The sequence below is a fragment of the Siniperca chuatsi genome, linkage group LG6 (genome assembly GCF_020085105.1).
Source record: "Siniperca chuatsi isolate FFG_IHB_CAS linkage group LG6, ASM2008510v1, whole genome shotgun sequence".
In the NCBI taxonomy this organism is placed as follows: domain Eukaryota; kingdom Metazoa; phylum Chordata; class Actinopteri; order Centrarchiformes; family Sinipercidae; genus Siniperca; species Siniperca chuatsi.
Window position 1 is genome coordinate 21,386,296 of NC_058047.1, and position 115,706 is coordinate 21,502,001.

At 41.5% G+C, this 115,706-nt stretch overlaps 6 protein-coding genes and 2 long non-coding RNA genes across 25 annotated transcripts; 4 read left to right on the plus strand and 4 right to left on the minus strand.

The window, feature by feature from the left end:
• Window positions 1-7,240: 7,240 nt before the first annotated feature.
• LOC122877774 lies at window positions 7,241-50,942 on the minus strand. 3 transcript variants are annotated; one of them, XR_006378328.1, is made up of 4 exons: window positions 50,793-50,942; window positions 34,314-34,489; window positions 20,239-21,813; window positions 7,241-7,888 (listed from the first exon to the last, which is right to left on the minus strand). It is a non-coding gene; the product is annotated as an uncharacterized LOC122877774 (long non-coding RNA). The 3 variants fall into 3 exon arrangements; XR_006378327.1 differs by lacking the exon at window positions 50,793-50,942 and adding an exon at window positions 45,019-46,653 and having other exon boundaries at window positions 20,239-21,808; XR_006378326.1 differs by lacking the exon at window positions 50,793-50,942 and adding an exon at window positions 45,019-46,653.
• Window positions 50,943-55,819: 4,877 nt separating this feature from the next.
• On the plus strand, window positions 55,820-63,071 carry tmem161a (transmembrane protein 161A). Its single transcript, XM_044198876.1, has 11 exons — window positions 55,820-55,976; window positions 56,542-56,645; window positions 56,735-56,818; window positions 57,078-57,169; window positions 57,396-57,552; window positions 57,875-58,090; window positions 58,250-58,393; window positions 58,499-58,612; window positions 58,767-58,941; window positions 59,097-59,193; window positions 59,884-63,071. The coding sequence occupies exons 1-11, from the start codon at window positions 55,974-55,976 to the stop codon at window positions 60,186-60,188; spliced, it is 1,491 nt and encodes a 496-aa protein (XP_044054811.1). The 5' UTR covers window positions 55,820-55,973; the 3' UTR covers window positions 60,189-63,071.
• Window positions 63,072-64,506: 1,435 nt separating this feature from the next.
• mef2b (myocyte enhancer factor 2b) lies at window positions 64,507-77,331 on the minus strand. Of its 3 annotated transcripts, none has more exons than XM_044198879.1 (9): window positions 77,175-77,331; window positions 72,702-72,782; window positions 71,154-71,357; window positions 70,804-70,932; window positions 70,406-70,595; window positions 68,942-69,090; window positions 68,652-68,766; window positions 67,915-68,026; window positions 64,507-67,070 (listed from the first exon to the last, which is right to left on the minus strand). In XM_044198879.1, exons 2-9 carry the CDS (start codon window positions 72,753-72,755, stop codon window positions 66,758-66,760), a joined length of 1,266 nt encoding a protein of 421 aa, XP_044054814.1. In that variant the 5' UTR covers window positions 72,756-72,782; window positions 77,175-77,331; the 3' UTR covers window positions 64,507-66,757. The 3 variants fall into 3 exon arrangements, with proteins under 3 accessions (XP_044054814.1, XP_044054812.1, XP_044054813.1); XM_044198877.1 differs by having other exon boundaries at window positions 77,118-77,331; XM_044198878.1 differs by having other exon boundaries at window positions 77,014-77,331.
• A 3,162-nt stretch (window positions 77,332-80,493) lies between these two features.
• Window positions 80,494-85,613, plus strand: tmem221 (transmembrane protein 221). Its single transcript, XM_044198880.1, has 3 exons — window positions 80,494-81,949; window positions 83,486-83,571; window positions 84,509-85,613. Exons 1-3 carry the CDS (start codon window positions 81,471-81,473, stop codon window positions 85,048-85,050), a joined length of 1,107 nt encoding a protein of 368 aa, XP_044054815.1. The 5' UTR covers window positions 80,494-81,470; the 3' UTR covers window positions 85,051-85,613.
• Window positions 83,379-88,128, minus strand: borcs8 (BLOC-1 related complex subunit 8). 2 transcript variants are annotated; one of them, XM_044198896.1, is made up of 6 exons: window positions 87,987-88,128; window positions 87,665-87,777; window positions 86,817-86,881; window positions 86,619-86,726; window positions 85,725-85,819; window positions 83,379-84,193 (listed from the first exon to the last, which is right to left on the minus strand). In XM_044198896.1, the coding sequence occupies exons 1-5, from the start codon at window positions 88,021-88,023 to the stop codon at window positions 85,747-85,749; spliced, it is 396 nt and encodes a 131-aa protein (XP_044054831.1). In that variant the 5' UTR covers window positions 88,024-88,128; the 3' UTR covers window positions 83,379-84,193; window positions 85,725-85,746. The 2 variants fall into 2 exon arrangements, with proteins under 2 accessions (XP_044054831.1, XP_044054832.1); XM_044198897.1 differs by lacking the exon at window positions 85,725-85,819.
• Window positions 87,777-90,367, plus strand: rfxank (regulatory factor X-associated ankyrin-containing protein). 12 transcript variants are annotated; one of them, XM_044198881.1, is made up of 10 exons: window positions 87,777-87,934; window positions 88,356-88,403; window positions 88,482-88,609; window positions 88,706-88,906; window positions 89,028-89,093; window positions 89,211-89,311; window positions 89,405-89,530; window positions 89,654-89,720; window positions 89,814-89,894; window positions 90,002-90,367. In XM_044198881.1, the coding sequence occupies exons 2-10, from the start codon at window positions 88,399-88,401 to the stop codon at window positions 90,127-90,129; spliced, it is 903 nt and encodes a 300-aa protein (XP_044054816.1). In that variant the 5' UTR covers window positions 87,777-87,934; window positions 88,356-88,398; the 3' UTR covers window positions 90,130-90,367. The 12 variants fall into 12 exon arrangements, with proteins under 12 accessions (XP_044054816.1, XP_044054819.1, XP_044054818.1 ...); XM_044198884.1 differs by having other exon boundaries at window positions 88,505-88,609; XM_044198883.1 differs by lacking the exon at window positions 88,356-88,403 and having other exon boundaries at window positions 88,505-88,609.
• On the minus strand, window positions 90,343-92,565 carry LOC122877395 (nuclear receptor 2C2-associated protein). The gene is made up of 5 exons (XM_044198894.1): window positions 92,417-92,565; window positions 92,138-92,228; window positions 91,503-91,608; window positions 91,275-91,342; window positions 90,343-90,821 (listed from the first exon to the last, which is right to left on the minus strand). Exons 1-5 carry the CDS (start codon window positions 92,452-92,454, stop codon window positions 90,699-90,701), a joined length of 426 nt encoding a protein of 141 aa, XP_044054829.1. The 5' UTR covers window positions 92,455-92,565; the 3' UTR covers window positions 90,343-90,698.
• Window positions 92,513-105,930, plus strand: LOC122877397. Of its 2 annotated transcripts, XR_006378241.1 has the most exons (4): window positions 92,513-92,612; window positions 92,718-92,846; window positions 97,739-97,815; window positions 103,503-105,930. It is a non-coding gene; the product is annotated as an uncharacterized LOC122877397 (long non-coding RNA). The 2 variants fall into 2 exon arrangements; XR_006378240.1 differs by lacking the exon at window positions 92,718-92,846 and having other exon boundaries at window positions 92,543-92,612.
• Window positions 105,931-115,706: the final 9,776 nt, after the last annotated feature.

The following is a 115,706-nucleotide window of genomic DNA, read 5'->3' on the forward strand; positions in this document are numbered from 1 at the left end:
GCCCTCCTTCCATCTGTCCTCCATCTCCACCACCACCCTCCATCCCTCCATCTCTCATCCTTTCCTGCCTACATGACCTTGACTGTGAATTATGGGATATCCTGCCACCCCACAGTGTGCAGCCACCCAGCCTGGTATTGCAACAATCGAAACAATACCACTGGGTGGATAACATGGTCGGAGGGTGGGTGCCTGAGAGAAGCAGGAGGAGGAGGGGGTGGGGGGGGGGGGTGGAGAGATGCTTCTTTAAGGCGCCGTTGCCATAGGTAACCATGGATCTGTGCCAGGAGAGGGGAGTGAACCATTTGCATGTATTCAAATCTCGCATGAATAATTCACTTTGAAGCCCCTGTTGGAGCACTGGCAGACAATAGCTGTTCACACAAACACAAATGCACAGTATATGGGCGAAAATGCACACAAATACAGCCTTCCCGCACACACCAAACCCAGCCTGATCCTGTTGGAGGTTATACTGGGAGGCACACATGAATAAAGCCTTTCTCAGAACTAAATCAGATTCGGATGCGGCGAGACAGTGGCTGCGGCTGTAATGTCATTTTGCATGTATTCTGGGGCTCTTTTTAAAACGTTCTGTTCTGTTTCGATGAGGCCCTCCCCACCCAAAACACAATAGATGCATAACCAGGCATAGGTGCTGTTTGACTTTGAGCTTATACTGTGGATGTCACACCACAGGAGGCTAAGGAGGGAATGTATAGTAAACATATGCATAGACACACATGTTCACAACTCTGTGCCCTGAAAAAGCCACACTGGCTGGGATCCAGTTGCCGTCCCTTTGAAGGTCAGCTCAGCGTTAGCTTCTCAAGTACCTGGCTCGATGGCATCTTTGATAAATTCACCAGCATTAAAACGCCTTGAGAGACATATTATCCAACATAAACAGGCCTGTAAACGTCCCCCCGTAAACTTGCCTTAAAAAAGCCAAGAAACGAGTGAAAAAATACCTAATCATGCTGCCGTGACTATAAAACTCAGTCAAGAACAGTTATAATCCCTCCATGCATGCATGCTGATATTTACAAGTGCTATAGGAACGTCATCCTCTCCCACCGCCACTCTCAGAGCTCCCTCTCCCCATAGCTCAGTCTTGTTAATTTTATAAGATCCAGCATATTGCCACTTATCGGCTGGCAGCGTTGTAAAAGCTCTGGGGTCAGTGCATTACTGAGCTGCTGGGCTCCACTCTTCCATTAGAGGGAGTGTTCAGGCTGCGTTGGCCTTCACTCAATCAAATACAGGCTCCAAGTGCAGATGAGGGGGCACAAACACACACACACACACACACACACACACACATACAAATGGAGACTCCTTCAATCCCTGGTTGTGAAACTATAGTACGCATAAATCTGAGCACATAAATCTAGGTACCTACACACACACACACACACACACACACACACACACACACGAACTCTCTCTCACTCACACACAATATGTGCTTGTCCTCACTGTTTCGAGCCCTTGGGGTACCGCATTCATTTGCATGGAGTGTTTGCATTTAAAGAGAGTAAATGTATAGGTGTATGCGCTTGCACTGCAGCTGACATTTTCACCACTTGGCATTTGAACAGATTCAATACTAAATGAGTTGTAGCTTCCCCCGATCTCTGGATCAGGTGAAACAGATGAGAGGTGAGTGGTGGAGGCTAGCAGCAAGCAGAAATAAGAATCAGGGAGTGATTTAATAGAGATGCCAAAATAGAAATTTAAATTTGAATTTGTGTTTGTGTGGAACATGCAGTACAAAATTATTCTTCGCAATCAGTCTAGAAATGAGGTCAATTTCATGCCACTGCCTGTCAAGGTAGTGTCAAGGTCAGAGGAAGTTAGGATTGGGAGTGTTAATGCGAGCTATGGTGCATTCCTCTCTCATAACTATTATTATGATGATAGTAAGTATATGCACCTGACTTCCTGTTGTCTGAATGCTGCTGAGATGCAGGGTTTCAATTCATTTCAGGGAGAGACGCCATTTCATGTTACTTTATATTTAAAATATAACATGTTTTGTCTAAAATATAGCATCTTGCAAACAAAAGCTGCAAGATAGCAGCGTTATTCATGAATTTTCATGTCAGCAATCATATTTTGTTTGTGTTTATCTTGTTATGTTTCTACAAATGTATTTATTTCCATTGTTACTCTGTGCAACTTCACGTATTTGCAGACGGAGCACACACATATAAAGAAAGTGTCACCCTAACCAGGCCTCAGTGTGTGTGTGTGTGCCCATTTATAAACATGTATGTATTTCTTCTGCAAGAGTAAAGGCTGGAGGAAGGAGGGGGTGGGTGGTGGGTGGACGGGCAAAGGAGAAGGCTCTGACAGACTTTGCATGAGAATGGCCGGGGTCCTGTGAACCTTCTGCTCCCTGTGTCCACATTCAATGGCATCGCTGCAGTTAGCATGACAAACTAGGCTCCAAGTTCTCGGACTTTTTAAAGCAAGCCCCCGCTCCTCCATTCCGTCCACCCCACCCATCCATGTCCTGACTCCACCATAATCCCTTTTTGGCAAACCCCTCACCCTCAACTTGCTCCTCTGTGTGCACTGTGGGTTGAGCCTACACATTTTATGAGGTGTCTGGGGGGCTACCAAGTTCTGGGGAGCCTGGGAGACAACCCCTGCACACAGACACACACACACACACACACACACACACACACACACACACACACACACACATACACATACACAGAGCAAGTTCCAAAACACTGGTTTTTATTTCAATTATTTTTTACATTTTAATTCACTAGAATCAAAACAAGCTCAGAAACAAAACCTAAACTGTAGGTTTCATCCACAGTCTTTCTGGATATTCAGTTTGTGCTTCCCTGCACTCTAACACCGCATCAACACGACTCCGAAGTCAGCCTTTCATTACACGTGAATGTGAGAACAGTCATTGGGGTCTGAAATTAGAACGCTTACATAAGAATTAAATTTTGTATGTGTGCATGCTGGGATGGCACAACAGTGGGCCACAGCTGAACTCTCTAAACTCAAATACCTTGGATGCTAATGCATCAACACAAAGTTAAAAAAAGAAAAGATTTAGTCATTCATTTCACCTTTTTGCTATGAAAACAAAAACAGCTAATTTCCACTCTGATCTATTATTTTGCATACCATGTTTTGTCATACATGCTCGTTCTAGGGAGGCACAGACATTATTTCATGTTGTGTTTAGGTGTTGTGCCTCTGATCATTTTGCTGGTGCTTGCTTGTAATGTTTGTTCATCAGGCATTTGAGCTTTTTGTGTTAATGAATTCACAGTGAGTCAGCATCACCATAATGTAAGTGTAAAATAAATAGGTACAATTAACACTGGACTGTTTTATGTGAATTGATGCTGTATATTATGGTGGGTGTAATGGACTCTTGTTAATCAGAAGAGTTGTATATTATAATATGTTCTTGCAGTGTTTGTGTAAATGGTCTCAGTATAAGACCCCTATCAATCCTGAGGGCCATGAATATGCTCCACACTAATATGCTCTTTCTGTGTGATGATGGACAATTAAGATACTAGTCAATGATCCCAATTTGGAAAATGAAACCGTACTGTATTTTGGAGTACATTACAGTATCTTAACAAAAAGCCCCAGACTGTCATTTTTAATGTTATTATCTCAAAAGATGCAATAATATTCAACATCTGTGGAAATAAAAATTTAATTTCTGAAATCTAGAAAGAAAAAAAATTGATGAAACACTCTCACATAAAACCACCATAAAATATAGGACTAGTTATTATGGCTAATGTGAGTGCAATTTGAGCACAATAGTTTTTTACTCATCAGAACCAATAACAGGATTTTATGTTGTGTTTATTAAATCATTCAATGTGCTTGGATGATTTGTTCCTTCTCCTCTTTCTGTATAAATAATTAAATCTCTTTTCCTCTGTGCACCTTTCTGTGCTGTTTATGTAATTTACCTCGTGAGCAAATTTAGCCAATCAGAGAAAAAAAAATCATGTGGAAAAAAACCTGAAGGCCCACATTTATTGCAGCAAAAATATTGGATGGGATAAAGTGTTTTATTCTTGACATCACAGAAATAATATGATATAAATGTATTTAACTTTGTTCATGTAAAATAAGCAATTTGATCATTTTAAATGACTGCCTGTTGTTTTATTCGAGCCTGTTTATTCCAACACATTTAGCTTGTCAAGGAAAAACAAATCAAAACAAAGAAAGAATAAATTACATTATATTATTTCCATTGCTTTATTGTGACATTGTAACTCCTTAATCATAGTTTACATGCAGTTAAGAATACACACTCCTCCCTATATATTCTCTTATTTGTTTTTACTGCTAGTGAGCTTTGTGCAGCTCTGTCCTGCTGTTAAAGGCCTTTGTGTTGTTAACGACCAGAATGTTAGAGACTCTCCATCTACAAACAAACAGCTGAGCAATTAAAAGACAATTAGTTGACCACTGAGGGTTTGTTAAGGTCAATAATGGCCTGCTTTCACAACTCAGGGAGCTGTTACAAATCAGTGTAGTAGACAGATTAGAAAGTTTTAATAAACTCTGAGAGGCTGTGTTTATAATCATTTATTTGTATGTTTGTGAGGTAAAAGCTTGAAGTTTAATTCACAAAAACTTAAATATAAATGTGTTTTATTTACTGTATTTCTTGGTTTATTAGAGGCACCATCAGTACATGTAAATAGCAAAAACATAGGGAAAACGAATGGACTACAAAACATTTTATAGTGACCAAAAGGATGTTATAAGGACATATTAAACTGTAAAGGATAAATATAGATGAGTAAGTAGTAAAAAAAAAAAAAAAAGGAGAGAAACAAGTAATTCTATCTTTCAACACAAGCTAAATTTTTTTCACGCTCGTCTTCACATTTACCATCAGGAGTGAGCGGGCCTGCTGTCAGAGTTGTACACTGCATACAGACTGTATGTGACATGATCCGTAACTCTATCTATAGGTGTTATGGTATCATTCCCACCATTAAAGAGGTTTTCCACCTTCCCAATGACCTCTGCCTCGCCTCACAGGACACAGAAAACGACCTGATGGCAATGTCTTTCACTGTACGGAGGCTACGCTAAAATGTGTGAGTGTGTGTGTCTATGTGTGGGTTTGTGCATGTGAGCATCTGTGTATGGTGGGTGGGTCACTCCGTGCACAGACTCCAGTGTCTTAGGAAAGCGTCCGCCCCGTCGGGTTTGGCCTTCTCCCTGGTGAGAGTAGGGGAATCTAGCATGGCCAGTAAGCATGTATATCAGGCCATCTCACGGCTGGCTGGACACTCCCTGGGTGGCCCACCATGGTCAATACTGCACTGGTGACTGGACACACAGAATGGGATAATCTCCTACTTTCTTTCAGGGCCATGGTGCACACACGCAAACACACACACACACAGATCTCCTTTTATGCTGGCCTGGCCATGGAGGCTTGCCTGGCCCTTATTTCAGGTCAGGACCAGTCAGGGGGAGGCCGAGGGCTGAGGGAACCCAGAGCGAGCAAGGGGACAGTGTTGTCGGAGGAGGGTGGGGAGCCCATTTCAGCCAGAGCAGTGGAGCACACTGGGGGCACTGGGGCATCGCCTCCACTGGCTGTTGGGGGAAAACAAAAGGAGGTGTGATCCCCACAAAACATAGGACCAGTGTGTGTTTGTGTGTGTGTGTGGGGTTATGAATGTGTATCATTGTTCAGAGTTTCCTTCAGCTCCAGCAACTCGCTTCAACACCCCTGCTGCTCACACACAAAGGCATCTAATTGACACCACAGATTTAGGCCACTAGGTTTAACTGTTCCTCTTCCAACCCTTCAGCCACTGCTGGAATAATCAGAGTAATCAAAGTGAACAGGCTCCTATAGCTTCTTATACCACATCTTAGATGATACTTGTATATAATGCATCAGTGGCTGGTATTATTCTATATTTTTGTTATTGTCAACAAATTCACATAAAAAGACAATTCCTTAGACCAGGGCTATTCAATTACAAATTCAATTGGGCCAGATTTTAAAACCAGGAAATGTAGATGGGCCAGACATTGTCAGCAGCCTATTTAAAACCTTTTTTTTTAGTTTTTGGTAATGTCATTTTTTTAAACAAATGCAAATGAATGTACTAAAAAATAGCAGGTGTTTAGAGATGGCGGTAAAATAAACAAATACTTGCCAATCCAGGCAGGGTTAAGCTGACAGCTTTCACTGTCAAATTTACATTTCAGGGTTGACAGAGACATATTTTCAGTAGAGCACTTCCCTACTTGTGACTGTCAGTAGCCAGATGTTTTGAAAAGCTACTAAGCGTGGTCGGAACTCACACGAGAAAATGTTGATTTGTGAAAGATATGATTGGCGGTGTCGCTACATCCATAAACATCCTGCCCGATCGATACTGCACATGTGCAACTCTCAACAGAGATGAGAAGAAAGTGAGATGGCTCACTCGTTAGCTACTTCCATACACTATATATGTAGTTTACTTATTTTGTCATGTATCAGATTGATCTATGCTGGGCCACTCGGAGGTTGCTTCTGGACCAGATGTGGCCCGTAGGCCACCAACTGAATCAACCTGCCTTAGACTGTCTCTTAACACTTCCGACCTCCTTACCCTGTCTGTGGCTCTCAGCCCCAAACCCATTGGTTCCTACTGAAGATGTAAATCTTTAAAAACAGGTCACAAATATATAGTTTCAATTTTTAAAAAGGCTAAAAAATGTGTTACAACAGCAGGCCACTGTAGTTGTTAGCAAACGTTACTCAAACAGGAGTAAACACTGTATTTGTTGTGGACTATTTTCAGCTGCGAAATGATACATATTTAGATCTCTAGTGAGTATTTAGTATCGGATTGACTTGAAATAAACTACAGTACCTTTGTTCATTGTACTGAAGGAACATGTCATTCAGTGCAATGATGTGTCTCATTGAAGTGTTTTTAATAGTTTTTTGACAACAATAGAGGTCCATGGCACAGAGGAATAAGATATATCAAGCTTTGGATACACAGGAAGTTCTTGTTAGTAGTAGTCAACTCATTGTTGGTTTTGGTCTTTTCATGGGATTTGTTGACAATAAGAAAAATGTAGAATATCACCAAAACTATCCTTTAACTGTGAGGTTCAGCTATAATCTTAGCAACAAAACAAACATCACTGACACATGTAGAAACAAGAATTAAATAGGAGAGGGGAAAAAAACAACTAAGACAAATTTTCATTTCACAAATTGTTCAACTTTATTGAAAACATATCATATCAGGGCAACACTTTTGGCATTTGCGAATCTCATCTAACATTTTATGATAAATTAGTTCATTACACTATGAAAAAGATTGTATAAATATGTACAGTATGTGTACATAATATCCCACAGAAAAGGGGAAAGTAATTCAACAGCAACAAACTCTTGTCAAACGATTTTACAGTCAAATACTTGAATGTAAATTACTGAGTGAAAAGAAGGACCCCTTGGGGTCTCATCCAATCTCCGACCTAAAATTGGTCTCAAATATAGTACTTCATCTCTAATGAAACTAATTTAGGAAAATATTGCTCGGCAGCTCTATTTTACACTTCAGACAGCTCATAAATTGATTCAACCTCTAAACTTACCTTTTAGAAGCGGCTCCAACTTACCTGTCCCCATCCACAAAGACCGCAGACTACACAACTGATAATCCGACTCTAATGGTGTGTGTCTAACTGACTGTTCTTGCAGGTGTAGAGGTGGCATTTTCCATATGTGGCCAAGGCTAAACATGTTCAGAGAAATTGGCTACAGACAACCTGTGTGCTTTGTCCAATGGTGGAAGCTCAATCGCTGCTTTTCAATCTTGGTGGCATTTTTGACTGGCTGCATCTGTGAAGACATAAGCAAATACAAAAAGAGTGATTAGTGAAAAGAACACTCCTTAAATTATGCAAGTCATATTCCTCCAGTCATATTCCTCTAATTCTGGGTGTCCTTAAACAAAATTAAATTAAACAATCTGCATGGATTTCCTGTGGAATCTAAAAGCTTGAGTAGACAGGTGTAGCTGTACGTCTAAAATGAGGAATCACTATCTGTGCTTAAATCACATGCGCTCTCTGCAAACAGCTAGCTGGGATGACGCTGTTTGTGTCATCATCTCTCCAGACACACCAAACTGTTAATGTTTACTACATGGGGGGAGGCGTTTGTAGACGTAAGTGCGTGCATGTGTGTTTGTTTGTGCATCTATCAGCTGTCTGTATCTATGGTGTGCATGACCCCTGAGCTGGCAGACAGTCATGGGTCAAAGGTCAAGGCAGAGCCTGTCTGGGCTTCCTGGCTCAAACCAACGCCTGCAGCACAAACACACAAATAAACACACACACACAAACGGGAGGGGGGATGGGTTGCCCCCTACCAGACTAATATCACCTTTGGGATTAGGATCCAGACAGAAATACATTGACCCCCAAACACACGCACATACACACGCACAAACACACACACACACTGAGTGTCTCAGACACTGGATTTGCTTGGTCATAAAGCAGGACTCGGTCACACTGCGTGACGCAGAGAGAAGCAGCAGAGATGCTGAGTCTGAAAGGGCCATCTAATTATATTTCAGCGCTGAGTTAAAGAGGAGAGCAGAGGAGACTGGGGAGATTCAAGCATCACCATGGTGAGCAGAGAAAGTAGCTAACAGAGTGCTAGCTAGCTACATCGTGGTGTTAATGCTGCGAGGATAAAGGAGACCTGGGAGATACAAATAGAAGAAAGGCAGCTATAATAGCTAAAATGTTTTAAAATGTGAAGGATATGAATATGCACAGGTGATTTTATGGGCATAACATTTTTTTCAAACTGTACCCGTTGAAAGAGCAACTAAAAAAGAGCATTGTTTGTGGCTAAGCCTTTGTACTCCCTGTCATATGTCAAGCAGTTTAGCTCTGTAATTGCATTTAACCCAAGCACTGATGTAGCTGCAGGAAGTGAGAGCCCAGAGCACCAATCTGGATAAAACAACATCAGCATGCCAGACGCTTGTAAAAAATCACAAATCAAAGAGAAGCGGGACTGCAGGATCTCAGCACAGAGGGAAACATGAAAAAGGTCAAATTCAGGAGCTCACGGGCTTCACTGCCAGGCCATCGGGAAAACTCCCCAAATAAGCCAGAGTGTTAAGCCTGCTAATCCCCTGTATTATTGCAACATCTGTGAGGTCTAGAGAGGCTCTGCCAGTGATTAGCAAGACAGATGTAAACAATATCCTGGCTGAAAAGGAGAGGAGAGGAGAGGAGAGGAGAGGAGAGGAGAGGAGAGGAGAGGAGAGGAGAGGAGAGCGCTTGGCTGATGTGGGTAACACAGTGCTAGAAGGATAAGAAAAATAGAGATAGAGAGAAAGAATGTGGAGAATATAAAGCATGTAAGATGGGAGTAAGCGTGTCAAGGGATTTGGGGGGGGGGGTTGACAAAAAAGAAGCTGGAGAGGAAGCCATAGTGATTTTGGAAGAAATCACAACACGAGAAAGGAGATGATACTTAAAGAAAGGAGCGCTTTTAGCTTGAGGATTGATAGAATACAGTAGATGGGGGAGGTGGAGGGAGACAGAAGGTGACAGCATTAGGGGAGAAGGAGCAGCAGATTGGGAGATGGCAGACCCGGGGCCACGGGTGCCCTGACCGGCTGACGAGACACCAGGGAGATGTGCCTAATTTATGCAGAGTTGAGGCTGAAGGGCTGAAGAGTGGAGGGTGTCTGGGATCCCCTCAATACCCCTTAGAACCAAGGGGAACAGCTATGGGTGCTAGCAATCTGAGAGCAAGGGGGGCATGGGGGAAGGCAGGTTGGATGGGGGTGTCTCTTTTTTTGAAAAGAGACAACAAGGGGGGTGTAGGCTGCTCTCCCTGCTCAATTCAGGCAAGGCTGGCCGTCTGAGACGTCCCATTAAGGTTTGGGACAGGGCATGGGGAACGAGGCGATAACGGGGAGAGGGAAGGGAGCGAGAGGTGTGCCCACCCCCCCCACTCCAGTCTTCTTCTCCAGTCTGGCTACCTATTAGATCCACATGGCCGTTTGTCTGCTTCTCTGCATACTAATTCCCCATTACCACAACCTTGAATGTGAGTCGGACTAAATCAGAGACAAGTTACTTGGCTGATGGGTTGGATGTAAGAGAGGCTAGAGGAGTTCAGCATCCAGGCAGGCAAATTCATTGGGCTAGAGTAGTGTGTTGTGGTGTTAAATTGGTCATACAATGGAGGCTTTATAACAGCTTGCAGTTGCATATATTTGCATATTTGATTTAATTTTAATGAATTGAGTTTATTGTTGTTATTATTTAGCAAATAAAATCATCAAAGATTGCAATTGGAAGTGGTAACTCTGTGTTATGAACTACTAATCCACCCTAGAAGACTTTCATTACTCTGAGTTTTAATGTAAACATTTTGTGTCACACAATGATCTAAACCAGTGGTTTCAAACCTGGAGGTCAGGACCCCAAAGGAGTCCCTACAAAAATCTGAAGGGTCCCCAGATGAGTAAAGGGATAAGAAAGAAAAAGAAATCTTTGTTACACAAAATTTTATTTATTAACTTTTCTCAAATTTTTTTGCTTTTTTTCTTCTAAAATACGGCAAACTTTATTTCTTTCTGGCTCTCACTTTTCAGGTGAACATTCTCGTCATGAGGGCTCACACGTAGATGCTGCTTCATTGTAAGGGTGTACAAGCCAAAAAGGGTGGGTACCACTGATCTAAACTACTCTAAAGAGATTTTTCCTGCAAAGAAGAAAATTCAATGCGGGAACACTGTATGTTTGTGATTTTTTTGGCATGAAATAAAAAAAAATTAAGATGAATACTGGAACAAAGTATTAGCTATCTGCAGCTTTAATATCAAAATATCAGTATAAATGTCAGCCGTCCAAATCTTGTATCAGTTGTGTGTCGAGTGTGAGGAGACATACTGTATGCTTTGTGTATGTGAATCCTGGCTGATGGCCAAGTGAATCTGTGTGTGTGTGTGTGTGTGTGTGTGTGTGTGGGTGTGCGTGCGCGTGTTATTTGAGAGCCCAGTAAGAAGCAGAATGGACAGCCAGGCCGGGTGATGGTTGAGTCTGGTGATGCAGACAGACAGTTTAATGACAGTCCTTACCCCTGAACATACAAGGCAGTGAGCGCTTGGCATGCTCGCAGATGTACACACACCATATGACACGTGCACATATATGTGTAATATATGGTGTGGCATTTCTGAAAAAGACACTTGGGCCGGTGAAAATGAAAGAGAAAGAAATCTCTCTGTGTATGACCCTGGAAATAATAACTGGAGGGGCTAGAAATGGCTAACGGGTGCTTCTTTTGATTGTTTCTTTATTCTGTTAAAAATAAACAAGAGTTTTGAGCTTGTCCTACAGTGCATTTACACCTTTCACCCCACATTTTTTAAACAAGATTTATACAGATGACACTGCACAAAACGCTGCAAGAACTGTGATTAGCAATTAGCAAACTTTTAAATAAATTCTCAGAATCTGCATGCTTGCTACAAGTGATGTTCTAGTGAGGAACAGTGCACAGAAGAGAGCTATTCACTGGCTTAACAGAAGCCAAGCTCTTTGTGCTTTTTTTGTAAGTTGTGCCTGGCCATGGCCTTGCATCTTATTCAGACAGACTTGCACAGGTCTGGACTTGAATTTGGTGCCCAAACAAAGACATAGAGCCACCTCATTAAAAAAACATGTCATTGGATCAGGCCTGGGCTGAATTGTGTGATTTTCCCTCCTACCATAAGTGGCCGTGACTGAGCGTTGGGCTGAATGAGAGGCCGGATAGAGGCCTACCAAATGGAGCGCCACGCTACATCCCTATGGGAACCACCCCCTCACAGAGGGGGGCACATTTAAAGCTTTGTTGGTCTGTTAACACAGCTTCTTAAAACGCCTCTTTATGGACTCAGCTAAGCAAACTGCAGCTCCTGGTTTTCTTGCACCAGAAGAAGAAAGTAAAAGAAAGAAAGAAAGAAAGGAGACAGTGAAGGGCAACAGAATAAAAGGGAAAAAAGAAGGCTGAAGAGGTTGTTTTTTGTTTTCATGGGATATAAAGTAGTGACAGCAAGCACCAAAAAGGTTCAAGTGAGAGTTTTATTTGCTTTTATGTGATATAAAATTAACACAGATAAAAATTATTAGTAGTCAAACCTAAAATTTTCATCAAATCAATCAAATCCACCCTTAACGCCTCTCCAAAATAAAGACAATACAATCCTATGGAGAGGACTCTGTACATCTGCTCTTACTGCATCTAATCACCTGAGAACTGAACTTTGCAGTAGTTGGATGCAGCGGAACCAGTCATTGACAAACTGCAGCGTCTCACGGTGTCCTGTGATACAGCCAGCGCACACCTTTACCCAGAGGACTACAGACATCCTGCTGCTGAAACAATAGGTTTGTGTGGGAATGTGTGTGTGTGTGTGTGTGTGACAAACACAGTCCTGCCTGGGAAACCTGGGCTGGAGACTTAGTCAGTCTCACAGGGAGCTCAGGATGACAGTGAAATGAATAACAATGAACTTGCTGAGAGTCAAGTTCAGAACATTAGAGATGAACCAGAGCTGAGGAGCACAGGAGGAACAGTGTGTGTGTGTGTGTATGTGTGTGCGTGTGTGTGTGTTTGTGTGTGCGCATAATTGTGTCAACGCGCTCAGGAAATATCTCAATATGAGCAGAGCACTCGGCTCCAGAGAAGAGCACCCACTAAGATGAAAATGCACACACACACCTCCTCTTCTCGCTCCCCTCCCCTTCCCATCTCGCCGCGCACATGCAGCAAGGACCCCGTCCTCGCAATTCTATTGCTGTCTGCTGCACGCCTGATGAAAAAGCAGAACGACATAGGGGGTGCACATGCCTAAAGGCAAGAAAACGCACATTTGTACATCACAGCCCCAATATAAACATAGGGTTTAATAGGGGTTTCTCAGGCGCGTTGGCAGGGGTCCACCTCGCCATGTGCTTCACCAGCCATGTTGCACGTTTTTCAGCCTGCTAACCTGCTACAGGAGAAAATGTGACTGAACAGCCCTCCACCACCACCCAGCAGAGATGATGGTCTGCGGGGCTGAGAATGCATCTGAATACATTTACATAAAGATTGTGCTACGTTGACAGAGGCACTGCTGAGAATGCACCGTGCTTGTCATTGTCCCCAAAAATCTGAGTAATGATTGAAATGTGTGTGTGTGTGTTGGTGGTGGGGGGGTAAACGGAAAACGGTTACTTTATTCTGAGAAGAAACAAGGGAGCTGAACGCTTTTTAAAGTCTGCTAGGAGCTCAGTGTTCCCTGTCCCTCTTTATGTTAAAGACATCAGCAGTGTATATGAACCAGAGACACATGCAGGGGAATAATACAGAGGATAGAACGTAGCACTATGAGAGCAAAATAAACACAAATTACACAAACAATTTTTACAACCCATGAGACTGAGACTTTGGCTGGTAGGAGATTTGATCAAGAATAATTTTGTGACAATTTAGATGAACAAGGAAATCACTTTACCCTAACCGAGATGCTAAAATCAACACAATTGTGGACAGATATGCAAACACTCATGAGACAAACCCAAAAGTCTCCTCCAGGCAAATCTGATCTCTACATATATCAAATATCTTAATCGCAATATAATGCTACTGGTTTTGTTAAAGAATGATGGTATAACGGAGGTGGATAGTGCAAAAGAATGCAAGGATATCTTGAACACAATTTATCTTTAAAAATGTAGAATATGGAAAAATGGAGTTAAAGAATGTTCCTAGGTGAATTTTATTGCTGCCTTCTGGAAAAAAAAACCTGCAAGGATATTTGGTAGTAGAGTGACTTCAAAATACTGCAGATATGAGACCTTATTTCGTAACACACAGCCCAGATATTTCAGCTCCAGATTTTATTAGGAGATAAAGTGACCAGATTTTACTGTAACAAATTTGGAGGATAGGATTCTGGTAACCTTTTAATCAAATAGATGGGATGTAAAGGTGAGCATGGCCTAAGGTACGGAGCTGCTTTTGGAGAAAGCACTTTCATTTTGAAAATAAAAACAGGTAGGCAACAGAGGGAGCGCGGTGAAGCCCTGTGATAAACCTCTTGCAGATATAGTCAGCTAGCCAAACCATCCTGTCAGATCAGTGCCTGAGGAGAGGCAGAGGGGAAAAGAGAGGCGGCGAGAAGGGGAAGAGAGCAAAACACGGGTGAAAAGGGTCAGCAGGGAGGAAGGCTAAACCCCAGAAGCAAGCAAAAGATTGTGTGTGCAGTGCATTTATATTTTAACGTGTGTGTGTGTGTGTGTGTGTCAACCCCAGCTGGGTAGACATTTACTTGACATGCTGATAGGGATTTAAGCAGTGGGTGGGTGGTGTGTCTGACCAAGGTGAGTGAATGAGCAGAGAAGGGGAGCTGGTGGGGATCGGAGGATGATAGGAGGTGGGGGGGCAGACCAGAGGGGCTCACAAAACTGCCGTTACTAAGCTTGATTTCAGCGTGAGTTGAGATGATTAGAAGACGGAGGCAGAAATGAGGAGAAAAACCGGGGGGGTAAGGGAGGTGGGTTTTTATAGGAGAACACTCCAGGCTTTCTTTCAGACAGTCTAACGAAGCATAAGTCCCCGATGAAGAATGGAGGCAGGCTACCGCAGGGTGGGTTAGCTTGTGTCTCTGCTCATCTCCATTTCCCCCCTTTCTCCTCTCTTCCTCTGTCCTCTCTTTTCCTCAACGCCCTCCACATCCCCTCTTTCTCCTTTCCTCTCCCCTCCTCATGTGCTGCAGTCCCTCCTCTTAAAGGGCTTACACTGTTTATTTCAAAGTGGCGTAACGTGCCACAAGCTTACCCACTCGCCTCTCAGATGATTTGATGAAATGGCAATGATAGAGTGACCAGCAGCATTTCACCAATAAAGAGGATTGTTATTGATGGGCGGCTTCATCCAGAAAATGTGACTCATGGCAAAGCAACACATGAAATTAGCAAATGGCCTAGACTAGGATACAGCACACTGTATCAGAACAGAAATTTGATCAGAATTTTAAAATGTGATTAAAATTATAGTCATAGATCCAGCCAAAGCATTCAAAACAGCTACATGCAATAAATCACATACATTTCTGATTGTGGCGTGCACAGACGATGAACCCAGAGCCGACATGTTAAATTACAGGAGGCAGTAGACTGAGACAGACAAGGGGGGCTGTCAAAGTGTCTGACTGGGTTTGACTGTGTTTGGCTGGGGGTTGTTTGACCAGGGGGTTGACTGGGCTGCAGGACTGATTTCTGGCTCGATTTGGCTCGGGGCCGGCTGGAGACTGGCCAGAGGCTGACTGAAGGGGGTTGGGTTCCCCGGCTTCTCAGCTCAAGTTGTCCCTGGAGCAAAGCAATAAGAAGCAGCTTATAAAATAAGCAAACACAGAGGCAGCTTACAGACAGTCAGCCAGCCGGGGATGAACGGCAGATGAAGCACACACACACACAAACAGCTCTACACTGCACTGAAACCCCCCCACCACCACCACACCCCTGACCTTGACCCTTTAGGTCCTTCCTAACCTGTTTCTGAATGGAAGTCAGTGCAGCTGGGGCGTCTAGCCATGAACTAACCGCAACCCCCTCCACTGCACAGACCCCTCATCGCCTAATCATTTAGCCCGTTCCCACGCTTGATTACTGGGATGCTGTCTCTGCATCTGAATGGTGCAATTTAACACTTATGTGGCCGCCATGGTCTGTCTCTAAGGGCAACAGCAATTCCAGGATTATCTGTGGTTTGTATGAATTACCTGCTAAACATTAATCTGAATGTTTTATTTTCAATTCAGGTAGCTTTTCTTTCTTTCCACACATTATTCCTCTCTGCTTTACGTCTCAAATTGCATCTGCGGTCTCACTCAAATAAACCATTCAGCCTGAGCACATACATACACTTAATAATGTATGTGTAAGGGTGTGTGTGTGTGTATGTGTAAATATACACGTCATTCAGGGGGTTCAAACCCCTCCACCTTCACATTTTCATTACGGCCAAATCTCAGGCCTGTGCTACAGCAGCGTGGCCTTTTGCCGGCGAGCAGGCAGTTTAATCACACATACAGCACTACTCCATTTTCATTTCCTTTTCATACAGCCTCCATTCCACTCCGGCTTCATAATTCTCCCCTCAGAGCTGTCTAGCCCGTCTGAGTGTTTGCAGCCTGTTGAAATGACATAATCAGTGACTTGGATAAATGCCTGACTGTTTTTCCCTGAGTCTATAATCAGACTTGGGGCTCAGTGTTGCAGCTCTGAGGAAACAGCAGCAGCAGTAACACTTGACTCAGGAATTACTTCCTGAGGAGGGTAGTTTCACATAAGGAATTTGGTTTACAGAAGCAGAAAAAAGTGTTTTTCTTAACAGAAATATGAATAATTTAATCACAGACTGACACTCTGTTTAACAAATTGATATCTTAATTGTCAGGATTATTGATAAGATTACAAATATAAAATGTCAAAACACATAATTTGTCAGAAATAATGGATAGTTATCTTTAGCTTTTATTGCAATGTTGCAATAGTGAAATTAGAGATCTTTATCGATATACTGTATATTCCATATATATGTGAAAAATTGAAAGAAATAAAAAAAACTTTTCTGATCATTTGGGGTCTGTAATCTCTTCAAAATAAAATGTCATTCAATCTCTTCAAAATAAAATGTCATTACTTCCACATAACAATTTTAACATCATATAAGGAAAATCTTCATGGAGTTACCTGAAAATTGTAAATCAAAAATGACCAATTCACCTTTTGTGCCGTATTTAAAATATATCAACACACCTATTCAAATTTCATTTTTCATTTGAATGATAAAGTGTTTCGCGAAAGAACCAATCACTTATTTGTTTGGTCTCAACAAAGAAAGAAAGAGGATGAATTGAGTGATGGCTGTAAATGCTTTCAGCAACTATTACTTCTGTGGGTGGAACACATTCAATCAATACCTAAGCAAATAAAAAGCAGTGGGCAGTCTGAATGAGAAAAGCTATAGCGGACTGGACAATCATGCACCCACAAATGAACGGTCCACATTCAAGCCCCTCCATGAAAACACACGCCTAAATACCTGGTTTATATAATTTGATAGGCCACATCCAAATTTTGATCTTATTAACTTTTTGTCCTTAACAAAAAGCTGTTATTATCCTTTCATTAATATTCATAATTTAGACAGAATTATACATATTTTATATGACACAAATGTCCATCATTTACGTAATTAAGAAAAATATTTGTGAAAATCATTTGGTTATTACGTGAGCATAGGAGGCATGTGGAAGACGAATATGTGGCTTTGCTGTGGAAGGTCTTGGGCCTTAAAGTCTATGAGAACGAAGAGTGGATATTGTCATTCTGCTCTTTTCCTATGAAGTGTCTCAAAAAACATAGACATACTATATTCATGCACATGCAGTATGTCCACCTAAAGCAAGCTGCCTGTTCTCTTTGTGTTGAATTATGCATAATTGCAGCAGCGTAGTACCAAGCATGGCCATAACCGTTATTAGCATAAAAGCTTTATGCAGGAGATGGTGTTGGGGTTCATGTCCTTTTTTTCCTATGAGTAAGTGTGAATGGACGCTTTCATACCCATGTGATATGGATTAGCATGCAAGTCTGTGTGTGTGTGTTCATACGGTATGTGTGCATGAGCGCGTATGTAACAGTTATGGCGGCTGACTAGCATACGTGGTCGGGTATTATGTTGATCTGGTGCTTCATAAAATATATGGTCCCCCTTGTTTGATTTGAATATACAAATGAGAATAAAATGGCTCCACCCAGTTGATCAGTTGATGACAAACTACTCGTTAGTCTTAGAAAGACTTAACACCCACCTCCCTGGGCTTGTCCTTCATCCCTCTCCATCCACCAAGAGAACCCCACCCTTCTATAGTGCCCACACACACACATCCACATTCGGGATTATATGACAGGTTTAACATTTTTTAACTCTGTGACTGATTTTCCCATCGGCCTCTGTTACTTTTGATCTTTCACTCTGTCTTCTTCTTGTCGACCTGTTTTTCTGACTCTTTCTGAAAGTTAGCTAGGTTTCCATTGTAACGCAAACCCTAACTTCCACAAGAGTTATTACCCTGAGAAAAAATGTGCTAAATGAAAATAAATGGATGAATGTAATCCATTCAATCTAGCACGTCTAGATTGGTGTTGCCTCACCGTACAGTGAGAGCAATTTTGAGCCTGCCTGTCTGTCTTCTTGACTGCCATTTCCCCCCACAAAAGGATACAGTAGCCTGCGGCCCCTCCAGGCTAACTACAGCGTGGGCTCTTTATACTAACCTGCTCTCCACCTCAGCCTCATCAGTGTCACTATGGACTGATTAGACAGAGAAGCTTGATTAAAACTGCCTGGGTCTGATAGAGAAGACGATAACAGGGGTGAACCAGCGTTTTGTGGATGGGTAAATGACAGCTGTGGTTACCACATGACTTAGAAAGATAATTTATTTCCAAATCCTCCACACAGATTTCAAGGACAAAACATAGCCTGTAATTTGCTGTAGCAAAGCAACTATTTAGAAATATTGGCCCTTTGTCATGGGCTCTTCCTGAGAGAGAGAGAGAGAGAGAGAGAGAGAGAGAGAGAGAGAGAGACAGTGAGAGAGAGAGTGCGTGTCGTCCTCGAGTCCTTGCTGTGAAGTTCATGGCTACACTACTACAGACCCACAACAGACACCATACAGCAGGTCTTCAGAGTGGATGATAGCCTATTTCCAGCACACAGACAATTCACCAAATTGCTCTCTATAATTAGCACTGACAGGTGAAAACGGCCACGAATGCCACGGGAGTTCACAATGAAACGGACAATTGCACAAACACACAACTATAGACCCCAGACACACACACATACACAAAAACATAAACACACATGTCAATGCACGACAGCAGCAACAGAGGATCTATCACCACAGCTAACACCACATTAAGACCATAAAGCACCAATACATCTCCTGTCCCACGTACACAGCCCGTATCCTGCTGCTTCTGCACTGATACCCCTGATCCCCCTGCGCTTTGACAAGGCGTAATAAAGGCTGTATGAAGCGCCGCATTGTGTGGGGAGAACACAATGTTGCATGCTGAGTGCTGTGAGAAGGGCGTACACCCGTGGGTCCCACGGCGCAGCAGCGCACCGGGGCCTATAGCAGGGAGTGCTGAGCATGCTAATGAGGTCATTATGTTATGCCTCTCCCTCGCTCCTGCTCTCCTTTACAGTGTGGGCTTTGCCTGTCAGAGGAGGCAGGGTACCCTGGTAATGCAGCCAACCACAGATGTCACATATGGCACAATGAGAAGACACATGAGCGTCTCCGAATGATTCACTCAGAGAAAGACGGGGTGATGCTCCATTTTCCAGCTAGCATCAAAAGCAAGAACACGCCATCAATGATTTGCATAAGGTGAGCTTAAAGAAAAGTAAAGAGGGGGGCAACAACCGGGCTAATTGTTCCTGCTGTGTATTCAATCAGCAAATGCGCAGAATTGTGTTTCCTTTTTTTCCTTTTACGCTAGCACTATTATTTACAACCGAGGGGGAGGGCTTGAGCATCAAGCACATGCAAATGCAATTACAAGATATTTGCATAGCCGTTAGCAATTAGAGGGCAGATGGCAAACAGCGGGCATTAAAAAGCGACTGAGCGCCATCTTGGCTGAGGGAGACAGCTGGCAGACAGGAATCGGCCATTTTGTAAGCATGGGTCGCTGCCAGGCTGAGGCGTAGAGAGGCACCAGTCTCTCTCTGTGTGCCAGGAGATTGGCAGGAGAGGGGGAGTTGCGCTTTAATACCCTCCCTGGTATAGGCAACAACAACAAATTCCTCCAACAGTCAGTGACAGTATGATCACAGCCCAGGGCTCCTGTTGGAAGCTGACTGAGAAGATCAACTACAACATAACGTGTCTGTGTTCACTTTAAAAACACACATGCACCTCTGAGCAGAGATGGTATCTTATCATAACACTGTTACCAGAAGGGGAAATATTTCTTATTTCTGTTATTCTCCTTCCTTAGCTCAATATGGTTTTCAGAGTCATATTATTGGTTTTATTTACCACAAAACAAGCAATTAAATGAAGAAACAAACAAGCAATTAAATGAAGATATTGTACTCACCAAGAGGTATGAATCCCGTTAAGTTTTCATACTTGGAAAACTGTCCATCTGTCCTGTAATGTCCTTCCAAGTCCACAAATATGTACAGTACAGTGCGTTTTGTGGCATGACCTCTCAAAAGTTTTCAGTCGGATATTTCTACCACTGCATGAAAAAGTACTTTTCTCCTCTCTGTTTTCTACTGAGGGCATTCACCTCTACACTGATGTAAACCAGGTTTTTTCATTCCTGAGGATTTTGCCAATTTTCTTTAGTCACAACCAATTTTGCTAAAACATCTGTAGAGCGAGTCTCTTTGTGTGGAAAAGGACTTTTGTAAACGTGGAGGAGAAAAAAGTCACATGAAAAACCAAGTAGTATCAGACAGGAGGAGGTGGGCAATGAACTGGTACAACTACTGTCCTTTTCATCTCTCATTCAATTAGCAGCCATTCACTTGTGCTGCCAAGGGATCCCTGCTGCACAGCAGTAAGTGGACTTCAGGTGCTATTTCCACACACATAAGAGAGAAAGAGAGAGGTATGAAAGCCCAGGCCCGCCTTACTCTCTTCCACTTTATAGATCAATACTGCACTGCCATATCCTCTGATGGGAGCTGCTGTAGTGAGGATAAGAAAATCTAAGGCAAAAAGACAGGTTGTGTCTGATATAGTGGATGAGAGAAAAAGTTCAAATTGTCCTTTCATCCTGGCTCATGCGATCTTAGGAATACTGTGCGCTATGTGCTTGGAAGTGGGACTGAGCAAAAACGTCCTGTGTACCGTCTCTGATGGATCCTTATTCAAACAGTTAAGGTGGAATGAGTAATAAGAGGGAGGGAGCTGGAAGAAAAGAGACCTTCGACGTCCTGTCTTCTTCTTCTTCCATTTCTCTCCCTCCCTCGCTGTCTCTGTGTCTCTCTGACAAAGTTTTATCAAGTGGTGTTGGACGCAGCAAAAACCCCTCCGGCTGAACCACACACAAAGACTCTCACTGTCTCTTCTCTCTCCCTTTTTCTCTCTCTATTTTACACACTGACACACACACTGCGTGTGGGGCGGTTGCAGGGTTAGGGCCCTGGCCCTGGCTGGTGCTGGGACTGTTGGAGAAAGATAGAAAGAGAGATGGAGGGAGGAGCTGGGAGCAGTGGTAGTGGTTGGTCCCTGGGCTCCGAGGCCTGCAGGCGGTGCTGGGCAACCTCTGCTAGCCTATCTCCTCTGTATTGATTTCTGCTGCTCCGCGCTGCTCCACTCTGCCGCGGAGGCTCCTAGCCGGCGGGGATGAGAGCTCAGCTCACCCGCCTCACCTGCCTCTCTCCTGGCTTGGCTGGCCTAGCCTGCCCACTCTGCCGCAGCTTTGGCTGGCCCCTGCCGGCTCCCCGGGACCCCTGTATGCAGCGCCGGGGCCACAGGAGGAAGGCAGCCAGAGAGCCCATGGCGATCCACAGCTGTGTTCACCTGCTCTGGGTTCACCCGCTTCGAACCACCTCCTCGAACTGCTTCTATCCTTCTCTCCTTCCATCCTTCCACCCACTCTGCTTCTCTTTTTCCTCCTCCACTGCCTCCTCCTCCTCCTCCTCCTCCTCTTCTTCCTGCTCTACACAAACAACCAGAGACAGAGATGGGAAAAAAACAAGTTAATCTTAACTTTCAGCATTTTACCCACTCTGAATGTCAATCCTGGTCTTTGATCAGCGAGAAGTCGGGGGTGAGGATTCTGGCATCCTCTCTCAGCTGGTGATGTGAACCTGCTAACCTTGGAGAGCAGAAACTGCTGGGATTGGAGGCCTGAGAGTTAAGTGTGTCAGGCAGAGAGATACTGTCTGCCAAAGGTACTCTCAGCTATTAGATTCTGATGTGCTGCAGATAGCAAAATATGGCAAGAGTGGGCCCATTATAAAAATCACCACTGCGTCAATAGAATACATTAGAAATATTTACAGGAAAAGTTACTCTTCAGCAACCACCCTCTTTTGTGCTCCCTTAGCTGCAAGAGCCCACTGAGTTTTATATTTATTTGCCCTAATGGTTATAAATAACAAAAGCAACATTTAAAACTGATGGAATATTTCAAACTACCCTTCCCTTACCCTTGTCTGTTTGCACCATAGTGAGTGTGAAGGAATGGAAATGTTTTGGCCAGGCCAGTGGTGCTCTATAGAAACTTTGACAAAGAAAACATCTCAGCTTTTGTATCATCTAGAATTATTCAAATGGGTTCAGCAGCCCTCTTCTTATGATAATAGCAGTTGGGGGGACATTTCTTTGAGGATTCACGGTACCATTGTGTTCCTAAACAGAGTAAGCGCCGTGGCCAAATTCAACCCCCACCACCCCACATTGCACCGCGCTGCACCAACCACACAATCTCCAAAATATCCTTGCCGCAGCCACCACAGAGCTCTGATAGCCCTTCTGTCCACCTCTATCCACCCCTCTGCAGGCCTGAAAAAGAGACTAAAACCCACGGGCCGACTGCCAGGGGAATAGAGAAGTATCTGTGATCCGGCAAGGCTTTGGAAGTTAGAGCTGTCTGTTAAGGAAAGAGCAAAGGGGGTGAGAGAGTGGCGTGGGGGGTTACACTGTTGGGACAAGAGAGGCAAGTTTGGGAGAGGGGGGAGAGTTGAGTTAGGGGGACGTGGAAGGGGACTGGGGGTGCGGTGCATGTCTCAGACACAATAATACTATTCATTGGGCTCAGACATGGGTGTTAACTCCCCTCTGACAGAGCACAATGGGACTCGGCGGCATTCAGGCAGCCTTGGTGATATTGTTAGTTCAGCGCTGCATTCTCCCTGCCGCAGGATAGAGCGCCTGCATTGTACCCGTCCGGCAGGATGGATGGAGGGAGGTTTGAGAGGTGAAAGGCAAAGAAAGAGAGAACAGTACGTTTGTCTATCTGTCAGTGCTGAAGGAACGAGGGACAGAGGGAACAGGGGGCGGAGAAGGTGGGTAGGGGCGGTGGAGGTGGTGGCGTTGGGGGGTGTTTTGCCCCATGGCATTGGACTTGTTTGTTTCAGGGGATAAAATAACAGGAGAAACTGAGACTAAAAGAGCAATAAATATTACTCAAGCAGCCGAGTGCAGGGCTAAAGAGGCATTAAAGGGGGTGGGAACACAGACGGAACGAGGAAGGCATGGTGGCATTTTTATGGGGAAAAACGCAGCAGGTTTGTATGCTGCTTTAGAGTTTAAATGCATACTGACAGAAAATAAGAACTGTGGATGTTGCTGCTGTTTGTGACTCAGATGAGGCGACATCCAACTACCACGAGACCTACTTTTCCAGAGGAGAGGAGAAGAGATACAGCTTATAATTCTAAGGGAGAAGAAACTGTGAGAGCTGAACCAGCCCAGTAGGCATTGGGGAGTGCAGGCTGTGACTTAGACGCAGTCATAATTCAGGTTTCCATCCAAATGTAGCTCAAACCGAATTTCCAGGAAATCAGCAAAAGAAAATTCAAATTAATGCGTTTCCTTCCACTACCGTTATGCCAATATTAGGAGTTGGTACATTGAAGTTGGTGGCGCTAATTCTCTTGTCGGGTACCATTAAACTATTGCAGAAGAAGAAGATGACGTAAATTAAAAGAGCGCCACTGGAAGCTCAAATGATGGAAAACCATGTGGAAAACATGAGGGAAACATGGCATTTATGTTTTCTTCATGTATTTTGAGGAACGTTACAGTCTCCTCATAGCTCCACACAGATCTGATGTTTCTGTTTTCTGCCATTTTCAGTTTTTTCCCCATTTTTTCAGAAGACATTTAAGTCACATGCTTCACGTACGTCATGATTTATTCACTAAGTCTGATTCCATTGCATAGAAATAGGTGGATGGAAACACACTTATAAAGATCGCATTTAAAGAAACACACACATTTATAGACTGGAATATACCTAAGAGGAAGCAGATGACTGTGTATTTGTAACCCCAAATATGAAATCATGTAGAACTGCAACTATTAGTTGATTGATGGATTAGTCAGTCAAACTATTTTGATAATCGATTAATCATTTAAGTAATTTTTTTAAACAAAAATGTGAAAATTTGTTGTCCTTGTCCTAAATAATTTTGAATTTGGGACTGTTGGTTGGACAAAACAAGATATCTGATGACATCACCCTGGGCTCCAGGAAACTGTGATCGGTATTTTCCACTGTTTTCTGATGTTATATACACTAAACAATAAATCGATTAATTCAAGAAAATAATTGGCAGATTAATAATTTATGAACTAATTATCAAATTCCTTTGGAAGCTGCAGTCACTGAACATCTACCTCCCACTGAGCAAACATTTTATGAAGGTATTGTAAAGAATAGCAGCTCTATTGTAGCAGTAAGGTATTGGTGAAAAGGACAGTGATATAATAGGATGCAGTATGCACGGGTTCACACACACGTATCTAATCACTAGACATGACACAACCCACATTTGCACACACACACACACACACACAGTACCACTGCTCCTTCTGCACGGAACAACCTGCTTTCATGAACAGTACTTTGTTTGTTTCCCCTCTGGTAAACTCTGACCAACCGTTTCCATAGCAACCTTACTTACTTGTGTGAATGTGTGTGTGTGTGTGAAAGACAAAAAGAGGGAGAGGGAGAGAGAGAGAGAGAGAGAGAGAGGGGTATGTGGGGTTGTGTGGAGGTTTAGAGTAGGACTTCCTGATCTTAATACAACAGATGTGCATGCATGTGTGTGTGTGTGTGTGTGTGTCGAAAAACAACAAGCTAAACTTTCACCCAAAGCATGCTCCCCTATTCCTAGTCAACTACATTCACTCTCAACAGTCTGCAGTCAAACTGCCCTCCTCAGATAAGGAAAGAGCCAGCGGTGTGATGCTGGGCTATCAGGCAGGCAGGGGCAGGCCAGGGCACGGCTCTCGTCAGGGGGCTAATGCCCTTCAGGGGTGGCTGAGGTAGTGAGGGTACTGCGCTTTGTCCCTGGAGGGGGGATTACATTGGTCAACCAGCACAGACAATGTAGCCCCCTCCTGGGATGGGAGGACCAACCTGCTCTCTACCAATGATAGGGGCAGTCAACTGATCACTAACTTAATTAAGGGCAGATGAAAGTAAGAGAGGAGAAGGAAGGGTGATGCAGAAGACAGAGGGAGAGGCTGAGAAAAAGTAGAGGCAGGGTTGATAAAAGGGGGGATAAAGAAGAGCAAGTGCAAGGAGAAGAAAGCGGTGCAAGGAGCACAGGGACACGCTAAAATAAGAAGAGGCATGGAGTTAAAACGAGAGCAATGGGAAGCAGCGGAGGGATGAAGAGAAGGCTTCTCTAGCACAGGATTAGGGGAGGGAAGATGAAAGGATCAGGTCTAACAGAGGACAGGAAAAAGGCCAGGAGAGATGGCCAGAGGAGGGAGACCAGCGACTTAAACTCCAAGCAAGGAAATCAAGTAGAAGAGGCAGAAAGAAGAGAAGAAGAGAGCTCAGGTGTGCATAACCTCGTGTGCAAGAGGCCTTTTTTATAACAGTTGCACAATGTGAAAACTCCCTTTCTGTTCCCTATTTATGCCACAGCACACGCACCTATTCAAATCCAATGACAAAGGCAACAGATAATTCTACGACAGAGGACTTTAATAGAGGATATTTAGGGGACAGTTAGCGGGCCCAGGTAGCATAGCACAGGCCCGCCGCAGACAGATATGGCTCTGCAATACTTAACAACAGGGATTTGGCAGCACTGTTGATTGAACATGCCAAATCCCATTTGTCGGAGGGCTGTGCACGTTTGTATCGACACTCTGTAACCTTGTGGCTCCGTAAAAGGAGACCTCAGTGTGTGTGTGTGTGTGTGTGTGTGTGTGTGTGTGTGTGTGTGTGTTTTCCTGGCAGGCGGGCAGGCAGGTGGGTGGCACAGTCCAGCTGGATAAGTGCACTGGTCTAAACTCCTCTCCATCTATGCTCCCCTCCATCCCTTCATCCTTCCGTCTTCACATCGCCGTCCACCTCCATTCCCTCTCTTTGCAAAAAAGGGTGACAAGAAGAAGATAGAGGCTTTCTCAACACTCCTTTTCTTGCTTTCCTCCCATCCTTCCCCCTCCCTCCCCCCGTTCCTTCCATCCCCTATGGTAGAGCTGCCAGACAGGAGTGCTCAGCAGCTCTCCGAACGTTATTGATCCTGAGAGCAAGCCGGCCAGGGAGTTGGTGTCTCCCCCTCTCTCTCTATCTCTCCTCCCTCCATCACACCCTCATCCCCCACCACAGCCTGCAACTTTTTCTCCCTCCCTCCCTCCCTGCCTCTACTTCATTTATCAAGGTTAAAGAACTCTTATAAAAAAGGGAAGAGGGGGTCGCCTGGATGTTATCTGACTTCATGAAAGAAATCCCCTCAGGCCACTCCACTAAAGGAGGATGCTCTTTGCCAGACCCAACTCTACACACACACACACACACACACACACAAAACACGCAGTGGCACCAAGCAGCGGCCCACTCATAGCCAGTCAGAAATAGAAAGAAGCATGTCCAGTTTGGTACACAGCAACAGAACAATCAGGAATAGAAATGAAGAGGATGGATGAATGGACAAGGGAGGAGGAAATTAGAAAATTAGTCACCATGTGTTACCCAACAAAGTCAAACATGAGCACTACAGTACCACTTCCTTAGAAGGCACAATTTATAAGAGTTTATACATTTTAACTGTTACTTTTAAATTTTAATAAATCTTTTACTAATGCTTTATAGATTAATTATAAGCCATTAATAAGAACAACTTTTGGGTTGCCAGGCGCACTGCAGCCCTTTTCCATTCAGCTAGAGATACAGTAGCTTAAAAGACAAAGTATGTCATGCTGGAGGAGGATAAACACCAGCCAGAGAGATTTTTCACAAAAGCTGTTTTTAGAGCTTCTTAATTGATCAGTCTATTGGCAGAAAATAAATTGGCAAAAATGTTGATAGTCGATTTATCACTGACACTTTTAAATGTGAGTATTTATTGGTACATTTGCAGTTAGCATTGATAACAGTGGCAGATTTACCCCTCGAAATTCTTATTAAATTCTGAAACAGTGGGTCCTTGATTTCAGACAGACATAGACAAAAGCAGGTTTCTCATTTCTAGCCGACGACCGTCAGTTTTGGCTGCTCCCTTCCTCTCTGGTAGGCTAGGCGGAGTACGCAGAAGTTGTGTCAAGAGCTATGGCAACAGTGATAAATTTCACATACCTCCTTTGACTACAATGGCGTATAGTACAAAACAAGCCAAAAGAAGGAAGACCTTGGAGGAGAAGAGAGACAAAAAGAAAGGGCTAAATAAAAACAGAGATCAGACGAGGTTCAACATCAGAGAGGCATTTTCAAGAGTGTAAGGGGCTGAAGAGTGATGCTGAGGTTGCCCTATTCCTTCTTGACAGGTAAGTGCTAAAGGTAGCAGTACAACAACTACATTAGTTTGTGAGTTACAACGGTTGACAACCTTGACGTTCTGCTTCAAGCCCAGCAGAATGCACGCGCCTGTTTGGTGCGTCATTGGGTGGGAGGGGCTTATCAGAGTGATAAGAGGCAGCAGAGAAAGAGGCGGAAGGTTTTGCATTGTGTATGTTCAAATCGCCTACTGCAGCTTTAAATGTCACTGGCAGATTTGAATAGTTGTAGCTAGTTAGCTAGCTAAATAAGCTAACGTTAGCACCATGAGTTGGTTGAAACGGCTGACTTTTTAATGTTTCCAGCTGACTTGTTTTGAAACAAGAACCGTGTAACACACTATTTAATTCACTACACTTTTGCTCCACTCCAAACTACTGAGTATTAGAGACCTATGCACACTGCTTCAACATGTGGAGGGATCCAAAGCTTGACAGGCTGGCTGTACCTAGTTACAGTTGCTAAGCTATGATTGGACAATCGCTATTAACATACATAATCATCTCAATAAAGGGCACCTTATTAGAAAGTGGTACCAACAAATTCACAACAAATCCATACAAAGAAGAACACCTGGAAAGTTAGTTTGTACAAAGACCAGACCTGTAAATTTTAAGCTCCATAATCCGTCCATAGAGGGAATAACGAATCTGCATTTCTAGCCTTTAAGAGATTGTAGCAGCTATTGTCCCTGTTTGTAAAAGGACTGGAAATGGCTCTACATGTGGAGTACATCCTGTCTTCCATTGTTACTGCTTTCACTCTCCCCTCTAAAGGCCTGCCTGCACTTCAGGCTACAACAGCCAGGCAAATACACTCAGCAGCACATTACAGAGCCATACCTTCCCCTCCCTTTGTGCTCAGTAATTGCCACAATGCATCTTCTCGTCCAGCTAATTAAGTGAGTCTTTCCCATTGTCTCCCAACACTATCACCTCTTCACACAACCAGAGAGAGAGAGAGAGAGACAGAGGGAGAACTACTAAAGTAAGAGATGGAAAGAGCAAAGGGTAGTCCTAGTAAATGTTTGCCAGTTGAAAAAGGTGCCTGTTGTCTGTGTTTGCCGGTGAGCCGTAAACACCACATTACTGCTGTCAAACGAAAATCTTCATTCTCCATAAAGTCGTTTCAGGAATCAGTAAAAAAAGTCTCATCTTTTAGATTGACAGCAATGTATTTTTAAAATGATAACATGAGGCCAGAACATTTTCACTACTGTTACATGCGAATGTAGGCCTTTGTAGACGAGTTATTTGGCTAATGACCATGACAGGCAGTTATAAAGAGTGTGCTTAGGAGTGAATAAACTGCAACATTACACCAGAGCGTCTCACAAAGGCTCAAAGTCCCCCTCCGCTCAAAAATGTGTTCTGCTTTTGTTACTTCACTTGGATGTTTGACCTTCACTGTGCAGAATGATGTATGGTATGAGTTTGACACTAGAAGGCTGTTTTCAAATTCATTTGTTGAAGGGGAAAGTATGTCTGTGTTCACTTTAAATCTGAGTTTAACACATGCACGTATGAGCATGATTTGTGACATCACAACTACTTTGGAGGCAAATCATGGTCCAGTATTTAACTTACAGAAGTGGGATTTGAAAACTTGAAACCCTCACTGCACTAAGAATGGACTTGAAGAAGGAGACATCTTGTGTCCAATTGTTACATTTTTGAAATGAACAATGTTTGCATGTTAATAGATTCAGTTTTTTTTTCAATGAGGAAGAAGGAGTTTATGTAATTTTGTAGTTTTAATGAGATAATTGAACTTTTTTGTGGAGAAACCATATCAGACAGAAATTATAATTCAAAGCAGAGTATTTTATATAAATATTAAAACATGCCACGAGGGGATCTTTGAGCTTGTCTGATGCCACCTGTGCTGGGAAAAAAACATTACTGATTGTTTCCTTTATGTTCATTTAATCTTTCTAATTCAAGAAAAAAAGTCTACTTACTCGCCTCGCTCATCCTCCACAAAACTATTACAGTACAGCTTGACTATACAGTATATGACAATATAAATCTGATTCATTCTTATAATGAAACACTTACAGGTAATCCTGGAACAGGTCCAGGAGTGAGCCTGGAAAGGAAATATTAATAATTTCACTTTGGAGACTGAAGCGTTGCTCTAGCAACATAACTTCAGAAAGACCACCATGCACCACCATGCGATACGCTGTCTGTCACAATAGTAAGACTATATCAGCTTCAAACTGTCATGACTTCACTGCATCTGTGCACAATTGTGGAAGTACTTTATGGAATCCACAATGAACAAATAGAGAAAACTGAAAACAGGTGCTTTTGTTTCCCCTTCTTCTATATATCCTCGCTGTTCAGGCCTTTTATGTGGCTAACCAAGGAGTTTGAACGACTGAATTATTGTAGGACAAAGACTCATCTAAATTCCACTTCTATTTAGAGTTGCTAGGAGAGCCCCCCCCCAAAAAAGAACACACACACACACAGTCACACAATCGCTCCATGCTCAAGTCCACTCGCTGACCTCTCAGGCCAGACACTCTTCCCAACACACCAAACCCCCAAACTCTCCCCCTCAACCCCTCCTTGAACCTCTACCACCCCCACCTCCTCCTTCCCATCCTGAACGCCTTCCCTTCCCACACTCAAGTTCCTGTCAAGGCCCTGACAGACAGACAGACAGACAGACAGACAGACAGACAGACAGACAAGTAGGGTGACATCATGGTGCAGAGAGAGAGACAGGGGCAGGGGGCTGCCTGCCTGTCTGCCCCCAGCACCCACACAATACAGCAGGGCATCTGGCACTGGGGTGGTGGTGGGGGACAGGGTGGGGGTTTGTCAGGACAAAGCGTTTACATCCCCCTCCCTGGAATATGATTATAGTTTGTAAATGGCAGCTCAGACATAAACGTGTGAAGAGGCGAAGAAAGGGGCTGAGATGCGGCGGCGGGAGAATGGGTGGATGACACAGTTATGGGTGTATACAGTGAAGACACCAACAGATATATTAGTCCAGCCATATGAAGAGAACTTTGGGATATTCATGAATGTTTTAATAGAAAACCTGTTCCAGTATCCAGTGTAAGAAATTAAAAAAAATGTTCATGAAAGTTCATTCAGAATTTTTCTGCTGTTTTTGTTTTTGATTTTCTGAAAAACTCAAATTGAAACTGCTCAAACTAGCAGGTGTAGTGGTGAAATCTGCGTGTGTGTGTGTGTGTGTGTTTGGGCATGTCACTTGCAGCTTGTTAATTTGCAGGATCCAAGACGAAACAATGGTGCCACCGGGATAGAAATCAGTGTCATAACACACTCTCTCTCTCTCTCTCTCTCTCTCTCTCTGCAGCGGCCCCCACCTCTTATGTCTCTGTCTGAGAGGCTGTCTACTCGCTGTGTGCATACAAGTGTGTGTCTGTCTGTGTGCATACATAAAATAAATGAGCTGTGCGTATGCATTGTGCGAGTCCACAGGCCCAGTGTATATATTAGAAATGTGACTTGACCCTGGCAGGCTGAAGCAGGGTTTCTGCGTCGCGCTGGGCGTGGGAAAAAGGGGAGACCTCTTTTCACAGCTGCTCCGGCCGTTGCATTGAACCAATGGAGGCCCTCGCCACCCCCAACCTGCCTCTGCAGCTAATGCCCCCCTCCCTCCCTCCCCCTTCCCCATTCACTCTGCAGCCTGCTGCCTTTCAGCGGACCCCCGTCCCTCCCTCCTGCGCTCTGTTCGTCACCCTGCTGCACCCCACCATCACAGCCACCACCAACCTTTAATACAGCCACCTCGCCATTCAGCCAGTGTGCATTGAGATGCCAGAGGCCTCTGAGCTTTAAGGGGGTAAAGAAAAACAACACAGCCCACTGACTAATGAAATAAAGCAACTAATACCAAAGCAAAATAAGGAACTAATTTGCTTCTGTGCATTTGTAATGACACACCAAAATTTATTAGACGTCCTGCCTCATTTCTCCCACTTCTTCTTTATTCTACTTTTTAAACCCTTTTTTGTTCTTCTAACCTAATTCTGTTTTTCTCACTCTCACATTCTCTTCTCTCTTTCCTTCTCCGAGCCCCTCTGCAGATAGACTTTAATTTATGTTAACATACGCCACCACTCTACACTCGGTGCCTACCCCTCCCACACATTTGCCACCTCCCTCCATCCAGTGTATTCATTTGAAGAGATTTATTTCCTATCAAGCTGCATAATGCAGAGGGTATAATTCAAATCAGCTTTTAAGAACAGCCAAGCGGCGCAGTTTATGTAAACAAATCTAGAAAGCTTAGTAAAAAAATTGTTTTAAATCCCAGCAAACCGTGAGGTGTTAAAAGCAGATTGCCAACTTTAAGAAGCCATGGGTGGGCGTTGGGTGTTTGGTTTTGCCATTAAAGATAATCGAGTACTGATAAACCTCACAATCAGTCTGTTTAAACACACAATGCAGGCTTCATTTCTTTCACATACTCTTACTAATCTGACAGTATAACCATGCAAAGGCAGGCTCAGAGTGGAATCACAAAACACACACACCCACATGAAATTTTAGAGAAACTTAATGTGCAGAATAACTCCAACAGATTCTCAGGAGCAGTACTATCGTGCTGTCTAGCTACCCTGCTGATACACCAGGCGTGTTGAGGAAATGTTGAGAAGCAGCGAGGGGGCAGCGACGGGGGAGGAGGGAGGGAGGTTGTAGCCGAGAACCTGAAAGGACTCCATCTTCCTTGGCCAACATGCCATGACGGTGTGGAGCAGCAGTCTGAATTGGTTTCTCTGGGGTGGCGGAGCTGGAGAGGTGATGGCAAGATGAGCCCGAATGGGGATGGAAAGGGGTGGGGGACTGTGGGCGAGGAGATACGGTACACTGAGGTATGTGTGTTTGGGCGAGAGAGAGAGAGTAGAATAAGAGAGAGGAAGAGATGGCAGACCGGATCTGAGGTACTGTAAATGAGCGGATTACTGCTTCCCCTCTCTTCAAGTCTTTCCATATACATGAGAGTGCTCGGCTGTGGAAGCAACACTGCTATGTGTGAAATCACACATCCTCCGGCCTGCACTTCCTATTCGAACAATTGTAACAAATGCACATATTGTAACATGGGTCCTGTGAGGGTAAAACCAGGTGTGAATGCAGAACTATGCGTGCTAGCTCTTAATTGCTGTTATGAATACAAAGAGGATGTGAAGAGTGTCACTTCTGGATTGATGTATCTCTGCGTCAAATTTAGCCTGTAGCTATGCCTCCACTTCTAAAGCTCATGTCCAACCAAAGCTGGTTTGCATCGATTTATCTAGTTTGTGGATATGATATTGACTAAGTAGACCGGCAGCCCGTATCGAGTTGAAGCAAAGCGAAGGAGGTTTAAGAGGTGGTCGAACACTATGGAGGAGGATAGCCACAGGCTGTGAAATCTCCTCTGATCTTCCCTTGTCTGATTCTCAAACGCAACTTTTTCTCTGGGGGGGCATGCTGATATAGAACTAGGCCAATGTCACAGAACGCTCATCTAACCCTGGAGGGAAATAAAAAAAAAATCACTTCTTCTGTTTCTCCCCGATGACGGACCTCAATCTCTGCGGATAGGGCTTCATCTCCCTCTCCTCCCCTTTCCAACACTCCCTCCATCACTCCATCTACTTTGTTCTCCGCAGGAGGTTGAACATGCACGAGCTGAGCAGCATTCTCGGCCTTGATGGCCCGCTATAGCAGCTGTTAGGATAGCGAAGGTAATCTTTATTCGTGTCACTCAACACTGAGAGGGAAGCTGAGAGGGAAGTGAGTGAGACACCTAGTTCTAGTTCTAGTTTCAGCCTTCCATCATCTTCAACATTATACGCTGTTATAAAAGCCCACAGCTTGTAAGGTTTTGCCAACTACTTAGCAGAGTAACTATGACAGCTGGGGCCAAAAGTCTCTGTGGATACTAGTTTATAAAAACACATATACAGTGATAAGTTGGTTAATATGTAATACTGCCAACAGCCAAAGATCTGCTGCATTCCAACAATGTCACATCACTTTGCCTTTAAAATGAGAAAAAAGGAACTGTTTTGGAGCCCAGTCTGTGTTACACTACATGTGTTCCTGAAGAACTGCAGCGAAATTCACAAAGGTATTAAGGTGCATTTTGAAACTTTTTCCCAAACTTAAACATACAGAAAGTAACAGTAAAGAGAAACCAAAAAAAGAGGTGTTTCTCTGTGTCTGAGTGTGTGGATGGGCATAAAAGGCCTGGACAGAGAGCAGAGGGCAGAAAAGTAAATAGTTGGAGGGGGGGTGCAGAGGGGAGGGAATTAGAGGCGTGAGGGACTTAGCCACCCTGTGCACCCCCCCCATGTATCCTTAAAGGGATAAAAAGGAATTAAAATATAGATTACACAAGTGGCCACCCTGTGTCTTATCTGCCAAAACTGAAGAATCTAACAAATTGGATCAGACGTTATAAAGCAGGGGGGCGACAGGCGAACGAGAGGGTGAGGAAAGCAAATGAGAAAGGGCACACGTAAAGAATGAGAGGTCGCTCTTTTGTGAAGAGTTAAATTATGATGAAATCAGGACTTTTTAATAAACGCTTGTAAAAACACTGTGCGACGTTTCAGGCCTCAAAACAAACATGTATAAATAGTTCAAGTTCATGTGTGTTCACAAGTCATTGGCATAGCAGTGTGTGATAACACACTGTGGAAGATTATTTTGAAATGTCACCTGTAATTCTGGAGTGATGAAGCCTTGTTCTGACCCGTTGTGTGACCTCTGATCCTCAGAGCAGGACGTGGTGTGAGTCTCTGCTGACCCAATGTCCTGCAGGTTCAGATGCAGGCCTGCAGACGGGGTGTGTGTATTTCTATGTGACTTTGCTTCTGTCTGCACTCCGCACATTCCTGCAGAAACATAAAGCATTAAGTTGAGAGAGAGGTCCACTCCTGCAGCAGGTCATAACCTCACTTTCCAATGTGTCGGATTCACCTTTATTCTCTCTAACACAGCATTCTTGCCACACTTGAAAACCTCTATCATAGGAAACTTTTGAGGTACGTTACACTGATTTAAAAACAAACTTCTATCTTTAAATTTTAGTATTATTAATAATATAATATTACCTGGCATTCTGCAAACAAGATTTTGGATATTTTGACTTAAAGATAAAATAAGATACAATATTAAATCATAAATTAAACGTGTCAAATTCAAGTTTTAATTTTGTTTGTCAAATAGAAAGGATAGACCTGTGTATTAGGCCTGTAAAACAAACTACATGACTAAAATTAAAATTTATAAATTAAACTGGAAAAGGAAAACAGGAAACAGCAAAAAGATATATCTACTGTAATTAATGAATTAATCATTTCATTTGCACATTTAACGTAATCAAAAGAAAATCTCCCTTTAATGTATTCTAATAGAATAATGAGAGAGTTTATTGTAATATTGGAAAATAAAAAAATCTGCAGTGTTACATTGTTGACTTGTGTGTGGAAAGTATATTTCTTATTTCAACTGTCAGTGGTGAATGCATGACAATACCAATCTCTTCAACACACCCATATGCACAAACACCCACACCCACACCCACACACACACACACACACACTCACTCACAAACACACTTCACAAGCGATTACACAAAATACTCAAAGATTACATCCGCTGAAACCTGATGTCCTTTGCGGGTTTAAAGCCTGCATGTCAGCCTTTCAATTTTTTTCTCTTTCACTCGCATGGGTCAGAGGCTGTTGCTAGGCTACCAAACCCAGAATTCATAAGTTCAGAGAAAAGGTTTATATAGGCCATTGCAATTCGAGGTAAAATGATAATAGAAAATTGATAACGCTGGAATATGGATTTTGATGATATGGAATCAAATAGACCATGAACCATAAATTGTTTCAGATCTGAATCAAAGTGTAGTAATGATGTGGTAATAATAATAATAATAATTATTATTATTATAACAGTCCAGTATATATAGCAGTCAAGTATATATCGCTTAAATAAAAATATTATATGCAATTTTTTTTGTAAAATCCATTGACAGTTACTTGAAATGATGCTCAAAGAGAAATAAAAATTTTCCACGGGAAATGCTTTCCAGGAAGAACTCTGAATCAGAAATTCAGTCATTTTCTACATAAAGACAGAAATTAAAGAAGCAGCTTTTGCGAAAATACACCCCGATCTTGAGCACAGTCTTGCGGTTGAGTAAAAAACAAAACCGTGCAGCCTGATTCCACATTGAAAAAACCTACTCTATAATCGACAGTATGCTGCCATGTTTATTGTACTCTCTAGAGACGGAAAATGAGTCACTGGGGGAGCAGTAACAATGTCCAGTAGCACACATATGTAAAAACATGCAGAGAAGCACATGTACAAATGTTCAAAAACACATGTGCACACACTTACACACACTCATACACACAGCTCTGCAATCTGATGGCCAAGTGTGACACAAACTAGATGGCATCTATAGGATGGTAGCTCGGAAATGCAGCTAAAACAACTAAAACAATGGCTCTGATGTGTATAGGACAGTGTATAGGATGACTGCTTTGTTCTGACAAACAACACTCGCCATTATGCAACGACCAGAACTACAACAGGAAAATATTCCAACGTTATCAATACAGTGCAGAGACAGAGAGAGTGAGGGAAGCGAGAGATGGGGATACAAACTGACATATCTATGCTTCAGCAGGAAAGGCTACGGACATGACAGGTTGGTTAGAAATGCGCGGCATGTATGCATAAACACATCCTACTCTCTTATCTTCTCACCTCATTCCTTCCATATCATTTTCAACCCTATTCGCTCAATTCATACCACTTTTTTGTGTTATTTGTTTGTTAATTCCTCTATCGTAACAGCACGGAGAATAAATCAGAGCTGGTGAAACAATACAATTTCAAATAGATGTATTAATGGATGAATTACTGTGCAAGACAATGGAAAGTGTAATGCAGCCTTATGGCAGGTGTTGGTAGACTAGACGTAGACTAGACGGGGCTCCATCTGGTGTTGAGGGCCTCCTCCTGATGGTGGAGAGGGCCCAGACAGACACATATTAATGTGGGAAAACCGACGTCTAGCCTGCCTCACAGTCACTCGCCAGACTGCATTTCAATCTCAAAGGGCTCTCCCCATATCCTCCATTTATTACCCCTCAGCAGTGCATTAATTTCTACTGCAACTGGCACAAATCTGGGAGGGTGGTGTTGTTGGCGTGCCGTTTGGTGTAGTCATAGCACAAAACGCCATTGTCAAATCAAATGGAAACATGCCGCATTATTAACGCTTTAGCTTAATATCACAGTTAACCCACAAAAGGACAGAAGGGACATGCATTTGCAAAATATTGGGCAAATTCTGCACACACAGTACTGAAATCACATTTTTTCAAGCTTTCATTAAATCACTGTACTTTTACCAAAATTCCTGCGACTACAAAGACCATTGTGAGATATTCCAGCTGAAACAATACAAGTTTTAATTCTGTGTAGTAAAACACATGACCATTTACTGGTTCCTGTCACATTAAAATTAAGACACGGGTATCCTCACACTCCTTCAGAGTTTGCATTAATGTCATCATAATTACAATAGCAGACAACTGAGGTTTATAGCCTATTGTTTCTCATCACACACAACATTGGCACATATTCACACACGCAGATGCACCCACTGCCAGACAGTATGTATTAACACATACAGCAGTATACCAGCATGTGAGAGAGAGCAGAGATATTTCCTTGCTAGGTCCATGCTAGCTCCTTCTCCACCTGCCCTGGTCTGTGACGCAGTAAGCTGGGGCCTACTAACAGAAGCACCAGGCTCCGTGCTGCTACACACTCACACACAGTCTCCGCCTTGCAGAGCAGAGCCACCACACAGAGCAGCTACAGCTTCCGCTGTTAACACAGAATTGGCTTGTTTAAAATTCAACAGGCTCCACTTCAGAGTACAACCTATCACTCAGGCAGTCCTGGAACCAGCCAGGAGCTCCTCTCTGACTCGGATGGAGCAGAAAAAGAAGTGATGATGTGCAGCACAAACAGCATTATAAAACAGGCCTGAAAATCAGCCCGGTCTCCGGACGACCCAGCCAGTCCACCCCTAATACTGCCTCCAAAATCACTGCTTGGCCTGCTACTGTATATCAGCAATGGTAACACACTTATTGGTGACATGTGGCATGTGCGTATGTGTTGACAAGGCCAAGTCCCCAATCAGTTAGAGATATCTTTCATTAGAGAAAATACAGTTTAGTGTCAGCAATCAACTTGTAACATATTGCATGTTGTTCTCATCCTGTGAACTATAAGAATAAACTACATCTGTGAAAACCTGCTTATCACCCAATGTAGCTAAGCTAGCGATGCATTTGTTAAAAAAAGGATACAAAGGTGTACATGTTGTCTCCCTGACGTCCCACAGGCTTTTTCCTCAGCAGTGTGAGACATTGTTTTGTTCTGTCTTCCTTGTGCATGAAGCCTGAAGCTGTTAATAAGCGCATCAATCAAGCTAAAACCAGGGATATAAGATGATCCCTTTGACAACACCTACTGAATCACATTATTGTCTTCTTCTACACTTCATAACCTGTGACACATTACTTTTATGACATACTACACTTTCTCCTGATCTTTGTGGCACCTGCTGTTCAGTACCATCTATACTAAGCCCTGAGAATGCACCTGATAGTGGGATTATTTCTCACTGCATCCTGCAGTAGAACAGTATGGAGAAAAATGCATCACTGATGATCAGACTGGCACAGTAAGCTTCCCCCATCAACTTACACAATACAGCAACATGCATTTGCAGAGACACATACTGTATAAGAGCCTTCTGTAGGTGCACTGATTGGTAAAGCTCTTCATATCACTACATAGATAGGCCAGCAGCAAGGGGATATGGGTATATATACTGGTGGAACACGTGACTCCCAGGAGTCGTCCAATCAGGTGCTTTACCAGCTACAAACCGTGTCCATCTCACCTCCTGGTTATCAGCATCCAACTAACTACACAGTCAAGAGAAAAACCTATAAACCAAGCATGTTATAAGCGACTATCTTGTGTGACTAAAAGGCAGGTATGTTCCATTAAGAGAATCAGCACAGGCACCACTGCCGAGTCGCCTTCCTCCTCCTCCTCCTCATCACCATCACTCTATGAATGGAGCCTGTCTCCGGTTGCTAACTACTGTCACTCCACGCATCCCCCGTGAAAGAAATCTAGCGCTATGAATCCGTTTTGAGGCTTTTTGGGCGGCGTTCTCCTCTGCACCGGCATAGGTCCAAGGAAGCAGGAGGCGTTTCTCTGTGCGATGCACGGACGCTGCCGCGGGCTTCCAGTCCTCCGTGCTGGCTGCATCCATCCATCCGCTCCGGCACCCCCCCACACACGCACACACACACACACACACACACACACACACTCTCTCTCTCTCCTCGGTCCAGGTTCCGGCTCGCTCCGCCGTGACGACTGCAGAATTAGTTTATACATTCGGTTCTCTAGCTTTATGATATTACATAACTCATACAGCTAGATAACCAAAGAGAAAAACTAACCCACGTCTCTTAAAGGGGCCGCTGCCGCCGCCGCCGCTGCCGCTGCCCGAGCTGCTTGTGTTGTGGTCACATGGAGCCATTGCATTCCGCCTGCATGCGCACGCCTCTCTCTCTCTCTCTCTCTCTCTCTCTCTCTCTCTCTCTCTCCCCTTCTTCTTCTTATGCGCTCCCTGTCTCTCTGTCTCTCTATCTATCTCTAATACACACACACACCTAGCTGCGCGCATGCACAAAGCAGGTTATAGGTAATACCCTGTTTTATTACTTCCTTTACGCATAAAGACTCCAAAACCCTGTCCTCAGACTGCTTTGGAATAGCTCAGAACGTCAACGACGTAGGGGGGGCAAAAAAATGTGCACACCATAAGCTCCATCACCACAAGACTATCATATAAGAACATCAGCAAAAGGTTACAAAGTCTTACTTTTGACAAAAGTAGCCCCTTCTAGCAGATACTATAGTCGCAGATGATTGTGGATTCACGCCATCATTTCTGTTCTTCAAAACCAGTGGTGAACTTCTCTCCACTGCACGCCTGACGAGCATTTGCAGGGTGAAGTCATCCAGCTGCAGGATGACACATTCGCCTGTCATCCATGGACAGGCGTAACAGGAAAAATATAGGCTCCATGCCACTTATAACCTTAACATAGCACACATTTACCTACTAATAAGACCACATGGTGTCCAGTTTGAGCTCCTAGTGATAACTCATAAGCTGAGATAAGAGACAATGTTAGTTCCACCGTCTCCCTAAAAGATCACACCACAGGTCCTCACACACAACCGGCTTATTGTTGTTTTAAATGCCAGCTCACATCGACCCATTTCAGGCCATATACCATAGTTTCCGTGTTGAGTGAATTAATCTATGAATTGTTTGAAAGCATGACAAACTACCAAAGGCCCATAAAGCGTACAGTAGAAGGGGCTTCCAGCTAAATGTCAACAACATGATCCAGTGGAACAAGTCCAGCCTCGCTGGATGTCACTGTGTACTTTGGATTAGTTGGTGACATGCTGACAAGTTGAAGCAGGACAAACTAGCCTTTATAATCCTTTGTAAATACCAAAAAATGGATAATTATGCTCCGTAAATATGTATCTTCAAGACAGCTCTAATGCTAAACGGTTCACTCTAAATTTAACAAAATTAAATGCAGATCACAGATAAACATTAGGGCAAATGTCAGGATACAATACTGTAATTTGACGTATTTCTTGACATGTCTAATATCTATATTACTTATAATATAATATAAGTAATTCTGTTAAGAGGTTACTCGTGTGCAACTCACATGATATTATAAGCAAGCTAAAGCGAATTAAGGGAGATTATTTAACGATACTGTATTGCTTCCTTCAACTAATTGTTCTTAAATGTTGCTGAAAAGCCATTTTCTATTAAATAGCCTTTCCTCGGTGACACAAGTCCTTCAACTGAGAATAAACATACAGCATACTCACATATTCAGTCTATTTGAAACAGCGGTTTCCATAATCGGACAGTCATTTGTGCTTCGTTATTAAATAAGACAAAACGATTAAAATCCACCAGGCTTTGATGCGGCCGAGATATTCTTCTAGACTCAAACCGGGATGGGAGCCTCTCTCCCCGGCTCTCTCCAGCCGGGATGCTCCCTGTCTGCGACCATGTGGGATGCCGGCACATATGCGAGGACAAAGCCCATTTTACACACAGCACTAGCAGCGGTGTATGCGCGTGCATCCTTGGAGTAATAATGGAGGAATAACGTCCATTCCGGGCTGTCAGAAACACTGCAGCAAAGCCAGAGGAAGAGAAAATGAGAGTGAGGAGAGAGCTCCTCGGCTGTCAAGAGTCTCAGATGTGGGGCGCAGGAGGCGGAGGGCCGCCCGGGGGGCCTCGGGGTCAGACTGCCAGGGGGAGACGCGCGGTGTCCACAGAATTAGGCATGCTCATTGGCACACACACGGGTGAACACCAGAAATATGGGGTGGACATAACGGACATGCAGAAGAAAACACAAAGTAGAAACTGAATAGCCAATATGCGATTATCAAAAACGCGTTGACATCGTGACACAGGCTTTTAAATGCTTTCAAACGTATCCACCATCATAAACAGATTCCGCTTGTGTAAACGGTTGGATCTCAGGACCCTTCCAAAAATCCAGTGAGGGGGGTCTCCAGAGCTGCTCAAACAAAGTGAGGAATAATTTCAGATTTTTATGATCCACAAGAAAACATCCATTTAGAGAATGTTTCACTAACCACCAAAACTGTGCAATACACACAGTATTCAAACCAATAATAACCATAATAGCTTTGTCCTAAATTGAGGTAGATGAGTGCAACAACAGCACAGTCACCTGACTGGGTAGGCCTTGGGCAATATATCACACAACTGGCTATGTTTAAGGATTTGTTGACAACAAACCATCCGTCTTTCAGCCACACCCTGTCTGGGTACATAAGGACAGAAAGTTTGTCCCCATAAAGAAACACTGAGCAAGCTGTGAGTCACGTGTACTGAACAAGGCAACAACCTGCAGGTCATAGAGCACAGCATTACAATGGCAAAGGGTCAGGGTTGGTGGTATAGTGTACACGTTTTCTTAAAAATCTAAATCATCTTTTTATTTTTACAAAGAAAACGAAAAGTTTTCTTCTATTATTTTGTATATTTTTGTATTTGCCTTATTGGCTAAAACGAGTGTACAAAACGCGCCACGTTTATGTTTTAATTAGCAATTTCAGGGAGATGATTATCTGAGATGTAAAGAATGGCTCAAGCATTATTGTACGCTTAACATCATCTGCAGTACACCACAGCCTTTGCTGCTATATTAATAGAAGCCTATGGTGTGTTAGCTCGTCACTTTTAGCTGTACATGTTAAATAGAGCACCAAACAATTCCCACTGTATGCTAAAATCAAAATTATGAATTTTATTTAAAATTATAGATGGCATAAAGTTCCATTTCAAATGCGAAATAACGAGCCTCTCATATATTTTAACTGTAGTTACAGTCTAGTATTAGTGTGTGTGTGTGTGTGTGTGTGTGTGTGTGTGTGTGTGTGTGTGTGTGTGACCCACAATATTGTTTTAACTTGAACTTTAATCAGCTCTGCCTGTTTTCTGCAGGCGTGCAAACAAAGTTTCCTATGCGGAGGAAATAATTCAGGAAAGAGCTGGAAAATGTTAAGAAATGTTCATAGGCTTTCTCGCTGTAGGCAGAAGGCTCTCTCAATAACAGATACATAGGACGTATTTTTCATCTTTTCAAAATAAGAACCCCATTCTCAGTAATTCAATAATTACTAAGGCTTCATGCCATCCGCCCTTGAAACTGAAAATATTGGATAGAATTTTCATTTTTTTTCAACCTCCCTTTCAACTACTGTAAAAAAAAATATTTTTTACAAAACACTGACTTGATAAAGCCAAATATTTATTTTTAATATTAGCCTATGTATTTATAAATGTGTCTAAATTAAGTAGAAAGATTGTTGCATCACTATATTTTTTTAAGGTCAAAAGTAACTTTTTCAAAGTGTGTGCGTGTGTGCGTGTGTGTGTGTGTGTGTGTGTGTGTGTGTCTGTGTGTGGACGCGCTGCTCTCTGATTCTTCGCTCTGCCTCTGCTGAAAACATGATTGTACTGTATATTAATGCTGATTGACTCTCAGCTCTGCCTTTCATCAGCCTCACGTGAATTCCTCTGCACACGCCCCCTGACTGCGTCACGTCCTGTCAGCCACACAGTAAGTAAGGTACAGTAAGGTGTGCAGTACACCTCACACTAAGACTTTTCTATTCTATTCTATTCTGTTGCAGTCTGTACATGTCGTGTTCGCTGTCTTCTTCTTTGCTCATGTTTGTCCTAAAAATCTGGAAAAATAAAACCCTCAAACGTCAGTCACCCAATAATTCAGTTTAATTGTTTTATTTATGCTGTTTGATAAACACGCCGGATTCACGGTGTGAGAATTAGATGAACTCAACGGGGGATTCTCTCTTTCTCTTTTATTTCTGTCAGTGCAAAACTTCAATACTAAATCTAAAAGAACAAATATGCACAAACAGGGATTAAAAATATGTCGGGGAAAAAAAGTTCTGTATCAAAACCGTCGCATTAAAGAAAACTGTAGAGACTCAAGTTCAGCACCTCCAGTAAAAAGTAAAGCCTCTGTCCTTGGTGCTGAAACGAATGAAATGAATCGCTGTTTTGAAATCGGAGGGTGAAAAGAAAATCGGTGAAATAGTTTGGGTTTGTTCAGGCGAATCTAAAACTCATAGGATCCAATAAAATGTCATAAAATACGTTTAGAAATTAAAACTGAGTAACCGTATGAACTTTTAAAAATTATTTTCATATTGTGATCGAGGAGTTACACAACCTCACAGCATTCAACAGTCTGCATGAAACACAACAGTTCAGTGGCAGTTTTTCCGAGTTAACTATTTTTCAATGAAATAATTAAATACATCACACTGAGAATGATGACGAAGTTTGCGCATAGACTTCAAGAAGCAAAAGCCATAATTTAGTTTTCTTCTGGCTATAACTGGCGTATTGACCTGGAAAAATAAACACGATTTGACTCTTAACTAACATTATATTTAAATATTAGATTTATATCAGCCGAATTTTGTGTGTGCTCAAGTTAATTTAAGACAAATCTCGTAATACAGCTTACTATTATTATAGCGCCAGTCAATATAGCCATGTTTGATTCCATGTGGTGTGAGAAATGATGTGTTAAGTAGAAATGTATATGAAGATGGGCTACTAGTCCTGGCAATTCAATGTACAGCAGGCCTACACCTGTTGCACTGTGCAATATAGAAAGAATTCATAAATAAAAAATCTTAGATTTATTTTGTTTATCAATTAATTTTAAACCGTTATAATGACAACAAACCCACACATTTCTATATTCAGATATCACCATTATATATAATACAAAATACTAGGTATTTAAATACGCAATAATTTGACTTAACTATTTATTTTGCTTTTGGAAAAAAAAAAATTCTCTCCTCCATGAAAACGTAAATCTTGCTAAATAATCTCAGTAAGTGTCTTACTTCTCTCTTTAGAACAGTTTCGGCTAAATAAACTTTAACACCAAACACTAAACACCAAAAACCAAATAAAAGTGACTTTGTATGTTTCCAAGAATTTGGCTCTCTATTATAGTTAGCTGCAAAGGCCTGATTAATGAATTTCACACTGTAGCTCTGGAGAAGATTTTCCCACAAACAAGTTTACCCCCCCCCCCCCCAAAAAAAAAGAGAGAGAGAGAAAAGAGAAAGAAAAAAATCAGCCAAAGAAAGAAAGAAAAAAAAGTCAACATCAAGTTCAACAACGTGCTGGTGCTCATTAGCATCACAATGCTGTCTGGGAGCACACAAGTCTTCTTAACAAGAGGCTCTGGCGTCAAGTCCCTCCACCTCCCAGCCGAGGGGACATTTTCCCAGGCTCTGCTAACAATCACACAACTGTTTGCTTTATAAACGCCAGCTCTGGGGCCACTCAGCCCGCCTCATCACCGCTCAATGGATGCTCCCGCTAATATGGGATGGAGCAGCCTGCTGCCACTCATCACTTAGGCTTCACTATATTTGAAAGTGCAGTTTTCTGTGTTACTTTAACCATAATGTCAACCTTATTGAAATGTTATATTATTATTTGACATTATGTTTTGTAATTACTTACTATTATTACTACAAATTCTTAGCATTATTATTATTATTATTACATAGCACATAGCCAAGCATCCACACTTCTCATAGCCTAAAGGTTAAAACCATCAGAAATTAAAAAAATAAAACATTCAAAAACCATACTTACAAGCCAACAACTTGGAATAAATCCCGCATCTCCGGTTCAAGTCCATTCAGTAATTCAACGCAAGTTTCTACCATCATCTCATCAAGTGTAACCAAACTCTAAGAGCCAGGAGTCCAGGGAGAAACCCAAACGTTGCAAGCCTCCACTGTACTGAGAGTAAACCTGCACAGTGAGTTGATCCGACCCACAGAAGTGTTTTTAAAACACTGGCATTACTTTTGCTTCAGTGACCAGAGACAAGCCGAGGCCGAGGCGATACTGCTGCCAGCATCCGCTCCCGCATCCCAACATCTCCTCACCAGCTTCGGATGACAGTGTGCGCGGAGCTGCTGCGTCGCTGGTCCCCTCCACCTCTCTCTCTCCCTCTCCCTCCCCTCTCTCTCTCTCTCTCTCTCTCTCTACCTCTCTCTCTCTCTCTACCTCTCTACCTCTCTCACCCACACCGGCTGCTGTGGACGACGTGTACAGAAACCCAAACGCATTTCGCACCGCTTATGCATTGACCATTGTAAAACTGGTGTCCATTGTTCTATTTGAATGACGCGTCTCCCTCTTTAGTTGCACCCAGCATCATTTTTTTTTGGCAGCCTTTGATAGATGTGGTGAGCGACGTGCAGCCTCTGTGGCCGCAGCCTCTGTGGCTGCACGTCGTTGGAGGACCGGGTGGAGGAAGGCACCACTGAGGACTCTTGGGAGACAGAGCCAAAATGTGGATTTGTCGGGTGGAGGGAAGAATGCATCAAAAAGCTGTAGCTCGACGCCACGTGATGTTAAAGCACAATATAGCAGCATGCTGCCTGGCAGAGGGTGTTATCACAACTGTGCCATAGAAGACACCTACACTCCTCACCCCTCCTCACCCGCAGCACTCTCCATCCTCCCTCTGTCCCCTCACAGTCAGCTGCACTGTGAAGTCCTGACGGCACCGGACAGAGAGTCCGTTTTGGGTACTGAAGCCGGCAGGAGAGGGACCTCGACTGAGCAGCGATCTCCAAACCTGCACTTTGCTTGACTGAAGCACCTGAGTCAACACCTTGCAGGAAGACCGAGCCAGAACGAGCCATTAACCAGCGGAAACGACTGTAGATTTCAATCTTGTAGTTTCCATAACGTTTCTAGCCAGGCTGCAAAAAGAAAAAGGCGTAAAAGAGAAACGATTTGTGAGGGATGGGGACGATCAAAGAGCAGCACGCAGCAGCGGAGTGTGTCATGCTGCAGATGCTTCCCTGGAGCTCCTGCGGGTCACGTTGCTTTTTACGTGGTGCGACGTCTTCTTCCTCTCTGTGCGTTAACGGAGCGCACGGTGGACACTCATGTGTCCAAATGTCAACCATAAACAGAGCGGAAACTACTGAATTAAGTCTTTAAAAACAGAACTACAGACTGTAGATGCGAGTCGACGCTGCGTGCAAAAAAACTAGGCTATGAAATGAACGTAATTGTTTGCGTGCTGACGTCAGGCGCCGGGATAGGTTATTCCAAATATGTTATCCAATACGCCTGTGTGTGGGACCCACAGCAGAGGCTCGTTCGTTGGGTCTCAACAAGACTGATTTGTGCTATAAGTCTACTTTACTACCGCTACCACTGCTGGATTTAGAGGCAGTTTTGTAGCATTATTTTTGATAAGAAATAAGACATTTTCTCTCTCTCTCTCTAAATGTTATTTAAACGTTGCATTATGTATTTATGAATAAAATAATCTGTGTGTGTGTGTGTGTGTGTGTGTGTGTGTGTGTGTGTCCAGATGTCAATTTGACAGAAGTTAGAATTTAGTGAAAACTGTGACCACGATAAAATATATCTAATTGTCTTTATTACTTGGAAGCCCAGAAGCTATTTGGTGCAGACGATGGTCGTAAAAATGAAACCTAACATTGAATCTAACCTAACCTAATATTAAATAGGTCACAGTTTGTCTTAGGCTTTATTCTACTTTCCTTAATTCAACAGTTTAAGGCAGCCTAAAAAATATTATTATCATCAATATTATTATTATTATTACAACACAACAATATTAGGCCTACAGTCTCTACGATTGGTTGGCACTGTAGAATCCAGTCTGACACATGGAATTAAATTAAGGTTCAATTTTCACTTTCACGGAATTTATGACGACATTAAAAGTGAAGGTTAACTTCAGAAATTTGATCTACGCCTAAATTATATCTATATCTACAGGTCTACATTTGTCTTTTATGTTATTTTTTTTCCATAAAATGAGATTAGAAAAATTGAAATGACCAGCCAACTGTTAATGAGCTCTACATGTATTAACATAGTAAAGAGAGTCCTGTTATACATCAATTGTCATATAAGGACGGTCATTTTTTTTTTTTTGTAAAACCTCATAAATGAACGGCAGCCTGCGGTGGGCCTTGTAAGGCCTGCACATTCAAACGGCTTTGAGAGGTGGGATTAGCTGGGCCTATAAAACTTCTCTAAAACATTACACAAAGCATGTTATGGGAAGTAACGACAAAATATTCCGTGTCCTCTAGAAACTCCACATCGCAGAAAACAAGCAATAATGAACATCTCAGTGAACATCAAGACTATTGGAGCTAAACAGTGACACCTATTGGCTGAAAAGCAGCACTGCAGCTCAGGCCTGTGTAAAGTCTGACTGGCCTAAATCCACATCACATTGAAAACTCCATAAAACGACATGCAAGCTCATAATAACAACACTATTATAGAAATACAGCCTCTAAATTGATGCAGTCGAATATATGAAAACCCTCCAACTTTGCAGAGAAAGTGATCGTGTATCTGATGGATGGAAGTGACAGGCCTTTTCTAAATTTTCTAAATTCATTCAGAATTTTAAGAAATGTTGATGACATTTGAACAGTCTAAAACGCTCACGAGTGTGATGGTAACGAGGTGTGTAAAGGTGAAGATTTTATCCTTATCAAGGTCCCTATATAAGTGGAAAGTATCGCATAATCACCCGGCAGTCCTACACGATGATGCAGAATGGAAGAAATCTATAATAATCTACAGCTTTGCTGAAAAAATGTAATTCATCTGAAATAATGACGGACCTGGAGAGCTAAATCTATGAGAGTATAAAACAGTGTAATCTTAAAACCCGCAGTCATCAAAACACTATTGAAACAATAAGCTATCATCAGTGATAGTCTCTCTCAGAGCTGTAAAATTATATATAGAAGGTGTAATCATATAATTTTGGCTTTATAAAAATAACGGATGAATTGTTGTGTCTTTTATTTGCTTGCATTTGTGTGTTTTTATGGCTCCAGCAGGAGAGCATTTCTATTTATGAGAAGTAATGAAACAGGAATACAGGAGTCGATGCTGAATAAACTCCTCAAAGGCGTTAAAACTGCATCAATGATCCACAGAGATTCTGTGTTTGAGTTTAAAACTGAAATTATGTTGATATGGTTTTAGATTTTTAGAATCATATCACCAATAAATCCAGCAGTTTGATTCGGAGTTACTAAAAAATAGCAATGGGCATCCACATCTTAATATGATTTGGGTTTATTTAGCCTATTAATATATAATTCTACATTTCTGGACAGTGGATAAAAAATGGCCTGATTATTTAAATAGATATTGGGTTTATGGCGGAAGTATCGCCGTATGATCAAATAGAAGTAGGAAAATGTTTTTTGCAGCAACAGACAAAAATATCCTTTCTTTATACTTCAGCGGGAATTATACAAAGAATGTGCTAAAAATACATTGTTCTATATGAAATACATTAGAAATAAGAATTTAAAGAATATTTTGGTCTTTAAAGGCAGTAACACTAGGCTACAGATCAGCCAAATACACGGTGCCAACCAAACGATCAAAGCTTTTAGCGCAAATGGACGTTTACTGAATAAAGAGCATTCAGGTTCATGAACTGTGTTTCTGAATTACGTTTTTTGTTGTTGTTGTTTGATTTTTGCTTTTGTTTGTATAAAGCTAAAGTAGGATTGGTCCCCTTCCCTTTAAAGACCTTCAAAAAAAATGTAATGTATTTATTCATTTAATAAATGAATGCATTTATTCATTCAGTAATTTATTAAGCACCACTTGCAGGAATAATGTTTGGTGCATTTATTGGCATTTAGGAAATTGCCATTTTCAGTGATGTGACATAATATTTTAAAAAGAGTTTTTAAATTCCTAAAAGAACTGTCTTCTGATTATCTTATCTTATATGACACGTGGCCTGAATTTCAGATAGTTTCAGTAATAATAATAATAAAGAAAATTTCTCACACATAATTCACATCTTTTCATATGTATTTGAATATACTGTATTAGTTGACACTGTAATGCCACACACACACACACACACACACACACACACACACCACTCACAGAAAAAATCAAATCAGTTCAAACTGCTTCACTTCCTCTTCAATTCGTTCATTTCTGTCACACTTGTATGACTGTTGTCATGCGTGACCACACTGAGCCCTGTTGGGTTCAATTGTTAATAACTGACCAATACAAGTGGCCACTTCTGGGAATTGTAATGGCTGCTCTTCAAAGAGGCTTGACCTGACACAGGGACATGAAGGTGTCAGAGGTCACACATGAAGACCAACAGGGAGCAAATGTTTGTCCTTCCCTCTGTCATGCCCCCAAATTAGCACCAATAGCAGTTAATTGTAATAAGTTATTGTTTTGCGATGGTGGAGGTTACTTGTGGTCCCAGGCTGTATAACAAAGGATTTTAAACACTCAAATCCAAATAAATCATGGTAAACACGTGAGCTATTAGTAAAGTTCCACAGATGTGTATTATTCAGCATGGTATCTGGAGGAAATCCTGGTGAGGACTAAACTTTTCAAAGTGGTGTATTTTTGTCTTCACTACTATCAGTAGAAAAATGAGCACCCATGATCTGAACTGCATAAAGAGCAGCAGCAACAGCACGTGTCTGCTCTATTAAATCTGTTAGAATTCTTTGGTGGTAGTTATGCTACTGGAGCAACATCAAAGATGTTGATCTGTTTAAAATAACATAAAGTCCCATTGTTTTTCTTAGTGCACTGCCTCATCTGCTCCAGACATAGCAGCATGATGGGCGCATCTCTCATTGAGAATAAAAATGCATTCCTTATGCTAGTTTCTAAAAATGGCAACAGATGCATTGTTTTCACATTAAATAATACCTCAACAGTCATTTTGCTATTGCAAACCCAATTCCCACAAAAACTAATGGAGGAATCTGTTTCTCAGGTGACAGGTGAGTAAGGAGAATGTAATATTGATGCTCAGCTCGCCAGTAACCGAAGCACTTACAGCCACTGGCATTATGCTGACATGACCACACACACAACACCATAGGTAAAGTATAATGTACTCTGGATACACTCAGCAAATTAGATCAACTGCAAAGGCTTTCAGGGGAACAGCACCTCACTGGATCAATGAGGAATCAGGTTAAGATACACCTCCAGACTTATAAAAGACTTCAAAGATGCTGGGCCATGCAGCACATTTCTTACACGTTTAGGCCTACAGGTGGAAGCAAGAGATAGTGCAGGTGTCATGTGCCCATCATCACTCCCACATCAACAAATCTCAGAAAGCAAAAAGACATAAAAAAAAAAGGGGTTGGCAGAAATGGACTAAATCTGAGTTATGTCTGTGGATTAATTCCAGCATATCAAGAACAGATAAATCAATGGCGAGTTTTCAATCACAAAAATCAAACTTTAAAATTAAAGTGAAAAAATAAATACAATTCTGTAACCAATTTAAAACACTGTTGCAACTGAAAAAAACCCCATCAACTTACATTGTAGCAGCTTCTTCTGATGCCCAGAGTGAAGGAGAGATGTTGGTTCATTCCCCGCCATGTGAACACAGACTGGTGTTCTTGCTGCTTTCCTGGTTTAATTGGGAACAGGCTGAAGTTTATGCTAATGAGCGCTGACATCAGTCTTAACAGCCTCCACTCCATAAAGGAGAGGAGCAAAGGGCCAAAGTCGCGCCTCTTTTCCCAGGCAAGTCCGCCGGTCAAGTTCAAGCGCAGCGCCAGTGCGCCACGATTGTCATTCAAAACACGTTAATTCACAGAGCAAATTCACTGGGGGAGGTGGGAGGCCTGCAAACACATTTAGCTCCAAGTGTGAAGCTCCTGGAATGCTGCTTATCAATTATAACAATATCAGTTTATCAATTCTCAATAAGACAAGTTCACAAACACGGTGGCTTTCTTTAAAACAACATGTCGAGACAAAATGATTCACTTGTGTACGAAAACTGACAACATTTGGAGCAAAAACCGACCAGCAGTTTTGACTTTTAATAAATTAATTAATAAAGGAATGTAGCCTATATATTCGCTTTAAAACCTAGTAAAATGATTTCTGCCCAGTGGGCTTGTTACTTTTCTTGAAAAAGGGGTTTTGAAAATTCAGTACCGGTATAACTTACAGAAGGGCACTTTGGTGTGGCCTGTTATCAGAAATCCACTCCTAGGCATGCAGTGCCTCACTGCATTTACAAAATATGAGGAACTTCTGTTCATAAAGCATGAAGATGATGAGGTGAGTCGAGGTAGAAGCCATAATTCCACATATTTTCTATATAAAGTGTATTTTATATATATATATATATATATATATATATATATATATATATATATATATATATATATATATATATATATGTGTGTGTGTGTGTGTGTGTGTGTGTGTGTGTGTGTATGTATAGGCTGATCCACGATGAATTTTTAAGATAAATGAATAAGTGAGTCAGTGTCAGAAATATGTCTAATATTTTGTTTATTTGGTGTAAATGATAGTGAAATAGTGTAAAACAAAGCATATTGCAATTCTTTATGTGCCAAATTACACTTGTGTATGTCTTTGTGTGTGCATGTACATCACCCATCTGTGCATGCTGGCCGCTGGATCATCCACAGGATCATCTATGCTACAAACACTCAGTGAAATAGAATTAGCAGCATGCATTTGCGTAATTACAGTGTAAGTGTGCAACGATTCATGTCGTCCAAATCCAGAATCTGTGAGGACAAGCCAAAGTAACGGCTTAACACATCACAGCAGAATCAGGCTGAGCTAATTCTCTTCTGTTTGAATCTGAATCCAGATACAGTCAGTGAATATGCAGATATGAAGCCTATATGCAGACAGGCTTCATTTGTGTGTATGTTTTGTGTATAGTGTTGTGTGTGTGTGTGTGTGTGTGTGTGTATTTTATCAGTTCTACTGGTTTTTGTAATAACTTATTGTTTCAACAGGCCTTTTTCACTGAGGACATTTTGATATGTCACAGTAGGAAAAGCACAGGTGTAAAAATGAATGATGGCTGAATTCCATTTAGTTGCTTCAGTTGAAGAGTCCTAGTATTGCACATGCTGGCTCACTGTCACATTTAAGAACAAGTAACACCAGTGCTTTTCCTTCTATGACAAGTCTAAATATCTCCTGTGAAAAAGGCCTACATAAAACTAAGCTTTTCAAATTCCCAAGGCTACAGGTTCTTATTTTGGCTTTAAGTAATACAAAAATGAGATTTAGACTTGCCTTTTTTTACAGTGGAATCTGGACGACAAGTTTAAACCAACAATATATACACAATATGTACAATTCTTATTGCTGAAACGTAATCAGCAAGACATGTAATGCATTTGTCTGCCACATGACACATGCTGCATGTTTTATTAGAAAGACAAAAAGCCACCGTCTGTCTGGCACCGCCATATCTGACACTTAGGACCATGATATTTGGTTTGATTGTGTACAGCACCGACATTAACGGGATAGTGTATCACCAGTGAATCAGCTTTACTCTCTTCCTTATGATATATAGTATGTCTGTGTCTGGCAATTAACAGTCATGAGTCTCACTCCTCTTTTAAATAAATCCCAAAGCAGATCTGGCCCTCTGTAGCTGGTTCCCACAGCTATCCCCCCACACAGCAGAGAAGGCAGCAGTTAGGAAAGAGACAAAAAGGAAAAGAGCGGGGAAAATGAAGGGAGACGGGAGAGGAAAAATCTCGGTGGTGGTGGTGGGAGTTTCCTTTGACGGGGCACCATTGCAACATTTGCATATATTCAAATCAGCCGATGAATACCATGCATGGGGGCAAACAAAGACAAGCCAATGGGAGGGCTGCATCCCTGCTGCGGGCTCAGAAGCAGCCGCCAGTATCCCAGCAGCTCCCTGGGAGAGACACAGGGAAGTGGTGTGGGAACCGAGAGGCCCCCCGAGCTGAGCAGAAGGAGGGGAGCCACTTGTAGCCCGTGGTGAATTAGCATTTTATTTGTGCCCATTTTCCTCAGTAATTTCTGCCCCGCCACTTCAGCCACAGATGGCTAACATGGCAGAGGGATTAGCATTTGTGTCAAAGATGATGATTATGGAAGTGTTTTTCCACCCAGACAGAGACATTTCTTCTCACAGTGTGACGGCCATTTTAATGTCTGAGGTGTTGGGCAAGTGTACAGAATATTTAACTAATATTTCTGTATATTTTTGGTGCTTGGGATCGATGGCAAATGTTGGCTTTAAAAAAAACCATGTGTTAGATGATGTTAGGATGATGTTATGGCAATGAATAAAACAGCACACATTGCTCTATGTTGCACTATCCACATGCAAGAGGTCATAAAGTTCTCAAATGCTCTAGTTCGCCATATTAGTCCATACATACTGTGTATATTTTCTCTTCAGCAGCAGCAAGAGATGGAGAAATGAGCACCTTTATTTCTTTAAAGGTAATATGCAAAAGTGAAATCCTAATTAAAATGTGATCTTTCCATTTCCCCTTGCTCAGAATCTCACACACTAATTGCCTTAGAGTACAGGCTTTAGTTGCATCAACAAGACTCATAACGATCAAACAAGCACACAGAGTTTGATACTGAGCTGAATAACTAATTTTATGTGCTTTATCTTTACAGATCACCACCTGCCCGGTGGTGCATACATGCCCACCAGAGATGCTGTTGCTTCATCGCACAAAGCTCCATTTGATCAAAATCACAGCTCTCATTGAAATGACATGCTCTTGTGCGCAAATTCACAGGGCAAAGGATCAGACACATCTTCAGCAGAAGGGGTGCCACCAATTAGCAGAAAGTGGGAGTTCAATCGACTTCAGCAGACCACCCAAATAACACGAACGCACATGCTATGCACAGATTTGAATGTGATGAATGGTTTTAGAGGGCGTGCTGTTGGAAACACTCTGCACTGTTGGAGGCATACGGGCCTCTGCTTTCCAGAGGATGAGCTGACATTATAATGCATGTACAGGCCAGTGTGTGTGTGTAGGTGCGTGTGTGTGTGTGTGTGTGTGTGTGTGTGTGTGTGTGTGTGTGTGTGTGTGTGTGGACAATCGTTCTCGTCCTGAGTGACCAAGCATACCACACCTGGAGGATGCATCAATGCTCCCAGAGCTGTCGTCCTTGTACCAAAATATTCCCCAAACGCCTCCTGGTTTATAATAATCTGAAGCTCAGAGATCATACAACATAATACAGCAACAAATCACAATGATATAAACTTTGTCTACAGTTTTGAAGATAACCATGGTGGTATTATAGGGTATTTCCTTATTCTTATCCATCTAAATGGAAAAATAATACTTTACTTCATGATTACATCAAAACGTGTGCCCCCTTCCCCTCTCCCCGTCCCTGGTGTCTGTGTGCTTTAATGCCAAAGTAGGGAGTAAGAGGAGCATATCTGAGACTTTAAGCTTCAGCATTTGCATAATGTTTGTTTCCATCCAATGAAATGTTAAGATACATGATGGTGGAAGCATGAAACATGGAGATTATCATTAGGAGGATCTCACAGAGGTGTTCAGGGGTATTGAGGAAGAACAAGGAACTAAGAGGGATACAATTTTACATTTTAATTAGAGATGAGGAGTGGGAGCATGTTGGTGAAATTAAAACTGCTCTACTGTATACCCTAATAGGATACATATAGGCTACTTTATTTTATGTTTTGTTTATTTGGAAAAGAATATGTCTTAACTACACACTTGTCTGCTCAGTATTTTTCAGACAACTTTTGTATGTCCAACAGTAATATTATGGGAAAAAATATGTATTTTAATAACATTTTAAATATAATAACAAGCCATCGAAAGCACTGTTCCTCTGTGGCTGCTATGATGCCTTCATGAACATCGGAATACTTGGTATGATGAGTGAATATTGAGGCGGAGGACAGCCGAACTTTTAGATGTCACTGTTAGTTGACGTGTAAACGATTTCAATAAAGCTGTAGAGGGAACACATTGAGTCAGTCACTCTGAATGCAATGTTTCCTGCATTTACATTTATATCAATCTTGCAAATAAACATTATTATGAAACTGGTTATCAGGCTTTCGAAAAATGATAAATGATATATCCAATGCAGTAATATTAATACACTAATGCCAATTAAAATCACATTTGATTGTCATTAATAGAGGCCTTATACTTTAAGATAAATAAAAGTAACTTAAGTCGACACATTTTAGCAGTAGCTTTCAAACGTAACAAGAGGTACCTTTCAGAAAAGTGACATTTTTACATGTTAACCTGACAGCAGTAGATGTTGCTGCATCTAACTGCGTCAAAAACTATACTGCGTAGTTTAACATTTTATCTTACCTCGTGTTTTCAATGTGAAATAGGCCTAAATATATTCGACAGTCAAGATACAAGTATCTTTAATAATTACAATACTTCAGTAATGCTGATGTTCTTTACTTCCCACCTCTGAGCAGAAGCAGCAGTAACAGCGGTTGTCGTGCTTACAGAAATTACAAGGTTCCGAATTTAAAAAGCTTTCGAGGAGCACCTGAAGGCAGCGCGCGACCCCACTAATACATCCGGGACATTCAGCAGTTTCACATGTCAGTTGCTTCAGCAGCTGTCAAGACTTTCCTGCATGTGAAGAAGCTGCGGCAGTTACCCTGGTTCTAACCACATCTTTCGAGAGTAGAGATGGTAATTTAATTCACACCCCAGTACACCTGTCTTAACAGCCTGCTGTAAAAATCGCCAGTGAGCTCATTTTGCTTGTATTGGTTGCTATGAGAGCTAGTGTGCTAATGCTAGCTAGCTAACGCTTGCAGCAGCACTGACAGGTGGTGAAGTTTAGCTAAATTTAGCACGATAGCCATTTGCTAACTTTCATTCATTTTGCAGGGGCTTTCAACACATCCTATGTTTAACGTAGAACTTAATTCATCTCTTGCTGCTGTTAACGTTAGCTTTTTAACATGGTATGTAACTTAGCGTCTACCGCAGCCTGTGATATGCGAACTTGCTCACCTTAGGTGTAGCAAGAACTACCTGTTCTTGAAACTTGATTAGATCTTGTATGCCGAGTCAACATGAAATGCTGTCTTGACTGACTGCCACAGTTGTAGACAGGGCACTCCTGCTCTCTGACCGTCTGCGATGCATTACTTACTGACACATAACGTTAACTGTTTTCATGTGCAAGATGGGAGTTTCAGAGTTGGATCTCATACTTATACATATAACATGGGTGTGTTTTCTCTGACAGGCGTTGATGGGAATTCAGCTGGTGGTCAGCTTGCTGGCTGCAAGCATAATGCAGAGGATGGCTCCACATTGCTCATTTGCACGCTGGCTCCTCTGCAATGGCAGGTATTGTCACCCTTACAATCAGGTTATACATTAAACACATAATGTGCCTTGCACTGTTTACATACAGACGTGCCTCTCATTACTTCTAGTTTGTTCCGGTTCAAACACCCGTCAGAAGGAGAGCTGTGTGCGCTGGCGGGGAAGCAGATGCCCAAACAGACCAGGAGAGACAGGTGGGAGTTGGGGGAGGGTCTGTTACTGCAGAAAAGAGTCACATCAAAGTAAAGCCACCTAGAGGAAGAAACTGCCTTGAAAAAAAAAATCTAATTTATAGATATTTGCACTCTCTGAAATAAAGCTACAGAGTTTTACCTGTTAGTGTCAATACTGTACTGTCTGAGTGAAAAAATGGCTACTCCAAACAAGCTGGTCTTTGTCTCTGTTTTTCTTTGTTTTTAATATGGTCATGTGTCGTCTTTGTTTGATTTCTAGGAGACAGAATGGGGAGAGCAAGCCTCTCACTGTGCCCAAAGACATCGACCTTCACCTGGAGAAAGCTCCGGTCAACGCCATGGACGCTCTTGGTAAAACAAACATTCCTTTATCTACACCACAACGGCGTTGTGAAAGTACAAATGCGGCTCAAGCTCAGCTGTTGACTCACAACTGACCCACCATGCATTTACAGTATTTACATTGTTTTCTAGTCCCCACCTCAAAACAATGTATGGATAATAGTTTTAATTAACATATAGAGCACAAAATAATCTTCTGAGCCTATTCATGTTTTTTTTTTGTTTCTACTTTCAGTGCTGCGTTTTTTCCTGGAGTACCAGTGGCTGGTAGATTTTGCAGTCTATGCAATGGGTGTCTACCTGTTCACTGAGTGTTACTACACTGTTGTAGATGCCAGCAAAGAGGTCAATATCGGAGCTATCTGGTGTGTCCTGACTGTTCTCTTCAGTCTGTATCCTTCAACTGTAACGTCACTTTATGTTATGACAGATAAGTCTGTTATCAGTACTGATCCTACAAAACATAATTCTTATTCTACAGCTGCAGTCTAACCTTTTGCATGATCACTTAACAAACATGATGAAGCATCTCGTCACAGTTACAAAATTGTTAAAACATGTTATTTTCAGGATGTATGCTAGTAGTAAAAAGTTAAATAAAAATACTTTTGATTTTATTTTATTTTTTTAAACTAGTGAAGTACCATCACTAAGATATATGGATGGATGCTACTTTTTCCTCTTGGTTGTTTTCATTTAACCCGCAACCCTCAGAAAGACCCTTCACACTCTGATGAGCCACTACTTCCGCTCTGAAGAAGGAGGCGAGCGCTCGGTGTGCCTTGCCTTTGGCTTTCTGTCTCTGCTCGTGGCCATGCTGGTGCTGGTGGTCCGAGAGGACTACCTGGAGTTCGGCCTGGAGTCAGGCTTTTCCAACCTCTTTGACAACTTGGAAGTCTTTGCCAAACAGCAGGGCTTTGCTGACTGGTCGTAAGTATCTGTCCCTGCAAAGACAACGTGTTGCTTTAATATTGACTGACAACGCATTAAGAGACACCACCTTGGTTAAGTACTGTGCATCAGCCAGTAACAGACTTTACTTGACAAATATCTGTGCCAACCTTTGGATGTTGTTTTGACTCCCTTCAGAATCCCAGTGACCAAGCTAACAGTGAAGCTGGGTCTGGCTGCTGTCTGTGCTTACATTGGCGCTCTCCTGGCCTTCCCTGGACTGCGAATGGCTCAGACTCATCTAGATGCTGTACAGATGAACTCAGACAGCCCACTCATCCAGTAAGAACTGATAAATACTCCAACAAGCAACGTATTCCGTGCCTTATTAAAAACATTACATTAGCAGTATTTAGCTCTCTTAGATGTCCCTAATGTTTCCTGCAGGATTCTGCTGCACATGAGTTTCCTGTCTCCAGTTATTGTGTTGGTTCTATGGGTAAAACCTATTGCAAGGGACTTCCTGGTCAATGCACCAATGGGGAAGACCTCTGTCACAATGTGAGTGCACATACATATTTGCTTATTTTATCCACTACAGCTAATCTCTGACAGAAACAATGGCCAGTAATGCAAGATGTCTTTCAAATGGCATATAGTTGGCTCTTGGCCAGTCCTGACTTTTTCTGATCCACTCATAATCTCACACTTGCAGAGTTTCCAGTGCAGCATTTGACAGCATGCGCCTGTGGATCATCGTGGTGTTGTGTGTGCTGCGGCTCGGACTGACTCGTTACCACATGCAGGCCTACCTCAATCTGGCTCAGAAGTGGGTGGAGCAGATGAAGAAGGAGGCGGGACGTATCGCTGCGATTGACATTCAAAGGAAGGTTAGATATTTGAACAATGAAGGGTTGAATTTTAGCTCATAACCTTTAAATTCAGAAATGTTTACATAAAGAGAAGGTTTACTGGGCAAAGGAAAAGTGAAAACTCCCTAACTGCATGAGCAGTGTTAACTGAGAATAAATGTGCTGTTTTTCAGGTCACTCGTATCTTTTGCTACTTGACTGTAGTTACTCTACAGTATCTGCTTCCTATTCTTCTCATCCTCTTCTCCACACTGGCACTCAAGGCATTAGGTTAGTAAAATACCCCCACCACCACCACCACCATCACGACCACTGCATTTGATCAAGAGTCCACACTTTATCTTTATGTGTTTTGTACTTTTTGTTTGTACTCCCAACCATCCAAATGTAGGAAATGTGTTTATTCACTCTCTTGCCAAGAGTTGGATGGAAAGCTTGATACCACTCTCGTATTCTTTCTGTTAAATATGAGGCTACAGCCAGGAGCTGGCTAGCTTAGCTTAGCAAAAGTCTGAATATCTGGGGGGAAACAGCTACTGCTTCAGACCAAAAAATAGTCCAGTATACAACCACCTGTAATTACACTTCACTTTTAGTATGGATTAAAGAAACAAGATATAACATGTTAATTAGTGAGCTTTAGAGGTGATTTGGTTACCTACAGAGTCAGGCTAGCTGTTTCTAACCTGGATAGCTAACTAGTTACTGTCTGTGGTCATATTTACCAGACAGATGTGGTTCAGAGTGGTAAAGCATATTTCCCAAGATGTCGAACTATTCCTGTAATGTCACATTGAGATATTTGCAGCTAAAGTGGAGTTAAATATTAGAAACATAGTAAATGTCAAGTTTTAGTGTCAGTGAAAAATAACAAGCAATGGTTTCTTTCAAGGACCCACTGTTTTACTTTTTCCTCACTGGTAAAATCTAAATATTGACTGATCTCTACCAATCTTGTAGGGGACTTCTCCTGGGCGACTGGTGCAGAGCAGCCCCCCGGGGTGACACCAGCACTGGTGATACCCACAGCAGCACCTGTGCTGCCCAGTGGTCTCGATGAAGATGAAGAGGGGATGGAAGACATGGAGGAGGACATCCAGGCCACAGTGGCACGCCTGTCAGAGGCCTTCGTAGCCCTGCGGTCCGTCCTCACTCCACTTTTCTTCCGAGGTTTCTTTGCCTTCCTCACGTGGTGGGTGGCTGCCTGCCAGGTCATCAGCTCCCTGTTTGGTATCTACTTCCACCAGTACCTTATGCAGAACTAACTGAGGAAAACAGTGCCATAGTGTTCTACCTTCAATGCAACTCCAGCCCTCAGCTGTTGTTTATGCTGTTGCAAGGGACGGCTACAGACAACAAAGGGGGCATTTCATTAAAATACACAACTACAGACAGAATGCACCTTGTTTTTGGCTGTAATAGGAGTTTTGATAAAGGTTTGTTAAGAGTAGACGGGCACTGTCTGTTCCAATATTGGCTACTTTGTTGCCCTTATGACTTTTTGTGACCAGCAGGCTACTGGTATCAATAACACAAATGTACAGAGAGAACTCGGGCCTGTGTCGCAAAGCAAGTTCATTTTAGTCTGGCGCGCTTTGGGTTACCTGGCTTCACTGAGTCAAACATTAGCAATTCTTAATGACTGGTATCACGAAGCTGGTTATCAACTGGCTCAGTGTAATTTTATATCATGGTAATGGTACATGTCGCCCTGATTTGCATAGCCCTCCTCAAATATATAGCAGAGATAAAAAGTGTTTCCCTTAGATTGACTGACTGCTTTTGGGGGGATATAACTGTCAAGGTTTATAGGCAAAACAATAGTTTTTTGTCATCATTATTAGCTTAAGCCTATGGCATTTTACACTGCATAAATTAGCCTAGCTGCTAACGGACTTTTCCTCTATAGTAATTTGTTAAACAATAGCTTAACAAAATACATATTATTTATACGTTTTCTTTCTCACCATTAAAAGTCACTGCATCTCCCAACAGAACACCATGGTTTTTCAGCGCTATATAACGTAACGAGTTGTCGTCAACTCGAGTAAAGTTCATTTAACCTGTCTCTGGTCTGCTTTGCTTTGCTCCACGCCCCCGCCCTCAGTGAGCAGAGCAGAGGAGAGGAGAGAAACTAGCGCGAATGTAAATGACAGCTCTCTCACTGAGCTTAAATGAAATAAGTGCACAATATTTTGTTTCTTTCTTTCAGGGGGGGAAACGGTATTGCAGAACCTCTACTGGTGGACACATTTCTACCGTCGCACGGTATATACCGTCATCACCTAAACCTAGTGCGTTCACGTTAAAGAGGCAGAATTTTTAATTACATGCAACATCAAAAGAAAAATGAGTGGAGTAATATGACACAGTGATACCCACAGGGAAATTAGATCGTAGTATCGTAGTACTAAAAGGTGATATTCAGTGAGGTGAAATATAATCACACAAGTAGAATAGGATAAGAAGCTATAGCAATAGGAGGAATAATTTCCAAATCTTCAAAGTAAGGCTTTAAGTAAGTGTAAGAATTAGACCTTTTTAGATATGTCTATCATTTTCAACATCTAGAAAATGTCATTTTGGTGACTTTTTGACTCATGGCGAACAAGCTGTTTTGAGTGATACACATAAAAACCGTTAAAGTAAGGCTCTTCCTGCTGCTGAAGCAGATAGGATAAGTACAGGTAGACAAAGAAGAAAAGAAATAAATGTCTGATAAGGTCTATCTGACCGATATGTTGCATTTATAATTCACAGAACTAATTAACAGTGAGTGCAATGATGTGCGCAATTACAGTAATAAGCAGCTATAATAGCCATTCATTAGGCTTTTAATGTGGTAAACTGTGTATTAAAAGTCCTGTTTTAAACCCGGAGTGGACACACGGCTGTACAAAATCCATTTATTTTATCTCATAATAAGCAGTAATTCTGCAGCTGTATAAAAATGTCTCTATTGCTCTCTTATTTGTCACTTTAATGTAATGTCAATGCTTTTGTCCCTTTCGGGATCCTGAAGAAGTGATAGGACGGTTTTGATCTTCTGAAGTAAACCTGCTCCGGAGCTGGTTAGCGTGGTGAACTACCCAGGTTGAAAGTGAGCCAGCTTTGTGATACTGGAAAACAAGAGCCCAAAGATATCCAGCTAACCCACTAATCTCGCTTTGTGATAACAGGGCCCTGGTCATCTTCCAGCTACTTCAGCGGAACATTTTTCTGCAACTTTTCAGATGTATCTGTGCCAGTGTTACCTGAATTGTTCTGAATAGAACATTGTTAAATGCTGCATATAAGATGTTTAATTGGTACCAGGGTAAGTATTAGTACTTAATCCCTGTATAGATAAGATGTTTTATTTTTGTGAGGGACTCTTTGTGCCCCTTAAGGAACCGATTCAAGAGTGCTAAATGGTTTTTGTTATCTTTTTCTGCTTGCAAATAAGTAGTAAAGCTCAAATCCGTCCTATTGAATTAAACGCAGCTGAAGGTGAATCAAAACTGTGGCTGTGTATTAGCCCAGAACTGGTGGGCTGTTGCTTTTATCTAAAGAGTTTCCTTCAGAATTCCTAAGTGCCTGGGAGCTCAGGGATTTTGAGTGGATTTTAAAATCTCCTTTCTGCCTGATTATTTAGAATGAATAGATTCTGTTGATAGATAAAATGAACACTCCAAACACATTTCTGTTTTTTCCTTTTATTTTCAAACACTAGTCACAGGCAGCATTTTTATTTGCAGTGTCTTAATTAGCTACATCAGTTTTTAGTTGTATTTTCTTTGTTGCTGTTTTTATAGCCAGCCGGTCATGTCCATGTAAGATTAATCAAAGCCCACTCAGAATATGTTTTGCACCAGGGGATTTTATTTATTTATTTATGATACATTGCCTCAAATAACGTTTGTTATTTAGAAATGATACAGATGCTGCATTTCTGTACATTTTTGTATTCTGTTTGTGGCAGTTTTTGATTTTCTGTGTGTGTTTTTTAGATAGTGTATTTAAATTGAATGCTCTGAAAGCATACTGTGAAGACCATATGAAAATGTTGCTTTTTGAGATCTTCTGAATGCATGGTGTGCAAACTTCTGGCTGTAACCTGAATATTTTGTTTGTGTGGCTCAATAAAACATTTATTATTTTCAGTCTCATGTCAGTTTGATGCTCTCACTTAATTCTGCTTTCCCTCGAGGAGCGTGGGAGATGCTTGCAGGAAAATACTTTTAAAAATCTGTGCTCCAGTTGACAAAAGACATCATGCATGATAATGGATTGTCTCGCCGCTGTGCTGGGTCCTGATCTCTGACCCCCAACCTCCTGAGAAGATCTTTCTTTAATCACTGATAATTACTATGAACCTGATGCCCCTCAAGAGTCTGGGAAGAAATATTGTTTGTGGATGCTCAACTTGGCCAAAGGAACTGTTATATTTCCTGGAAATCTTCCAAATCCTCTCCATTTTGTCAGTGCAGCCTAAAAACATTCAAACCAGATGTATAAGCTTTATGCAATTATCAGCACATTCATTTACATGCCAGTCGTTTAACAACAGTTAAGGAACGTGACCTTTCACCAGAGCGACACTGGAGAGGCTCTCTGTCTGAAAGTCGACATGATTTATTGGTGATATCGTTTGACTTCCACATCCAATCAAAAGCCACAAAGATTCTCCAATTTAGGGAGGGACGGCCACCTCGCTGTCTTTTTATGTGCAGTGGGACGTGCTTCACTGGAGGATATCAACAATCACAAAGTCACTGCGAAGTGAAGACATTTAGGAGGGTCAGTCATCACAGATTTTATGGCTGTTTGGGATTTAGCATTGGGGTCAATAGTATTACATTTTCCTCTTGGCAATGATTAAAGACATTTTCCAGGGAAAATGTTTATTTTATTGTTAGATGACATGATTGAGGAGTACAATTTGAGCATTGTAGTTCCACATTTGGAAGAAATATCCTCACCTAGTATAATCTGTGGAGCTGTGTTCCTCTCCGAGCCTGTGACAGGTCTGTGAGAGCGTCCGGCCTAACGAACTGAAAGCTGACAAGGTTGACATATCTATATAATCACATTAATTATGTGCATCTGTGCTGGAGGCCTCAGGCCCCCTCAGTCTGATCTGTGGACTGCAGCTGGCCATGACTGGCTGTGGTTGCTATAGAAACCTGTGTGAGTGTGTGTGTGTGTGTGTGTGTGTGTGTGTGTGTGCGCGCACGTGTGTGTGCAGGACTCAGACATGCCCTACAGACTGGGCCGGCCTGGTCTCAGGGGAGCAGACCAGACATGACCCCAGTGAGATTCTCTTTTCAGGGGGAGAGACGACAGAGATGGACTGGGGCTCGTCTCCTGCTTTCAGTTGAAATGCTCCATAGTGGTGGCATAAGGAAACGTTCTGGTGTGGTTACTGTAGCCTTTTCGTGCTGCATGTATGTTTTGAAGACCAAAAGGTCTCCAGGTCTTTAAGTGGTCCATTCTTGTTCCTCTCGTTTAGTGGCTGCGTAGTGAGCTGCCTGACAGGGGCCAGACATGATAATGAGGGAGTGTGTGTGTTCAAAAGATGGAACGAAGGTGAATAAGACCAAATAAATGGACACATGAAAGCTTTATAGCTACACAGCGGACAGCATTTTATCTGTCTTCAGACTGAATGTACATGAAAAAAACCCGGTGGAAACAGAATAAAAAAAATTTCATTTCTTTCAAAAGAAAGATAATAAACTAAATGTCCTTTGTAGAAAGAAAAAAGCAGGCCAGGGCAGGCCAGGGCAAACATACAAATCAAACTGTTTTTTTATTTAAAAGGAATCACAACAAATGTCAAATAAAAATCTATCTCTGTTCTGCTAGTGAAGCATTCAACAAACATATAATAACTCAACCCAAAACATCAGAATACTGATAATTTAGTTTTTCATGCTGCTATTAATCCACATAACTGCATAAAAAATGAAAAAAAGAGCTAATTCCACAGCAGCACTTGAAGACCTCCACCAGCCGGCTCACTGAATCTCTGCAGAGTTTGTCATGATTTATTTGTTAAATGTCTTCAGGGTGAAGCACTGAACCTGTGTCTTGTCACAGAGATTCATTAGATAATTAATCACCAATAGTTTAGGCTGGTCTTCCCTGCTCTGCACTCTCTCATTCAAAATTTTGTGAAATAAGATGTCCCCTTGTGGACAATAAGTGGAAATTCATTCAAAACCGAATTCTGAGTACATTTTGTCAGAACAAAAGTTGAATATGTAAAACTAAAACACACAGAAATCCAATGCACAAAAATACAGTGCAAAGTACATTTACAGATATAATGAAAACCAAACATTCCTCAATAAAAAAAATGTAATTTGTGTTTTTTATGAAATATCCATGAATATTTAGACTCATTCATTGCACAGTGTCTCATATATTTGTAAATACCATAAGACAGTAATGTCATTAATAATATCTACAATATGCAGTTACTAAATGAAGCCTCAAATGAAGAAAATAATTGATACCATTTTTATATCACTTAAATGAAATTAGACCCAATATAGACAAACACATAATGTCTTTGGCTGTTGCAGTATTTGATTGCAATGCATAGGGACAATATTTAAACACTTTGGTCTTTAGTTGAAGTAGACTGCCACAACTTTCATTATTGATCGCGTAAAGTAAAAAGAAGAACTAGCATTATTTGGAGGAATAACACAACTAAAGCTTAGCTTATCCACAATTATAGTCTTACAAGCACACATAGAAATAAGTCAGTTTTTAAATTTTCTAAAGAAGCCATCATCCAAGTCCCTGAGACACACTAATGCCCAGGATTTCTAAAGGATAGATTCACATTTGTTCAAGTCTGTCTGAAAACAATACCCATATGTCCAAATGTACATTGAAACAGTTTTTGGTTTGCTGTAATTGTTCTTCCTGTCCATGCTGGCCCTGAAGAGATCCCCTGCTTAATGTGATTCCAATGTACAGTATGAGATGGGGGACAAAATTCACAGTCCTCATTCTCTGTAAAACTGCATCCTAATAATAATAATAATATGAGGCTTCAGCAGTCTGAGTCAGATAAATCAAGTTACAGTATTTTTAGTAGAAAACCCCCTCGTTGGGTTACTCTGTAAAGTGGTAAAGATACCAACTTGATTTCACTACCTCAGACTGCTGAAGCCTCCTATTAGCTGAATTTTAGACTGCACAGAATAAAGACTGTGGATTTCTTATATTAGAATTGCATTATGAAGGGATCTCTTCACGGCCTGTATGGACAGGAGGAACAATTGCAGCAAACAAAAACTATTTGTACATACGGGCAAGTATTGTTCTAAGACAGACTTGGAAAAATGTGAACTTATCCTTTAAAATATCCCAGTGTATTTCAAAAAAGGCCAAGGCTCCAGTGACAGGTGATTATCTAACTGGTTTTATGTGGGGAGACCATGTCACTGATTTGGGGCTAAAGGCTAAGCCGGTTTTGCAGAAATTCAGCTGGTCCACGATGTGCTGCCGTAGCTAACTTCAACAAAGTCACAGAACAAAACTAACACATTTCAAATTGTATTTTTGCTCCACACAGAAAACTAAACCTAACCAAACAAAAAGCAAATGTCTGTATGCATCTGTCTCCTCATGGGATCAATCAAGTGATGCAGAGAAAATTCAGGAGAGACCAGCTCTGTGTGAGGAGACAAAGAGAGGCGTTCCTCTCTGGGATGATGGGGACAAATCGACCCCATCTCGCTATCTTCTGTGTTATACTGTGTGTGTGTGTGTGTGTGGGTGTTTTGATGGAAGATAGTTGATTGAATGGGAGATGGTGTTAGATGGCAGCAGCCAGCTATCTCTGCCACCCATCACTTATTTGTAACTGCCTGAGCGGCTGCCCTCCTTCCTCTTCGTCTTGCGGGTAGCCAGCTTTGGGAAACTCCTTCGTCTCATTGGCTGGACGGGCTTCTGGAGGGGTAAGGCGAGCCGAATCGGGGTTGCTCATCGGAGAGTGCTGCCTGAGGTGGTGTAGAGGAGGGGAGGTGGGCGAGGACATGTGCTCAGGAGAGCTACGCTCCGATTTGATGCTGAGGTTGAGGGAGGGCAGATGCGGAGAGGTTGAGGAGCAAGATTGGGAGGGGAAGGAGCACCCTCCACTGGACATCCTACAAACAACAAGGGGAAAGACAAAAGAAATGTCTGAGTTTGAACATCACCAATTCTGCAAATTTTGTCTTAAGTGCATCAGCTGCAGCATGATGGCAACTGTTCGCAAAAGTGGTATTTGAAATATACCCAGCATCATGGATTAAACAGTTACTACAAGGATACTACTATTCCCTACATATAAACAACAATAAGCGAAATAAAACCAGTAGATGAACCAGACGTAACACAAGAACATACATGAATGTGTGATTCCATGTTTTATGGAGAAAATTAAATTAAAAATCCAGTGACAGTTCACTTCAACACGGCTAAACACAGTCTTTCCACACTCAAATATTACTGGTAAGTTTTCATCATTTATGTATTTATGATGTATTTACATATTTATTTTCAATTTAATATTATTGTTTTTTATTTCTCTCATTTTCTTTGTTTTTACTTTATATTCTTCTTCAAACTTTTTAGCAATCTATTTATTTTTTACTCCATTTCTTTTGATTATATAGTTTTTTTCATATTGTTGTTTTTTTCTTTTTTGTTGTTCGGTCCAACTGTTTATCATATTGTTTTGTATTCCAGTTGTTGACACCTGTTGTCAATGATAAAGTCACTGTCTTCTAAGGCCACATATATTGTGGCTGTGTGCTGATGGGCCATCATTTTATGATTTTTTGTTAGTGCTCTTTTGCGCCTGAAGATCTGATTGATCGAAACGTTACACAGCAAGAGTGAATAAAAAAAACATTGCTGGAGCAAAGAACAGTGTGCGGATTCAACTTTCTGCCACGATTCCATATTTTATCCACACAGAGGTACCATATTATGCATTAATATCCTTACCCTGGGCTTATATGAGGCCCATGGGGCTCATGAGGTGGCTGTGCTGGCTGCCAGGGGTTCACTGCTTCTCGTTGTAGACTAACAGGGTGATAAAAACTAGGTTGACTGTACTCTGGAAAAAAAGAAAAGACGTGGATATAAATTAAAAGATGAAAAAAGACACGATGGATTTTAATAAATCAGAATCAGTGAATGATAGGATAGATCATGCACTATAAGACGATAGTTCGACATTTTTTGGAAATACACTTATTCACTTTCTTGCTGAGAGTTACATGAGAAGATCAATACCAATCTTATGTCTCTACTAGCTAAGCATGAAGCTATAGCCAGCAGCTGGCTAACTTAGTTTAGCACAAAGACTGGAAACAGCTAGCCTAGCTCTAAAACTCACTAATTAACATGTTATATCTTTTTTGCACCTTGGTTTTTGTAGGCCTATATGTGCTGGAAAGGCAGATTTTGTTTTCTTTGGACAGACCCAGGCTAGCTGTTTCCCCTTGTTTCCACTCTTTGTGCTAAGCTAAGCTAACCAGCTGCTGGCTGTAGATAATTTTTTAACAGACAGATACGGGAGTGGTATCAATCCTCTCATCCAAATCTCAGCAAGAAAGCAAATAAGCATATTTCCCAAAATGTTGAATTCTTTCTTTACATTTACTTTTACTCTTATTGAATTCAGGTTTTCTCTATTCACCCTAATCTACCATAGAATAGATGATACACAGCAGACGTACCAGAGGCTCCATGAGATGGGAGGCCGTAGCCACCCAAACTATGACCCAGCAGCCCTGCCTTGCCCATGGCTACCATGGAGCTGCCGCTGTGCAGGCCCTGGTACAAGACACCCCTCTGATGAACCAGGAGAGAAAAACAGCCAAACTAAAAATCTAAAGTTTGTAGTGATACAGTGACATAAACTGCATACATACTGCATAAAATATGAATGTCATATCTGTGAGATATGTGACTCTCTGACACTGAAACCTTTTAGTGCAGATCTCAGTGAATAGTAACAGCTACTTACAGCAGAGCTGTGGTGTGCACGTGTGGCCCCCATGCCCTGATTAGCAGCATCTCCCCGCAGGTTTTCACCGCCTAAGTTCAGAGGAGTAGGGCTTTTCATATCCAGAGCTCGATTCAGGTTGCCATGGGAGAACACGGAGTAGCCAATACCTACACAGTGAAAGAAAGGAGCAGGAAGTGAAAAGAGATGTGAGCTTGTTTCACTCACAGAAGACTAATTTATTCTCTGTGATACATTCTTCACCTCCCTCTGTTTCTGTGTAGTGTGATAAAAATGAACTTCTTCTTTTAGTTTGACCCTTCAATTAGCATCTGATCTTTATGGGACAATGAGCAGCTATCGTTTACAAGTTCATGTTAATGTTTGTTATATGTTCTGGTGTATTGACGATCTGACAGAATCCATTTTGAACTGATCGTAAACTAAAAATCAGTGCCAATTATTAGAAACACAGTTTATATTAACATTTTAAAATACTATGACTGTCAGTGATAAGTGTCTAATTACATCATAGTGCGTCCAAATAAAGAAATAAAGACTGTAAAAGAGGCTGACATGACTGGCAGGTGTGATGCATTCTGTACAGAAACCACAGAACTTGTTACAGCCACTGTCACACTGGTGGAGGGCCAGTTTCACAAAACAGGCCGACTGCATGTGTGGATTAGTACGCACACACATGCACGTACACACACGCTTCCTGTGAGTTCACAGCCAGCTGCACAAAAGGTTGACAGTAGACATGTGAATTTTACAGCAAGCATTTAGCAAGACCCTAGAAGAGTGTTTAATGGATTTTCACGCCAAATGTTTTGCATCTATTTTTAAGCAGGAAAAATGTTCATTGCTCTATATTTCAAACATACGCTAACAAATGGTAATATTCTGTGACACATTGCCAATTTGTAAATGGACAGTTGTGAATTGCTGATGTCTTCAATACCATTAAATTTTATTATTTAATATTTTCCATTCAGTGAAGAGTTTTAATTTAATGCCAGCAATCATCTCATAGTAAGAGTCACATTTTTCGAATTGTGTACATTTCATTTTGCAGTGAAACTCTTTTAATGGCACAGAGTCTCTGAGGAGTCAAATAGTGGTACTGTACATGAGTACAAAATACATTAATCACATAGAAGAAATTGGATGATTTAGGTAACTATTAAACTTTACTCCTCCTTGTCATAAAAAGTGCAATTTCTGGCTGCAATTATGGAATGTAGTACATAGTAATACACACATATATACATTATAATGATAATTATAGATTACTCTCCATAGTATGTACTGTAAAGTATGTGGAATCCACGGTCCCTTTGTCATCTGTTGGTCTTGAATTGACATGCTTTTGTGAAAATAGTCACAAACCAAATTCCTGTATATCCTGCAAATCACTTTCACTTTGTGATTAAAATGATTCTGGTAATGTTTCATTCAGTAGGACCGGCCGGTTCTGCTCACCTGAGTGTGGAGACGTGAACGCTGTGTGTGCATGTGGCGCAGCAGGGCTGGCAGAGCCCGGTCTGGATGTCAGAGATTTAAAGCCTGCAGGTCTGTGGGACGCCATGCTGGATCCAGAGGAGTTAGGGAAGCCGTTCTCACAGCCTGCAGACACTAGGAACTGGGCCTCCGGTGAGAGGAGTGATGGAGCCTGAAGAGCAAAATTCATGTATAGTAACAGCATAAGAATGGAAACAGTCCAAAAACTGTCAGGAAGTGAAGAAAAATTTGAGCTGTGAATTAGAAGAATTCACATTCAAACACATCAACTTCAGGTCATTTTGGCATGTGTGTGTGTGTTTGTGCTAATGCTTGTGCATGTGGTGAATGTGCAATAGCAGAAGTGTGTGTGGACTGACATAGATGCGCTGGCGAGCCACTGAGAGATCCATGCCCTCGCTGAGAGGATATTTGTCTGCGGCCACCTGCATGCTCTCCTCACTGTCGAGCTCTGAGGCATCGAGACCGAGGCCTTTCCTACGCAGAGTCTGATACAGAACAGAAAGTGTACATGGGAAATTACCCACAATGATAGCATCTACAGTATATCATTTCTTGTAAAAATTTGCAACCTGAAATTCATGTTCACACTTCCTGCTCTGAAATATTTTGTTTGTTTTATTTTTGAGTATTTTGTATTAACATATTATTTTGTTAATACTAAATCATGCTTCACTGTCATTTCCTTTAATGGCAACGTGGACAGTACCTCCAGTATGTCCGTGTTGGTGCGACTCTCATGTGGCTCGCTGTACTCTGTGTACTTGAGCAGCACTTTGTCCATGTCTGTGCTGGCGTACTGGAACAGACGGTTGGTGCTGTTGAAGATGATGAGAGCGATCTCACAGTCACACAGCACGCTCAGCTCATAGGCCTTCTTCATCAGACCAAACTTACGCTTGGTGAAAGTCACCTGTGACACGAAAAACATACAGAGGTTTAAAATTTTTGACCAACTTGGATTAGCTGCCACATACTCAGCCTGTTATTAGATTAATGTAGATTGATGATTACTGCTGTTTGAAAATAATGCTGCTAAAGGTAGAGTTGGAAAAAAAAACAATGCTTTTTTTTAAATGGAAAAGCATAACACACAAATCCAAACTGATTGCAAATACATATAAAACAGTGTTGGCAGTCAAGTATATTTATATAGTCAAAAATCACAAGTTTGCCCCAGAAGGCTTTGCAATCTGTACGGCATACAACACTGTCCACCTCAGACCTTCAATTCAGATATGGAAAAGCTCCCAAAACAAACCTTATCACCAAAGAATATTCAGTTCTATAGATCAGATATGAGAAACAAATCATATTTCCCAGCAGTCTGAGCAGAGTTTAATACGTTTTTCTTGATGTCTACACTGAATTCTTATGTGTACCGATTAACATATTAATTACGAGGTTACAAGCATGATGTGAACATTTCTCTCACATTGCTGTATTGCACTGGCATTACCTAGGTGGCGACTGAAGAATATATGTAACTTCTGACTGTAAATTGACGTCAAGATTATAATGTATAATCTGCGTTATAAGAGTCATCATCCAGCAAACTGATAAAACTTCCTCTATTGTAATGTCAAATATATCTTCTTTTTAGGCTTTAATCATATTTCTTCCGCTTATGTTGTGCTGTTAAAGTGCTCAGTCCACTTTGTTCAGTGTGAAACAGCATAAGTGCCATTACTGTCCTTTTGGCACTGAACAAAATCTCACTTTCACAGAATCGGCTCTGTCCTTCTGTCAAGAGAAAACTCTAATTTTCATAAAGTAAGTCACACAGTCCCCCAATGTTACATTTACACCCATTTGGCTCCAATTAGCCCTCGATATGCAAGTGAGAAAATGAAGTATGCATGCTACAATTATTGTGAAATGTAGCTTTGATCTCACTACTGTCTCTTATCATTCTAGATATCATAGTGTGATATTTCCTCCACAGTCTTGCAGTATTAAGAAATCAGGCCTACACACATTAGCCCCAGGAGCTATGTCCCTACCGCACAATGTACAAAACATATTTTTATATCCAAATCAGTACAACTATCACATTGCTCTCAGACTCTCAGCTATGACTATACAGTATGGGACAATTTTAGTCCTTTTAGCAACTTTTTGTTGCATCTCCTGCACTTTCTTTATGCTAAACATGAGGTACTAATGTCAATTTACCGTACCGTAAATATCACTGTAAAAAAGAAGTTGTAGTTTCGATTCTAACTGTATATAAATAAAATATTGCCTGCAGGCTCACCTGTCTATTCCTCTGGTCCAGAATACGAGAAATTTGTATTTTCTTTCTTCCCATTTTTTCTGCCGTCTGACACTCTGACACCTGTAAAAGAAAATATAACAATATTATAGCAGAATACAATATGTTGAAAATAAAAGTTGTGTGAAAAAGTCACATTTATACGCAGTGGCCACTGAACTAATGGTTTATTCTTGTGTATATGTATCTACATTTTACAATAACAACAGTACAAATATTCAATAATACTTCTCTTCCCGTTCATATAATTCTGGTGGGAAAATGTCATCCATTTAGTTTAAGTGACTCAAGTCCCTTCCCCCTTGGTAAGGGCAGGGTGTTTATTTTTACCACCATGAGGCGATGCGGTCTAAAGTTAGAGCGGCCCTTGCCGGGCCAGCAGTCCACACAGTCTGACACCCCCACCGTCTGGGTTACCCCTGGCCCAGCAGCACAGTGTTCGACTGCACCACACAGCCCCAAGAGACAGGGATAAAAATACAGTCGATAGCTCCTTTTAAAGGTTCAGCAGGCAATAGCTTAAACCAAACAGTAGAAGGAAAACGGTGTGTTTTTGAAAGATGGCTAGAGCTAAAAGCCACCCACTCCTCTCTCATGCACAGCCAGGTCAGAAAAAAAGGCAAGATTTGGAGGGGCAGAAGGCAAAGGCACGGATGGATTGTGGTTGGCTTGAGAATGTCCATTTTCAAAACTCACACCCGCTGTTTTTCTGTTTTTTCAAGGTCTAGAAAACCCGCTGCCCTGTCTGTGCCCCTGCAGGACCGTACAGAGCTGGACACTTTAGAGAAATGTTAATTATATAATTTTCACCCTTTGCATTATGGGAGACAGCCATGAAGTAACTTTGCTGCAAAACCATACAACACTAAATCAAATGTATACATAAATGTCCTCTATGTATGAGTAATCTCCATTTAACACTCCACTATCAGTCAAACAACTACATTAAGTGGTGGTCTGACTCCTGTGACCTGACCATACAGTGCTTCTCCAAAGCCCAGAGGAGTTTTCACTGGTTTTTCCCCTTAATACTGGACATGTATTGGACTTCTCTATATTTAGTTCCCTGTCCCTCCTGATGGTGCCTGAGCGGATGTGGCGCCTGTGTTCCCACGACCCCTAAAGTGCCCGCTGTCCCTCAATGTAAGCTTGGCACACAGGCATCTAGGGCATTTCTGGAGGAATCCACCTCTTTGCCCTCATTATTACCTTATAAAGTCCTGTGATGTCCACTGTACTGAATATGCTGCAGAGACAAGACACACCTCAACACCAACAGCTGCAGATGAACCCGTCTGCCATTGTCTCTACGGTATAACAGGGCACACTGCGGAGAAATAGCTCTTGCTCATAAGTAAAGGACCACAAAAAACAGCATTGGTCTGTCTAACTAACAACTTGACAAACCACAAAGAATTTAACTCAGGTCAGGCTGTTCTGTTTTTTGGACCAGAAGTGAGACAATTTAACCTCATATGAAGGCATGTTAATGGTGAGAAGAGAGGGAAGTGGGACAGGGCAGAAAGATCTTTATCACAGGGTTTTACAGAAAGTACCTCTCCTCTCAGATATAACCAACGACAACTATCACTGCCACAGACAGCCCTGTTAAAACACATGACTAGTTGGGTAAATATAACTACACCTCCAGTCAAACGGTATGGAGTTAGCTATAAAACCGTATGTGGTTTAGTAGGTTTGTCGAAGGCCTAAAGGCCGAGACAGGCAGGAAAAGCCTGGCTGTCCCTCAGACATCTGCTAATTCTGGATGTTTTCCCATATGACAACTGCCGTTTGAGGTCTGTGAATGCACCAGAGCTAGCCGAGCAGCACACACCTACTGCCTGTGACTTTTCATCTCTAAGGTCAACGCTCATCACTGAGAAAACATGGAAATTAAATGAATTAGGAGATCTTTAAAAAAGACAAAAATTCTTTATGTCGTCTACTAGTCCCAAAAATACTATCGCAAGATGTCAATGTAAAACAGAATCACTAGCGTCCTGTAATAGTGCAATAATTGCACACTTGCCCCTGGGTCTCAGGCTTCTATAGGGATAGACAGCACCTTTGTCAGATGCCTTCCCAGAGGCGAGACAGTGGAAAAAAGTGAGCACAGACACAGCACACAGTAGCATGCCCTGGGAGCTTCTGGCTAATCACTGGGGACCTCACTGGGACAACAATGCACATGCACAGAAAACTACAAGCTTATGCATCAACAGAAAAGATCATATGTTTGATCAGTTGTTGTGATGATACTCATTAATGTATCGCACTGGATGTTTTTCTTGCTGCAGTGAACTGTATGCATGAATGAGAAGGGGAAAATAAGTGGGGCATTTCTAGAGTATTGAGGGTTCTGCTTCAACGGTTTTCTTTCCATGAGTCATTCAGAGTATGATGGCTGGTAAATGTTTCAAAAATATGGTAAACACGTGTAAGAATATTAGCCAAAGAAGCTAATGGTGGCAAAGCAGATTCCGAGAACACCCAATTACATTTTCTCCGTCACACAGGTCCATTTGCAGTATTGGTTGTTAAATATGGCTAAATATAATGGCCAGATTAATCAGCGTTATCAGTTTTCCCAAGGGAATAAAAAAATATTGCAACAATAATCCATTTAGTTAACTCTCTTTATGTTTCTGCACCAGTGTCTTGCTGCTGCAATACATTTTTCATACTTTTCATTCGATCATGTAGTGATTATACAATAAAAAGCAATCAAAAGAGAAGCTGTACCTAGTATAGCTACTGCATTACTGAACACCAGCAATACTGCAGCGGTGTGAATGACAGCTAACCGAGCTGGTGCGCTGCCTTGTTTTCGTTGTTTTAGTCATTTTAGTCACTTCTGTGTTAGTCACATCCAAGTCCTGTGTTAAGATGGTAAAATGTGAAACCAGGCCCAAAACTGTCTCCAAAAATAGAAGACGGGCACCAAATTTAGTATGAACCAATACATAAATCCTCCCAAACCCAAGTTAAAAAGATTTTACTTTTTTTTTAAACTTTGAAATGTCACTGGCACAGTCTTACCCACTCAAATCAAACCCGAAATGTATTTTAAGAAGAGGAACTCCCTAGTGTAACTCTTCATTTGTCACTGAGGTTTGTGCGCAAAGCTAAAGAATAACATTTGTTGACATTAAAGCATCAGTATACCAGGATAAATACATGCGTGTTTTCTCCATGTGTGTCATCTTCAGGGGAGTCAGGCGGTTCATGCGCTCACCAGGCCTTTGCAGAGCAATGGTGAGGAAATATTTGTCTAATTTTAACAGGAGATAATTGAATTGCCTTGATATTTTTGATAGAGCCAGAATAGCAGTAGTACATGCAGACATGACTTAACATTTGATCTTTCCATGAACATAGAAAAAAAGTGTTTCATGACTTTACGAAGTTGTTTCCGAGATCCGAGAAAGTGAAGATGAGACACACCTTAATGGCAACAAAGGAAACTTCTTGTCTGCTCTGAATGACACAATGGCAGGCAGTAAATTTGTTACAAAAACAGCTTATCTATCTATCTATCTATCTATCTATCTATCTATCTATCTATCTATCTATCTATCTATCTATCTATCTATCTGTCTGTCTGTCTGTCTATCTGTATACCTGTCTGTCTATCTGTCTGTCTATCTGTATACCTGTCTGTCTGTCTGTCTGTCTGTCTGTCTGTCTCTCTACCTACCTATCTATCTATCTATCTATCTATCTATCTATCTATCTATCTATCTATCTATCTATCTATCTATCTATCTAATATTAAGTGACTAATTGTAATTTTGCTCCTCATATCTCATGAGGCAATAAAACTCGGGGAGGGGGTATGCTAATAATTATAACACAGAATAAATGTGGAAAAACTGAGCTGAGATGCTTCTTAAAGTCGAACCAGTCTAGGTTGAATGGACTCAAAGAGTCATGGGATGTGTCTACATCCAAAGGACGCGGATTCATTTTGCACAGCAAGCTATTCGGCGCTAAAAATAAAAACTGTAAAAATACATAGCTCAAAAATTTGTTTGAGGATAATTAGGCCTAATAAATTGCTGACGTCACTCAAAATACACCGTTTAAGAATAGCCTGTCTGTCCCCGAGTTGCCAAGCATCCCTGTCAAATATAGCCTCATCTATAGGCTGCTTTCAATAACACAGCAACAGGTACTTTACTCACAGCTGTGTCATAAATACTGCCACACAGCAAACTACATTTGCCTTATCAACAGGGATATTAAAAAACTACACGCACATCCTTCAAAAACAAAAAACATCTGATCTCACCTGCTTTCGATCTCTGTTCAACTCCGAGCTTCACCCGCTTGATCGAGAACCAATCAAACAGGAAAAGTCGCAGATAATAAAAAAAAAACCCGCAGATGTCTCACCGAGCAGAAGTCTTTTGCCTCGTGTCCTGGTCTCGGTGTAGATGTAGAGATATTCACCTGGTGCAGTAGTAGCGGATGGTTCAGGAGCGCTGCTTTCCAACAGCTGGCTGCTGCAGCCCGCCTCTCTCTATCACCATACACCGCCTCCTCAGCCGCGCCATTGGACACACTCCTCCGCCTCCCATCCGCCTTCAAACGCACCAGTCACTGAAGGCTGTCGGCAAGATCACAGCAGAAGTTACACTACATACACTTTGTGGGGTTTTTTTTTTTTTTTACTTAAAAATAACCGCATTACAGAGCAGGCACCATCCATTTGGTAAGACTGTGTCCCAAATATAATTTTTTAAAATAGATCTGATTTTGTGTAGAATAACGTCGCGGGGAGTTAGTGGAAAGTGCTGTCTTGTGATGTGCAATTTGCATATTTGTTTTTGAGAAAAACAGATAGTCTACAATATCCAAAAAAAAAACACAGTTATATGGCATTACATGACATTACAAAGTGTAAACCTGCAAATAAATGAAGACAGGCGGATTATTGTTGTGATTGCATTAAGACTGACAAAATAAGATTGAACCATTATTCATTTTAATGGAAATCACCTACAGCTACCTCTTGGGCCCTTGGAGGTTCCAGTTTGGGAAACCACCACTCCTTAGACTGGCATCAATGTTGATTTCCTAATAATGCCTTGACATTTCTTAAATAATAAATCCATAAGAAAGATTAGGGGGTTGTGGTGAAACTAAAATACTCTTGTCTTCTTTGGGATTTTTAACACTTGCTGTGAGTAATGCGGCTCTTCGACACTCAAAATGGGATTTTGTGATAATGATTGAATGATGTAAAATTAAACGATAAGGTGTTTGGTTTAGTGTTTAGTTTCTGTAGATGAAAGAGCTATGAAATCACTATGCTTACTGTATGTGAATGAACGTGGGTAGCCATAGAAAAAAAGAATTTACAGCATGCCCCAAAGCAGTGATTCCTCACCTTGTTTAGCTCCTACAAAGCAATATCGACTTGCGACCCCTTGTCAAAGGTTACATGAGTTGTGAGTAGTTCAGAGTAACTTTTCCCTTTTTGACCGTTTGACTTGAATATTCTTAGAGGCCCGAAGATATAAAACTATGCAGTAGAGTAAGGAAAAAAACAACGATTAGAGAAAAGGCTGAAAAACTAATGTAATTTTGTGCAACTGAACTTTGCTTTTTCTTCTTTCCTACCCTGATAATAATCTCATAACCCCATATGGGTCTCAGTTCCCAGGTTGGGAACCCTTGCACAAAAGACACATTCTTTTTTTTCACGATCTGAAAATCCCATACTAATTCTGGGTTTTATAAAGCTGCACTCTGTATACACTCTGTATGTGTGAAATTAGAGGAATTACACAGGGAATTTTATAGGAATTTTAAAGCAGTTGATTGCAGCATAGTTACAAAACAAATTTTTGCATCTCATTTCTCATTTTAATCTTTTCAATAATAGATCACTGGATCGATAATTTCTTGTTGTACTAAAGACAGGAGACTGTCTATATATATGTCTATATATATATATATATATATATATATATATATATATATATATATATATATATAGTTTTGGTGGGGTTTTATTTGTTTTTTTAAAAGCAGTTGTTCATTAAAGGTGCCTGCACATCAGGGTGGCCTTCTGGTTCAATAGGCCGTCTTTCAACCAACAGAAGCAGGTTCAGGTATTGGCAGGCATTCACTCTGCTGAAGTGTCCTTTGGCAATTCACGGAATCCCTACAGATTAATTAAGTGTCATATTTCTATATGTTTATTGTCTCAGTATCATCAGTATATGATCAGGTCACTGTTGCCTCTCCTCCTACAATCATGGCTAAATTCTGCTGTTGTTTAGTTTAGATCAGTCAAAATGTATTCCAGTTGAATTAAGTTAAACTGAACCATAACTATGGCTGTGAACACCTTTGCACATACAGGCCTATGGGTTAGACAAAATTACAGGAACACCTAGGCTATAATTACGTATATTATATATATTACAACACCACCACAAGTTACAGCCCCAAAAATGACCAAAGTTCAATCAACAACACTCTGATAGTCACATTTGACATAAGCCTTTAGAGGGGGACAGTATCTGTTGCAAGGTTGCTGTATTAGATTGCATTATATTGTACAGTTATAACTGGTATTGTGTTCACCCACTGTGCATATCAGATTTAAAAAAACACAAATTAACAAGTAATAAAACTACTGTATACAGTCTTTCTGGCTGAGTGACGTGTGTCCAAACTGCTACATAGTCCACTGTAGATTTGCTGTTATTATGCCTGTTTATTAACTATCCCTGGGTATCACTAATGGAAGTGAATGGGGTGACAGAGGTAAAGGAAAAAAGGGAGAAATTAAATGCTGAGAAGAGCAAAGCTAAGACACTAATGGAAAACAGACATGCTGTCAGCTTAATAGATATATTTAGAGGTAATAACTGAATCACTGCATGAGCTGCATTATTGACTATTTTTGGGATGTGACACAATGTACTCCTAAAAATAATATAGCGAGAATTTATTAGCACAGATCATCTGTGGAAGTGTAGACAACAACTCTGTTTCTCTCTGACACACACACACACACACACACAGGCAAACACATCAACACACAAGACACATAGAGCTACATACGCACAAACACACACAGTTTGAGATCCCTGAGAGGTAACTCAAACTGTGCATCTGATGCAATAGTTAGCAACATCCCTGCAGACTGCCACAGCCTACACCTCCAGGATTCACCTGCGTGGGTCCCATCAATCCGACAGAGAATAGTGCAAACCCCCACCTGTAAATACAGCAAGCTAATCACCTGCAGCTAAGAGGGACTTATATCTTTCCTCAGTGTGGTGTTTATGCAAGTGTATTCTTCATATTTTTATTCTAAACGCTGTGAGAGCTCCATCAAGCCGGAGACTGAGGGCTGAATTGCAACCACAGTTATTAAATATTACTAATAAACACATAGGGCAAGAGCCATGAAGCAGAAAGTATAGAGAGATAAAGGTGCCTTTGAGAACTTTCCGTATCACGTCCATTTCTTTTTTTCATTTTCCTGAAACTTCTCACTTCTGCTTTCGACAAGATCAGCCTCGACCCTTTTAGAGCATGTGGTGAGGCTGTCGAATTCAGAAATAGCCTCTCTGGTCAGCGTACATGTGTGAGAGCAATTGTTCACATTGTGTACCTTTATAGTTACAGTCTTATCTACATCTCAACAGAATAAGGGTTGCACCTTTAACCCCCTCCCCAACCACCACCACCAAACCCCTACCTCTAACAGAACAATAAGGCATCAATACAAGTCACAGTCTTTAAGTATGTCAAGGTGTTTGCGGTCCAGCAGTGATAGCCTGAATGTGAAGTGTATATATAATGAATGTTTGATATTAATTCTATTAATTGAGGCAGATACTGAACAAGCAAGACAAAAGAAAAGGCAGAGGTGACAGTTTAGATGATTGTAAAATAAGTGGGTGCCATGAAAAGTGAAAAAGTTCATCCCTGGTAAGCTGTGTTTCCACGGCAACTAGTGAAAAGTTAATTAGATTCGGAGAATCTGAGGAGCTGCACTAAGAATAAAAGGGGTATTCTACAATGAAGAGGGGTTAGCTAAGGTGGCCGCCGCTGCTGCAAATTCCTCAAACGTTAGCTGTAATGTACACCTGCCATGGTCTCATTTTGCACAGGAACAACTTTAGGACTTTTTGGACTTTGGAGTCACATTTGATTTTGCTTTATTTTATGAAGCACATTTCCGTATTAGCGTCTTTCTTTTAGTGTAAGACATATGAACAAATAGCCTGTTGAAAAGAGCTATTGTAATCCTTTAATCACTTTATGAGGATACCAGGCTACATGACAGCATAAGAAGTAGGTTAATCTATTAGCCCACTGCCATGGCAGCAAATAAAATGTGGGTTCCAATCCACAAGGACATATTTAAGTAATTTCAGGTCTGTTTTTCCTTTGGAGTAGGCCCTAGAAGATAATGCTTTCAATATAATTTTTGTGCAATTCACACATCATAAGAAGGCAGTTTAATAGTTCACTTAGGTGCAAGTTATATTAATTTAGTAGTGGGATTGCACTGTTCTACTGTCCTTTGTTCTGTCCCAGTGTTTTGTGTTTAGTCAGTGAGCTCTGAGGAGCACGTCAACGCATTGTTTCCGAGGATCCAAGAGAAAAAGTCCATTGTTGTTGCGAAGTTTTTAATCTGGGGATTTAAAGCACATCACATGCTCAGACCGGGCAGCGGGGCGCTCTGCCACAACAGGCAAACAGCTACTGCAAAAATCCATGTTGGGGAGGAAACTATTCATCACTGACGAAAACGTTTTATACACACTGCAATGCCAGCGCACTTTTGGGGAGTTTAGGATCGCCGGAGAAGTGTGTTTAAAAAGTTCGACCGGGAAAGGGAAACTTTTTATACCTACTCTGGAGAAACCTGACCGCCGGAGATTTAGGATAAAGATGACGCTCAAGTACAGCCAGCGGTCTCTAATAGTTCTGTCTTTACTGGGAATTTTATCGGCCATCATGTCTGTTTTATCGGTCATTTTGATTTTCCAGCTTCAGTCTCAGCAGACGGCAGTGAAGGAGTCTCCATCGTCCACCTCCTCGGTTATTCCTGCTCATGTCTGGGTAGTCCTGCTGCCCGTCTCCACGGTGCTCTCTGCTCTGTCCCTCACCCTTAACTTAAGCTCTGTGGTGGTGTGTCTGCTCCACAGCTATTTTTCAACGGAGGTCTGCAGAGGAGAGCAGGATACTGAAAGGTATTTAGCCTGCATGTAACGCAGTTAATAAAAAAAAACACCTGAAACTGCGGCAGCCCTGTCAGCCGCTTCACTCACTTGTATTATGCTGCCGTTGATCCAAATTGTCCAGAAACAGATAGCTCCGGTCAGTTCTGATAGGCTGGGTCACGTTTGAAGGTTTAAACGCACCTGTGATCGCATTACAGTTAATTACAATATTAGTACGCACCTGCAAATCGCCACTTACGCAGTAAAGCGACCTTTAAAGCAAGACTATGTACATTTTAAAAGAAGAAAAAAACATAATATGTCTCTAACAAATAAAAAGTTGAATTTATAAGCAATAAACCCCACCCTGGCTCAATTCAATACACTCAGGAGTTTTGCTGTACAGCCTTATTGTCTTGGTATGACCAGTAGCGTTAGTGGCTAATCTTAGCTAATATTAGCAAACATTGGATATTGTTGTATAACGGTCACCGCTCAGCTTACGTGTGTGACTGTTACACTACAATTTAGCATTTCAATTCACTTTAACTAGATGTTGAAGTGCAATGAATGACGAGGAAAGTAGAAACCTCTGTTCTACGTAATACAATCTCAGACAACCTCGTAATAAATCCTACCAGTTCAAACTTTATTTTGAACTGTTGTTGACACTATGCTGGAGAGATGTTAATTCAACTTTATTCTAAGTTTTGAGGCTGTAGTTTGTGGACTATGTGTGTCCGTAAAGGTAAATGAGAAAAGCAAAGTAATATGTAATAACTTTCAATATAAGGCAGACTAGCAAAACAACACCACTACAAAGTACAGCCTCAAATAATACCCCAGGTGCCTTCCAAAAACATAACGTTTTAAGAAAGGCACTGCATTGCACTACATCCTATATATGGTCATATTGTCTGGTCACACAGTCAGCGTATAACACTTGCTTTAAGTGGAAAATAACATTTAATCTGTTTAGTATGTGTTTCTGCCTGTGCCCACACAATCTTCTTTAATTGTTCTCTGTAAATCACAGCGGATCCTGGTTGCCTGTATTACATTTCATTAAAAGAAAACATAGTTTCAGAAGCATAAAAGGGCCTTCCTTATGCGTCAGAGTGCAGAGGCCCGCACTGCAATGTTGTTGGTCGACCCCCACCTCTCAACCCCTATGAATCCCATCTAAACAATGGCCTTCCTCTCATTATGCACCCAGCACACGGCCTCTATCTGGCCCTTTCCCACGTCGGTTTACAAATCCAGCAGCATACCCCAGGACCTCCCTACTGACAGAGGGGACATTCTAAGAAAATGTGAATAATAATGAGCTTTACAAAATATCTAGCATTTAAACTTACCCGAATAATCAATGCACAAATGTTTTAGGACTTGCAAAAAAAAACAACAACAACAAAAAGGTGCAATGAACTGAAACAAAAGAAACTTGTAAACACAGAAATGATGTTGCATGCTTCATTTATGCACTGATGAGAAAACTGAAGTAGCAACGTTACAAGTGTAAACATGTCTGAGCCACGACATTGAACATAAGACATTTGTTTCCAGAGCAGACTGGTTCCTTTTGGATAGCAGAGCTGTACGACATGTGGCCATGGGACTGTTCTGCCTGGGGGTTTCTGTCTATTTGGCAGGTAAGAGCGAAAGAGTGAAAAATAAGATTCTTATTTTTTAAGATCCTAGATGCCCAATCTGGCATGTGAGATTGAACCTGAAATACAGGTTAGAATTTGGCACCTGTTACTGCCTTCTAGCACACATTTGTATGTTTTCCCTGTGTACATGTGTTAAGCTTTTATCATTTGCATGCAGGGGGTTTTTAACAACAAACTCACAAAAACCTGAAAATTTGTGTCCAAAACATTGGCCGTGCAGTGGATTTTCAACAGCAGAGGCGAAACCAACACGGCTGCTTTCTCTCTGGTCCGTCCAGCGCGTCCAAGAGAACAATGCATTCTTTGAGCAGCGTCCATGACTTAAGTGTTTTTAATGCTGAACCTGGCAGCGCTGTGGTGCTCTGTTCCACTGAGCGGCTTGTACTGTGGTGGTGGTGGTGGTGGGGGGGTGTCACTGGAGGCAGTCACTCCATTGTGATGAGGAGGTGTCGCCCTTATGACCCCACTTCAGTCTCAATCAAAAGGGTAGTAGAGCGAGGGACTGTAGAAGCAACGCCACCAAGTCTGGAAGTCACATCATATCCCAGAGCTGTGCTTTTCTCCCCCTTCCTTTAGCACGCCTGAGTCCATAGTCCTTTTCCTGGAGATAAACATAGGACAACTCAGCTAAGAGCAGCTAGCCTTTAGATGACATTTCAACAAAACTAAATACATTTTTGGAAAGGATCCAATTGCTGTGATGTGGAAAAATGTGAAAATAACAATGAAGCAAAAATTGGGAAACTAGCAGCAAACCGAGACACAAGTAAAAATAACAACTTCAAAGGTCTTTTGTTTAAAGTTATTTGGCCCATTACAGATGAACCAAATAACCAATGAACATTATTTGCTGCTCAGTTAGTGTTTCTGTGTATATTAATCTGTTTTTCTATCACCCTCTTCTCTTCCTTGGCAGCAATGTCCATCTTTATGCTCCTGATATTTGAGGTGGAGACAGGCATTGCAAGCGCTTGCGTACTCTCCTCGGGGATCTTAATCCTACTGGTCGTTGTGATCCACTCTCTGGTCAAAGCTTCCCATAGTGCCAAGCACTATCACAGCGACCACCTCGACACCCTCTACCAGAACGAGCACGGAAGCAGCAGCACACCTGTCTCCCGACCCTGCGAGCTCAAAGTTGGCGTGGACAAACCGCGGATGCACCGCAGCCAGTCTCACCTCCAGCATCCAATCTCCTACCCTCAATGTGGCAACCCGCGACAACGAGAACAATACCAGCAGCAGCAGTACTCCCCTGCTGGAGGTTCCCAGGGCCACGTTAGCGATAAAGACGGCTACAGCAGTGGCGGCAGTTGTCCCCGAATGCACAGGACCCTGTCTACTGAATCTGGTTTACTGCAGGCCCAGGCTAAACCCTGGAATGGGGTCAACAATGAGATGAGGAGTGTCCTTGCACGCAAGTCAGGGATTTCCGCAAAAGACTCTACTCTTGTGTGACATAAAGGAAGCTGAGCTCGTGGGTGAAGGCCCTGGTGACCTTTAAGTATGTCACAAGAGAACTGCTAACACAAGTGTCATCTCAGACAGCCATAGAACTGTCGGTTTGTACCTTTTTACACTCAGCATGTTTATCCTGACTGGTTGCAGACAACATGGGACAGAGATTAAGAAACATACCTAAGTTTTCACCTTCATCAACTGATTTCTCCTGTTCAGATTATAAAGCATTTTTAAAATTGGATTTGAACATACTGAGCACAACCTTTGTATAATTTGTAGTGTTTTGTATGAATGAACATGATTTAAATCTCACACACACCAATGGTGCCCAAGTATCAATCTGGCAAATGTATAGCTTTCATTGTAATAATGTAAATACTTTATTCTGCTGTATATGGTGGCTTTTTGCCAAATGTTTGCGCACAATGTGCAGATGTGTTTTGTTATGTGTTGTTCAAAATTATTTCATATCAACCTTAAATTAATTAATTTTAGAAAACACATTTTAGGATGTTTTTTGACACCTGAATAAGACATTAAAATAATGTTCACAAAAACCAGTTAACTTTAAATGTCATTTAAATGCACATTTCCATCATTTCTGACAAAAAGATGTTATGTCAAAATACAGGCATGAATGTGATTATATCATGTCTGGAGGAACTACTAACCTTGGACACCTCTGTCCAGAGGTCATGAGGAAGTGGAGGGGGCATGTGGAGCAGAGACAAATGGACTGGGAGAGGGGTTGATATGATCACTTAAGCTTCATGCAGGTGTCAGTGGGAAACACGAAACAGCACAAACAAATAAAACAGAAAACATGAAGCTCCCATTAACTACAAAAAGTTCAGAACAGGCCGGACAAATATTTTGCAGTTATTGGGGAAATAAATTGGCGTAAACTGAAAGGAAAAAACAAGTTGTATTAGCAGATGTCCCAAAATATGAACTGATATAAATTATTATACATGAAGGATTAAATAAAACAAACAGAAACAAAGGTTACACATGAACAAAAGGTATGATGTGGAGCAAAGAATTAATACAAACAGGATAAAACTCCTGACACTGAGTCACTGATTTCACTCATTTTACTCTGAAATAAGTAAAGAGATTTAGGAAAATGTGAAAGTAGAAGGACCCACAAGTGGATCATTGACACTTTTGTAGGGGTGGGTGATATGACCAAGACTTCTCTGGCTTGTTCAAATATTGACAATAATTATGTCAGTGACTATTTTTGGTTTGTTTAGATAATTGTGTATGAAAACCACTTCCAATGGTGTCCCTCTTCCAAAAGACTGAGGAAAAGATCCTGGATACAGGCTTTGCAGAGATGTTTTCTTATTGCTGTCATTCATAATTAACCTGTCAAAACTCTCATACCCACAGGCACTGCATTTGCATACAAGTTTCCAAACAAGCGATAGTCACTATTAAAACAGTGCTGGAAGGATTATACTTTGATGTAATACCATTAGAATCTCAAACAATGGCATGTTTTCCCACCCCTACACTGACACCATTGTGTCTCAGTGAACATGTTCACTGCTGCCGCCTACCTGCGTCCTTGAGAGTTGCTAATCTGTTCCTTCATGCTGATGGCTTGACGCAGGAGGCTATCAATGTTTTTGAAATACATGCTGCTGTTTGTCATGCTCTTCACGGCGCTGCAAAAACCAACAGATCAATGAGAAGTGTAAACAGTCATGACAGCAGGATTCTGCAAATATGTACAGCAGGTCTATGCTTCCTCTCACCTGCATGCATACTCTACAGTGTAGATGGCTCCTTGACTCTGCTCCTCCCAGCTCTGCATGTCTGTCTGTATGAGGAATGGCAGAAAATACAACCATTAAATATTCACGAGAAAGAGTACACCTACATAGTATAATGTAGGTGTCGCTGTTTGTGTTTAATTACACTACACAGTTTCCAGAGCATTTGACAGCAAAGCATACGTTTTACCACCAAACGCACAATCTCCACGGCTAATGCTTCTTCTGATTTGAAAGTGGATGATAACTTCAACAACAAACGCAAAGGCAGCAACAGCAACCAAACCCAGTTAGAGAAAATACAGGCTAAAGCTGAATTCATACATTATTTCTTGTATTCTATTGTGTGCCTCAGTTTTAACTTATTAATGTAGATAACGCTGCCATTTAACTGAATAGCAGGGACATACTGAAGATGTCATCTAAAGTTAAAATAAGGAGCAGGGGAACAGACTTGTGTTGTTTACCGTGTTCATTATAACAGTCCACATGAACAACCCACTATTTTGTGGCATTCACATCTTTGTGAGTCGAAACGCTCTGATAGCTGAAATGACTCTGATTACGAAGTGTGACTTTTTTACTGAGATATGATGACATTTTCTTATTACAAGCTGTGAATACGCCAACCCCAGGTTAATTAGTTAATTAGTCCTGATGCTTTGATTGGCAGATTAGGGACAGATTTCTGTTTCTAGATGCACATTTTCCTGTCTGAGGTTACTGGAGTAGCACGATGTAAATTATTTTTTGAGGTTTATTTTCCCTTTAATGTCCAAGTTGTTTTACATGTAGGTCTTATCTCCAACAATACGACACAGGGTGATTACCTTGTGCTGCACCAGTTCAGGCAGGGACCTTCTGACGTGTTCCTGCAGTCTGTAGAGAGCCACTGACGGCTCGTTAGCCAGGACGTACATGCTCTCCGTGAATTTGTCACTCACTGTAAAATCCAAAAAGTACAGACAAATGCATTGAATACACAACCCGTGTTAGAAAAACAAAACAAAACAAAAAACGGAGGGAAACATCCAACAGTTTGGGACATGGACAAATGGCGATGTATACACCACTGGCATAGCATTAGCTTAGCGGCTAAGGTGAGCTAACAGCTACTAGCTTAGTTGCAACGTTTATTTCGCTGATCTTTACCTCGTCTGACTTTCAGTTGCATCTCCTGGTCCTCCATAATGCAAGCTGGTTATTACAGGCAGAAAGGGATCACACAATGCAGCTGTAGGCGAATTGTGTCAGCTGATTCTTGCTTCTTCCGTATTTTTGTTGTCATGTGCCACACGACAATATTCCGGACAGAAATATCGATAAAAAAAATAGTTCTTCCTTCAAACAGTACCAAATGCTGTGATACGTTACGCGGGTTGAATCAAACGTGTTTTCATTTATTTTGTTAAAATAATTGATTCATTGAATAGCTAATCAACTGAGCGATCAGTAAGGTCTCTCGGTACACTTCGATGGCCCGCAAGATCCATCGTGTGATTTGAAATAATTTACTTTCAGTTTTCCCAAAAGGAAGTTAGCGCAAATTAGACTGTGAGGCTGGATGTGGTGAGTGGACAATGTAATTTGCTTTATAAACTAATTTTGGCTACTTTTTCTTGATGGCAGTACCACATTATTCAGTAGTTCGTGTCTTGTTTTTATTGCAGTGATCATGGAGGCCGGAGGTGATGAAGAGGTTGCAGATGGCCAAAATATTCAGTCATGTAACGCTAATGTTTGTCCCTCCGAGTCCAGAGATGAGAGGTCCAATGGTACCTGTGCCTATTGTATTTTATCTTTTAATATTAGCTTTCTATCAGTGATCACTTTCTTGATATAATGTATCTCTTTCTGGGTAACATCTGCAGTCACCCGATGTTTGCAGTCTTACAATAACCAATTAAACGGTGAATATCTTGCTTCCACTGACATGGCTGCGGTTCATCTGATCGGGCCAGTGTCTCCAGAGAACATGGATGTGGATGAAGAGGGTTTGTTCAAACACTCCACCACTCTGACCAACAAGCAGCGTGGGAATGAGGTTACAGTACGCCCAGCAACATTAGATTGTAAGTACTGGCGAAGATGCTCTGGTGGCAAAGTGCTAACAAAATGGTGTGTTAGACAAGCAGTCATTGTATTTTCATTGTCTTGAGCATATTAAGTTATTAAGACTTTATTTTCCATCAGCTCTGTCCATACACCAGTTGGCGGCTCAAGGCGAGGTTTCACAAGTGGCTGCACACCTGAGTAAAGGTGAGGAATCTGGAAGTCACTGTCAGACACCAAGCAGTATAACACAATACAGATTTTGTCCGGCATTAAATTGTACAAAATCCCTTCTGATGGGTTGTGGCCTGTTTTACTCTGCAGACAGTTCACTGCTCAGCAGACAGGATGAACGGGGCTTTACGCCTCTCATGTGGGCAGCAGCGTTTGGAGAGAAAGCAGTGGTGGATTTTCTCTTAGAAAAGGTTAGAAATAAGCGACTGCTGTCCAGAAAGACATGCGCATCCTATTAAGACAAAATGCAATCTCACCGATGTTTATTGGGATTTTTGTTTTAGGGCGCAGACCCCAAAACAATTGCCAGGGAGCGAGAGAGTGCCTTGACACTGGCCAGCTCTGGAGGTTATGTGGACATTGTTGAGTCTCTTCTCAGTCATGGAGTAGACATCAACACTTATGACTGGGTACATAATGATTTTCTTTATGTCAGACATATCATTGCATGGCCGAAAAAGTCTATTAAACATTGAACTATAACTACAATGTGATTTTTTTGTTATTCATGAACACTCATATTTTAATCTCAGAATGGTGGGACTCCTCTTCTATATGCTGTACGAGGGAACCACATCAAATGTGTAGAGGCACTCTTAGGTACATTGCATGTCTATGATGTAAAGTCATGATAAATTCTAGCAAATTCTGTTTGAATGCTTTATTAATTTCCATTGCTGTACTCTCTTGCAGCCAAAGGGGCAGACATGACCATCGAGTCTGACTCTGGGTACAGTCCAATGGCCTTAGCTGTTGCCCTTGGACACAAAAAGAGTACGTATTGTCTTCTTACACCTGACAAATACATTTTCTTTTTATAAGAGGCTACTAAAAATGTTTTGCTGAATAAACATTTTCATTTCTTTTGTTTCCTAGTTCAGAAAGTGTTGGAGGACCATATTCTGAAACTCTACAAGCCACCAACATGACACTAGTTAAAATTAATAAATGGACAGGACAGTCTGACACAGTTGATCTCAAATCTACAACCAGCTATCATCTGTGGTGAGATGGCTAGGACCTCTGACACAATAACAAGTCATTGTTATAGACCAGTACATATGCAGAGACATTTACACTGAGTAAACTGCATTTGTTATTTTATAAACAGTTTATTCCATTTGTATGCATTACAATGTACAAAAACTTTGTACAAAAATGTGACAGTTGTGCAGCAGAATTATTTTGTTTGGCTGAAGGACAGCAGAAAAAAGGACTGAACAAGTTTTAATAAAAATTTATTTTTATACTGTGTGTTCCACTGGAATGGCGCTTCAACTCAAAAGGCACAACATAAATATAGAGAGCATGATAACAAATTATATAATCACAAGAAACCCATTAAATCTGCAATTAAAACTCAGACTCCATGCCAAGCCTTCTGTGTTTGAGTAATCAAAAGTGAGATGGCTTGACAGATCCTTGAAAGCGCCCATACCAAAAAAGGCCTCATTCACATCAGTTCACGACGCGGCAGTACGGATGACATGTTTCCCAAGTGCCACTGCACCATCCTGCATCCTGTACTTTACTCAGGGGTCATTTCCTCTCTCATGAGAGGATTTTAAAAAATAGTGGTCATGAGGTTTTCCCCCCAAGGACATCCAAGGAATAAACAATAATCCTCCCAAAAAAGTCGGCACTATTCTCAAACATTATTTTTACTTTGTCCACTTTAGGGGCCTCCTGTATGGGAAAGCTGTGGGTGTGGAGTTAAGAACAAGATAAGCATGGTAATAATGAAAAGCATGTCCAGGAAAATATTGTCTGATACTGCAGACCTAGAGTGACAGGTACAGCGTCAGCTGCGGTAATAATCCTGGTGTAGACTGACTGAGTGAATTTTTAATGTTTGTCTGATACAGTAGTTTTAAGCCTAAAGATTATTTATGGCACACATCATCATTGGTTGTAAACTATGATTAATGCAGTTAAATAAATGGTTAGATGTAACATTTATAGCTACCTTGACAGTTACTGGTAAATAATGATGTGTAGACAATATAAGTTGTATTATTTTAAAATTTTGCTCCTTTATTTAGCATTGAATTAAAGAAATCCTTTACAGGGTTGGTCTCATTTATACAGCAGAATTTACCCTGTAATCAATCAAATCGTCTCTGTCAAATGCTGCATACTAAGCCTGAAGGATATCTGAAGAGAGTTGTTGTCCTCTGGATAAAAATGGCTGATCACTGTAAAGTCTCCATCTTTTGGGCAACCTGCAGAAAAGCACAAGTGGAAAATAATTTTTCTTACCTTGTCACACCTAACGTCTTGTCTGCAATGGGAAACAGCAAAACGAGAAGGCGGTGGATAATCACATCAGGAAACCATTTGAGATGAGGCTTACAGTTGGAAAATGTCCTCTCTGGGTTTTACCTTCTAGTCTGCATGTTTTTGCTGAGAAGCCTCCCTGGAATTGGACCTTTAACTCTGACACCCTGACAGACTGGGGGAACTCCAGAGACACCCACTGACATTCACCCTGTCAAACATATGATATTAATGATGACTCACTGTGACATGAACAGTACAGCACCCAGGGGCCTGTGAGAAGTCTTTGAGTATATTTGTTTCTCTCTATTCCATACTACATAGGAATTGTAAATAGGTTTTGAATCTCTAGTGTGTTCACACTGGAAAATTGACAAAATAAATGTTACTCAAAACAGTCAGTATGCAGTTGAGTGTGCTGTTGATGTACACTAGTCTCCCACAATATAATGCACAAAAGGAGCTGCTCACAGCTATAAAAATATTAAAACAATGTGGATGGTGGTGAAACAGATTCAGGAACTATGATCTTAGTGTTGAAGTTAAAGTAGAAACTGTATGAGATTAAGTGTAATTCTAAAGTTGCAGTTTGAATATTATAATGTCCTGGTAGTATGAAACGATTAAGTATGTTACTTTCCTATATAGTAACTGCAAAAACATAATTCTATGACAGCATATAATACATACTGTATACAAGAAGTATGTAGTATGAAACTGGGTCACAGCTGTAGTTTTACCTGGTCTGAGTTCCAGCATGTCTCTTCATTGCAGTCAAACATGTACTTCTTTCCATACTGCTTCACATCTCTGTTTAGCACTGAACTCACCCTGAAATGGGAGTGACAAAATCCCAGTTGTTAGTTTGCACGTCTACTAGCTAACAGAAGGTTGACATTCAGCAGAACGTGTCATTTACAAGTCGTTTCGTAGTGAACTAATGAGAGACATTCGTTCAAACATGACAGTTAAGTCCACGGGCTATGTCTTCATGAATAAACTTCACTCATTTACAGTACCTGCTCTGGGTTTCGCTGCAAATCAATGAGGACGCCATGTCGAATTTTGTAATTGCAAATTGCCGTCAAGCGATGCGGCAACACGCTGCTTTTTTACGACAGTGACGTCCATGGGTAGCTGTTTCTCTTCCTGCCACTAGATGGACGTCACGTTCCATCAAACTATTGAGTGAAGGTGCTGGTATCCAATCTGAAGGTAAAGTCTTTTTATCTTCATCTAAGCTCCCGGCGGTCACAATTAATAATTGAGAGCATAAACATTAAACTTAATTCGACTTTTTCTAATCTGTGTGCCCAATAGTCTGGTCAGTAAGGTGCTACGTGCTGCTCTCCAAGGTGTTTGTACCTGCATGTCTACAGGAGACACAAAGGTCAGGGAGATAAGAATCGATTAGGAAGAGTGGACTACAGACTCTGGGCCTTACTAAAGGTGTATATCGATCAGCTAAGTGATTGAAACCTTCAAATGAAACATACAGAATAACAGAGGAAAGACGGCTTTAAATGTTATGTGGTAAAATAAAGCTGCGCTGTGAATGATTTTGTTGATTCACAGCAGACTGGATAATCCCATAAAAGAACCAATAGGCCTACCAGCATGAGCTTTACTGCTTTTATTAGTGAGCATATTCCTATATCACTCTCTCATAACCGGTCAAGCCTTAACACAGCAGAACAAGCGTGTGTGTGTTTGAGGGAGAGAGATGCTGTATTTGGCACATGGCTCATTGCAGATGGAGGACTCCTGCTGAGGTTTTGTCACAGAGCCCCCTCACTGCAGATAATCAATAGGTCTAAAATACAAAATCTGATGAAACCCAGCCTCCGTGAAAATTGCACAGGGGGCTGGATTGTAAGGTTTGGACTACCCCCCCCCCCCACACACACACACAATAAGCACCAGGCTCACACACACCTCGACTTTGTGAGCCTTGCACTTACAGTACACTTTTGGTTCATATATGGCAGGTTTTACAGTATTTGAGATTGAGTATAAATTGAAAATTTGTGATTTAAAGCTGCTGTAATATTTATACTGTTCCATATCTGTGAATGACCGTGATGTATACCATTGGGGGTTTTGTGGAGTTGTTAATCAGAAATGCTGTCTCAACAATTAATTTGCCAGGTGCTCAGATTCTGGCCTGTAGCCATTTTGGACCCCCACCTGGCCCCACAACATACCCATGGGTGAATGATGAGCTGGCATGGGGGCCCATAAAACCTTGTCTGCTGGCTTCATAAAGGTCCCAAGTCTGTTTTACTCATTTGGGCTCCTAATAATGCCAAGGTGGGCTGCAAGTGGGGCCAACATGTGCAATCATGCTACGTGGGCTCTTTTTGTGTCCATTAAAAGAATAGTTCGTCAGGTTGCCAGGCAACCAGTGGAGACTACAGGAAGTTACTGCACCCACCCGAGAAATAGTTTGGCACATAATGACCTATAAAACCACAACTTGACGTTTTTATAACCCGGTTTTTGTACAGATTAAACAAATGAGATATAACGTGTTAGTTAGTGAGCTTCAGAGGTGCTGGTGGGCAGATTTTTTTTCACCTTTGGACAGAGCCAAACTAGCTGCTTCCCCCTGTTTCCAGTCTTTATACTAAGCAAAGCTAACTGGCTCCTGGCTCTTCCTTTAACTTGGGCCAAGGTGGGCTAAAAGGGAGGTCTTTATTGTTGTCACAACTGTTTTGATTACTTGTCTCCAAATTATTCAATGATAAGTTTTGTTGTTTTGTGGAAAAGCAGCTTTTGTTTACATCTCTGTTCAAACATCTCATGGTCAACTTTGTCACAATGAAACATTTCTGGCCTTTCTTGCTCACTGAGCTTGTTAGAGGATTATCTTCACCTCTGTCACTGATATGGCTTAAATCCTCATGTTCCCTCAGCCGTCTTTGTCACTCTTTTACCACAGTGGTTGCTGTCGGTCTCTGAGTTTTTGTCACCTCTGTTTCTGGGTTACGTCCCATGAGGCAGGATTACTGGTTAGCAAACTAACTTTGGGCTTAACCCCATCTGGCTTTTTGGTCTCACTGCAGTGACTCACTTTTCACGCTGTATGTATCACCATGGTAACTTGGGTTGCACATGTAACCTGCAGGCTATCACTTCCAAGTATGTAAAAGTCTGGCCCCTCACAAATCAACACTCTGAGAGAATGGCATTGCTATTTAAAAAAAAAAAACCTCTTTATCTTCCGCAATGATACTTAAAGTCTTTGTAGCAGTTTCTCCAGTGCCTTTGCTCACTCTGACTTATTACAAAGTGCCTCTACCAAATGATAGAAGATATTTATTAATTAGCAACTAAATAATTATTAGGTTATGTTATGCCGCTGTTGAAATTTTATTTCAACTTTCCCACAAGTGATCGTGGCACAGATAGCACCCGTAGTGTTCCCTTTACTGCAGCCTTGGGAGAACATGAGGCTGTCTGTGTGAGCAGAAGATCTTTTCATAGCCACAAGGTGACCATTAAATATTGTTTCAATGTAAAGTATGCCCACTGTGCCTGGATGATGGAGTAGTGAGAAGCATTAGAAAAGTCTGTCTATTCATGCTGGGACCTTGGAGTGTACTGTTGTGTGAGCTGTCTTTTTGTGTGTGAGCTTTCTTTGCTCAGCACCAACAAAGTCTTTTGTATATTTCCCTTTTAGCCAATGAAGTCGTCAGCACTTGCAAATAAATATGTATATTCTTTTAATGTAGCATTAAAAGTGTCACATACTTATTTGTGAGTGCTGACGACTTTTTGTGATTTTGGGGTCGGCACCCATCATACTCTAAAGACGCTAGAGTTGAACATGCCAGTTCTTTTGTTTGAACATATTTTGCTTTTGCCTAATGGAAATGATAAGCATTTAGACTTCACTATCTGCAGTTTACCTCCAGCAATCTTCTCTCCTTGGCAATAGAATCAGGGTCACTCTTGACAGATATATTGCTCATTTTTTATTCATTATGATAGTTTGTTCTTCTTGAGAGCACTTCTCTCATCAATGTTAAAAATCAATTTCTTTCCTGTATGTCCCTTGTTTACAATTTCAGTGCAATTCATTGGTCACCAATGTTATTAAAAAGATTGTCTTTTATTGTTCAAAGATACCTGAAAAAAAAACAGTGTCTATCACTTGGGTGGTTCAACAGTTGAGGCAAACTATTAAGATTTACAGTTCATTAAGTGGCCTACTGATTGGCATAGCAGTGGTATTTTGGGGAATAGACCTGATTGTGAAGGATTTCTGGTAAAAAATTTAAACTTAGACTATGAATAGAGATGATGGAGATAAACAGCTATAGCACTGTGTTATCTGAAATGGATGTATGGGTGGGTTGACTGTATTGAGAGGTAAATAAGCAGATGCTTCATGAGGTAAAACAGTATGGTCTATTCCAGAGTTTATGAGCTGTGGGCACTTGTGCAAATTGTCTTAATGAGTTGGGTGATTAATGCTTGTGCTGCTGTCAGCGGAGGGACACAGCATTCAGGCTGGGGCAGCACTACAACACATCGAGCTGTCTCCTTTTGGTCCACATGACAAACTGACTGCACAGCCTCTGTGACTTTACTGAACTTTTTTTTTTTAGTTTAGTTTGATTAAGGAGAGGTCCGCCTGGAAAGTTGAGATTTTCTGCGGCAATGGGGGGAGTCTGTTGGTGTGAAAATAGTAGGTCTAGTCACTGGTGGTGTATGTTGAGGCTGAAGAAAATAGATCTGAAACTTCTGAAGTTAGGTTGTTGGAAGTTGTACCTATTACATTTGTCATTTTGGGACAAATCAGTTGTTGATGATAGCTGTAGTTAATGATTTAACACAGGCTCAGCTGCCTGAAGCCACAGACAGCATCCGTTGTAAAGTGGGTAGAGTATGTCGGAAATTAGAATGACACGATGCCGCTTAGTGGTCGTAAATCATTTAGTTTAGGAAGACAACATTTGGCGTTCTTTGGGGTCTAACTAATTTGAATAAAGCAGGAAATGGGCAGAAACGTGAGGCACATCTGTCGACTGCTGCAGCAATTAACACAGGATCTTGAGTTGCAGTGCCGTTTTCTGGCAGAGCTCCTTGCTCATCTCCATGTTGAAATTTTCTGCTCCAGTTTGAGTGAGGTTCTCTAATTAAATCATTAAAAAGCAGAGCATTTGCACAATATGCTCCGCTGCCTTCATTACAAAGCACAATCACATGTAATTTATTCACTCACAACGAGGGAGCGTCAGATTTGAGTCGTTGTCTGTAGCTCTGTTTGTGTGAACACTTGAGTGAGTTCATTTCTCTGTTTTGTGTTATTCTTCCAGGCGGTGTAAAGGTGGACGTGCATGCTTTCACAGCTTTAAATTACTGTAAGATTGATGGATGACTGAAGCATAATGGAACTCTGGGATAACTTAGTGTTGTGTCCAAGAGGTTGGACACGCTTTGCTGGCAGAATTATAGAGAGAATATATTGTAAATTCGTATATGTGGACATGAGCAATACAAGGTGACAAGCAGATATAGACCACGAGTTTCAAATATTGGTTTAAATTATTCAGAACTTGTTTACTAAAGCAAGATATAGCAACATAATACTTGTGCTGCCTGAAGACAGTAGGCTGTAATGCAGGTGTATGACCACTACTATATTGTATAGCTGAACACAGCCTGTAAGAGCTGCACTTCTTTTGTTCCCCCGGGCTTTGCATCTCCGATTGTGTGCAGCGTCGCAATGGGCAGGATTTATGAAGTGTGGCTGCTTCTACTTCATGCTCCAGTAGTCAGAATCCCTGCTTGCTCATGATATGGTTGGAGGCCCACAGGACATGCCTCGCTCACCCCTCTCAGCCTGCAGCCTCACTACCACAACCGCACAACCCGGCCTCTGATATCTGAGCAAGGAAATGGACCTGTAGTAATGACTGGAGCACTAGCAGGCACCCATTGGAGACCACAGTGTAAAGAGAAGCTAGAGTGTATCATTTTATGGTGAGGTCATGAGGAGTAGCAGTGGATCTCATGGTTGAGGAAATTTCACTTGAATGTTCAGGTTCAGGTTATAGCTTGAGACTAGAACAATAGAAGAAAAATTTGTTAGATCGGCAGAAGCTGTGACGTCCTGTTGTTGGATTTTGCAGTTACACACCAGTTACATAGCAATGACATTTAAGACTATATAAGTGGTGCTAGATAGACATATTCTTTTGTTCTTTGAAGTCTCAGAGTCTAGAGGAGGAGGAGAACTAATCCTCATACTCTGTATTCCAGCGGGCTAGCCCAGCTGCATGCATGACCCCACCTCCCATCCTCTTAATCTCTTTGTCTCACTTTATTCACAGCAACACACCTTGTGAACATGAGCAGCCAAGCATCAGAGCAGCACTTCACAGACCCTCCTCTGCCCTATTCTCTCAAGGTAAGAAGAGGCAATGCACTACATCATCAGAGATCACTCAACACCATTTGTCAGTTGTTGTTTTTCCGTGTCAGAGTGGATCATTGAAGATTGGTATGGGGTAATGTTATTTGATTTCCTAAATACTTGGTGTCAGATGAAGCAGAAAAGTTGTAAGTGCAAATCCCTTTAACTTTATTTACCTGCTGCATCTCAGTGGTTTTGGTATGATTATAATCCAGGTTTACCCCCACGAGAAGCTGAATCAGACTGTTAACAGTCTCTTTTTGTACCACTAGTGATAATGTACACTAATGCACACATTTTAGCAACAAACTGACGTACATGCTTTTACTCAGTTTTTCCTTAAAAGTATTTTCTCAAGATTCTATTTAAAGAAGAAGTCACAGGAAAGATGAAAACTGTGTGTGAGAGAGTGAGGGATAAAAAGAGAGAAACAGACTCAAACTCACAACAGAATAAAAAGGTGAAGGGTGTTGCCAACTACTGCAAAACCCCTGAGGTTGGGTGTCTTTTTTTTTTAGTAACTGTTTTTTTTTTTTGGCACACACTTTAAATTTAAACAGGCCTATTTGCTTTATAATAAAGCTCCATAGAGCAGATAGAAATGAATTTTGTCATGTTAAAAAGACCCACACACTTTCTCTCTTACTGCTGGTGTATTTTTTTGAAAGCTGCAGTGATCAATATCTTTATATTAACAATAGAGGAAAAAAAGATTGTGTGTACTTGGAGCACCGTTGCTCATAGTTATGGACTCACAGAGAATTATCACCAGACTCTGCTGTTCCTCTCAGCATTACAAAGTGTTTTAGTGTCTTTCAGCTCTTTGTTTTGATTTTACAGCCCGCAACTTTACTGATTTGGTTTAATCTTACCGCGCTCATCACCCTAGTTTCCAGATGCAGCAAGCAGCTGTTTTCAGCAAAAAAAGGTCTGAGAAACCGACTGTACACTATCTGCCCAGCATCAAACAGCAGACACACAAAATTAGCAATTATTTAGTGAAGCATCTAGGAGATAAAGAGCAAGATATGTACCCCAGGAGTTAGTGGAGACCAAAACATAGCTAAAAGGAAGGCATGACAAATGAATGCTAATACTGCTATGTGTCTGTGTTGAATATATAAATAGGCAACATGTTAGAAAACTAACATGTTAGCCATAGCAAATTACTAAGGTCAGTTCCTTATTACTGTCAATGTTGTGTTTACAGCATGTTGAGCTGCCCCCAAGTGTCCAAAAAATCAATTAATCAGGTTTAATATGACGATTTGGACAAAACATCAGGTTAATGAACAAGCATCACTACAGTTCCATATATACATAGATGCTAGGTAAATTGCCCAATCAGAGGACCACAAAAATAGTAGGTGAATGAAACACCTTGAAAAAACATGCATTCAGAAAAAAACAAGCTTTATTTGTGGTAGTCAGCCACCATATCCTCCCCAGCCCTGTGTTCTTTGTTGTTCTCTCCTACCCTGGTGTGTCTTGTATGTCCCCGACTCGTTTCTGGATGTGTGTGTATGTCTCCTGGTCTGGTGTGTTCTGCATTTGTGGGTTTGAAAGATCATACATACGACAATATTTAAGTTATGCTGGCCTGCGACGCACTTGTCAGACATTCAGGTTTGCAGAGATATTTTTAACGCATGTTAAAGAAAAAGTAGAAGTTACTTCATCTCAGCCTCTCAGGGTGGGTTTTAAATGTCTGTACTCTCTCTCTCTGTCTCTCTCTCTCTCTCTCTCTCTCTCTCTCTCTCTCTCTCTCTCTCTCATATATAAAAAAACTTTGTCCTTCACCCTCCGCGGGTGGTCTCATCCTTCGAGCTCGGGTCCTCTACCAGAGGCCTGGGAGCTTGAGGGTTCTGCGCAGTATCTTTGCTGTTCCCAGTACTGCACTCTTCTGGACCGAGATGTCTGGTGTTCTTCCAGGGATCTGCTGTAGCCACTCCTCCAGTTTGGGGGTCACTGCCCCGAGTGCTCCGATGACCACGGGCACCACTGTTGCCTTCACCTTCCAGGCCTTCTCCAGCTCTTCTCTGAGCCCTTGGTACTTCTCTAGTTTTTCATGTTCCTTTTTCCTGATGATGCCATCGCTTGGTATCGCCACGTCAACCACAACGGCTTTCCTCTGCTGTTTGTCCACCACCACGATGTCAGGTTGGTTCGCCATTACTATTCTGTCAGTCTGGATCTGGAAGTCCCACAGGATCTTGGCTCGGTCATTCTCTACCACCTTTGGAGGTGTTTCCCACTTTGACCTCGGGGTTTCCAGTCCATACTCCAGTGCATACTACGTGCAGATGTTCCTGTACACTATGCCAGCTACTTGGTTATGGCGCTCCATGTATGCTTTTCCTGCCAGCATCTTACACCCTGCAGTTATGTGCTGGATTGTCTCAGGGGCCTCTTTGCACAGCCTACACCTTGGGTCTTGTCTGGTGTGGTAGATCTGGGCCTCTATTGCTCTGGTGCTCAGGGCCTGCTCCTGTGCAGCCACGATGAGTGCCTCTGTGCTGTCCTTCAATCCAGCTCGCTCTAGCCATTGGTAGGACATCTTGATATCAGCCACTTCAGTTATGTTCCGGTGGTACATCCCATGTAGGGGTTTGTCCTCCCATGATGGTCCCTCCTCCAGCACGTCTTCCTCTGTTCCCCATTGCCTGAGACATTCCCTGAGCACGTCATCTGTTGGGGCCTTATCTTGGATGTACTTGTGGATCTTGGATGTTTCATCCTGGATAGTGGCTCTGACACTCAATGCCGCACACATGGATCACTGAATGCTTAGAGATGTACAACATCAACAGGACTCTAAGACACTTCATTGCAAACTCGATGAGGCTGTGGAAAACCACCCTTGAGGCCAATGGCAAGCCACTTGCACAAGTATCCATCAAATGTGGCATATACCAAGGAGATGCTCTGTCCCCACTGCTGTTCTGCATAGGACTGAACCCCTCAGCCAAATAATCAACAAGACTGGCTATGGATACCGACTCAGGAACGGGGCCACCATCAGTCACCTCCTCTACATGGATGACATCAAGCTATACGCTAAGAGCGAGCGGGACATCGACTCACTGATCCACACCACCAGGATCTACAGCTCTGACATTGGGATGTCATTCGGGCTTGAGAAGTGCAGTCGAATGGTGACAAAGAGAGGGAAGGTAGTCCACACAGAAGGGTCTCACTCCCAGAAGGAACAATAGCAGACATTGAGGATGGTTACAAGTACCTTGGAATACCACAGGCAAATGGCAACCTCGAAGAGGCAACAAGGAAGACGGCAACGGCCAAATACCTCCAACGAGTGAGGCAAGTCCTAAGAAGTCAGCTCAATGGCAAGAACAAGGCCCAGGCAATAAACAGCTACGCCCTGCCAGTGATCAGATACCCTGCAGGAATAATAAGGTGGCCAAAGGAAGAGATACAGACCACAGACGTTAAGACGCGAAAGCTCCTCACCATGCATGGAGGGCTCCATCCCAAATCCAGCACCCTGAGACTGTACGCTAGCCGTAAGGAAGGCGGCCGTGGACTAGTGAGTGTCAGAGCCACTATCCAGGATGAAACATCCAAGATCCACAAGTACATCCAAGATATGGCCCCAACAGATGACGTGCTCAGGGAATGTCTCAGGCAATGGGGAACAGAGGAAGACGTGCTGGAGGAGGGACCATCATGGGAGGACAAACCCTACATGGGATGTACCACCGAACATAACTGAAGTGGCTGATATCAAGATGTCCTACCAATGGCTAGAGCGGGCTGGATTGAAGGACAGCACAGAGGCACTCATCGTGGCTGCACAGGAGCAGGCCCTGAGCACCAGAGCAATAGAGGCCCAGATCTACCACACCAGACAAGACCCAAGGTGTAGGCTGTGCAAAGAGGCCCCTGAGACAATCCAGCACATAACTGCAGGGTGTAAGATGCTGGCAGGAAAAGCATACATGGAGCGCCATAACCAAGTAGCTGGCATAGTGTACAGGAACATCTGCACTGAGTATGGACTGGAAACCCCGAGGTCAAAGTGGGAAACACCTCCAAAGGTGGTAGAGAATGACCGAGCCAAGATCCTGTGGGACTTCCAGATCCAGACTGACAGAATGGTGATGGCGAACCAGCCTGACATCGTGGTGGTGGACAAACAGCAGAGGAAAGCCGTTGTGGTTGACGTGGCGATACCAAGCGATGGCAACATCAGGAAAAAGGAACATGAGAAATTAGAGAAGTACCAAGGGCTCAGAGAAGAGCTGGAGAAGGCCTGGAAGGTGAAGGCAACAGTGGTGCCCGTGGTCATCGGAGCACTCGGGCAGTGACCCCCAAACTGGAGGAGTGGCTACAGCAGATCCCTGGAAGAACACCAGACATCTCGGTCCAGAAGAGTGCAGTACTGGGAACAGCGAAGATACTGCGCAGAACCCTCAAGCTCCCAGGCCTCTGGTAGAGGACCCGAGCTCGAAGGATGAGACCACCCACGGAGGGTGAAGGACAAAAGTTTTATATATATAAAATCTACATCTATATATATATTTATATAATTATGCATAGCTATACCTTTTGCATTAAAGGTTTCCTACATGTTATTTCACTATGATTTATTAAACATAGCAGTATAGAGTTAAAAAGATTGAGGTAAATTGTTTAACAAGGCAGTTATTCACACATAAAGTATATAATGATGTAAGAGACAGGTGAGTGAATGATGGGAACATAAAATGACTATAAGAGAGAGAAGATTAGCCTGCTTTGATGAAGTCGTGTCTTAGCATTAGAATACCTGCCACAGAGCGAGGTCAGGTAGATGAGCTGGAAAACCTTTCAGACAGCTGTGATTATGTAGACACCTGAACATGCAGGGCTACCTAGTTTAACCATGGCAAATTGTTTCTACAGCAATTAAAAAAGATAGCACCTTCAATTAGGAGCTCTCATTCTCGTTATGGCTTGTTGTTTCTTCCTGGATGTGACAGACAGGAGCAGCAAGCACCTGCTGTATGCTGGGGGGGTTTGTGTGTACGTGTGTGTATACAGTCGATAGGTCAAGTGTGTTGGACTGACAAATGTGTGCGTACGTATTTGTCATTGAGAGTGTCAGGTAAGTTGTTATGCTATAGAGCAGGGGATGTACATGTGCAGATGACTCTGTCTGTACGTTGATGGGGTTAGATGTACTGCTTGCTTGCACAGCACAGTGTGTGTTTGTGTGTGTATGTTGAAGTGTTTAGCTGCTGTCAAATGGGCTGCCTCTTTAATCTGTGCAGACAGCTTTGTAATTGGAGCACTGCATGAAGAGGGGGACCTGCAGCTGATAGTACACCCACAGTCTGAAAGATGGAGAAATAATAGAGGTGGAGGATGGGTGTATGAATGGGTGTGTGTGTGTTTCTGTGGTGATCGGGGGAGTGGTTGGGGTTGAGTGCACAAGGACTGGTGGTAGAAATCCTGGGGATCTGGGATCTGGGTGCTCGGTCCATCATCGAGGCAACAGCATCATTGTCTGGGTCGATTCACTCGATCCCCGCCTGTTCACCCACACAATCTGGTCAAAACCAATTGAGTGCCTTTCTGAATAGATTCCAATGGCAGCCATAAGAGCCAGCCCAATATTCATTTCAATGCATTTCAAACGCATTTCAAACAGTTTCACTTTCAATTCCCTCCCATTGCAGGGTCCACCATAATGTGTTCCTTTCCTCTGGTCCCGGCCTCCTCCCCCGAGTACAGCCACCGCACAGGAGATGAACTCACCAGACAGGTGCCATACTGCTCAGAATGACAATTTGCCTTTTGGAAATCAGCCTCTGGCTCCATTGTGTTCCCTGAAATTGAGTTAGGCCATCAGCAGACACTCAACAACTCCCTCCTGTCCCCTCCTCCCACCTCCCTCTCGCCCTCTCTCTGTCTCTCTGTCAGGTCCTTTAATGTTAAAGCTAGCAGAGGAGAGTGCTTCCATTTGAAAGTGTTCACAATAAAAGCATTTTTTTTTAAATTGGAAGAGCATTGCATATTATGCAATCGTTAGGGAGATGTCTGTCATAAAGGTTGTAATAAAAAGACTGGACCATATACAAGTGAGCAGGCAGCAGTATTCATTTTCATGTACACAAATGGTATCAGTGCAGTCTGATTGCATATTTTTATGTGATACCAAATAGACAGGTAGGGCTGGAAAAAAAACATAGCCATCCCTTTGCAATAAAAGTAGAAATGACACCACTTTATTAAATAATTAAGCCCCAGCACTGTTCTGTAACCTAAAGGGTATCCCATAGTCTCCTGAAGCAACCACCTAGTCCATATATCTCCAGCAGAGCTGGCCAGCAGCAACTCTTGAGATATTATTTATGGTCAGGTCAGGCAGTATGCAGAGATCTGCTAGTTGGCCAAAAGAGACAGAGTCCTTGGTCAAGCCTAATTAACTACTGCGTCAAAAAGCAAATGAGTTAGCCATCGGAGAAGCGGTTGAGAGATCCATTCGTCTCGGGTCATCCTGCAGAATATATGCGTTTCAGAGATTTATGGTATTGCACAGGTAGGACAACTAACCTAGTTACTGATGCAGTGAGGCTTACAGTAGTGCAATGATGGCAGGAAGGCAGAAGCAGGAATCCAATTGACCGCTCCAGTCAGTTAATTGCTTGGCCAAGTAGAACTTATTTGCAACCACTTGGGGCTTTTACATCAGATATGGTTTCTTGTAAAACACTTGCTGTGTGTCTGATTACCAAACAGTGACAGAAAAGCATAAAATTAATATGGCTATTAGACGTCACATTAAAGGCTTTGTATCTCTCTTTGTAAAGACAGGTCAGGCTGTTTAACTGGATTTTGCTGCTGTCACTCATTATAAGGCAGAACAGAGAGTTTATTCTGCTGTTTAATATTTGATCACACTAATGCACACCTCATTTACAGAATATGAAGATACAAATGGCCTCTGTGATAATAATGAGAGGGATATTCTCGAGGGAATAATAGTGAATTTTCTAGTTGTACAATCAGCTCAGCCGGTCATTTTATGTCCACAGTCAGTGGCCTGTTCTTGTTCAGCTCATTCCAGTATTCATAAATGTGCATGTATGTATTTATTTTTTTTTTACCACAGCCACTAGAGAGAATATAAGAATATTTTCCTACTTCCATGATACACAGTTAAATGCATTTAGAGTCATTGATCATTATGCTTACTGATGACAAATGTATATCTTCAAGGCGGATGCCATTTTCAAATTCTATGTTTCAGAATTTTATTTCTCTATGTGCAAGGTCATATTCATACCAGTGCATAGTGAAGTATTTATTTAATTTATTGAACACAGTGATTGTACATTTGTAAAAGTCAATTGAAGTCAGCTCTAAACAAGTATCACGTCATCTGAAAGCACAATACACATTTACTAATTAGCCTACACTGCATTACACTGCAACTCTCCAACATTCACCGGTCTTGCATGATTCTCCATTGTTTTATATGATGTGATTCTGCTCCTCTCACTAAGTGGTAGCCTGTGTTTTGAGGTTGTTTTTTTTTTAAAGTCAGCTCTCTAAATGAGGTTGGAAGAGGATTTATAAGTGCTGACAACAAAAGGGCCTGGACTGGAAAACTGTCATCTAGAATGTGAGTGGAAATGAGCTATGAGAGCGCGGCTAATTAGTTGTCTTCTACTTTCAACATTGTGTGTGTGTGTGTGTGTGTGAGTGTCCTTGTGTGTAGAGTCTCTTTGCCTTCTGCTATACTAGCATCAGAGTATTCCATTTATTTATAGTTTGGAGGACATTTTTAAACGTTTATTGGAGATTTGACAGTAGTGAGATGACAGGAAATGAGGGGGGAGAGATGGGGAATAACCTCAGACTGTATATAGTTTTACTTCCTGTCTTTGTTTGCTTGCTTTTCCCTCCAGTTTAGATTTTTTGCTCCACCCTAATTAGTGTCACCTGTGTTTAGTTATCCTGCCCTTACCTGTGTGTGTATAGTCTGTGTGCTTCCCTTCATCTGTGTCAGTTCGTCTTGGTTTGTGTGCCTTGAGTTCCAGCCCTTTTTCCAGTGTTTCTCATGTTTGGATTTCCTACGTCGGTTATTTGGACTCTGCCTGCCTGACCACCCCTTTAAGCCTCTGTTCACTGACTTTATTAAACCATTGCACTGTACCAGTTCTGCTCTGCCTCCTGTGTCTGCTATTGGGTTTTTCTGTTGCCCTGTCTCAGCACTGAACTTGATAGTCGATCACTCAGTCATCATCAATGAATCAAGAATTAATCCACAACAATTTTGATTATCGATTAATCATTTTAAGTCATTTATTAAGCAAAAATGCATTTTGCAACATTTTTTTTGTTTCCAGCTTCTCAAATGTGAATATTCAATACTTTTTGGTGCTTTATGTTTTTGTAAATTGAGTGTCTTTCAGTTTTGGACTGTTTATCAGAGAAAACAGTGTGAAGACATCACCTGGCATTTTTGGAAATGGTGATAGGAATTATTTTTTGAACATTTTACAGGCTAAAAAATGCATCAAAATCAATAAAAATAAAAAAAAAAATCACAAGAGGCTTCCTAATCGGCATACCCCATATCCGCAACATCCCTGGTTCGATTCCGGCCGGTGACATTTCCTGCCTGCCTCTATACTGTTTGCTATCAAATAAAGGCAAAAAGTGCTAACAATCTTTTAAAAAGAAAGTCAATGCTGAAAATAATTGTAACTTTTACCCCGACAAATAATTATAGGTTTGTTATTACCAGATGTATTATATATTAGATTAGCTTGGCATAGGTTGAAGGAACACATCTACAGTATGTTTTTTCATGTCTGATGGTTAAGACTGGATTTTCGTGAATGTTCTCCTTCAGCACAGCTCAACGTGAATGACCTGTGTCGCCGTGAGCTCTATCACTGTCATTCTCCTGCAATCAAACATGTTATTGTCTCAGACAGTATTATCTCATATAAGTCCCCTCGGGCACATTTTCAAAACTGGATAATTGTATTTTTCTGGTTTGTTTACATTTCAGATTTTTCTTCCAGTATGCAGGTGCTGGAATCTAAATGCAATTACTTGAAGTGAATGGGAATGCTCTAGACCAAAGTAATACATCAATGTCAAGCAGGACTGAGATCTGCTGGTGAAATATGATTTTCTATCTGTAGAAATAAGTTCCCAACTCAGTAAAATGAAAATAAACTGCTATATTTGCCAGCCACGGCCCATTTACCAGATGGTGGATGTGGATAGTGGGTAAATTTATAAAAAGAAGAAATAACTTGCTGTACCTCACATCTACAGGAAGTAGTGAAGAATATGCTTGGTCCACAGTAAGGCAAAGACATTACAAATGGATCTGGAATGCCAGGACTCCATGTTCTTTATGAGTGAATAAGATTATAAAGAGAAATTGGATTTGCAGTTTCATCTCTCCATTGACTGAGCTTCATACTATTGTTCAGAGAGAAGCAAGTTTGTGTTATGTGTTTCAATATTAAAACCAGCTTACCCTTGAATGATCTTGCTGCAACACAGAACGGTTTTAAACTGAAATGATGATTGTAATAACATTTTGTGAAACTCCTGTAGTGTAGAAAAAATCTAAAGTGCATCACATGTATATCGGTTGTAAAGAGCACGATACCAGCTTCCTGTAGCTCTCAAGCGATCTCTCTCTTTCTCGTGTCTTTGCTGTGTCTCTCATCCTACACTATCAGATAGTGCCAAAATGCCATAAAAACAGTAACTACCTAACTGCAGACATTTTATTATGTTGATGTTCAATGAACGTTGTCAAATAATTGGAGCTCAATGGAAAGTAATGGCATTTTTTTGTTGCACTTTTTGGCTCATGTCCCTTATCACCTCAACCACAGGCCATTTCCATTCACTCATGTACAACCTGTAAAAACCTTACAAGGGCCAGTAACCTGAATGTAGCTCACTTAACTGAGACATAGTACAAATCACACTTAAGAGCTATCCATTCCAGTGTGTAGTCCTGCTCGTTTTCGTGTGCGTGGGTTGATTTCAAATGTCACCTGTCTACACACCAATTTTTTGTTTTGTTTTGGGGTTTTTTGTAATGCTGAAAAACAGCTTGTAGGTGCATTATTTTCAAGAATAGCTTTATTCTCTAACATCAACAATAACAATGGCATCATATGGCAGGAAGGTAATTGAATTTTGATGCAAAAGCATGGACATGCAGATTGGTGGGCTTTCATTATCACACCTACTTAGATTACCTACATAGTGACAGAAAAGTGATGAGAGATGGGGGATGACCTGTAACAAGAATCCTTGGCTAGACTCAAAGCCTGTGGTACCCCTACTTAACATTATTTCATGCTCACGTGCCTAATCTGGATTCAGTTTAATTTTGCTCAGCTCAACCTTGTGCAATTCTGTTAGGTCCGAGTCCAGCCCTACCCAAGCAGGTCCAGTGTAATCTGTTCATTTCTTGTTTTTGTTTCTTCTGTAGTCCAGAATTGGGCTACAACTGATGATTGTTTTATTGATTAATGGATATAATTTGACTAATCTGTTTTATTTTTAAACATTTAGCCTATAAAATATCAATAGTGAAAAATACCCATCTTAGCCCAAGGTAATGTCTTGTTGTCTCAGACCAAATTAGCCAAACCCAAAGATATGCAGCTTGCAATGATATAAAAACAGAGTGAAGTAGCAAATTCTCACATTTGAGAAGCTGGAATCAGAGAATGTTTATCATTTTTGCTTGATAAATGATTATCAAAATGATTATCCAAATTCAACCAATCAATTCATCAACTAATATTTTCAGCACTAGAACAGAAGGGGCAATTAATCTATAAAGTTGATTACTCCTGATGTCATTCATAGAAACAATCCTTCACAGTACCATACATCGTCTGCCCAGTCACATTGTTATTGATTCTTCTAACAGTTATGAAGCACGCTGGGCTGCAGGGAAATTTCTAAGGAGAGCACAGGAAAGCCAATTCTTGGCTTTCTTTGTTGCTCATTTCTTTCTCTCTCTCAGAGAGTGCATACACACACTCACATGGCACAACTGTGAGTTGTGGAGGGAAAAATAGATTCATAAGATGCATTGTGATTGTGTCTTGAACCATTCCGTATACTCAAAACTCCTTATTTGAAATTTTAAAAGTGCTTTATGGATAAAACATTTATTGAAAAGTATACAATACAAAACAGTAGCTACAATATTTAGGTACACAGAACAAATCATGTCAGGGAAATGTTAGAATTCTAAAGGGTGGTTTAACATTAATCAAACTGGAAATAATGATGATGACGACAGTAATAACTCTGCCATTTATTAAAGCTGCTATGTGCTGGATTTGAAAACTGCTCACTTTGGTGCCATCCGGTGGTAATATCAACACTACTCTGGTAGTTAGCAATGCACGCCGCTAGAGACATGGTGCCTGATCCAACTTTGCAACACTGAGACAGAATGTCTGAAAGCAACAGAGACTGCACCAATGTTCATCGGGATTGATACATGTTTGTGAAAGATGCTACAATCACATAAAACGTCAACATATGGTAACTTTAAGCTAACACACGCAAGCTACCTGGAGGGCAATGTAGCATGTTTTTAAACTCACTAATATACTGTAACCTTAACCTGCTAGTTGGCAAGCGAGTGAGTTAATAAATAATTATGGAAGTAGAAACATTTGACTTTTTACCTGATCAATATTAATGATTACGTTACTAGACACATGAGGGAAGATAAAACAGGATATAACATACATAAACCCTCAAACCATGCCATTGTGAATGTGGTCACACAGTAAGACAAGGAATGGAAAATGTCATCCATCACAATGGATCGAGAATAATTTTTGTAATCGAATCGTAGCGTCATGAAATACCCAGAAATCCCAATCCTAGCTGTGCTTTTCTTTTATTCGTTATGTGCATGAGGGCATGGCACTGCTTTAGATGTGTGCTAGAAATGTATTAAAGCACTTGGGTTGCAGGAGTTTGATCTTGAATGCATGTATGCAGTTTGATGTGGCTAGTGTATGTGCTGCAGTGTACCTTCTTAAGCTCAGCTGCATGCATGTCAAATTGTTGAGATCAGTGGTTGTGTTTCCAAGCAAAAATTAGTTGTGACACAGCCCCTTTTACTCTGTGTCAGCCTGCTGACTCATTCAGAAATGCATATGTATTTTGACAGGGGCCAGATATGTGTAGACAGCTAAAACACACATCAGCATATTGTGACGCTAGACACTGTTTTGTCAGTTGTTCTGAATTGATCTGAATGCTGCAATGTAGTGTTTTTACAGTATGTGTGCCTGAGCTAGAGAGAGGATAATGAGCGACAGATTGTGAGTGAGTGTGTGAGTGTGAGAAAAGAGGAAAGACAAGGAAAAAGCAAGTTTCATACATCCTTAATTGTCTTCCTCTGCCAACACCAAATAGAGCAGTACATGGAGTATGAGATGGCATCTTGAAAGAGACTTCATCCATAATTTCAAATGCAGCTCAACAATGTGCTGTGGACAGTTGAATAAATAAAAAATAAATAAACCAGGCAGAGGTAACGTGATAAGAGGACAGAGAAAGAAAAGCAGAGAGGGAGTCTGTGTGCTGAGAGAGTGGTGTCGCTGCTCACAATTAGTGGAGTTAAACAAATCATCACCAAGAGATAAACTAATGATGGATGGAAGCAATGCTGTACTCAGCAGCTAAGGAACCTTGTGCAGCACTTATCATGTGATATTTCTTATAACTCAAACCGATGCTGTATGGTTCCTTTCTCTCTCGCCCAATGGAAACTCTTTGTTCACAGAAACAATTTGTTTAATTACCCCCAGCGGTGGAGCCAATTAACAATTTAAACTCAATTAAGTCTTAAGTGTGAATTTTTTACTTGAAGTCGGATAATGATGTGGCCCAGACATGAGCCCCTGTGGTGAGTACAGTCATTCATATGGAGGAGTGCTTACGCGTTCAATTACTCTCTATGGCTTTTTCCACCACAAACAAAATACAGTCAGAGGAAACCACTCAAATGTTTTTATGTTATTTTATAACATATTTTTTAGATTATATGTAGTCAGATTATACTTCAACAAACAGTCACGGTATTTTTGACACCACTGCCTTGAATAGATTTTTGTATATCTATTTGTGTGTGAGTGAGGTACAGTAACTTTCAAGTCATTCATTGTTACAGTTCCTCTCTGGAAGCTTCCCCTCTAAACCTACAGTGTCTGATTCCACTCAGTGTAGCTGCACCAACAGCTGATTCTTCATTCAGTCTGCCAAGAGCTGCATCGCATTGCAGCTGTCTTATGGCAATTTCAAGCAGCTGCTTTCCAGTGGTACCAATCAGCTACTTCATCAACTCTTTCAATAATAAATGAGACACAAAGTTATGCTAGACAATGGCTGCAGCTACAGACAAGTTTTCCTTGCCAATAAATGAAAAACTGTTACTCTGGTTGTGCAAGACTAATGGACTTCTGGCAACTTGTCTGTAGAGTTGCTGCCAGTGTGTGTATATGCATAATAATGTTAGAGTGGAAGTGGTTCTGCTCACTAATGAGCTTTTTTATAAACTTTGTGTACCACCTTTAAGCGGAGGTGGAGGTGGGTCTGCATCAAGGATCGGCTCTGAGCCCCTTCTTGTTTGCTCTGGTGATGGACAGGCTGACAGATGAGGTTAGACAGGAATCTTCATGGACTGTGATGTTTGTGGATGACATTGTGATTTGTAGTGAGAGCAGGGAGCAGGTGGAGGAAAATCTAGAGAGATGGAGGTCTGCTCTGGAAAACAGAGGAACGAAGCTTAGCCGCAGTAACACAGAATACATGTGTGTCAATGAGAGGGACCCAGGTGGAACGGTGAGGTTACAGGGAGCAGAGGTGAAGAAGGTGCAGGACTTTAAGTACTTAGGGTCAACGGTTCAGAGCAATGGAGACTGTGGAAAAGAGTTGAAGAGGCGAGTGCAAGCAGGTTGGAACGGGTGGAGAAAAGTGTCAGGTGTGTTGTGTGATAAAAGAGTATCAGCAAGAATGAAAGGAAAGGTGTTCAAGACAGTGGTGAGACCAGCGATGTTGTACAGCTTAGAGACAGTGGCACTGAAGAAAAGACAAGAGGCAGAGCTGGAGGTAGCAGAGCTTAAGATGTTGAGGTTCTCTTTGGGAGTGATGAGGACGGACAGGATCAGGAATGAGTACATCAGAGGGACAGCTCATGTTAGATGTTTCAGAGATAAAGTCAGAGAGGCCAGATTGAGGTGGTTTGGACATGTTCAGAGGAGAGACTGTGAATATATTGTTAGAAGGATGCTGAGGTTGTCAGCTGCCAGGCAGGAGGTCTAGAGGAAGACCAAAGAGGAGATTTATGGATGTAGTGAGAGAAGACATGAAGCTAATTGGTGTGAGTGAAGAGGATGCAGAGGACAGGGTTAGATGGAGGCACATGATTCGCTGTGGCAACCCCTGAAAGGGAACAGCCGAAAGGAAAAGAAGAAGAGTGTACCACCTTTAAGCAACTGGATTGGATAACAGCCAGTTTGACTATTAATAGCATTATATTTTGTTTAAGTGAATGACCTCTAGCCTTAAAGATGTTCTGTTATGACCGCTTAATATGCACTTTCTCTTTTTGTGCATCATGCCTCCATGTTGGGGCATAATGGCAAGTCAAAATACACCCTGCTCTTTAAAAAAAAAACATCTGCACGAATGTACAGCCAGCAGAGTTTCTTCTAGCCCTTTCCTAACAGTTATGACAGAAATAGACACTTGCAGCATTTGTAGTTATCCGGCAAAGAGTGTTTTGTGAAACACAGCTGATATACAGTACTAATTGAACATTGTCCGCTAAACCCCTCCCCCAAACACTGATTGTCCAATCATAGCTTAGCAACCATAACTAGGCAGGGCAGGCAGATTTCAGGTGTTGTGTTTTTTTGTTTTGCCTTTCCAAATCCAAAACTAAAACAACGAAATTGTAAGGAATGGATCAAACAGTGTGTTTATCTGTTCTAAGCTGCAAAAGTTAGAATGTCCGGCTAACTAGTTTACAGTAATAACCTAACCCAGACTTCCTTTCAAGGCCAAGGGGCACTTCACTTCTTCCACATGGATCATTAACTGGTGAGGATGCTGACTTTTTGCCTGGGACGAAGCAGCTTTTGCCTGCTTCTGTCTGATTTCGAGGTTGTTTCAAATATAACTAAGAATTGTGAGAGTTAAATGTGCCCCGTTATTACAGTTATCACTGTAAACTGCATATTTTCTGTTACTGTTGCTACAGGAGTAGCAACAGTAACTAAGGGGGCAGGGCTTTGTGAACGGTCAATTAAGGATATGATATTGCAATATTCAAACACATTGGTGTACTGCCAATACCTGCCACTTTCTCTACTTACTCTACTAGAGTGAGTGACCTGTAAAGTGACTGATTTTATGAAATGAATTATTGGTGTAAAACATAGGCTACTTACAAGAGTTTAAATAATTTTTTCAAGTGGAAGCCAATCATGGTACTCGAGCTGTTTAAGGCCTCATTAAGTATTTGCATTAGCCAGGGCAGATATAAGCATCAGGACTTAAACTGTGATGTAAACACAACATATTCTTTCCCTCATTTTAATTTGCCCTGACAAACACCTCATGCCAGACTGCTCTCCTGATTTTTACACAATGCTAAAATGAGGTGAAACACAGTGCGAAGAGAGTGCTCTGCATGCAAGATTAAAGCTATGTTGATTTGACAGAAAGAGGAGGTTGTCTGGAGTTTAACAAGTCAGGGACACACACACACACAGACACACAACACTGGGGCTGTTTCAGGACAGGACTACAAAGAATAATGCTGGTCCCAATGGGCCCGAATTGTGGATTCCCTTCTGCCACTTCTGTCTCACTAACTCTTTGCCTTTTACCTCCCCCTCTCCCTCTACTTCCCCAAATCAAATCCCCTGCCACCTACCCTCTTATTCATCTTCTATCTCCTTTCTTCACAACGTTTCTTTTCTCTCTGCCTTCTTTTCTAAGTCAGCGTCATTTGTTTTTTTTTTCCTTTTGCCCTCTCAGCTCACCTCGAGCCTTGTCTTACCGCTCTCTCGCCATTGTGCATTTTGATTCTCTTAGCTCTCACACTCCTCAAATAACATCTACATTTAGATGGTTATGGCTGGCCAATATGACCAATAATGCTGTGAGACAATAGAAATGTGTCTACTGTCAGAGATTTTTCTATACAGTTTATATTGAGGTAACCATCCCTTTAAGATCTCTAGTTGTAATTTGCATCAATATGATGAAGTGCACTGATTTGCCAGGTTATTTAATATTTTTTTTATCATTAAACACTTTCACACTCTTGACCCTGATTTTATCTCTGAATAAATTTTATTTATCATGCATGCCAAACATTCTTGTATTCTTACAAAATATTTCTTTGAGTAGTTTTTCACTTGGGGAAATACTAAGGGCCAGCATCACCCAAACAAATGGAGCTTTCAGAACAGTAAAGTTGCACTTGCCTCAGCCGATCGGCTATCAGCTGACTAGTAATATCCAATCATATTCATACAGGGTGTACACCTGCATAAAGGTGTATAGTGCAGCCTTTATTTATTTAGTTTTTATACTTATCTTGGATTTTCAAATCTGGAACTAACAAAACATGTTGCTCACATGTTAGCAGCACAAATACTACATAACATAGGACAAAAAGTTGTCATGGGGTACTCAGACATAGTATATATATATTCTTATTTCCTATTATTCCATATTTAATTAAGTTACTTGTTTTGCATCTTGTTTCATGAAAATTATCCACTTTCTCCAATTTGTGTTGAAAATATTTAGTTTAACTCGCAAAACACAGGTACATTTTAACTGAACATATCAGCCATTTTCTTGTTATAGCTTTTTTTGCTGGCAACAAATTTGCCAGACATCTGTCTCTTCCTCATATACCCTCCTCAATGTTCCCTATCACAGCACAGTTTGGAATGGCATATCCCATAATATCTTTTATGCTTGCATATACATTGTCCCAGAGAGGCTTTCAGAATCAGAATCAGAAATACTTTAATGATCCCCGAGGGGAAACTCTTTTGCTACAGCAGCTCACTATCACGTCAGTGCACACAGGAATGGAAGTACTAAGCAAAAAAAAAGACACAAAAAAACCCATGTTTAGTTTAAACATGAGTATACTGTAGTTTGCCTCCAGGTTGCCACAGAGCCTCTAAAATGGTAGTTGGATGGTTAACTGTCTGCTTTGGATCTGAGGTGTTATGAAGAACTGAGTAAAAATCTTCCACATGAATTCTCTCTATTCTCGGGTGTTAGTGGTAATACATTGTTTCATACACATCTTACACCATTCTTCATGTACATATTTTTCAGCCTTAGCAAAGGTTTGCCCTGGCTACATGCATCCACAATCATTTAAATTATACCATTCATATCTATGTAGAGGTCAGTCCTCACTTTTCATATAGTATTCCCTTAATATTAAGTATCTAAAGAAATCTTGATTGATAGATATTGATAAGATCTAATGTTCATGTACAGCTCTCTCTGGATTCTATACACAATAGATCATCTGTTTATAAGGCTTTCATGCTTTTTCGAAACACAAATATTTGAACTAACATTGTTATTACCCAAAACAATAATGTAAAGAGTGAGTTCTGTTTTCAAAATGAATGTGACATTCATTCACCTAGGGCAAATATTAAAATGCTGTCAACGTTACATTCAATACTCAGGCAAAGAGTCATAATATACATCAAGCTTCCTTTCAAAAAACTCTTGCAACCAGCAGTGTCAATCACAGAAATGTAATTCTTGACACACTTAGGGCTTCACATATACAAGACATCCGACTC

What these genes read in the sequence shown, in the direction of transcription:
- mef2b (XM_044198879.1), bottom strand. Translation starts at nt 72,755, where the DNA reads ATGGGAAGAAAGAAAATACAAATTTCTCGTATTCTGGACCAGAGGAAT. An exon ending in TGGCTCGCCAGCGCATCTAT is followed by an intron (nt 70,596 to 70,803) that starts GTCAGTCCACAC and finishes TTTGCTCTTCAG; the next exon opens with GCTCCATCACTCCTCTCACC. An exon ending in GTTCACGTCTCCACACTCAG is followed by an intron (nt 69,091 to 70,405) that starts GTGAGCAGAACC and finishes TTCACTGTGTAG; the next exon opens with GTATTGGCTACTCCGTGTTC.
- borcs8 (XM_044198896.1), bottom strand. Translation starts at nt 88,023, where the DNA reads ATGGAGGACCAGGAGATGCAACTGAAAGTCAGACGAG. An exon ending in CTGAACTGGTGCAGCACAAG is followed by an intron (nt 86,882 to 87,664) that starts GTAATCACCCTG and finishes TTCCTCATACAG; the next exon opens with ACAGACATGCAGAGCTGGGA. An exon ending in AGCAACTCTCAAGGACGCAG is followed by an intron (nt 85,820 to 86,618) that starts GTAGGCGGCAGC and finishes ACCTGCATGAAG; the next exon opens with CTTAAGTGATCATATCAACC.
- rfxank (XM_044198881.1), top strand. An exon ending in TGGATTTTCTCTTAGAAAAG is followed by an intron (nt 89,312 to 89,404) that starts GTTAGAAATAAG and finishes TTTTTGTTTTAG; the next exon opens with GGCGCAGACCCCAAAACAAT. An exon ending in ATGTGTAGAGGCACTCTTAG is followed by an intron (nt 89,721 to 89,813) that starts GTACATTGCATG and finishes ACTCTCTTGCAG; the next exon opens with CCAAAGGGGCAGACATGACC.
- tmem161a (XM_044198876.1), top strand. An exon ending in AAACAGACCAGGAGAGACAG is followed by an intron (nt 56,819 to 57,077) that starts GTGGGAGTTGGG and finishes TTTGATTTCTAG; the next exon opens with GAGACAGAATGGGGAGAGCA. An exon ending in ACTGGCACTCAAGGCATTAG is followed by an intron (nt 59,194 to 59,883) that starts GTTAGTAAAATA and finishes CCAATCTTGTAG; the next exon opens with GGGACTTCTCCTGGGCGACT.
- LOC122877395 (XM_044198894.1), bottom strand. Translation starts at nt 92,454, where the DNA reads ATGGCGTCCTCATTGATTTGCAGCGAAACCCAGAGCAG. An exon ending in TGCAGCGAAACCCAGAGCAG is followed by an intron (nt 92,229 to 92,416) that starts GTACTGTAAATG and finishes CTCCCATTTCAG; the next exon opens with GGTGAGTTCAGTGCTAAACA. An exon ending in AAAAACATGCAGACTAGAAG is followed by an intron (nt 91,343 to 91,502) that starts GTAAAACCCAGA and finishes GCTTTTCTGCAG; the next exon opens with GTTGCCCAAAAGATGGAGAC.
- tmem221 (XM_044198880.1), top strand. Translation starts at nt 81,471, where the DNA reads ATGTTGGGGAGGAAACTATTCATCACTGACGAAAACGTTTTATACACA. An exon ending in GGAGAGCAGGATACTGAAAG is followed by an intron (nt 81,950 to 83,485) that starts GTATTTAGCCTG and finishes ATTTGTTTCCAG; the next exon opens with AGCAGACTGGTTCCTTTTGG. An exon ending in GGTTTCTGTCTATTTGGCAG is followed by an intron (nt 83,572 to 84,508) that starts GTAAGAGCGAAA and finishes CTTCCTTGGCAG; the next exon opens with CAATGTCCATCTTTATGCTC.